The sequence below is a fragment of the Acinonyx jubatus genome, chromosome D2 (genome assembly GCF_027475565.1).
Source record: "Acinonyx jubatus isolate Ajub_Pintada_27869175 chromosome D2, VMU_Ajub_asm_v1.0, whole genome shotgun sequence".
NCBI lineage: Eukaryota > Metazoa > Chordata > Mammalia > Carnivora > Felidae > Acinonyx > Acinonyx jubatus.
Window position 1 is genome coordinate 49,812,783 of NC_069393.1, and position 121,896 is coordinate 49,934,678.

The 121,896-nt window shown below is 40.8% G+C and overlaps 1 protein-coding gene and 1 long non-coding RNA gene across 5 annotated transcripts; one reads left to right on the forward strand and one right to left on the reverse strand.

The window, feature by feature from the left end:
• Positions 1-2,945: 2,945 nt before the first annotated feature.
• HTR7 (5-hydroxytryptamine receptor 7) lies at positions 2,946-120,052 on the reverse strand. Of its 4 annotated transcripts, XM_053206987.1 has the most exons (13): positions 119,159-120,052; positions 43,337-44,095; positions 31,927-32,095; positions 31,515-31,719; positions 31,283-31,307; positions 28,545-28,712; positions 27,464-27,623; positions 25,674-25,713; positions 23,598-23,719; positions 7,180-7,410; positions 6,921-7,066; positions 4,049-4,190; positions 2,946-3,435 (listed from the first exon to the last, which is right to left on the reverse strand). In XM_053206987.1, the coding sequence occupies exons 1-3, from the start codon at positions 119,701-119,703 to the stop codon at positions 32,071-32,073; spliced, it is 1,329 nt and encodes a 442-aa protein (XP_053062962.1). In that variant the 5' UTR covers positions 119,704-120,052; the 3' UTR covers positions 2,946-3,435; positions 4,049-4,190; positions 6,921-7,066; positions 7,180-7,410; positions 23,598-23,719; positions 25,674-25,713; positions 27,464-27,623; positions 28,545-28,712; positions 31,283-31,307; positions 31,515-31,719; positions 31,927-32,070. The 4 variants fall into 4 exon arrangements, with proteins under 4 accessions (XP_053062962.1, XP_053062963.1, XP_026918406.1 ...); XM_053206988.1 differs by lacking the exons at positions 2,946-3,435; positions 4,049-4,190; positions 6,921-7,066; positions 7,180-7,410 and adding an exon at positions 10,419-11,173 and having other exon boundaries at positions 27,464-28,712; XM_027062605.2 differs by lacking the exons at positions 2,946-3,435; positions 4,049-4,190; positions 6,921-7,066; ... (6 more) ...; positions 31,515-31,719; positions 31,927-32,095 and adding an exon at positions 32,127-37,121.
• LOC113600227 (uncharacterized) lies at positions 7,290-35,624 on the forward strand. Its single transcript, XR_008292021.1, has 3 exons — positions 7,290-7,590; positions 22,042-22,199; positions 35,020-35,624. It is a non-coding gene; the product is annotated as an uncharacterized LOC113600227 (long non-coding RNA).
• Positions 120,053-121,896: the final 1,844 nt, after the last annotated feature.

Here is a 121,896-nt window from a genome sequence, read left to right on the forward strand (position 1 = left end):
TACATGTTCACACACAAAAAATTCAAAATTCACAGAAAAGCACAAAGAAAAAAAATAAAATCCACCAGTAATAATTTAATCCTTTTTGTCAAGAGAACCACACTGTTCAAATTATAGGTATTTAAATAAAACTGGAATCATGCTCCACATCATGATCTCCAATCATGCTTTTTTCAATTAACAGTATCCTGGGAATAGTTTTCTGTGTTATTGTGTTCTAAAACATGACTTTGGTCTTATTCTATATACGAATATACCACAGGTTAGCTAATTCCTGTTTTTTAGCAGTTGTGGGTTTTTTTTTCTATTATAAGTAACTGTAATTGTGACTTTACATAATTTTTTGCACATTTGTTATTATTTCCTCAGGAGACATTTTTGGAAAAACTCCTATTTTCACTAACCAGAATATAAAAATAATTTTAGGGCCACCCAGGTGGCTCAATTGGTTGGGCGTCCAACTTCAGCTCAGGTCATGATCTCCCGGTTCATGAGGTCAAGTCCTGCGTCCGGCTCTGTGCTGACAGTTCGGAGCCTGGAGACTGCTTTGGATTCTGTGTCTCCCTCTCTCTCTGCCCTGTCCCTGCTCATACTCTGTCTCAAAATTAAATAAAACATTAAAAAAATTTTTTTAAATAATTTTAGAGATTTTTAAATCTCTAATGTAAATGTTAGGAAATATTGCTGAGTTGCCCATAGAGGACTTTTCCTTCTTTTATTTTAAAAAAAATTTTTTTTAACATTTATTTATTTTTGAGACAGACAGAGACAGAACACGAATGGGGGGAGGGTCAGAGAGAGAGGGAGACACAGAATCGGAAGCAGGCTCCAGGCTCTGAGCTGTCAGCTCAGAGCTCAACCAACAGTTGAGGGCTCAAACCCACAAACTGTGAGATCATGACCTGAGCCAAAGTTGGGACACTTAACCAACTGAGCCACCCAGGCGCCCCGGACTTTTCCTTCTTTTAATCTGTGAAAATGCACTACATATATTCCTTCCTACATTTAAATTTTTTAAAATTCAAGTGTGATATTGTTTACCAATTTCTGAAATGATCTAAGTGTGCCTATGTATCCATCCGTCAGTCCCTTTACACATTTAATCTTTTTATTTCTGTAAAAGTTTTTACTAGAAAGATGGCATTTCGTCCCAACATGCTAACACATGGAAGATGGCCACAGTTCATGTCAATCTTAATCCTTAACCCCTTCACTCAAAGCTCTCCCAGAAAGGCACTCTTAGATTACAATGGAAAATTACTACTTCTGATTGAAAACAATAATCATAAAGACTTTTAGACTCTATGGTGGTCAGCTAATAGTTTAGCTGCCCAGCATCCCGTCCTCTCTTGGTCTATTTATTATTTTTGGTGGGGGGCAGGGCTAACAACACCTCCCTCATTTCATCTGATGATAGTGCAGCTGCCAGTCAGCATCCTGTTCCTGTCACAGTGATTCATTTGTCCCTTCAGCAATTATTAAGCACCTACTTTGTGCCATGTACTATTCTAGGATCTTAAAATTCAGCAGTGAGCAAAAGTAAAAATGTTCCTGCTTTCTTAGAGCTTAATCTGTACCAGGGAGAAGCTTAGCATGTCTGACTCCATATTGTTTCTATCTCCCAGGTGCTGTGACCTACAGCTTAGAAACTTCTGATGGGCCCTCCACATAGGCATGTTAATCACTGAAGGAATTTTGCTTACAGCTAAGATTAGTGAAAACTGCTTCCCCCCCCCACACCCCGAAACCTACCTCTCTTGGGGAAATAAGGAAGTACATGCAGAAATGACTATGCTATGTCTAAGATTTACAGGAACAACATGACCAGATGTCTGTACACAAAGATCAATTGACCAAGGACAAAGAAGTTACGTGACTTTCCTCAGAAGTCTACAGATATTAATCACCCATTGACTCAACCCTCTCCCGCTTCCCCCTTTTGCTGACATAAAAGAAGGTTAAATTTCATTGTTAGAGGACTTGGTTGTTTGGGACAGTAGTCTGCCATTTCCTTGGTATGCTGGCTTTCCACATAAAGTTGCTTTCCTTGCCCCAACATCTTGCCTCTTGACTTACTGGTCTGTCATATGGCGAGCAGAGGAGCTTGGACTGGTTAGAGACCGTAGTTGGAAGAGTTGGCCAAATTAGACCAAATGGAGTTACTTTCCAGAATTTTATATGCAGACAGTGAGAAAAATGTTCTTTCCAACTGAGAGCTATAAAGGTACTATTTACTTACTGACTTACTCACTTATTTTAAGCTCTACACCCAACATGGGGCTTGAACTCACAACCCCAGGATCAAGAGTCACATGTTTGACTGACTGAGCCAGCCAGGTACCCCTAAAGATACTATTTTAGAGCTCGCAGCAGCTATGTCCTCTCTGCCATGTGAGGGCACCAGAAGAATGAAGCCGAGAAGTACTGTAGAAGCAGAGAACAAACTGCTGGAGAGCCAGGGTCCTTGAGCTGTTTTGCATCCCCAGACCCAAGCCTATGCTTCTCAGTTACAAGACAGTTTGGTGCCCCCTGCCTTTTTGTCCTTAACCTATTTATCTAACACAGACTCTGGTCACACATCTCAGAACGTGGGATCTGGGAGTGCTAAGAAGCCGGCAGCAGGAGAGGAGACGCTAAGCTTATGTTTACGTTTTTCTTCTTTCTTTGCTCTAGCAGTACTTTACTTCAGTATTTTACCTCCCCACACATTTGATTCATCCAACAAACATTTATTCAGGAATTGCTGTGCATCAGATAGTCTTCAGGGTGCTAAGGACACAGCACATAAACAAAACACATAAAAATCCCTATCCTTAGCTCAATTTCTAGCTAAACAAAGTGAACCAACAAAGAGAGTGGTGATACAAAAAAACATGCAGGAAATGAGACTAGGATGTTGAGAAAGGGGAGATAAGGGATTGTTAGGTTATGAAGAAGAGCCTGGGAAGGCCTTATTTTTAAGGAGTAGAGGGTTAAGCAGAGACTGAAGCTGAAGTGGGAATAAACCTTGGGAAAGTTGAGGGACTGTGATTAGGAAATAGGAACAGTCCAGAAACACTGTGACACTGCACAGATAAGTCAGCTCTTAGTGTCCAGTCCCTAGAAAGATTTAATTTTAAATAAGAAGGAAAGTGAGGGAAAAGGAAAAAGGTGTTAAAGGCTATCACAGACTTAGTTTACCCTGTTCTTTTAATACAGAGATAAAATGTTATAAGAGTGGAATGTCAAAAATTATCTTTTTAGCATACTTAATAAGGGATTCCCATCTAAGTCTCCATTGGTTTCCAATCCACCTTCCCCACCAGTGTCCTTGCCTGAAGAGTCACTGAGGGATCAGAGAGAGTCCAGATTCCATTGGATTGAAATCTAAAGTGAGGTGTCCTCCACTGAGATGCCAGGAGACACTAATGCCATAAAATCAGGAAACATCCACAACTTCAGGGACAGATAGACACTGTTAGCATATATATACATATAATATACATATACATATACATATACATAGAATATACATATAATATGCATATAATATACATATAACATACACCTAGTGTACATATATATACATATATCTACTGTACACACAAACACACACACACACACACACACACACACACACACACACACACTCATTATCACTAAGACCCAGGCTAAACTGAAATGAAGCTCCTTCTCTGTCAAGGAGAAATGATTCCACTATTACTAAAACCCTAACCTCCTCTCTTCAAAAGAAGTAAGCCATGACTGTGCCCAGGAATGCGGCCCTTCAAAATCAAAGGCCCTCCCCTTCTCATAGATACCTCTACATCTCCTGTTGTGAAACAAACAGGAGATCAAATGAAAGTGCTCAGAAAGCTGTTAGATCACCTGGCTTTAAAACCCTAGAGAATCTTACAATCAGTCTGTCTGGTGATGTGTCAGTGTCTTAGGGGCCTATGGACCCCATGGAGGCAAGCCTGGGAGGCTGGTTAATCAGAGAATCATAAATGCCTTGAAATGTAACCCATTTCCTTTCTTCCTATCCAGAGCCCCCTGGATTCATACGTACCCAGTATACTCTTATTGTAGCCTCTCATGTTTGGCCTTCATTTCCTCACTTGAAAATTATAAAGGTTATTTCAGATTTTCATTACGGTCCTCTCCGGGTAAATTCATCCAGCCTTTGGTATTATCGAACCAAATGATCACCCCTGCAAGGAAAAACCACACCACTAAGACTCACTAAACACGTGCTCAGTGTTGATCCCAAGGGGACAAGATGAGTAGTATCAAATCCTGCCCCTAAGGGGCTCCCTCTAGTCTATAAATAGTGCTTTCAAGAACGTTTTCTACTTAATTTGAAATTTTTATATAGTTAGAAGAAAACAGTCCAGTCTCCTTAAAACAAAACAAAACCTTTAGTTAGAAGAAAGAGGAACCGTGGAACCATTTTTTTCAGTGTGGGGAAATTCTGTAGAAGGTTATAAAACCTGTGCCAAGGATTAAGATGCCACTCCCTTCTGTTACACACTTTGTGGACAAAATGCCAGGAAATCGAGGGACAAGCTACAAATAGCCCAAACCACAGAGGCTTGGAAAGTGGCCAACAACTGTTCCCCATACTGTGACTAACTGGGACTGGTTCTGAGTGAAAGTCCAAGAGCCATGCATGACAGCGGGGCCCTGTGGTAGACGGAGAATTGATGAGCCCTGAGTGCACATCGCCCCCAGACATTTGTCTGTTATTCCTCTTATATCCACTGATGGCAGTTACTGTTTCTAAGTAGAGGGTAAATTTCAAGAGCCTAATGCTGTTCTTTTCAAAAATAAATAACATTTTTAAAGAAGTTTTTATTTATTTATGCATTTTAAGAAAGACAGAGACAGTGAGACAGAGAATCCCAAGTAGGCTCCACACTGTCAGCACAAAGCCCAACACAGGGCTTGAACTCACGAGACCATGAGATCATCAGCTAAGCCGAAAACAAGAGTTGGACGCCTAACTAACTGAGCCACCCAGGTGCCCCAGAAATAAGTAACATTTTATATAAGAAGCATATATAAGGCAGCAGATTACATCCCTGCCCCTCTCAAATATTTAGCTTTCATACAAGCCTAACTGGCAGACCTAGGTTACCCAACAGACACAAATCCCCTGAGAAAGGAACTATCTTCACTCTAATGAGCTTAGCCTTTCATCTCTGTCCTGCATCTGAATGCCCCAGGGGATGGCATAAGATGGAGACTCCCAAGTCCACAGAGACCTAGTAACTCTAGGGCTCTAGAAGGCAGGGCCCAGGAATCTACACCACAGCCATTATGCCAGGCCATCCTACACACGTAGAACTGAGAATGACCTCTTTAACCGGCAGCAGAATCACGGCACAGGAAGCATCAGAACGGAAGGCCAAGACCCCTGGGTTCCAGCCCACTGTGTGGTCTTAGGGAAACAACCTTTTTTTTTTTTTCTTTTGAAAGAGAGAGAGTGAGCAGGGAAGGGGCAGAGAGAGAGGGAGAGAATCCCAAGCAGGCTCCATGCCATCAGCGCAGAGCCCAATGTGGGACTCAAACCCACAGAACTGTGAGATCATTACCTGAACTGAAATCAAGAGTCGAACGCTTACCTGACTGAGCCACCCAGGTGCCCCTTAGGGAAATAACTTTTTAAAAGGAGCCTCTGCATCAGTTTTCTTTTCTTTTTTGTTTTTAATTTTTTTTTAATGTTTATTTATTTTTGAGAGAGAGACAGAGAGACAGAGCACAAGTGGGGGAGGGGCAGAGAGAGGGAGACACAGAATCCAAAGCAGGCTCCAGGCTCTGAGCTGTCCACATGAAGCCCGATGTGGGGCTTGAACTCACAAGCTGTGAGTTCATGACCTGAGCCAAAGTCGGACGTTCATCCAACTGAGCCACCCAGGTGCCCCTGGTTCAGTTTTCTAAAGAATGGATTTAAACATCGTTATGACCACTTATACTTTCGTTGTATTTGACATTGGAAGCCAAAATCTTAATAGGACAAGGACCATCACCGGGAAATATTGTATTTGCAGCACAGTTGCAGGCATGTAGAGAAGGAAGAGGAGAGGGAAGCTGCTTGTCCCTGAATTCTATCATATGGGCAGCCGCTCTGCACAAGCAGGCAGGAGCTGAGCCAGCTGTCAGGCCGGTACTGCCGCATCATCCTTGACTGCCTAAACCTTCTGGAATCAGTTCAGCACCTGGGTGTGCAGTAGGGTTATCCCTGACAGAGGATTAAAGTAACTTCTCTGGGATACCATGGCACCTTCAGACAACTGCATGTGGTTTCGTTTGGCTACACAAAGGGTACTTGAGTGAAAAACACGGCTATAGAAGAGGGAAGAGTCAACATCTAGAAAGTCTTCTGAGCTAAACTAGTTAAAATTATAAGACAACAGCGGAAGAGTCAAAATAAGGAGCATCATGATTAGAAATGTCTTTTATAACAATCCCACTCAGATAGCACCATGAAGAGTGAGTGTGGGTGGGGACCAAAATGGAGGCAGAGAGACCAGTAAGAAAGTTGATGGACTGATGTATTTGAGAAGTGCACAAGCCTGGACGAGGCAACGGTAGTGGAATCACAGAGAGAGGAAGGGAGACACATGATGAAATGGTGGGCCATACAGGGCTTCTGACAGGTTGGATATGGCAGTTGAAAAAGAAAAGCCTCCAAATACAACAATAAAATTCAGTGAAACTAGAAACTTTAGGTCCAAACACGCTAAATCAACAGTCTGATGAATCTCAGAATGCTGTCTTCTATTGCCATTCTGAATCTCTCTACTGGACAATTTCTAAATTAATATTTCAGGAAGCTGGTCTACACTTGGACAGGAGCCTGCATGTCAAAACTGGGAGAGGGCTTAGAAAAGTAGCTTACAGTCTTCATACAAGTGAAAGAAAAGCTGTCAAACACTCACATCACTCTGCTGAGGTTTCTTCAAGAAATGCGCTTTGTCACTTCATGGCGCTCTGGTATATTGACCACCTCCATCCACTGTCAATCAAAAATGGGATCAAAAAAAGGAGACATGAAACATGAGGAATTTTCCAGCAAACTCTGTACCTTGAGAAGCAAGGAAACAAGATTAACTTGATTAATAACAGGAAAAGACAAAGATAAAACTCTCAAAGCATCACACTTCTCACTTTTCCAATCCCTCCCTTCATTGTACTCACCAAATGCTTTCTGATAAAAGTTTTTTTATGTGGTTGATTTTATTTTGTTTTATTCCAAAATAATTGATGCTTACGATATTGGTTAAGCACACAGAGGTCATCACAGAAGAGTCCTCAGGAAATTCATAACATGAGAGTGTCAGGGAATCATGTCCCAGAACATGTCAAGGGCATGTGGACAGGATCCATCCTCTGTTTTGTTTGGACTCTTCTCCCGCAGCAACAAGAGTTCTGCCAAATGACCAGATTGGAATGGGGACAGGTCACTCTGCAGAGAATCAAGACATTTGAAATTCAGTCTCAGCTGTGCCGTGCAATCTCTCTAAGCCTTGGTTTCCTCGTTTGTGACAGGAGGAATTTATAATCATGGCCTCGTCAACCTCAAGGGGCTCGTGGGAGAATCTGAATAAGGTAAATAAAAACCTCTTTGTAAATTATAAAACACTACAGCAACATCAGCTTGTTGAATTATTATTCCTCTTATTATTGTCATCAGATGAGGTGTTGGGCTAGCTCAACTGGTGGGGTGTAGGTAGTATGGACCAAATCTATCTTTATTCCTGAAGTCAATCCCCAAACCCTAACCACCCTCTTCAGGTGAATTATTGTTGTGTGTCATTTTCACATAAGGTTATTTGTGGACACCAACGAGAGCTTAGAACAATAACAAATTGTTTCTAGTGCTCATTGTGCCTTGTTGACTTCAGAGAGACATTACAGAACATGTTTCAATTTGATTTCAACTTGTAGAACAATGGAACAATAAATGCAATGGCCCCTCTACTGTAAACTTGGCACATCTCTTTATTTAGAAACTGTCTGAAGAAAATTCGAGGAAGAAGCTTGGTTTATTCATAAGAACTAATATGTTTGCTTCTATTTTTCTCCTAGTTTGTGGCACTTCTCAATATATTGGTAAATCATCTGATTAAAACTCCTTGTGGGTAAAATGGGATTAATAAATTATAACTGAAATGGCTCAGTGAACTCCCTAACAATCGTAAATTACTCTTTGGTTTCCAAGTTTTTTCCTAATGCTCCAAAATAAACATTTCAGTAGTGTATCAGTGTAACTGGTGGTACTAATGCCTTCTGCTAGGTCATCCCATCCTCAAGAGAATATGCCAAGAAGGGAATTAATTATAATCAGAATTATATGCCACCACAGCTTAACTGTACTCTTATACTAACCTCTAGTTCTAAAATAATGCCTCCTATTTTTAAAATGCAGTTGGTATTTTTAAACAAAAGATAGAGCAGCAGTGAGAGGACAAGATGAGCCAAAACCAAAATGGATGAGTTATTTTTAAATCTAAAACAAAAGTGGCAAGTCAGGACATAAAAATCGTTGTGTCTAAACAACATGGCACATCTAAATGATGACATATCTAATAATTATCTAAATGTTTGATGTTAACAATGTACTGAAATTCCAGATTAATGGCTGAATTTCCCCTTCTTTTACTCAAAATCTAGTGGACTCGTGTAGACCTAGGAACATGCAGATAGGGAACGGCTGGTGTGTAACAAATGTAATCATAATATAATAGTCACTAATCAAGTCATCTTAGAATCACAAATTATAGAATGACAAGGGGGAGACTTCTGCCAGCAACATGGCGGACTAGACTTTTATAGAAACTGCTCCTGTAACAGCCCTAAAACTTAAAATTCTGCATGAAATCTTTTTAAATTCTTTTTAATTCACGGCTGAGTTGGTAGGGAAAGAACTGTGTAAGAGCCAAAAGCAGACATTAGCCTACCATTACTCCAGGAGGTGTAGAGCCTAGGATTTCACAGGCCTAAGGAAGACTGGAAACAAATCTGTGAAAACAAGGTAAGATGGCAGAGACTCAAATTGAATCTGAAACTCCTCCCCCTACCAAGGATTTTCACCCTTGGGAAATAGGAATACATGACTCTCTTGACCTTGGCTGTGGAAGATGTTGGGGAAAAGGGTCCCTTAGAATTCCAAGATACAGAAGCAATCAAAGTGTCCATCAATAGATGAATGGATAAAGATGTGGTATATATATATACATATATATATATATATATATATACATATATATATATACACACACACACACACACACACACACACACACACACATAATGGAATATTATTCAGCCATAAGAAAGAATGAGATCTTGCCATTTATGATGACATGGATGAACCTAGAGGGTATTATACTAAGTAAAATAAGCCAGACAGAGAAAGACAAATACCATATGATTTTACTTACATGTGGAATCTAAAAACTAGACAGGCCACCTGGGTGGATCAGTCAGTTAAGCTTCTGACTCTGGGTTTCCGCTCAGGTCATGATCTCACGGTTTCGTGGGTTTGGGCCCCACATTGCTCTCTAATCTGGCAGCACAGAGTCTGCAGGATTCTCCGTCTCCCTTTCTCTCTGCCCCTCCCCACTCACACTGTCTCTGTCTCTCTCAAAATAAATAAATAAATTTAAATAAATAAATAAATAAATACAAACAAACAAAACAGAAGCAGACCCATAACTGGGTGGAACAAGAGAACAAACTAATAGCTGCAAGAGGGCAGGGGTGTGAGAGGATGGACAAAATGTTCAAAGGGGAGTGGGAGGTAAGGGTTCTGGTCATGGAATGAAAGATACATCCTAGGAAATACAGTCAACAGTATAGTGTTGTAAGGTGCCAGATTGTAGCTACACTTGTGCCGAACACAGCATCATGCATAAACTTGTCTAATTACTTGTTGTACACCTGAAACTAATGTATCATTATGTGTCAACTATACTTCAATTAACAAAAAATGGCATGTCAAAACTCATAGAACACAACTGGAGATAAATTTGTAACTTTAGAGTAAGTATCAGAAAAGAAGACTATAAATCAGTGAGATAAACATCCATCTCAAGAAAGTATAAAAACATAACGAATAAAAATAAAGCAGAAGCGCACCTGGGTGGCTTAGTCGGTTAAGCATCTGACTCTTGATTTCGGTTCAGGTCATGATCTCATGGTTCGTGAGCTCAAGCCCTGCCCCATCAGGCTCTGTGCTGACAGTGTAGAGCCTGCTTGAGATTTTCTCTCTCCTTCTCTCTCTCTCTCTCTCTGCCCCACCCCTGCTCACACTTGCTCTCTCTCCCTCTCAAAACAAACTTTAAAAATAAATAAAATAAAGCAGAAAATGTAAGATAATGAAAAGAAGAAATTAACGTACCAGAAATAATACTTACAGTAGAAAATATTAACTAAGCCAAAACTTGTGTGCTGAAAAAAAGCTAATAAAACTTATCAATTCCTAGAGATATTAGCCAAAGAAAAAAGAAGAGATGAAATACATAAATTCCTAGAAAAATAAATCTTATAAAAACTGATACAGAAGAAATAATAAATCTGAAAAGTCTACAACAATTTGAGAGTCTGAGTCTGTAATTAAAAACCTATACCAAAAAGAAAAAAATCATAGTCTCAAGAAAGTTGACTTTACAGGAAAATATTACCAAAGGATATACTAAGAGTGAATACTATCCAACATGGTTTATGAGGCCGTAATAACTTCGTTATCAAAGCTTGATAAAAACATTGTAAGAAAAGAAAGTTACAAGCCAAACCTCACTCATGAACATAAATGCAAGAAACCTTACACAATGTATTAGCAAAACAAATCTAGTAATTTATTTGAAAAGGCAGGGGGGGGGGAGTTACAAAAGAAACAAGGGAAAAGATTTTATTAATAAAGATTAAAGACTACATTAGATTGCGCACAATAAGAAAACAAACAACACAATTAAAAAATGGGCCAAAGACCCCAATACTTCACCTTGTCTAAGAAGACATACAAATGACAAACAAGCATATGAAATGATGCCCCACATCATATGTCATTAGGGAAAAACAAAACAACAATGAGATATCACTACACACCTGTTAGAGTGGCCAAAATCCAGAACACTGACAACACCAAATGCTGACAAGGATGTGGGGCAACAGGTACTCTCATTCATTGCTAGTGGTAATGCAAAATGATACAGTCACTTTGGAAGACAATTTAGCTGTTTCTTACAAAACTAAAAACATCCCTATAAATGATTCAGCAATTGCACACTTTGGTATTTACCCAAAGGAATGGAAAACTTTTGTGTGGTTCTGTTCACACAAAAACTTGCACATGGATGTTTATAGCAGCTTTATTCATAACTGCTCAAACCTAGAAGCAACCAAGATGTCCTTCCATAGGTGAAAGGATAAACTGTGGTCCATCCAGACAGTGGAATATTATTCAGTGCTAAAAATAAATGAGCTATCAAGCCCTGTAAAGACATGGAAGATCCTTACATGCATGTTGTTAAGTGAAAAAAGCCAGTCTCAAAGGCTGCATACTGCATGATTCCAGCTATATGACATTCTGGTGAAGGCAAAATGATGGAGACAGCAAAGTGATCAGTGGCTTCCAGGGGCCTGGGGAGGGAGGGGTGAACAGGTGCAGCACTGAGAATTTTTAGAGCAGCGAAACTATTCTGTAGGACACTAAATTGGTGGATACATGTCATTACACATTTGTCAAACCCATAGAATGTATAACACATAGAGTGAACTCTCATGTAAACTACGGACTTGGGTTAATAATAATTTATCAATTTCGGTTCAGTTGTAACAAATGTACCACTCTAATGAGAGATGTAGTCATCTATAGTCACGTGACAAGAAAGATCTGATGAACCTGAAAAAAGTCCTCTGAATTGGTCAAGGTCTGATGCAATGGGACATGGCAGCCTGCATCCTGGGAGCTGAGAGGAAGTTTGGGCTTTATTATCTAAGAAGCAGCCTTTGACTTGCTCCTGCCCACTTCTAGGTACATGGCCTTGGGCAGTTATGCAATTACTCCCAGCCTCCACCATCTTCAGCAAAAGAAAAGATTCCTCAGAATAACATCTTATAAGTATTTAAATTATAACACAAGATCCCCTCTGTCAATGGGAATCACAAATCTGAGACCAAATGAACCAATAAAAATGTTCACGGTTCTTTTTCTGAGATCTGTATAGCACATCTAATGACACTTTTGTAGGGAGACTTCTCTGAAATCAACTGAGGAAATGAGCTAGAGACAGATTGCCAATAACATTCAATTGGTGAAATACTTCAATTAGTTGAATTTTCATGTTTTTACCCTTATCTTTTTATCTCTTAAAGTAACTATTTCTAAATTGATGGTACGATAGACACCATGAAGTTATTCATCTTCAGAGTTTCTGTCTGGCAATTTGATACAGTGTCAAGACCATTTCAGTTTCTTAATTTCCTTCGTATAGCAATCACTTAAATAATTGAAACAAATTTTAAAAGTCATATCCTTCCCTATTTATTCATAATTATCCAATCAATTGAAGTACTTTCCTGTAACTTCAACCATAATATAATAAGTGCTATAATCAGATAAGTTTAAAGTTTAATCAACCCAGACTTCTATGTCTATGGAAATGTTTTAGTAATCTAAATTAAAATCACCTACGATAATTCACTCGCTCCTCTCAATGGTATTTGGTGGTTCAAGGAAGCGTACATGTCATGGGGTTAGCATTCAATGGCTTTGTATTGTATTAGGCAAAGTCACTTTCTTTAAGCATAATGTAAATTGCATTTTAATACCTCTATAGATTTCTACACTGGCAAGAGGAAAGCATAGCAAAATTTCTACATAAATGTGAACAGAACTGTTCAGTGCTATTCATTGTTACATGTCCATATTTTAAGGATATGAATTTGCTTACTTAAAAGCCATCTGATGAAATTCTAGTGCTTGTAGTTTGAAGGGCAAATAAGCTTGATCTCATTAGAGTCCATGGTGACATAGTTAAAGAAAGCATATGCACACGAATTGTTTGTGCTTTGGGAATACTCCACTCTTGTAAAAATCCAATTAGATTTTATATATATATATATATATATATATATATATATATATATATATATATATAATGTATTATATATGTAATGTATATAATATAATGTATTATAAACACATATATGTATATAATACATTATATATATATATATGCACGCGAAAGCATATGCACGTGAATTGTTTGTGCTTTGGGAATACTCCACTCTTGTAAAAATCCAATTAGATTATATATATATATATATATATATATATATATATAATGTATTATATACATATATATGTATATAATACATTATATTATATACATTACATATATAATACATTATATATATATAATCTAATTGGATATAGAATGCATTATATATATAATATATATTATATAATATATTATAATTGTTATAATTAATAATATAATATATAATATAATATATATAATACGTAATAGATTACAGACACACACACTGAGAGATATATTATTCAGGTCTATAGAGCTACTGGAGGCAAAAGTCTACTAAATCAGGAAGCCACTTCTGTATCTCAGTACACAGTCGTATCAAATACTGTGAATTGATTGCTGCTTTTTTTCCACTTATACGTTCTATGAACATTTGGAAAACACAGGCAATGATAAGGAGAGAACAACAATAATTTGTAAACCCATTTACTATTAAAATATACTTATCTTTAACATTTTGAACATACAGAAGAGTATAAAAAAAGGCAACAAGAATCGCCTGTAATAATATCCAGAGATAATCACTTTTAACAGTTTGATATAAACACATATATATGTACATACACATATGTATGCAAGGACTTACATATATCAGTTTTTTAAACTGGGATTTTATTACTATATATGCAGCTTCTTACCTGGAGTTTTGCACTCAAAATTATACCATGAGTTTTCTTGTCACATTATTAAATTTATTTCCAAAACATGTTTGTTGCTGATGGCTATAAAATATTTCTATTAGACTATAAACTTCATGAACAAAGGGACTATATCTTGTTCATACAGCCAGTACCACATATGCCATAATTTATTTAACCATTTTCCAATTGTTTCATGTTTAGGTCGTTTCCAAATTTACACTGCCTTAAGTATTACATTATTAATGTATGAATTTTCCCACTATTTCCCCTTTGCTGACAGCTTTTTTAGTCTCTATCTCCCACCCTCAGAGGGAGTCCGGCTTTGCCTAATGATGCTTGGAGATTTTGTGATGTAGATTTGGAAGGAAAGAGGTGAAGTTGAAGTTGAAGAGTAAGAGGTGTGTGGTCTAGGACCGGAAGAAGAATCTTCTGAGAATTTGAGGATAAGATGTGGGAGTAGCTGTGGAAGAGGAACAGATGGGAGACAAGAGGAACCGCAGTGGTCTCCGTAATGTCCTCCCTGTGCTTTTCAAATGCCAAGTGTGAAAAGTGAAGTGGAATCAGTTTTTGTTCCTTTTGCCTGCCCAGCATTCATTTTAGTCTTAATCTGTTAATCTTAAAAAAAAACTTTTCTAATGTTTGTTTATTTTTGAGAGAGAGAGAGAGAGAGAGAGAGAGAGAGAGAGAGAGAGGAAGGGCCAGAGAGAGAGGGAGACACAGAATCCGAAGCAGGCTCCAGGCTCCAAGCTGCCAGCACAGAGCCCGATGCGGGACTCAAACTCACGAACCGCGAGATCATGACCTGAGCCGAAGTCAGACATTTAACTAACTGAGCCACCCAGGTGCCCCTTAATCTGCTTAATCTTCAGCATCTGACTTCAGCTCAGGTCATGATCTTGTGGTTCATGGATTTGAGCCCTACACTGGGCTCTGCTGTCAGCACAGAGCCCACTTGAGATTCTCTGTCCCTCTCTCTCTCTCTCTCTCTGCCTCTCCCCTGCTTGTGCTCTCTCTTCATCAAAAATAAATAAACATTAAAAAAATTTTTTTAAATAATTTCCCTAAGGAGGAAAAGTTTTTTTTTGAGCCTGGCATACATAGGGCAATTCTTAGACAATAATATTCAACTGTGACATTAGAGTAACTGTCATCGGTTAAAATTTAACTCAGGTACGGCCAACTCAGCCAAATATTTGTTGTTGTTGTTGCGAGACTTGTTGAGCTGCTTGAAAAATACATTCTTTACCAAAATATTCATAAAATATTTAATTAGTATTTAACCCAAAATATGATATCTATTTCAAGAAGAACAAGCACAAAATTAACTATAGATAGAATTTTTTAACAGGTAATACAAAAGCGTGACCAAACACTTTTAATAACATTAAATTGGAAAGTCCTTCTTACCTTGAAACCAAAGTCAGAAGAAACTGAAAAAGCTTTTTTTTTTTTTTTAAGTCACCTGGTATAATCATGTGAGCAAATCTTTAAAAACTATATGGAATAAACTTCTCTACTGAGCCCTGAAACAGTTTAAAGAAAAAAGATACATTCCAAATACATGTTAGAAGCAACATGGCATTATTGTCAAACCTTAACAAGAAGAAAGCTACTAACCAAACTCACTTATGTTGATCAAAGCCATCCTAGACAAAACATTAGGAGATAGAACTGAATGAAATACTGAAAGGATAACAGATCATGAATAAGTGCAATTCATTCTAGACTGCAAGGCCCATTTGACATTACTAAATAAACTCACATATTATTCTTGCTTAGCTACCCAAAACATGTCTGATTCCAAATCTATTTAAGATTTTTTTGAAAAGCTTGATGTAGGATTAAATGGATATTGCCTGAATGTTAAAAAAAACAATACAGCCTGGGGCGCCTGGGTGGCTCAGTCGGTTGAGTGTCCGACTTTGGCTCAGGTCACGATCTCATGGTTCGTGGGTTCAAGCCCCGCATCGGACTCTGTGCTAACAGTTAGAAGTCTGGAGCCTGTTTCGGATTCTGTGTCTCCCTCTCTCTCTGCCCCTCCCCTGCTCACACTCTGTCTCTGTCTCTGTCTCTGTCTCTGTCTCTCAAAAATAAACATTAAAAAAACAAACAAACAAAAAACCAATACACAATGTAACTCTAAAGCCAGTGTTATGCTTAGTGGCTAAATAATGGGAAGTATTTCCTTTAAAGTCAGAAATAAGGTAAGAATATCTTAGATCAGTACAATTATTTAATACTGTTCTCAACATCGAAGAAAACGCAATTAATCAAGCAAATGAAGTGAAGCATGCCTATCTGAAGGGAGAATGCAAAAGTATTAGTATTTTATACGTGTGAACTCCTGGAAAACAAACTGCAAAATTTTTGGAACTGTTAAGAGAATCAGGAAGATAGCTAGTTTCAAAATAAAGATACAAAGATGCAATTGCTCTTTTCACATACCAACCATAACAAGTGAGAAAACTACCACATTTAAAATAGCAGCTCACAACAAAAACTCAAATTGAAAAAAATTAAAGAGATATGCATACCCATTGTATTCAGCAGTAATAGTAGTAACCGCCACAAGAACAACATGGATGGTCCTGATATAGGAAAAGACACACTGCCAAGGAGCAGAACAGAAAATTCCAGAAACACTCAAGTATTATGAGAATTCAGAGTAAAATAAATGTGGCATTTCAAGTCACAAGGGAAAGATTTGTTATTCACTAAATAATTTGGGACAACTAGCCAGCCACTTTAAGGAAAAGTCAAATTTCACACATTAAATTCCAGTTAGATAAAAAGTATTCATAAATGTAAAAAATTTAAAAAAATTATGAGAAAACACTTCTGATATAAGGGTGGAACATGACTTTCTTAACTTGACACCAAAGCCAGAAACTATAGGAAAAAAATTTACATCGAAGTTAAATATTTCCTGGCAGCAAAAACAAAAACAAAATACCACAATTATGGAAGTTTGAGAGACTTAGGAAAAACTATTTAGTAACACACATGATGGACAAAGAATTACTACCACTGTATGAAGAGCTCTTACAAATCAATTATAAAAAGAAAAATGGTCAAAGACTATAAAATAGTCAACTTACAAAAAAATAAGTTAGACTGGGCCAAAAAAAAAGACCTGTTCAGTTTCATTATTTCCTAAAATGCAAATAAAAACAAGAAAGACATTTTTATGATAAGCTCCCCCTCCCATTTTTTTTATTGAGGTATAACTGACATACATTACATTAGTTTCAGGTATACAACTTGGTGATTTGATATTTGTATATACTGTGAAATGAGCACCACAATAAGTCCAGTTGACATCCTTCACCATACATAGTTACAGAATTCTTTTTTCTTATGATGAGACCTTTTAGGATTTACTCAGCAACTTTCAAATATGCAATACAGTATTATTAACCATAGTTACCATGCTATACATCTCAGTGACTTATTCATTTATAAGTGAAAGTTGGTACCTTTTGCCTTCACCTATTTCACTCACAATGAAACCCCCACCCTGGAAACCACCAAGCTGTTCTCCACATCTGTGAGCTTCTTTTTTGTTTATTTGTTTGCTTGTTTTTTGTTTTTTTTTTAATTTATATTGTGCATATAAGTAGATTATATAGTATTTGTCTTTCTCTCTCTGACCTAATTCACTTAGCCTAATGCCCTCAAGGTCCACCCATGTTGTTGCAAATGTCAAGATTTCGTTCCTTTTCATGGCAGAATAATATTCCGTTGTGTATATATTCCACATTTTCTTTATTCATTCATCTGTCAGTGAATGTTTAGGTTGTTTCCATATCTTGTCTATTGCAAATAATGTTACAATAAACATGGGGTGCGTATAACTTTTTGAGTAAGTATTTTTGTTTCTTGCAGATAAATACCTAGAAATGGGATTGCTGGATCACATGATAGTTCTATTTTTAATTTCTTAAGGAACTCTGTACTGTGTTCCACAAAAACTGTTATCAATTTACATTCTCACTTAATAGTACACAAAGGTTCCCTTTCCTCCGCATCCTTGCCAATATGCATTGTTTCTTACCTTTTTGACAATAGCCATTCTAATAGGTGTGAGGTGATAACTCATTGTGGTTTTTGATTTGCATTTCCCTGACAATGAGTGATCATTGTTTTTTCACATATCTTTGGTCATCTATATGTCTTCTTTGTAAAAATGTCTTCAGATCTTCTGCTTATTTTTTAATCATATTTTTTCTATTGAGTTGTGTGAGTTCTTTATATATTTTAGATACTAACCCCTTACCATACACATGATTTGCAAATATTTTCTCCCATTCAATAGTTGGCCTTTACATTTTGTTGATGGTTTCTTTTGCATGCAGAAGCTTTTTAGTTTGATGTAGTTCTACTTGGGTTTGTTTGTGTTTTTTGTTTGTTTTTGTTTTTGTTTTGCTTTTTTTGCTTTTAATTTTGGTGTCAAATTCAAAATCATCTCCAAGACTTATGTCAAGGAGCTTATCGCCTATACTTTCTTCTAGGAGTTTTATAGTTTCATATCTTACCTTCAAGTCTTTAGTCCATTTTGAGTTAATTTTTGTGTATTTTTGTCCCATTTCCTTCCATGTTTGTGGCTGTCCAGTTTTCCCAACACCATTTATTTAAGAAATTGTCCTTTCCCCACTATATATTCTTGACTCTTTTGTCATAAATTAATCACATGGGTTTATTTCTGGGCACTCTATCGTACTCCATTGATATATGTGTATTTTTATGCCAAAACCATGCTGTTTTGGTTATGATAGCTTTGTGATATAGTTTGAAATTCGGGAAAGCAATGCCTTCAGCTTTATTCTTGTTTCTCAAGATTGCTTTTGCTATTATGGGTCTTTTGTGGTTCTCTACAAATTTTAGTATTGTTTTCTCTATCTCTGTGAAAAATGCCATTGGAATTTTGACAGGGATTGCACCGAATCTGAAGATTACTTTGGGTAGTATATAATTTTAACAATATTAATTCTTCCAATCCATGAGCACAGAATATCTCTCCACTTATTTGTATCTTCTTCAATTTCTTTCATTTAATGTCTTATAATTTTCAGTATATGGGTCTCTCACTTCCTCAGTTAAATTTATTCCTAGGTATTTTGTTCTTTTGGATTCAACTATAAATGGGATTGGTTTCTTAATTTCCCTTCATGACAGTTCATTATTAATGTATAGAAACACAATGGATTTTTGTACTTGATTTTGTATCCTGCAATTTTTTTTAAAGAAATCTTTAAAAACCATAATATTGGCATTAGATGAATGACTAAAGCCAGATGTTGGTGTAGAGGAGGCAAATTTTTACCACCCCTCTTAGGGTTTCTCAGCTGGGCCTGAGAATTAAACTGACATAAGACAGATTAACAGGAGAAACACACACATTTATAGTATTTTACATGACAGAAGAGTCCTCATAGGGATTGAGACCAAAAGAACTGGTAAAGTTCCTCTGAACTTTACCAAAAAAACTGATAAAGAACCTCTATAGTAGGTTGAACAATAAGAGGCAATTGTAGCAAAGTAACTATATGGAGCAGCCAAAGGAAGATAAGATGTATTTGAACAAGGTCTGCTCGAACAGATTTCTTTCTGCTTCAGTTCCTTGTCACTGGTGATAAAAATGTTCTCCTTTCTCCCGGTACAGGGTGGACACCTTTCACATGGGAGGTTTATCTCCTGCCTTCAGAAATAAAAAGGAGGGTCAGAATGCCCTCTTGTATCTGCCATTTCTCAAGTGCCTTTAATTCAAAATAATCAACATACCAAAGCAGCACACTTTGGGGTGATATGTTCTCCATTCCTTTGGCAAAGGAGACAGAAAACAGGCATTTTCAAAAGCTGTTGCTAGAAGTCTGAATGGATACAACTTTTCTGGGAGGTATTTTTATCAGTCCATACCACAGTTCTATTTGGGGAAATCCATTCAATCCAATAATCTTGTATCTAGAAATTCTCCACAAAGAGGTAGTTATACAATAGGAAAAACATATGTGCATAAATACGCCTGAGGTTTTAATAATCATAAAAGCAAAACCAAAATGATAAAGCTAAACAAAATGTCCATCATTTAAATGACTGGCTAAGTAAATAAGATAATTCTGCTATCATTAAAAAATTAGGTAGTGTTTTATCTACTGAGGTAGAAACATGAAACCAACATGTTTTCAACTGAGGGGAAAAAAAAAGGCTGCAACGTAGGATGAACTTATTTATTTATTTTTTATATTTTATTTTTTCAAAGTTTATTTATTTTTGGGACAGAGAGAGACAGAGCATGAACGGGGGAGGGGCAGAGAGAGAGGGAGACACAGAATTGGAAACAGGCTCCAGGCTCTGAGCCATCAGCCCAGAGCCTGACGTGGGGCTCGAACTCATGGACCGCGAGATCGTGACCTGAGCCGAAGTCGGATGCTCAACCGACTGTGCCACCCAGGCGCCCCAGATGAACTTATTTATAAAGCATGCATATGCCCACATTTCTATACGTGTTGTCTGTGTACATTTAGAAATCTGGAAGTTTATCTCTGGATGATGACATTTTGGTGATTTTATTGTTTTTTTTTTTTTTTGCAATTTATGTTTTATTTTATTTTTATGTTTTTGATAATGCACATGTATCATCTTAATGACCAGATATTAAGCTTTTTCAAAATAAGTCACCTTACCTCCCAGTTCCTTAACTCTTTTTGTTGTCTTTGTCCCTCCTTTGCACCAATTTTACCACATTTTTTCAATGCTAAATTGCATACGTTTTTTTCCTACTGCCATGCATCTTAAAATAGATGGCATTTCACAATTGCTGTTGGCCAGGGGACCAAGATGACATGGGTGTCATTGCCTGTGTATGTGCAAACTTGGTCATGGTTATTCATATTGCCATGACTTCCAGTACAACCTCTGTTGAGTTTAATTGACATTTAAAATTGATTTGGTTAATACTGCTGTTTAACTCATCACCTCAGAACTCGGAGGCTTAAAACAACAACAATCACTTTATTATTTCTCACAGTTTCTGTGGGCCATGAATTCAGGAAGGGCTTGGCTGGGTGGTTTTGGTTAAGCAATCACTCATGAGACTGCAGCCCTTTAGAAGCTGTAACCAAAAGAGCAGAGGTTGGGGAAGCAGGATCAGCTGGCAACTGGCAAAGCATCTTTCTCTCTTCATGTAGTCTCCGGGATTTTCCACGTGGTCCCTCTGGAGGCGGGGGGCTTGGGCTTCCTCACAGCACGGCAGCCACAGACCACGGAGGCTGTTAACACGGAGGCTCTGGGCTCCAGAGCAAATATTCCAGCCAGCCAAGTGGCATCCGTATCACCTTCTCAGACCTAGCTTCAGAAGTCATGCAGAACTGATGCTTTCTATTGGTTACAGGCAAGTCACAAACTAGCTTAGATATAAGCAGGAAGAAATTAGGCTTTCCCTCTTGATGTGGAAGTACTTAAGGTTCTAGAAGCACATGTGGGACAAGAACTATTATCGTGGCCCCTGGGAAAAAAAATATCTGGTACAAAACGTTTTCAAAGAATTACACTATTATTTAGCATTGAAGCATAAAGTTTTTATTTATTTATTTATTTATTTATATTTTTGAGAGAAAGAGAGAGTGGGAGGGGGGTGGGTAGAGGGAGGGAGAGAGAGAGAATCCCAAGTAGTCTTCATGCTCAGCAGGCAGCCTGACATGGGGCTTGATCCCAAGACCCTGGGATGTGACTAGAGCCAAAATCAAGAGTTGGACGCTTAACCGACTAAGTCACCCAGACGCCCCAGAATAATGCTACATCTTACAACTAATGGCATATCAGAACAGATTATGTAATGATGCACGGCTTTAGAACTGACTGATTTTCCTTTACTTTACATGTCAGCAAGATGAACGAAGTCTAGCCTGTCCAAGGCCTTCCCACCGTGGGGAGGGGCTGGTGGAGCTGGGAGCTAAAATATGACATCAGGAATATTCCATGTTGTAGACGGGCATGGGCGCTGGACTGTGGGGGCAGTGATCCACTGTCATATTTTCTATGTCGTAATTCTCTTGTGCTATAGACATACATTCAATGTTTGCTCCTTGTAACAGCCTGATCTTATCTCCGAAATAAGCAAGGCCCAAACCTACCTGTGTCGTGTAGCAGAAATAGAAGAGCAGTGAGAAGGAGAAAACGGTTACCAAACAGCAAGAAGTGACCTAAGAAGGGTGGACAGTTGATGGAAGTGATGAGGAACGGTCTACATGGGGTAAGGAGGGGCATGGGTGATTTCTTACTTTGGGCACACTGAAGACCTATTGGCCACCTACAGTATTTTGCACGTGTACTCCATAAAGTAACTACGCAGCCACTTGAAGATTTCTCAGATACCTAGGGAGGGAAAGATAATGAGGACAGGACTCCCTGCCGCCACATGTGACTCAGGGTGTCCAAGGAAAGGACAGATCCCTGAAGACTGGGGACACCTGGGCTTCATATAGTTTTGAACCTAATTAGGTGAACCTATTTCTTGAACACTTTTATGTAGGAGTCCAATCTTAGCACTTCCCTGAATGCTAGTGGTGGGAATCTTAGCACATCCCAGCATGCCAGTGATGGGAAGCAAGCCAAACTTCCCAAATCATCTTGGAATCTGCTTAACAATTTTAGCAACTTCAATTCTGCCAGATATACCACAGGTACATTGCACTGCAGGCATATTCTTTTCAAGTAGTTCAAGTAGGAATGGTTAAGGGACACGTTTGTGCTTTTGTCTGATCAGTTACGGATTCTTCTGAAAGTTACCAAAAAGGAGTGTGCAGACTCTAGTTGGTTGTGGAAAGCCACTTTATAAAAATTCAGTAAAACCTTTTTGGAACAAAAATATTATTTCAAAGATGACTGCCAAGTGAATTTCAATAAAAATAAATCCTATTTTTTCCAATAATTCTAATTATTGAAATGTGTCAACAAGGGGGAAAAAGGAGATTATATTACCAAAAATAAAAGTGATTAAAAAGGATCTCAAGGAGAGTTAGAGCTTTGCACTCCCTGTACTGTTTATACTGGAAAATCCCTTGCAATTCTCTCCTCTCTCTACCTCCCATCCTTTTCTCCAGATTATAACAACTGCTCTACATGCAAAGATCTCTGTTTCCAGGACTCTAGTAGTTGTTACTTACCTCTCTTTCACCTGAGTATCTGTCATGTCTCCTACAGACTGGCCGGGATGTTGCATCTTGTCAAAGGTGCCCACCTCCCTCAAACACACACTTCTCCAGATAATTCTTTAATATTCCAAAGTTACAAATAAGATGTATTTAAAATGAGAATTATCTGAAAAATAACCCCATTCTGAGGGTTTTCTGCTTTCATTTGTTAATGGATTAATCAACATTGTTAGGGCAAATAGGAAAATAGGCTCATCTGTATATTATTTGCATCCCCTACTGAGCCTAACATCATTCAAATCTAACAAACTCCACCTACCTGCAACAGCAACCGTGGACAAATATTCCCAGGAATTCCAGTCGTCCATATATGAAATATCTGATGCACACATTTCATATTGTAACTAGTAGGGGTACAGAGGCATAAAGTGCTTTCCCCAAAACAAGCTGCAAAAGTCAACATGTAAAAACGAGTTCCCTGCATCACAAATACGTACCTTAACAATTGGCAAACAGGTTAAGATGTGGGGGAGACAACCCGCAGAAGAGGAAACAACAGCTGGTCAAACCGTGCATGAGAAAGAAGTTCAATCCCACCAATAATCGAGACAGTGTAAACCTAAAAGTACAAAGTGATAGCATTTTACACCCTTCAGTCGGGCAAACCCTTAAAAGTTGACAATGTTAAGTGTTTGAGAAAATGTAAAAGTAGGAGAATTCTCAGATACCATTAGGGGGAGTGTAAAATGGGGCAACGACTCAGAATTTGGCAAAATCTAGTTAAGGATATACCTGCCTCCTATGCAGCAGTCAGGCACACGGTAGGGCTATTGCATTCCTGCGTTTTTTTTAAGCGTGTACTCCATAAGATAATTGTGAAAAACTGTGCAGCCACTTGCAAATTTTAGACATGTAAATTTTCAAATCATAAATGTAAATAGTTGCAGAAGATATAATTTGGCAACTGTTATAAATACTGACATTAAAAAAAATAAAGCAGTGATGTCATTCTTTTAAATCTATTCAAAAGTGGTGTCAGGTAACAAATACTATTTTTAAAACTGCACAGGGCCGCCTGGGTGGCTCAGTCGTTTAAGTGCCTGGCTCAAGTGATGATTTTACAGCTTGTGGGTTCGAGGCCCCACAGGCTCAACCTGGAGCCTGCTTCGGATCTGTGTCTCCTCTCTCTCTGCCCCTCCCAAGCTTGCACTCTGTCTCTCTGTCTCTCGAAAATAAATAAACATAAAAAAAAAAAAAACCCTACACAAACTGCTCTTGTTTAACATTTGGAAATTTTATCTTTTTTTTTTAACTTGTATTTCCATTCCACATTACACTGAAGTTTATTTTAACGTAACATGTTATTATGTTTGAACATCTTTTTTTGATCAACCTATCACCTGTTACGCAAATGTGTATATAATGATAAATCGCAAAAAAAAAAAGTGTATTTAAGACTCTGAAGTCTAAACATTTTTTCTTGATTTAAAAAATTATCACTAAATAACTATTTTAGGTGGTAATTTACATTACTAATTCTTATTAAATCTCATCACTATTAAATTAACTACTAAATTACTATTGGCCAAAACCAAAATGTATTGCACATACTGATAAGTATTAACTGTAAAAATGTAAATTTTGATTGGAAATGCTTTTAATGAAATGAAGGGAGAGGTTTTTTTTCATCTAGTTCATGTATCCAGATATGAATATTGCTTATTGCTAAAATGAAAACAGGGCTTGTGAAATTAGCAACAAAATAAAAGAAATGAAGCCACCAGCAGTATGAATTTACCAACAGTATATTCATGATTAAGTGGATTTTCTTACAATAAATTCTACTAAATATACCTAAGTTATATAAATATAATAAGTACATGGCCAAAATGAACAAATGAGCTGAGAATTCGTTGATGGGCAACACTGAGCAGGAAATTTAAGTCCAAAGGAAGAGTGTATATGGATTTATAATGTCCGATAATCTTTTTGCAAAGGTAATGCAAATATTTCTTCTACAAATCTGATGAAGTGTTTGAGAAAATATAAAACACTAACTTACTTGGAACGTGAGTTTCTTTTACTCAACGGTGTAATGTCGACCTCTAGGAGATACACACAAAAGTGTTTGCCTCCTCCTTCCTTAAATCATGCAAACAATGCAGGTGAGTCAAGACCAAGCCCTGTGAGTAATCAGTCTCTAAACTTTCTCCCTTTTAAGAATAAGAAATGGAAGGGCGCCTGGATTGCTGAGTCGGTTTAGCATCTGACTCTTGATTTCGACTCAGGTCACGATCTCACAGTTCATGAGATTGAGCCCCACATCGGGCTCTGTGCTAACAGCACAGAGCCTGCTTGGGATTCTCTCTCTCTCCCTCTCTAAATAAATAAATAAACATTTTTAAAAAAAGAATGAGAACTACAGGCCGCGCTTCTCATAGACTGGTGTTTTCCCAGCATTCTTTTTACAACTCCTGAATATTCTTAGTTTAACACAGATGGATAAAGACCAAGGAGTTGCCATGAGTTCAGTGTCCCAGTGAAAGAAGACACAAAATTCTCTAACTTCTTACGTGTTTTGCTCACACAACTCCTCTTCGGGAGCGATGTGTTCTTTGACAATCAGGAGAAAGAACAGGAGAAATCATTAAACAAAAAATGTCCTGACACCCGCTTGACATTATATCTGAATCCAGATCATCCCATGGATGAAAGTACCAGCTCTAACTCCACTAGGGTTGCCAAATTTAGCAAACTTTCTATCTGCCTCTCTCTCTCTCATGCATACACACATAGGATGCCCAGTTAAATTTGAATTTCAGTAAACAACAATTTTTTAATATAAATGTTCCCACAGCTCATATTGAGACATACTAGATCAGGATATATTTATACTAAATACAAAACTACCTGTGGTTTACCTGAAATTCAAATTTAACTAGACCTCCTGTATTTTATCTGAATTTTAAATTCAGATAAAGTTTTTGCCTTTAACAGAATATGTGCAAGGAAAGTCAGGGGGCCCTATAGCAGATTTATAGGCCCTCAATTAAAGAAGACCATGTGGATCCCAATACTTTGAATTGTCCCTTTGAGACATTATATTAAGATCTTAGGTGGGTAAGAGACCTTTCTTTTAGAAAATGGGAGAAAAAGATAGTGAATGATGATGTGGAAACTGCATGTGGCCCTCAGGCAGGTCAAGTTTAGGATGTGGAAATCAACTACTTTAGCAACATCCATATTGGGAAAACGTGTGTGTGTGCGTAAATATACATACGCACACACACGCGTGTGCGCGCGTCTATGTGTGTGTAGGTAGTGGAGTGGGGATGGAAATTGGTGCAGTGCATATACCCTAATTTGAAGACCAGTATTCTGGGCAGAGTTTCCCAACAGGTCTGCACTAAACAGGTTAGTGAGCAGTGGTCATGACACAAGATGCTGACCTCTTCAGCTCTCGGGGCAGCCTTGGATTAGAGGCACAGTGATATCTGGCAGAGTGACCCAAGTGAAAAGGGCTGGGAAACCCCATATATTACAAATGCTCCCTAATATGTGTAGGGTGACACATCCATAAATGCTCACAACAGCATTTTTTTATAGTTACAAAAATCTAGATGAAAGCTAAATGTCCATAAGAGCAAAAACGGAGGAATGAGTCACTGTATATTCAGCTAACCAAGTATTATAGTCCAATTAAAATGGAAAAACTTGACCTATAACTCTCAATATGAAAAGATGTCAAAAACCTAGCACTGAGAAAAAAGCAGGCCACAGAAGGATGGTACACACACTATGACAATACGTGTAAAATTTACATAGTTAGGGAAACTAAAAAAAATACAACTGTCATGTATTAAAAGCAGACAAGCACTGATTAGAAGGAGGTACCATAACTTCAAGGAAAATGCCTGCTTCTGGCAGAAGAACGGGATTGAGGACAATCTCATACGAAGTCACACTAGCCATCATCCCTCCGATCAGAACTACTAATAAATGGATCCTTCACACTAGCCACATCAATTACCATCCAAGAACACATATGAATAGTTTTCCCCACATGGCCCTCAGCCATAATATGGTTCATGTCAACATTAGCAGAAACCAATCAAGCTCCCTTTGACCTAACAGAAGGAGAATCAGAACTCGTTTCTGGATTCAACATTGAATACACAGCAGGTCCCCTCACCCTATTTTTCCTAGCAGAATATGCCAATATTATCATATTAAATATCCTCACTACAATCTTATTCTTTGGAGCATTCCACAGCCTATATATACCAGAACTCTATACAGTCAACTTCACTGTCAAAACCTTACTCTTAACACAATTACCTTTCTAGGAATTCGAGCATCTTACCCACAGGTAGGATTGCGTAAGAGCTATCACCGAGGACACCATTTGGGCATCAGTGGGTCAGGCTCTGTTCTTCATTCTTTACACTGTTATTCATTGTATACACTCTCAACAACCCCATGAGGTGCTGGATAGTATTATCCCCATTTTACAGATGAAGTGACTGATGTACAGAAACACAGAGATTAGGGGATTTGCCCAAGGTCACGCACCTCTATAAAGGATACAAAAGGGTCCTTAAGTGTATATTAAATCTTCTTTTATTAAAAAGGACTTGAAATATGACAAAACGACAATATAATAGATGGTTATTTATGATACTTCATTCTTTTTCTTGCTTTTTTGAAATATCAAATTTAAAAGTTCTGTTTTATTCTTTCAGAAGCTCAAACTTGCCTAATAAGATCATTCTAAAACTCTGGTTATGAGTTTTTTTTCATGAAAACATGGGTTTTTATCTCAACTGTCCTCACCAACAGTAGATAAATTACATAAATGAGTGTTCTTTTTATTTTTGTGTGATGAGATAGAAGTGGAGACATTCTATCTCAGTCCATATTACACAAGTATGGCCGTAAACTTCCGTGCCCCACTACAATTTATGGTATAATATTTAGGGATGGTTTTCATCCATAAAATCTATGCTCTGCATGATCCAAATGGATGAATGGGAATTGGGCCCCATCTTCCCTCAATTGATTTAATTAACTAAATCTTTTATTTTTTATTTATTCATTTTTTTGTAGATAAGTTAAAAGCCAATATTTAAAAGCTTGCTGCAATTAAATTTCTAAGAGCCAGGAGAATAAGCAGTATAAAGAGTAGTCTTTGATTCATGCATCCAGAATAGTTTCAGGTCTTCATTTTATCTCCACTTCCAAAATCTATTCTAACATTTCATCCCAAGCCGTTGATGAGGAAGTTGATGGAATAATGGAGATGACAGTCAACATTCTTCACCGGGATTGCTCTCTTACACCGGAAGGGCAGCCGAAACTGTCTCACAGAAGCACGTCTCCACAGAGTCTAGGATGCCGGCCACTGGCCAAACCTCCCTGACAAATCTCACTTGTTACTGACTCACCCTCACTAATTTTTGCTTTCAAAAGCTAGTTGTTGGCTCCATCGTGAGCAGGAGAAAGATCCGGCCCAAGTCACACAGATGGGTCTGGATAACAGCACGCTTTCAGCTGCACAGGCCCCTGGGAGTCTGTAAGTAACTAAACTAAACGGCTGTAGGATTCGCAGAATCCTAGAAGATGAGGGAAACACACGGGTATGATTTGAACCGCTCTGGCCACCACCAACTTGTCACACTGTCTGAAATTCCTATCAACACTTTCTCAGGTTCAGACCTCAATCTAAGGGATTGCTGGTCTCAGTGTAACTATGTGCCTTGTAGGAAGGGGATATTGCCCCTGAATAATGGATTAGTGTATGTGATTAATTGGCTGCCAGTTTAGAGACAGCAGAAGATAGGAGAGTGGGACACAGAAGATACAAGTTTTAATGAGGAGAATCTAAAAAAGCACACATTATAACGCAATAGCAATGAGGTCAGTGTGTGTATGTTTGTGTGTGTATGTTTGTGTGTGTGTGTGTGTGTGTATACCAATATTCTATTGATAGAGTTATATATATATATATATATATATCCTTGAAATCTATGTAGGAAGTTTTATATACAGAGAGATTCATTAAAGAATTGCTCGTGTGATTATGGAGGCTGAGAAGTCCCACAATGTGCTGTATGCAAGCTGGAGACCCAAGCTGGAGACCCTGCAAGCTGGTGGTATAGTTCAGTCCAAGTCCAAAGGTCTGGGAACCAGAAGGTTGGTGGTCCCAGGCCAAGGGCAGGAGAAAACCAATGTTCCAGCTCAGCCAGTCAGGCAGAGTTAATTCTCTCACTCTCCAATTTTTGTTCTATTCAGACCCTCAAGGGATTGGATAGATTCCACCCACACTGGGGAGAGGATCTGCTTTACTTAGTCTGTGGATTCAAATGCTAATTTCATCCAGAAACACCCTCACAAATTCACCTAGAAATAATGTGGAGCCTAATCTCTGGGCACACTGTGATCCAGTCAAATTAACACATAAAATTAACCATTACAGGCAGGCTGCAATAGAAATGCAAACCAGGAGAAAACACTGAGGTGCTAAGTGCGCAGATCTGGAGGAATCCAAGAATAGGATTAGGGACTAGGAATCACAACCTTTGCCCCCTTCACATTATCTGGGCTTTAACCTTGAACAAGCATTTTGAGGAATTCAGTGACCCAAGAGTCCTCTCAGAGTTCAGATGCATATTTCCAGGCCCACAAAACCAGTCGGTACCACTGAGATGCATTTTGTGGAATGGAAGGGAGGATGTAAGAGAAAGTACAAATCAGCTGGAGGGCTGTTCTGCTACTTACAAGTTAATGTCCTTGAGTTCTATAAATGTCAGGTCCCTCATAAAATGGAGATAACACCCCCCCCCCTCCTTTTAGGGTTGTTTTACTAACAGAATGACTAATGAGTGATAAACATTCAACCTATGTGAGCTGTTTTAATCACTGCCATAATACACACACACACACACACACACACACACGTAAAAGCATGGACCTTGGCCAAAGTCAACATCTCATTCTCATTGGCTAATATTCAATACCTAGGTTCAAAGATCTAGTCTTTGCTTTGTTGACAAACATTTGATCAGCTGCTTAGCATGGGGACAGAAAGGTGATGCATTGATTCTCAGCTGACCTTGTGCTAGCACCAATATGAATTAGTTAATGCCAGGAGTTACCCAGTAATGTAGGAATTAACCAGGACTGCACTTAAAACCAAACTCCATGTGTCTTTAAATAAAGTTGAAAACAACCTAAGGTGCTCTGTGGGTTATGTTCTTCCACAAATTGCTGGATTTTTTGGTGCCAACAGCAGGTACTGAATATTTAAGGGTATGTAAGAGAACCTGTGAGCATTTTGTGTATTTCTCTAACAAATGCCATAACTATATACAAATGATTTAGATGTTATTATTTCACATTAGTTGTGCTTTTCCACACTAACTGCACACAGTATCAGCTACATGATTCAGTTTGTCCACATGTTTGGGAATAGTAGCTCTCAACTCGTGGCACCCAGCTCAGCTGGAGCAGAATCACCTGGTAGGTTGGCTAAAGACATTCTTCACCCTGTGCTACACCCCACAACATAATGAATCAGAATTTCTGAAAATGGGGCCCAGGAGTTTTCATGTTTAACAAGCTCCTTAGGGGCGCCCGGCTGGCTCCATCAGTAAAGTATGCGATGCTTAATTCTGGCTTGTGACTTCAAGCCCCATGATGGGCCTAGAGCTTACCTTCACCTAACCAAAAAAAAAAAAAAACAAGCTCCCTAGATAATTCTTACTCAGAGTGAAGTTTAGAACATATTGAGTGTAAGGCAGAAGGCAGAGTAGTCACTTGATATTACCCTTAGCCTCTCCTATACCACAATCTTTTGCCTTTAAACTATTATTGACCCTGTCAAAATTTAGTCTCTTTCTTTGCCCTATTTAAGAACAATCTGGGGGTCACCTGGGTGGCTCATTTGGTTGAGTGTTCGACTTCAGCTCAGGTCATGATCTCACAGTTTGTGGGTTGGAGCCCCACCTCGGGCTCTGTGCTGACAGCTCAGAGCCTGGATGGAGCCTGCTTCGATCCTGTGTCTCCCTCTCTCTCTGCCCCACCCCTGTTTGTGCTCTGTCTCTCAAAAATGAATAAACATTAAAAATTTTTTTTTTCAAAAAAGAACCATTTGATTAATATAATCATCCTAAAAATTAAATACCTTTCAGCGCCTTCAGGCCAGCATTCTGGATGCAATTTAATTGTAGATAATGAAAGAGGAGAAACACAGGGGAAAAGTTGAGTTATTTGAGTTGAGTTACTGGAAGGCTCTGATTTGCGAGCGGAGGTCACTTCTCCGCATTACTCCTACCCCAAGCGTAGTTCTTAGAAGGAAGCTGCTCCGTGTAGTCCCCCCACCCACACCCCCTACAGCCTCCCTGCACCACGCTCACCACCACATGCTGTGGACAGGCCTTGCACACAGTGTCCTGCACACGTCATGATTATGCTCGTCATTTCTCAGTCCGGGAACCGTCCGGCTGTCCCTAACCGTACGCTTTCGGAGGACGACGGCCAGTGTTGACTTTTTTTTCTTGTTCTCCATGTTATGTTTGTTCTGACCGTATTTCCTGAGCTGCACTTTTAGGTCTACTGATCCTAATATGAAAAAAACGGAACTTATATTTTATATTTTCTTCTCACTTTTCTTGTAATTCATTTTTATTGTAGTTTGCAAACGCACAGCTGTGCAACACATTTTTTTAAATAATGCTTCCCGAAAGATAGCTTGCAAAACACTGCCGTCCACCACGTTCCTTTAAACAAATTCACACAAAACACAGTTCTACTCCAGCATGTTCTCACCTGCTAAACAGTAGGGGGTTGTCCTAGGTCACCCATGGGCTTCCTCTAGCTCTGCAGTTCTCTGTGGATACAGTTATATCTCATTTTCCTACAGGTGACAAACTTTTATGTTCCAAGTGGACTTCCTGCTGTCCGGTCGCTCCTCTACACCATCTCTCCCACTGTGAGACTGTGTGGGTTTAAGGAATAAAGAGCATTTTAATAATAGCGCAATCAAAATGTAATTAACAAAGGTAATTTGGCACCAAAAATATTATGTAATACACATCAAAGATAAAAATCTAGATATTTTTACCATCTGCTACTTTGGATTCTCACTTCTCTCCTCCACTGGGATTTAAATGTTCGTATCCATATATTGAAGTATGCATTTCTTTCTGGATCTCCTTGTATTTGCCTCATCATCATATGTCTCGCACTGGATTTTAATCATTTGTGTCACATGAGGCTTCCTTGCTAGATTTTTAGCTTCACAAGAATGGAGATCATGTTTGTCTCACCACTAGGTCCTAGGGTTCGGTCTCTGACATATTAATAAGTATGTATGGGGGCGCCTGAGTGGCTCAGTCAGTTAAGTGTCCGACTTCAACTTAGGTCATGATCTCGTGGTTTGTGGGTTTGGGACCCGTGTCGGGTTCTGTGCTGCCAGCTCAGGGCCAGGAGCCTGCTTCGGATTCTGTGTGTCTCTCTCTCCCAAAAAATGAATAAATATTAAAAAAATAAAAATAACTAAATAAATATGTATTGGAATAAGGGAATGAATGGAACAATGAATGAATTTCTTAGTGGTAGAACCATGGATCAGGCTTTCATTTCTTTATAGTCTTTATATTTCTTGCCCATTACTTTTTTTTTTTTTTTTGGTTCTATAATCTCTGAGCATAAATTTTATAGTTTGAATAGAATCTAAGATTTCAGGTGTGTTCAGAGAGCCACAGTTACAATATCTCTTAATTCCCTCAACTCAGCATTTTTTTAATGCCAAATCCCCAATACAATTGTCTGCAAGTCCTATTCTGATGGCCGTCAACCTCTCACTTCCTGCTTCAGATTAGCTCTGTGAATTTTCCTTTTACATTTTTTATTGTAAAAAATTACAATAAAAAATATTACATTTTATTCCCTGCCGCTTGTACTGCATAAGCAATTTTTTTTAAAAAAATTTATTTAGCCAGCAGGGGCTTGAAAAGCAAAGTATTTTAAGAAATTCTTTTCTGCTCCAGAGAAAATGTGGACAAAGTAAGTTTAAAGAGAGATCCAGTTACGTCAACTTCTGTCTCTGAGAATTGGATCCCCGGAATTGGTTCTCCAGGTCTCCCTGCTTCACACTGAATGTCTGACCAGGTTTTCCTTTTTGGATCTATACTGCTTGGATTAAGTAAGGGATGACCTCACAACATGTATTTCGTCCAGTGCTTCCTCAGCACGCTGACCCCCTGAAAGTTGTGGAATGTCTTCTTTGTTTGCTGGTAGGGACCATCTGGCGAGCTGTACATAAACAAGTTTCAACATATGGGCCATAACACATACGTGGCTCTGCTCTACTCGTGCAGAAAATTAAGAAAAGGTTGCTCTCTTGACACGAGAAGTTCATGTAAAAGAAGCAGCACCGTGCAGTGGAGCGCCTGCCCTACGCTGCACACGGGAGACCTTACTTCCAGCCCCTTCTGTCCCACTCACGGAGCATGTCACTTGATCGCACCAACTTTCCTTGACTGTCTCCTCCGAAAATTAAAAAGGAACCCAAGGAAACTCTGGCCTTCCATTCTCCCTGTCCTTTCTCTCCCTCCTTTCTGTCCTTCTTTCCTTCCTATTAAGAACATTTATTACATGCCTCCTATATACGTTGCAAGCACAATGCTAAGTGCTGGGCATATTGGTGAGGAAAACAGACACGGTCCCTGCCCTTGAAGAATTACTAAACCATGATGGAGACATACATTAAATAAATCTTTGAAAACAGGAGAAGTATTCTGAATAGAGGGGGAAAGCGTGTGTGAAGGTCCTGGGATGGGAAGCCTAGACTGTTTAAAAAATGCAGGATTTATGGGGTGCCTGGGTGGCTGTTTCGGTTAGGCATTCCACTCTTGGCTTTGGCTCAGGTCATGATCTCACAGCTCGTGAGTTCGCGCTCCAGGTTGGGCTCTGTGCTGACAGTAAGGAGCCTGCTGGGGAGTCTCTCTCTCTCTTCTTCTCTCTCTGTCCCTCCCCTGTTCACGCGCTCTCTCTGTCTCTCTCTCAAAATAAAAAAATAAACTTAAAACATAAATAAGTATAAATAAATAATGCAGGATTTGTAAACATTTCTATCCATTAAGTCGAGGACTCAGTTGACAGTCAAAATGCCGCAAGGAAAATTCCTACCACTGCCAGATGGCAATTCAAACAATCATTACATTAGCATAAACTATCTATAAAATGGCCTGAATTTTCTATTCATATGGTTGATATCATGCCTGTAATCAATGAATCTAATAAAACTCCATGAAAATACGATCATCGAAAACATATACACGCATCTCAAGCACATGAAACCGTGGTAAAGGCTTTAAGAATTATGAAACGGTTTCCAGAAAACCTAGGAACTCTATGAGTACCCCTGTTTAATATTTACATAACAAAACTAAACACGAGGTAAGAGACATTCAGTTACAGCTTACGAGCACTCTCCTTCCCAAGCACCATTTTGCAATCCCCAGCCTTGCAGGGTGACAGCTGACACTCTTGAGTGAGTCGAGAGGTAAGTCCTAACAGTCATTCTTGCTGAACAGTCATAAAATATGGGTACAGTGCTTATCTCAGTGATTCTCCCAATTCTTGGTTAAAACAAAAGCTGTGCCTTTGGCACAAACGTTGTCCTGGGTGGAATAGTATAAATTGTTTGATATTTCTGTCATTCTCTCTCGGTTTCTCCCTTTCCCTTTCAATTGGCCGCCATGCGTGTAAAAGCATGTGTGGCCAGAGAGTTCAATCACCAGGCATTCAAGTCAGGCATGATAAAGAGCCAATGTGAATGTCAGAATTTCAAAAATTAAACCCATGTGAGAACCTGAATCAATCCAGTTAACCATAATGCCTTGTCTTGTGCTACAGGAAGGAAACCGGTCATTCCTTCCAAACTGCCATGGCCCTCCCTAAATGATATGGTGACCATCTGAGGAACATCTACCTTCAACCTGATGGCACACTCCTTAAAAGTAAGGACTTGCACTATTCATCTTTGATCCCTCTATGTCCACCATGCTGAATGTCGTAGGAGCCCAATAAATGCCCATTAATCAAATCAAGGACCCAACAGTCATTCGTAAAAAAAAAAAAAAAAAAAAGTGACAAGTGACATGCAGTGAATTACAGACTGTCTTAACTACCTGTTAGGATTTCAGCAAAACCTACAAAGCTTGCCCTTTTGCGAGTCTACAGACAGCAATATTTATGACAGCAGACCTTCAATTAAAAATCATTACTTAAGTTCCTTTATTACAGCTACAAATAAACTTTATTTGATGTAATGTAATAAAACATTTTCAAATTTAACAACATTTATCTGACCAGAATCAATAATTTAAATTATGAATGTAAGTATATACAGTCACTTTAGCAAATCTGCGGTTCAGGAATTTATACAAGCTTTGTCTGAAGCCCACCTCCCCTTCCAGACCCTTCTTTGTGTCTGGTGAGATGCAACGTCAGTGAGAGTGGAAGAAATCCATAATCCACGTTATCCACGTTACCCACGTTGCCCATAATCCAAATCCATAATTCCACATCCAGTGAGAGAACAGCCACATTTCTTGTAGGAAAATAATTTTCTCTGTCAGTTCTCTTTTATCAAATGAAGGTTTGTGTTCGCTCTTTCCCCTCGGAGGTACCCTTCTGATCCGCCACCTTCCTGTCTCCTTACATATTACATAGTACCGTTAAAAAAAAAAAAAATACCATCCACAAAGGGGCCTCTTCTGTTTCCTGACCTGCCCTTAACATCTACCACTTTGGGGACAGAGAGGAAAGAAGAACAGAATTGGCCAGGCACACATTTGTTTTAGGATACAGAGAACACAAAAAACAAATCCTCCTGAAGGAACGGAATGGTATTCAGAGTGTTTCCCAGCAGCGGCCCCAGCGACGTCCAACTCGCACCGTTCCCTTTAATACAGCGCTGCCCAAGAAGAATTAACATACTGATGCTCTGTCTCTGAAAGCATCAGAACCTTTCATGGAAACCCCATTATTCCCACACTTCCTCCCCAGAAGAACACAGTTACGGACCAGCCCGGGAGCCCACTGCATCGGTGAGAACCCGAGGGCCAAAAGTTCTGTGCCAATAACCGTGCTTGTATACAGTACAGTTAGGTAGCACTCCCTCTTCGTCCAGGTACACATCCTTCCTCTCAGAAGGAATCCCCTTCATCTCTCAGGACCCTTCAGAAGAAGTGTGAGTGCAAGAAAAAGCTTTATTCAGGTTTTAGGATTCTCTCCATCCTGAGATCTGTTCCTGAGTTAAACTGTGACAATCAATGAGTTAACAAAGAAAAGTACATTGGTGGGGAAGTGACAGGAACCCTGCAAAAAAAGCAAAAACTATTTGACAGAAGCTTTAAACCAGACACTGCTCTGGGAAATCATTTATATTAGCTGATGACGGGATTCTGTTTTCTAACACAGACATGCAACATATTCAACACTACGCTTACCACAGTTTGCTTGGAAATACACCCTTCTGTCCTACCACAAAATACATTCTGTCTCGTGAGTGATTCCTGAATATTCACCACAATGCCTAGACTCGGAAGCATGGGAAGTGAGCATTGGAACTTTCTTCTGTTTGTATGGACTTGGACACACGCACAGCACCAGAAACTGTTTCCTTTCTGAGACTCAACTCTGTTTGTATGCTTTAGTGCTGAGCCGATCTGGCTGTCTTGAACTGAGCACTATTTTCATTGGCACACAAGAGCACTGATCCACAGAAAAAGAGGAGAGGTCACCATCTCCCTCCTAATATGCTTTGTACAACAGATCACCCTGCTTGTCACGTGTCAGCCATCCCAGGAAAGGACAAAGCCACGCTCCATTCCGCAGTCTCAGCAAAGGATTGCATTGTTTCCACCTCTGTCTTGCCTGGTTTATTTCGTCTCCGCTATTCCGCTTTTGATCATGAATCATGACTTTTTTTTCTACAGTAGTCAGAGTTTTGTCTATAAAGAGAAAGAGAGAGAGAGAGAGAGAGAGAGAGAAGACAAGAAAATGATTTAGCAGAACCGTAAATGTGAGGTTTCGTTTTGTGGTGGGTGGATTCACTTTTTTACAGCATTCAGTAATTTGAATCAGTTATGGCTTTTAAGGGGTTATAGGAGCTTTTCTAAAAGGAAAGAAAGGGTGCTGTGGCTCTTTTCATAAATTTTATAACTTCTATAAGTTGCCGGGGCCTTAATATATTTGCAAATCAGCCCCGGATAACCCATTTAGACATTCACTTTGATAATACAGCTGTAGGCAAAGATGCCTCCACTCTCGAAAATCCCTGCAAAATACTATTGTACGTGCCCCGCATGAAAAGGATAATGATGACTGCTTATGAGAAGTGTCCCTCCCTTCGAGCCTAGGGGGGTGCTTCATAGAAAGACAAGTGTACAAAGGCCAGGAAACCCCATCTCCCTCACCTCCTTCCTCCCGGATTCACGGAACTGGCATGAGTCACGGAGGAGTCTTGGCCAACAGCTGAGGACAAGACTCTTTCTCCTTGGTGTAGAGCCACATTCCCTCCAGGTCCACACTCCCCTAACTCTTTACCTTCAAAGGACTCAACTTACTGAACACCACATGTGAGCTTGAGACCTAAGTCTATCGGGGTTGTGGGGACCGGCCCTGCACCCCTGGGCTTTGCCTCCCCATCTCATCGACAGTGCCACTCTCACTTGGTTCTCAAAACTGGGCAGATGGGTTTGCCTGGTGACAGGCTCAGTTTCTCCAGAAGACACCGTCTCTTGCTTTGTCCGTCACCTCACGGAATGGTGCTTAAGAGAAGCGCCACACTTCAGCTCAAACCCGCAGCCCTGGGCTCCTGGGTTTGTGGGAACAGGCACCGCAGACAGGCCATGTCCCTGATGATGCTCCACACCTATTCTTGGCCTGGGGCCTCGGCTGGATCTCAGCACAGAGGGGAGACTGCACTTCTCTGCAGCTCAGCGCAGCTCGGCTCACATCGGTTCGTGAAACGGACCAAATCCCTCCAGTCCTCAAGCCGTAGCACCATCTCCCAGGCCCCCCTTCCCTTGCCACCTGCCTACCAGCCAACTACCGAATGTTCAGACATCCTTGGCCTCTTTCCTGTCTCAATACCACCCTTCTCATGTGGGCCCTTGTGGCAGGAGACCTCACGTTCATATTGGTCTCTTAACCCATCTCCCGTCCCCTATTGTGAAGCCCCATCTACACTGCAGTCCTGCTCTCACTCCTGTTCGAAAGCCTTCATCTCACCTCCTACCCGCCTGGACCTCCGTGCTGACTCTACCCAGCTCCCAGGTAGTGCTGAAGACCTGCCCCAGTTTCCTTATCTACCTCCCTCCACATCTGTGTCCCTGTGTCTACACTGTCCCGTCTGCTATGAGTAGACTCAGCCCTACTTCCACCCCTGCCATTCCTTCTTATTAAATTCCTGCTCTTTATTCAAGGCCCACTCCAACTACCACCTCTTTCAGGATTCCTCTCTAAAACATTCCCCCAAGGCTTATTTTTCTTGTATACCCATCTGTACCGTTTGATGTTATTTGGTGCAGTGTGTATCTACTCAGAAAACAAAACAGTATGTTAGAAAAAGCATGAGAGGCCAATTGCCCGCCTTTCCTGTTTTAATTTTTTTTTAATGCTTGTTTCTTTTTTGAGAGAGAGAGAGAGAGAGAAAGACCGAGCATGAGCGGGGGTGGGGCAGAGAGAGGAAGACACAGAACCTGAAGCAGGCTCCAGGCTCTGAGCTGTCAGCACAGAGCCCAAAGCGGGACTCGAACCCACAGACCTGAGCCGAGATCACGCCCTGAGCCGAAGTCAGATGCTTAACCGACTAAGCCACCCAGGCGCCCCATTGCCTTTCCTATTTTAAAGAGATATTGCAAAGTTAAAATGCAGGTCGCTGCCAAAGCATGACACAAACAAACTGTTATTATTACTAACTGATGATTTAATAAAGAGCCAAATTACAGTTAGTTAATGATGAGGAAACTACTACCATGGGAGTGGGGAGGGAATCCCCGAAACAGCAAACTTTTTGTTCATTTCTGCCATTAAGGCAACGTCCCACCACAGAAACCCAGAATTTCAGGGCCTTCCAGTTTCCACTAGGATCCATTTTGTTGTTTTGTTGTTGTTTGTTTTTTGTTTTTGTTTTTATCACTGGTTTCCATAAAGAAAAAGCAGAATCACCCTGAACTCCAAAGCCGCAGCGCTAAGCGTGGGGCAGCAGAGACTGAATTCGTAACAGGAACCCAAGATTATTCTGCTATCGCTCACCACTGAAATCAACAGGATTATAAAAGTCTGTTTTGAAGAGAAAGACACTATGATCACCAAGGAGAAGAAGGGAGAGGGGAAGGAAGAGCTACGTCAGCACAACTCCATGAAACTCCTTTATATGGAAGTATTTCATACATTGCTTTTCCATATAGTTCACCATAATGGTGTCCAAGAACCAAAGTTGTCACAACGTGACACGTAAAAATAGTTGACGGCGATTCAAAGCAAATCCATAGATAAGGTTGTCAAATTAAAAAGAAAAACAAAAGGATCCCTGCTTGTGTCACAGTATCACACTTGGTTTTGTATAACCAGATTCGAACACTTGTGTAAAGGGGACAAAGGTTATAATTTAGAAGTGAATTAAAATTACCAGCGAGGCACACAGAGCTTTTCTCTCTATCCACACCCTCCATCAAGGAAGATTCCCTACTGCCTGTTGGACTCCTGAGTCTTTCGTTACACTGATCAAGAAAACAGGAAGAAATGGGTAGATATCTGGAAAGAGCAATACACAATCTAGTAGACTGTTTACACCGAGAAGGAAGAAAACTATTATGTATTATGCAGGGGGAAAAAATAGAGCCAAGAAGGCAGAGTTGGAACGAGAGTAGAACCCAAGCAGCCAGAGAAGGAGGAAAGGGCTGGAGAGACTGGAGGGAGGAACCTTGAGTCTACAGGCTGGCCAACAAGTGTAGGTGCTGAATAGAAAGGCAGGGGGTGGAGAGAGGATCCTGAGAAGGTTTGCTGTGAGCTATGGATTTGACACTAATCGTTGTTCCAGAAACTCCAGGACAGTTATGAGTTGTTTGGGTCATCCAGCTAGTGTGTGCCTGAGCACAAGCAGGCAGTGTGGACTGCACGCGTTACTGGTCCCTTACTGGTTACTAGTTACTAGTCTCTGGTTACTAGTCTCTTACTAAACACCACCGCCACATCTCCTGCCACCCTGGCCCACCGGACTGTGAGTTTCCAGAAGCAAGGCCCGCTCACTTCCTCATCTTTCCATCCCCCGACGTGCCTGGCGTCATGCCTTGCACAGAACAGGCCTCAAATGTTTCTGGAGAAAACCAGCCACTGGAGAGACTTTACTTCCAGCCTCCACCTTCTGACTCATCTCACCTTGTGTCCCTGGATCAGTCTGTCACTTTGATGATTCCCATTCTCCTATTTACAGAGATTCAGTCAAGAGCTCACGGCTGTCCACACTAGGGCTTTGCAACGTCAGCATTACAGAATCGAGGGTGGGGTAATTCTTTGCTGAGGGAGGCTGCCCTTGCATTCCAGGATGTTTAGCAGCATCCCACTAGAGGCCGGTAGGCCCTCCCCTCCCCCAACTGTGACAACCAAAAATGTCTCTAGACACTGTCAAGTGTCCCTTGGGGGCAAAACCAACTCTGGTTGAGAACCACTTGTCTACACTAAAACCCCAAATTCCTGGGGCCAGAATGGAAGAGCCTTCATAATTTCATCTCATGCTACCTTTGAGTTGTCATCTCCAAATCTTGCCCCACCCCAGTGCTCAGCATCAGCCAGACTGTCCTTTGCATAAAGTCCCACACTGCTGCCTTTACATTTCTACTCTCCTTTAGCTATAAATGCTTGATTACTTTCAGAGACATACATGAGACCACATCCTCCAAGGTCTTCCCTGGTCAGGGTTAGGGTGAGCTCTGAGTTATGTTCCTCTGCTTTGAATCCCATAGCTTTTCCTGTTGCCACCTTTCTGTTGTTCTTACTACGAACAGGATGAGTGTGCATATGTGTATGTTTATGTTTGGTCTGTCCGAAAGAAATATACGCAGGATGGGAAAGATCATGCATTTTCTACATCCTTCTCAATGTATGGCAGAGTTGTAAGCAAGAACTTAAAAAGGAGCCTTCACACATTGGGTGGACTAGAAAGCTGCCTGGTATAGATCTTTTCAATCAGCAGCTATTCCAACTCTCTTATTAGAAATTTCCTGAAGTTGGGGCACCTGGGTGACTCGGTCAGTTGAGTGTCCAACACTTGATTTGGGGTCAGGTGACGATCTCATAGTTAGTGAGATCGAGCCCCATATCGGGCTGAGCACTGATAGTGCAGGGCCTGCTTGGGATTCTCTCTTTCCCTCTCTCTCTCTGCCCCACTTCCCTCTCAAAATAAATAAATAAATTTTTAAAAAAGTCCTGAAGTTAACAGATATTTAGGCCAATTATTCCAAATGATTTTCAGATTCTATAATTATAAATAAAATCAATAACACCAAATCAAACAGAGAGAGATGTAATGAGAGGATAGTGATTTTTCTTAGACCAGGGGACAGCAAACTATGACCCGTGGGCCAAATTCACCTGGCTGCCTGTTTTTGTAAATAAAGTTTTACTGGTACAGGACCATGCTCATTTGGTTACTTATGTCTATGACTGCTTTCTCACAACAAAGGCAGAGATGAGTAGTTTCAAGACACCTACAGCTGGCAAAGCCTGACCTACTTACCATCTTTTTCACAGTAAAAGTTCACTGACCCCTGTCTTAGACTAACAGGAAAACAATATCCAAGCCTCCATAAAAAGCTATGGACCCAGAGGCAAATATGTTCTGTTAGTGAAGTCAGAGAACAGTGGAGCTCCTAGAAGTTTTTAGTCATTGGTGGTGGAGTTGGCGGTAGGTGGCGGGGGGCAGTGAGGGGGGGGTATGCTAGGTTTGGAGCCTCTGGCACTTTGGTGTCCTCCTGGAGCAGGGCTGCTCCCCTGAGACAGGTGGGAGCAGGAAGGTATCCTTTGCCATGGTTGTTACACATGTTCACATGTGTATATGTTGTCACACGTATTACATAAAGGAATGTAATATATGAAGAGTTCATGGAAGTCAGATTAAGATGATGCACTAGCTCACTGGGGGGCCACCTTAGTCTCCAGCTCTGTTACCTCGTCTGCCAAATGAAGGGCCTGGACAAGATGGCCACGGTGGCCCACGGTTCTCTGGCTGCTCCCTCCCTCCGGGTCGGGTGAAAAGTAGCGCCTCCTACTCTCCTGTCCGACACAGCTCTGCTCTCTCTCTCTCACCAGTACCTTCCATCCTCTCATCCAATTTCTTCGCCCCCCAAACAGCTTTCCCACAGGAGGACGTGGCCACTGCCTCAAATTTAAAGCAAAATCGGGTGTGGCCAGCTGAGCGCCCTAAAGAACTCCACTGTCTCCTACCTGCTTTACGATGCCAAACTCACCAGGTGCGGGCTGCGCAGGAAACACCCACCTCCTTGTCACCGCTGGCCCTCTGCAAATCCCCTTTCAGATCCCAGCACCTACTGCAATCGCTCCTGGGAAGGTCACTGAGGCCTCCTAGACAGACTCAGAGACATTATGGGTTCTCTCCTCCCCCGAAAGGTGGGCAATGCTTCCTAAAAGCTCTGCAGGCTTTCAAGACTCGGCATCATCCTGGCACGTCCCCATGCTAACCACTCTCCTTTGTCCCAGGCTGCTTCCTTTTAGACTGTATGAATTTGCTCCCTTTCTCAAACGACTTTATCAGCCAAGGATGAGGTCATCAAAACAGCTTTACTGGATGGAAGAGAAACAGCAATGAAAGCAACAGTGTTACGAGGATGGGAGATCCGGGACACGATCTGGATGTTGTTGATGGGAAAAGGATGGGACACAGCACCTTCCTTGTCCCATCACACCGACTGCAATTCGTCAACAGATCAGTCCTGTCTTCCAGTCCCGCAAAGTACCCGACTTTGGCTTTGGGGACTGGGAATTCTGTTGGGCGGAGGACTGGAGTTCACGGCATTCGCAATTCTGACCCGATCTGCTTGGTAGAACATCAGCTAGCCCTCCGGGATATGCTTCAAGAAGTTCCATAAAAGGGGTGGGGGGAGGGGGGGAGGGAGAAAAGGAAAACAGTGATAAACGACCTTACAGCACAAACTCGGGTCTCTCCGGCCTCTCGGCGAGCTTCAGGGCCTCATGCATGCCTGCGGCCGAGAGCTTGCGGTTGATATTCCGGTACTGGCACTGGAGCAGGCTGCGGTAGGTGGTCCTCAGGTCCCGGTTGAAGAAGGCATATATAAAAGGGTTAATGAGGGAGTTTGCATAGCCCAGCCACAGAAATGTCCTCTCCACCCACAGCGGGATGCAGCTGCAGGCGGTGCCGCAGATGAAGGGTCTGGCCGTCGAGAGGAGGAAAAACGGCAGCCAGCACACGGTGAACGCCCCGACGATGATCCCCAAGGTGGTGGCTGCTTTCTGCTCCCTCTTAAAGATGGAGATGTTTTTCCTCTCGTGTTTGAGGAGTCTCGAAAGGTTGGCACACTCCTCCACCTCCTTCTGGAGCTTCACCATGCCGTTCAGGGAGATGATGCTGTCGGGCTCCTCGGGGCGAGGGAAGCCAGGGAACTTGTGCTTGGCGGCGCTCTTGCGGGCGGCCTTGTAAATCCGGTAGTACATGAACAGCATGACCGACATGGGGATATAAAATGCCACTGCCGTGGAGTAGATGGTGTAGCCGAAGTCCTGGCTGATCAAGCACACCTTGTCATCGTTGACGTTCTTAGCCCATCCGAAGAGCGGCGGTAACGTGATGGAGGCAGAAAGAAGCCAGACGGAGAGAATCATTTTGGCCATGCACTTCCCATTCTGCCTCACCGGGTACGTGAGTGGCCTCGTGATCCCAAGGTACCTAGGTGAGAAATGGAAAGCGGACATGTGACCCTGGGATCCCACCTGAGCAGCGAGAAGCACGACCAGCCAGGTGTTAGGCTTTACACGCGGCAGTCCGTTCCTCGGGACAGCCCTTCGAGGCAGGCACCATTATGCCCATTTTACAGAGAGGCAAACTAAGGCTCCGAGATGCTACCTACTTCTTTCCAGGTCACAATTAGCCCGAGGTACTGCCAGGGGTCAGCGTGAGAGCCCTCTATGATGCCAGGCCATGCTCTCCTTATCCTTTGCAGCCTCTCCTACTCCACACAGTCAATGAACTAAAGATTAAACATCCGCCCTCCCCCCGCCCCACCGCCACCAAAATCAGCTGGGAACAAAATGTCAAGTCTGACGTGGGATGTTGTGACACATCCTCACAAATTAACCAAGGTCTACCACACTCTGATAGTATACACCCACTGATCTCCTGGGTTGTCTTAATTCAGACAGGCTTTTAATTCATTTTAAGTTCCCCTTTGCACTGTAGCAAAAGCATTTCCTAAGGATCACAGAGATTTGTGAGATATTAAGGAAATCCTAGGGTTTTGGAATGCAAAGCAGCAACTGATCATTTTTTATGCCCAGAAAATTCTCACACAAGAGTAATTTCAGAAGAACAATCTATAAAATAAAAACAGCCTACCTCGTCTCTCCTCTCCTGAGAAGGATCACAAAAAAGGGGCACAATTCTGAAAAATATGAGGTAAAGCCAACGTTTTTTCTGTGCTTAGTTCTAGATAGAGAATAAATATTTCTCCGTCTCCGTTATCAAGGATTTCCAATGCAAAAGAGACTCAGCAAACAGAAAACATACACAGCAAGATGTTTTACCAAATGTTTAATGGTTTTCAGCTTTCCAAATTTGTTTTCTTCTCTGTATTTAATGGCCTTAGCTTCTATTTGGAGGAGGATGCAAAGAGCCCGTAAGAAGCCAAGACAGGTAAAAGCTGATCATTTTGCTGGTTTTTTATTTCATGGATGTATATTAAAGATGCACTCTTCACACATGAAAAGGAAGGGTACAGAGTCCCCCAACTTACCAACAGGTTATTTTCTGAAAGTCTCTCAGTTGGTAGGTTGAAATTTTAAAAATAATTGTTTTGTGCTAGACATAGCCTCACGTGTTTTGCTTAAATTACCCCACGAAAGTCGAAATCATGCTTTCCCAATGAAAATTAGCATCACTGCAGCACTTATAACAAGTTAAAATGGAAACATCAGTAAAGAGGAATCGGCCATATTTGCTTATTCGTCGAGAGTATTTATTCACTCCTTCCACAAATATCAATCGAGCTCTTTCCATATGCCAGGTGCTGTCTTCAAAGTTGGGGATACGGCAGTGAATAAAAGAGACAAAAATCTTGAATGCACTTGGGGAAATCATGTTGGGTTGAACAGGAGGACTGAGCCTTGTGGTAATATTGAAGGGACCTCCTGATTCTTTCCAAGGATTCGGGTGTTACTGCACGGCTTCTTCATTTCACAACCTCTAGGTCCCTTTCCCCGATAAAGCTAACCCACAAGCAGTATCCCTAGGCTTATCAGGCAATGTTAGGACTAAGTTTTGGCTCTCAAACAGAATGAAGGACGAGAAAGATGGAGGTTTTCCTGAGAATGCAAGAATTAGAGCTGCAAAGGAGGGAAAGAGAAAATGAGGCAGGAAGTAGGCAGCAAGGGAGGAAGAGGGGAAAGAGAGAACAAGGAAGGGAAATGTGGAGTAGACTTTGCCATTTTGGAATTATCTGAAATTATCTGAGTTTTAAGCTGTGGAGAAAAACTTTAAGACGATAAAAAATAAAAATAAAAAAAGGTAGATGAGGAAACCCCTGAAGAAAGGTGTTGGAACCAATTTCTCTGGTTCAGGGTTTTCCTGCTGCAACTGCTTTGCAAACCTCTGTTTTCATATCTCATATGTGCTCTCTAACAACTCCTGTGGATGTAACCTTTTGGCTTCTTCCTTGTTTCCCCACACCCCCGGCAAGCCTTTGCCAGGACTTGGATTTTGATTTGATTATCTTCTCTCTTTGCCTGTAGCCACAGGCAGAAGCTGCTTGTTTCCAAGCCTGGATCTAGCCAACCCAGGCAGGAGGTGCAACAGGAGACCAGTTCCTACAGTTCCCCAGGTAGCCACCAGATGGCACTGTCAGACCATCTTACACCTACTTATGGGGGGGAGGGGAGGGGAGGGGGTTGGGATGTGGGTAGTTAGGGCAGGTAGGTGTCTACCAGAAGGAGGATCACTCTCAACAAGAAAAGTTCTATTTTTTTTTTGTGGGGTCATATAAAATATTAGCAAGCCTGGAATTCACAGCCTCGTAGACTCCTATTCTTGAAGAAGTTGGTTCAGTTTTTCCTTCCATTCTTCCCATAGTCCTTACTTAAACAGGGAATTCTATCTTCAGGCTTAATTAAATCCAACCTTTCTTCTGCTCACACAAATAATATGGAATTCACAAAGATTATACCTGAGAGACTGAGTACCAAGGACATCTCACAATATTAAATAATCTCACAAGCACAGCATGCTTATTCATTCTAATATACTTAGTTTGACTTATACTGCATTTCCATGACGGGGGTCAGCCCACATTTGGTCCTTCCTGGAGGTACAAATTATATTGCATAAATTCCTATTTTAGAGTCCATTCTCAAGTCATGTCCTACACTAAGGCAATTATATTTACTTTTTGAGTCTCCTGGGTACCACCTGGTGAGACTTTTGAAGGCTAAAATCCACCAAAAGATGATTTAAAAATATGTATGAGTGCTCATTAAAGTGTCTGGAAATAAAATAAATAAACAAAAGTCAATAGTTTTTTTTTAATCAATTAAAAATTAGAAATATTATGAGAGGAAATAACTCTATTCAAGACAACAGTCAACTAAAATATCTAGTTAAATGTTTTAAATGCCAGAGCCTATATGAAGAACACATAAAATGCTACTGAAAGACCTAACTAAAACTAAAACTCAGTATTATAAAAGTGCCAATATTCCCTCAATTCTACAACTATATATAATTTTACAAAAATATGTATATAAAGAGTATACGCACGCACACACACACACACACACACACAAATACGATTATACATTAATATTGGACAACTCTACTTGAAATTTCCAGCAGGGCTTTTCTTAATTTGACCAAATGATTTTTAAGTTCATCAAGTAAACATGGAAAAAACAAAATTTGAAAAAGAAGAAAACTGAAGGGATACTTATTCCATAAAAAAAAAAAAAAAGTATAAAGCCGGGGCACCTGGGTGGCTCAGTCTGCCTTTGGCTCAGGTCATGATCTCAGGGTTTGTGGGTTAGAGCCCTACAATGGGCTCACTGCTGTCAGCACAGAGCCCACTTTGCATCCTCTGTCCTTCTCTCACTCTGCCCCTCCACCGTTCATGCTCTCTCTCAAAAATAAATAAAATAAGAAAGAAAATAGTGTAAAGCCACAGAAACAAAACACAGTAATAGTTATTCAGAAATAGGTCAACTGAATAGAACAGAGCCGAGAAATAGATTCAAATATATAAGGGAATAATGTAAGAAAATGAGTCACTTTAAATCAGCAGTAAATTGGGTATGTGTTCTTGAAGTCTGACAACTGACTAGCAATGGGGGTAAGTAAAAATAAAACTGGCTTATCTTTCTCCTTACTCAAAAATAAATCCCAGATGGATCAAAGATTATCATGTAAAAAAATTAAACTCTAAGGCTACTATGAGGAAATATGGGTATTTCTGCAATCCTGGAAGGAAAATCATCATTCCTAACTATGATACCAAAGCTTAAAACTACGAAGTGACACAGTAATAAATTTTGGACAAAAATTTTATATACAGAATAAAAACAAATAAGTGACATTTAGTTTAAATTAAAAATCACTGTGTGCGGAGTTAAAAGTCAAACGACAAACTTGGAGTCCAAATAAGAAAAACCCAATATTCACAGATCTCTTACAGGTCAATCAGAAACAGGCAAAACTATCCCAATAAAAATACTGAAGGGGTTAAACAAAGAAGAAATAGGGATATCCAACAAGCACCTGGAAATATGTACAATTTCATTCAGAATCAAAGAGATGCACATTTTGAAACGATGACAGAATTTTGGGCCATTTGTCAATTTTTAAGAAAGACAAAATCCAATATTGAGAAAGTGTAAAAAAAAAACACGCATTCTATCATTTTGCTAGGAGGAGTTGCTACTGAGATAACCACTCTGGAGGGCTGTCTGGGAATTGATATACATCGGCATTTACCTCTCGGCTCAGCAATCAGGCTTCCAGGAATTTAAGAATATAACTGTACAAGTGCAAAGTGATAAGTGTGCAAGAATGTGAACTAAACACATAACAGAGAGGGAGAAGCTGCAGTATAAATGTCTATCAATAGGAGGTTAAATTAGGGAGTATATGCATGTATATATAGATACATGGATAGATATGGATAGATATGGATATATAATGTAACCACTAAAAATTATCAGGTACTATTGACTGACATGAAAGCACACAAAAGTGGATAGAAAACAATGTCTAGCCCTAAAAGACAAGTAACAAGTATTAATTTTTTTATGTAAAACTAGGCGTGCGTATGAGTGAGTGTGGGTCAGTATGTGTGTGTATACTGAGATGTCTAGAAGAAAATCTACCAACTATAAATGGCACTTTTATCTGAGTTATAGAAATTTGAGTAGTTTTAAATTTTTTTTTCCTTTTTTTTTTCTTTTTCTTTTTTTGGAAAGAGAGAGAGAGCGTGTGCACATGTGAGCAGGAGAGGGGCAGGGAGGGGGAGAGAGAGAGAGGAAGAGAATCTCAAGCAGGCTGCACACCCAGCACAGAGACCAAAGCAGGGCTCGATCTCACCACTGTGAGATCATGACCTGAGCAGAAATCAAGAGCAGCTGAGCCACCCAGGCGCCCCTCTTTGTACTTTTCTATGCTAAATGTTTGTTAACCGTATGTAAAAGAAAGGAAGGAAGGAAGGAAGGAAGGAAGGAAGGAAGGAAGGAAGGAAGGAAAGAAAGAAAGAAAGGAAGGAAGGAAGGAAAGAAAGAAAGAAAAGAAGGAAAGAAAGAAAGGAAAGAAAGGAAAGAAAGAAAGAAAGAAAGAAAGAAAGAAAGAAAGAAAAGAAGGAAAGAAAGGAAAGAAAGAAAGAAAGAAAGAAAGAAAGAAAGAAAGAAAGAAAGAAAGAAAGAAAAAGAAAGAAAGAAAGAAAGAAAAACCATTTTGATTCTGAGAATACAATAAAAGATTAAGGAGGATTCTGTGATTCCTAAGTCACCTAAGTGTTTTTGACAATACAGATGACCTGGTTCATAAAATCTTTAAAAAGCTGATAATTAAATCTTAGATTGTGTTATTTGATTAACTTTCCACAAGTGTTTTATTACATTCATAAATTCACACAAAGGAAACAGAACTCACCAGCATTCAAAATCCCATAATTAGTATATAAAGTAATACTGGCATTCAAGGAAGTGTTTGTCCAAATTATACATTCATTCTCCCAAATCTTGTATAGTATAAGTCTTACTTTTCAGATGGGGGGGGGGGGGCGGTGAATGAGGCAATCTAGATTGATTCTGAATATTCCCTAATATGCATAGTTAATATTTGTCATACTACCTTTTATGAACATTTATGCTCACTGTTAATTAGAAAGCAGGGTGCTTATAAAGCCTTCAGAATTTAACTTTAAAATGCATACAAATGTGAAAATACAGTAAATCTCAGAGACAAAGTCGCCAAAGTATTATATAATTGAGAAATGCATGCAACTCACAATAGGGGCTCTACTAAAGAAGGGGTTTGTAGAAAAAGAGGGTTAGGGAGTTATAATCTAGGGAGGGGGATTAGAAAGCAAACTAACTCTGCTGCCTGTCTTCCATTCTAACTGTATAGAAATTATAGATAATGGTTCTTCAATTAAAGGGCTTCTCCTGAGTTTTGCTGCTATAGAATAATAATTTAGGGGGTAAAAGAAACAGGATAGAATTACACGTCAGGGAATGTTAGGCTTAAAAAAGTTTTGCACATTGAGGACACCATTTCTATTTCTATGAGAACTCTCCTCCTTACAGGTGAAATCCATAGCCTGTCTCAGTGGTTCCCAAAGTTGTCAGAATATCAGAATCACTGAGAAGTTTTTGAAACATACAGATTCCCAGATCGCCATCCATAAACTCTTTGTTTTTAATTTTTTTAAAGTTTATTTATTTTTCAGGGGGGGAGGAGGGGCAGGGAGATAGAGGAAAACACAGAATCTGAAACAGGCTCCAGGCTCTGAGCTGTCAGCACAGAGCCTGACCTGGGGCTCAGACTCTGAAGGGGGAGATCATGACCTGAGCGGAAGTCAAACACTTAACCGACTGAGCCACTCAGGTGCCCAACACAGATTCTCTTTCAAGAAGGTCTGGAGGCCCAAGGCTTTTTTGTATTTAGGGCTGTTCTGTTCTTTATCCCCCCTACTGCTCTCAGAGTAGCCTACCCTTGTTCAATTACAGACTTCACTCTTGTATGAAGGACTTTACTTTCGCTTTACATATTTCACCTTAATGGTTTGCTTTCAGTTTGGCCCAGCAAGACATCATGAATCACATCTCCATTATCCCAGCTGTTACTTCTGTCTCCCAGTTGTGTGCTACATGCAAGTGAGATAAGCATGGTTTTTATGTCTTAATGAACTTGTGGATTTTTTCAAATGCACAGTATATAGCAGGGTTTTGTAAACCTTTCGGACAATAAGAAATAGGAAAAAATATTTCTTATAAGAAATGTATTTTCCACAGTCACTCAGTACACAGAGACTTACGTATACAAATAAGAAATTGAGGCATACATATGTATACATACGTAGGTATGCAGACATAGACCTGCATATGTTTGTATATGAAATTGAAACAAAAATTTCACAATACCAACTTACCATTATAATTTGCAATTCACTCTCTTCCATGCTGTTCTACTTCAGATTTTTCAGATGTTGGTCTTAATGCACTCAACTGATTTCATGACCCAATAATAGATAATGACCCAAAGTTTAGTAATTACTGGCCTTCGATAGACATACAGAGAGGCGTTAAATATCACAAGTCATCAGGGGAAATGGAAATTAAAACTCACTGAGATACCACCAGCACCCATCAGAATGGTGACAATTAAAAATGATGACAATGATGGTAAAAATTGCAGTGCTAAGACTTTTGTGAAGACAGGAAGCAACTGTCATTCTCCTACATTGCTGGTGGGCATATAAATTGATGCAGTAACTTTGGGAAGCTATTTTTTTAACATGTATTAAAGCTGATTTTAATCACACATAAATATAAATATATATATATGCTATATACACATATATATGTATATATAGGTTATACATAAAGCTTATATATATATATGTGTGTGTGATATATATAATCTCCAGCAATTCTTCTAAGTATACTATGAACATTCATCAAAATACCAAAATACCTGCATAAGAATGTTCATAGCAGCACTAATGATAAGAGCCCCAAATGAAACCAACCCATTCCACAGGAATAAAATAAGTACAATTCTACAATAGTACAATGGGTATGTAAATTGTGGTGTATTTATACAATAAATTCTATAAAACAACAAGAGTGAACCAACCAACTACTGCTTAATGCACCAACATGAATGATTCTCACAAACATAATATTGAGCTAAAACAGCGAGAAAAAAAAAAAAAGAACACACATTTCAAAAAAAAGGCAAAACTAACCTATAGTACTAGACACGAGAATAGTGGTTATCTTGAGGGGATGGGGGATGTTAATGAGTAAAAGGGAGCCTAAGGAAAATTTAGAGTTCTGGAAATGTTCTACTTCTTTATCTGGGTGTGTTACATAAATACATCCACTCTGTAGAAATTAAGTGAGCTGTGGATCATGATTCTGCAGTGTTGGGAATATAAATAAATAAGGTTAACATTAAAAATTAAAAGTAAAATTTTAAGATCACATCAAACTTACCATTTGCCATTAACCTACATGTTGACCTGTTTTCTAAACTGCTGTCATAATGGAGTTCCACTACACTTTTAAACCATTTTCATCAGTGTTTCCAGGCTGTAATTACAGTCAGGACCAGTAAACATTCTAGATTCTAGATTCCCCATTGTGGCCTCAGTATTGAGGAAGAAAACTGGGCGGAGGGGGTGGGGGGGGGGAGGAAAAAATACCGAAAACACCAATAAAATTTGGAAACGGAATAACAAAAGCTTTCTCTTTGAAAAAGTAAATTATAAGAAATGATAGTTCCCTGTAGGGAGAAAATTAGGCTTAATTAAAATAAAGCAAATCACTTAAAGCTAAAAGTACTTTTTAAAAATTCATCTATTGTATTGGTTTGCTGTCGTTACATAATTAATTACCACAAGTGAGTGGCTTAAAATAACACCAAATCAGCAGGTGTTCTCATAATCGTGTAGGTCAAAAGACTGGACACAGCTCCACTGGGTTCTCTACTCAGGGTCTCATGAGGCTGAACTCAAGGTGTCGGCTGGGGCTGAGGTGTCATGTGAAGAGAACTCTTGCAAGCGTTCATGGTTGGCAGAATTCACTTCCTGGATGCTGCAGAACGCATAAAGGTTGAATCTTCAAGGCCAGCAGGAGAGCACCTGCTACATGTCTCAGTCTCTCTGATCTTTAAATCCTCTTTGCAAAGGGCTCACCTGATTAGGTCAGACCCGCTGATATTGAAGGGGAAGGAATTATACAGGGCATACACACAAGGAAAAGAGAATCTCGGGGCTATCTTACAATTCTGCCCCCCACCGATACTCAGTGATAACAGAAGCTAAGGATACAGAAAAATTTCCACCCAGTGAGCTCAACAGAGATCTATTTACTCCTTACTCAAGCTGACACAAACCTTCCACTGAGACTAATCTTGTCCGTACTCTATTGTAAGGCAATTGTTTTCGGCTGAATTTTCCATCATTCAATGCAAAAAAAAAACAAAAAACAAAAACAAAAAAACTCCCCAAACATAAGTTTTTCTCTTACCATCAACTCAATTTTTAGCTACCTAATATGTAACACTCTTTGTCTATCAAAAACTACCTAACAGTTTTTTTTTATAATTACATAAAGTCATGAAAATAAATAATGCAAGAGATTAATAGTGACCCCTGAATTATGCTTGGTGTTTAATCACTTCAGTTGTGTCTGAACTTACACTAAAGTCTGAATTTTCCCACTGAAGAGTCTTATTCCTCAGAAAAAGAGAGAAATGGAAAGGTAAAGAGTGAGCCAAAATGTTACCAACAATAATAAAACAAAGGAATGGCAAAAAACTTTAGTTAAAACTTCAAAAGAGTACAAGCAGGGAAAAAATATGTATTTTGTTTTATGATAGTACTTAGTGGCTTCTAAGTGCACACCAGCCCACAGAAGCAGTATTGAAGAAAAAGGGTAAGTGAATAAAATCCTTAAATTTCTGACCAGGATTTATTTGAAGTAAATTGAGGTGACGAGGAGCCATTGTAAGGTAAAGCCATGAAAAATCATCAACAAGGGGAGCCCTGACATATCATTTTAGCAAAGGTGAGAAGGGGCACCAAAATTTGTTATCTTTCAAGGCACTGAGGTTGAAATGGGAAATACGCCAAGGTCCATAAGGTGGGTAAATCCTTAGCATGCATAGTGGAATGTGCTCTGATTGGGACCTTTAATGAGGATTCAGAATAAAGAACAGTCTTCCACTGAGGCCTTTTCACTCAGCTACAGTGAAGCGCAGTCCCTCCCCCTCCCCCAACCCTACACCCTCAGGCTACAGAAAAGTAGATACGATGACTAGCTTAAAGCTTAAAGCGAGGAAAATAACTGCTATCGAATGAGGCAGAACATCAAGGTGAATTCAACTACATGATGTCAGAACAAACATTAAGATTTAAATAACTCACATTAAGAATGAGCCAAATGGGAAAAAAATGTTACAGCATCTCTACAAACATACTACAATAACAGCAGTGAAAGAAGAAAGCAAGAGAACACACAAAACAGTTGAAAAGCCAAGTGAAAAAGAGAGCATACCCTTATATTAGAAGCAGTCTTCTTACAAACACTTTTCATCGTAAAGGACCTCAGTACAGCTGACCAAGTACAGCTGACCTTCGAACAATTCAGGGGGTAGGGGTGCTGTCCCTCCATGCCATCGAAAAGCCATATTAACTTTTGACTCTCCCAAAACTTAATTACTAATAGCCTACTGTTGACAGCTTCTGGATAACATAAAGAGTTGATCAGCACATATTTTTTTACGTAATATGTATTATATACTGTACTCTTAGAAAGTAAGCTAGAGAAAATAAAATGTTAGGAGAATCTCATAAGACAGAGAAAATACATTTACAGTATGTACTGTCTTAATTTTTAAAAACCCATGTGTAAGTGGACCCATGCAGTTCAAACCAGTGTTGTTCACATATATACGTAATCACTAAAGCAGAGACTCAAAGATGAGAGGTTGAAAACAGCAGAATGAGACAGAAAAAGAGACTGTCATTAAGGAAATAAGTTGAGGTCAAAACACCACCAGTTCAGGTCTAATAGATAAATCAGAAGCAGCTAGGAATAGAATAAACACACTTGAAAAGCAGATCACTGGCATGAAATGAAGGCTGAAGGTAAAATAAAACAATGCAGAGAGAAAAATTTATTCATGGAATTAGAGGGAAGATGATAGACAAGGAGGACACACAAAGATAATACAACAGAAGGATAACTGGTGCTCCCAAACAAAAGAACCCAACAAACAAAATGACAACCACAAAATGTAAGTAGAGGTGCAAGATGTAAAAAGTACACAGGGATACAACATAGGATATTTTCCTTAACTCCATGAAAGAGGTTAACGTCATGATCAGAGGGAGACACAACACAGCTGGAAAAAAATGGCATAGAATTATCATCAACAAGACCTAGCCAGGTAAAGTTATTGAACTTCAAGACACGGCAAGATGTGGGGCGCCTAAATGGCCCCCCACTTAAGGGGTGGACTCTCGATTTCAGCTCAGGTCATGATTTCGCGGTTTGTGAGATGGAGCCCCACTTCGGGATCCATGCTGACAGGGCACAGAGCCTGCTTGGGAGTCTCTCTCTCCCTCTCTCTCTCTCTCTGCACCTGCCCCGCTCACATTTGCACTCTCTCAAAATAAATAAATAAACTTAAAAAACAATAAAAATAGGGGCGGCTGGGTGGCTCAGTCAGCTGGGCATCCGACTTCGCCTCAGGTCATGATCTCGCGGTCAATGAGTTCGAGCCCCACGTCAGGCTCTGTGCTGACAGCTCAGAGCCTGGAACATGCTTTGGATTCTGCCTCCCCCTCCGTCTGCCCCTCCCCCACTCGCACTCTGTTCTGTCTCTCAAAAATGAGTAAACGTTTAAAAAAATTTTTTTAATAAATAAATAAAAATAAAAATAAAAATAAATAATAAGTAAAGACATGGAAAGTTCTATGCAGGCATCTACAATGTAAAAAGAAATTAAGAAATGTCTGAAGGGAAAACAATCAGGCAGATTCAAACATCATCATTCCACAATGGAACATAACACAAAAATGCCTAGAAAGATGTGAGTGTGCTGGGGCGCCTGGGTGGCTTGGTCGGTTAAGCGTCCGACTTAGGCTCGGGTCATGATCTCACGGTCCATGAGTTCGAGCCCCGCGTCGGGCTCTGTGCTGACAGCTCAGAGCCTGGAACCTGCTTCAGATTCTGTGTCTCCCTCTCTCTCTGCTCCTCCCCTGTTCATGCTCTGTCTCTCTCTGTCTCAAAAATAAATGTTAAAAAAAATTATTAAAAAAAGAAAGATGTGAGTGTGCAATAACGTTATACCTATTATTTAATGTTATAAAGTCAACAAGTAGACATTCCCAAACATGAAAGAATTTGGGGAATATGGTACCCATAAATTCATTTCGGGGGGACGGGGGATAGGACAAAATTCATCAACCAAAAGATGAATCAAAATGAAGAGAAACAAAGGAACCATGATTATCACTGAACCTGTTTAAATGTAGAACGAACACCTGTGGGAATTATATTAGAAAAACAGAATGTGTATCTTACAAAGTAAAAATAGCAGAAGCCACAAGAATCAGGAACTGAGGAAAGCGGTGTAGGATACAGTGTTAGAAGACTGATCGCTTCAACTTTCATAGTAGGGAACAACTAACACTGTCTATAAAATTTTAACATATAGTTTATATAAATCCGACTTCTTGATGGTTGCATATTTTTGCCATTATCTTCATGTAATCTTTGAGGAACTAATCTAAAATTATAGCCCTTACTTCAGGTTTTTACTTCCTTCATTTTAATTCTATTTTTCTTTTAAATTCAAGTAAACTGTGTTTTAATATTTTGTTAGAATAACAGGCATAATGTGATCTCCTTCTTATAATTTTTCCCTCTGTCAACTTTCTGCCTCTCTGTCTGCTGAGTCAGTCAACAAGAGAGTCAGCAATCCTTCTAAGTGAATAGAATTATAAAGAGACCTCAAAACGATACTCACAAAGTGTTAGCACTTTTTTTTTCTTCATCTGCACAGGGAGAGTTTAGGTGATTTGTTCCTTCCTTGTGTTTTTTACAAATGCTTGAAATCTTTATGCTGAGCATATATAATTTGCACAAAATTAAATTATTTCTCTAAAATAATGAAAGGCCTTTTTAAAAAAAAAATTATGGTTTCAGCCGGTAATTTCATTCACCTGCCAGTTGGTCCTTCTTTACAGATCTCTCTATAAACTTGGCAAGTTTGGGATTAGCTGCTGATTTAGCCATACTCAATTTCTCAGAAAATTGTGCAAATTATCCTTGCACTGTAAGTTCTCATTAACTTCTTGAAATGTCAAGTACATCTTGGGAGGAAGCCAGTTCTGGGCATCTTAACAGTCTAATCTCCTAACGAGCTGTAGTGGACTACAGGGGGCTACATATTCTTTGCCACTCTGTCTTTGAGAGGTAAACTCTTCCCCTTTACTTTATCCTGGGCTAGGTTTGTGACTCATCTTTTCCAGCAGAGAGTGGGGCAAGTGACGTGTGACTTCCGAAGCTGTGCCTTACGAGATCTGTGGCTTCTGCCTTCACAGCTTGGAAACCTCCCTTTTGGAAGCCCACCACGCTGCTAGGGAAGCCCAAGCTAAGCATGTTAAGAAGGAGAGCACCGTGGAGAGGAGCACGGAGGAGTCAGACACGTGAGGAAAGCTTTCTTGGATCTTCCAGTCTGGCCCAGACAGCAGTTGGGTCCAACCAAGTAAATAAGCCCTTATGATGCCATTTTGTGTCAATGAACCACCCACATGAACTCCCGACCACAGAATTAGGAACAGTAATCAATAAAATAAAGTTACAGGGTGGTTTCTCATTCAACAACAAATAACTGAGACAGAACACCAATGCCATATTCTAATTAGCACGTGATCTCAGAAACTGTATTTGCTGACAAGCACTTCACCTCACTCTTGGCATCTGCAGCCCCTAAAAGTGAGCCACAAACACTCACTGGTCTTTGAAGCAACTCCAAAATTCATTCTACACCTTCCTTCACTTGGACTCCAGCTTAACTGATTCATTTGTTCAATCAAAGAATGTATCCTGGGTACCTATGACACGCTAGGTACTGTTTAAGGACTGGGAATACAGCAGTGAACAAAAGAGACAAAAATCCACGAAGCTTGAATCTAAAAAACCAAACAAGTGAATAAACAAAAACAGAAACCCAAGGATAAATAGAACAAACTGGTGGTTGCCAGAGGTGGGGGGCGGGGGGGGGGGCGGCGCACGCTGGAGGGATAGGCGAAATAGGTAAAGGGGATAAAGAGGTACACATTCTGTAACTTTTCAGATCCAAAATAAGTAAGCCATGGGGGTGAAAAGCACAGCACGAGGAAGAAAGGCAATAATATTGCAAGATCGCTGTGCAGGGACACGTGGTGAGCACACTCATGGTGGTGAGCGTCGCCTCATGTTCCAAATTGTCCAATCGCTATGCTGTGTGCCTGAAAATAATGGGACTTGGTGTGCCAACTATACGTCAATATAAACAAACAAACAAACAAATAAATAAATAAGTGGAATTTAAAAAAATCTATGAAGCTTACAACCTGGGGTGGGGCAGAGAGATCATGAATAAGTAGTAAGAATATACAATAGGTCAGAAATGGTGTAAGTGCAATGGGGAAAAACGAAGCCGGGGAGGGGAACAGAGAGTGGAGGATGGGCTGGGGGCAAGCTGCGGTCCAGGTGTGCACTGTGATCCCTGAAATGCGGTGGCAGACTGCCCAGCCTTCCTTGAAAGGCTCCCGGCTCTTCACTTGTGTGGCACCGCGGTCACCGGTTTCTCTACGTCAGGCTGCGTGGAGAAGCACCGTCCCCACATAGCGGCTAGATGACATTCAACGTCTGGATAAAAGGAAAACAGTTCACTTATTTCTGTTTTTTAGACGTTTATTTTTAAGAGAGAAGGATGCGTGCACGCACAAGTCAGGTAGGCACAGAGAGAATCCCAAGCAGGCTTCACGCTGTCAGCACAGAGCCTGATGTGAGGCTTGAACCCATGAACCGTGAGATCACGACCCGAGCCAAAATCAAGAGTCGGAGGCTCAACCAACTGAGCCACTCGGGTGCCCCTAAAATGAAAACAGTTTAAACCCTGCATCAGGCAGATCTGGTTTGAATTCTGGCTCTGTCCTTTTTACTAGCTAGAGTACTCTGAAAAGGATACTCAGCCATCCCAAGCTTCTGCTGCCTCACATGTGACAAAGGGGGAAAGAATGGAGTCACTTTGACGGTTAATGAGAAGGTGCGTGTGAAGTTTTCACACCACCCACTATCTAACAGACGCTCAAAAAATAGAGCTGACTTCCTTCCCTCAGAACCCCATTTTAAAGAAAGGAACTGGCAAATAAGCCGGCAACAGGAGTTGATCCCAAAGGAGAGGAAGAGGACTATAATACAAAGCATCTGGGAAAGGAAGAGCAGAGGGTGGTTATGCCCCACATACGAGAGCTTGGCAGGGCAGGACAGGGGTCTGTGGGACTTGTTGGTATGAGGGCTAACTGGACTTGAAGTGGGCAAGTGACAGTATGAATACAGAAAAGAAGACAGAAGCATAAGATACTATTGAAACAGAGTAGATAGCACTTAGAAAATGATTTAGCAAGGACTGGGCAGATAACCGGACTAAGGGAAAGGAGGAGTTGAAGAAGCTCATCAGTTTTCAAGCCAGTCAGACCGGGAAGAGGGTGGGGCCATTATCTGAAATAAGCCATTCTCAGCCTACAGCGACCCACCTCCCAGCACAAGAGGTCTCTGAGACAGAAATCGAGGGGATTATCGATGACCTCTTCAGACCCAGGGGACATTGCTCCATCCGCGTCATACTTGACAGCTATGTAGCCCTTAGCATGTATGTATTCACTGGCTGCTTCTTGGAACTTCCCTTGGTTCAGTACTGACCCACTCTCCCAGCTCTCTGGCCCACTCTTGCCCAGTCTTCTTGGCTGCCTTGTCCTCTACCCTGGGGCCCTTAGGTTTTAGAATTCCTCCAGGCTGGGTCCCAACCCCACTTTCCTTCCAACTCTGTATTCCCTAGTTGTGCTCATCCATTGCCAGTGCTTTAAAACCCTCTATTGGCTGCTGATCCCAGCCCAGACTTCCCCATGGAGCTCCAGACTCACAAATCCAGCTGCCTCCTTCACATCTCTACTTTGATTATTTCTAAACCATCTTATGCACGACTTCAACAGACTTTTTTAAACACCCTCATGGGTCTAGCACCATCTCAACGTGTCTAGTCATCACTTCCACAACCTGAGCCTCCTTCTATTTTCCCAACTTAGTGAATCCACCTAAGGTTATGGTTCAGGAACCCTGGGAGTCATCCTGGACTCCTTCTCATACATCATTTCCCCTGCATATTGGCCCAGTCCCGCCTATTTCACCTCCTCAGTATCTCTAAAACCTACCTACTTCTGTCTCCACTGCCACCATTCTGGAATCATTATCTTGCCATGGATTACTGCAATGGCCTCTAAATTGGCCTCTCATACCTATTCTTCTCCTTCCTAATCCAATCTCGTCCTACATCCAACATGATCTTTTCTTATTTTAATTTTAATGTTGAATATGTAACATCTTCACATACTTAAAAAATTAAAATAAGAGTGTATACTGAGAAGTCCCTTGCTTCACATCTTGCCCCATCCTCCTCACCCCCTACACCCTGTATGTATCATTTTTATTAGAATCTTTCGTACACTTCTACCTTTTCTTTGTACAAATGCCAGCAAATAAGAATATGTTTCTTCTCTTCAACTTTCTTATATATAGAACAGCATACTGGATATACTGTTTTGTTCATTGCTTTTTTTCACTTAAAAATATATCCCCGAGATACTTTTACACTGGTGCATCAAGAGCTCCCTTGTGCTTTTTTTAGAGCTGAATAGCATTCTATTGTGGGACTTTGCCATCATTTATTTATCCAGTTATAAATAAATAATGGTATAAATAAATTCTAATGGTATCCACAACATTCATACTCGCCTGTCCACCAATCAGAGCCAAAAAGAAATCCACACTTGAGATGCAAACACCCAGGCAGAAAAAACACAAAACAACACCAGTGTCTTCCTTGTGATGTCAACTCTCAAACTTAGTGGCCACCTGTCCTTCGGTCAGCCTTTGAAGAAAAGGGAGGACGTTTGTTGGCCAAGTCTGGTATTCAGCTACTGACGATCCCACTGACAGAGCAAAGAGCTGATGTTTCTTTCTATAAGCCAAGAATACTCCCATTAACTGGAGTCTGGAGCCTAGTTTGCAAAAATCCTGCAATGGCTCAGGGTGTGTGTCCCTGAGCCATCCTTGCAGAAAAGACAAGAAGACAGATTTCTTCAATGTAGCTCAAGTTGCTGCACTATTTGAATGTAAGCATTATTTTCCTCCTACTTCATGAATATCATACTCGACAGTCTAAACTCAACAATGTTCGAGTTTTTAAAAAGCACATAAAAATATGGCACCTAGAACTCTGGGGAAGATGTTTATTTCTGTATTTAATACTTTGATAACACCATTTTCCTTTCTTAAATGAATTGTATGGAAAGCTATATATTAAATTTACTCTGTGTTCTCTTTCCGATTTATTACCATTGATAATTAATTTGCCCATTTCCATTTATCTTCCTCCAAAGCAATCAACTAGCAAATGTATTTTAATCTTGAAATGCATATTATATATGCATAATTTCAATGTTTTCTTTCTGAACTAGATTGCTTATCTGCTCTAGGCCTATCACAAATGTTCACATATTTCCACTGAAATAGAATATAAACCGGCACATACTTATCAAAATGTATTTTCTGGTTTAAGTTTTAGCATAATAAGCTTTGGACCTTATAAGTACCTATACAAAATATATACTTTAAAATGATGATGAGAATGAATGAACAAAAGAATTTTTAGAACTAGAAAATCAATTATATAATATATTCCAACCTAGAAACATAATTTTAAAAATTAGATTCTAAAAACTAAAGGAAAAATAAAACAGTAACAACCGAAATTGTTGGCAAAATAACAAACACCAAGAGTGAGTTTGTTGAACAAAATGAATAAAATTGAAAAGACCCTTTGTAGACTATTAAATGAGAAAGGGATGAAAAGAGAAAAGAAATGAAAGAGAAAGAATATCGCATTTAAAAAGATCAACAGCTTTCAAAGTAAACTAAAGCCTAAAACAAAGATTTTTTTTTTAAAAAGAACCTTTTGGTAAGAATGATAAATCACTGCTTGTATAAAAACAATATTTAGGAAGATAATTGAAAACTGCTTACAAAATTACCATAAAATAATTCAAAAACTCCTAAATTTAGACAGAATTACAACAAAGTTCTAAAAACAAAACTGCACATTGTAACAGCATAATTTTTGTTCTGATCTGCTTAATAATCTTAATATCTACTTATCCACCTTAAAAAAAAAAGCATACAGGCATCAGGTATTTTGGTTGGTTACTTATTCTCTTCTTTAATATTAACCCTTTATTCTCATAGCCTTTCAGTATTTTTTCCTTAAAATGATATTATTCTACTAGGTTGAAATGGTATTCAGCACTAGCCGCTGACATAAGCCAACACAGTCTAACCACTTATATGTCTTCCTCTTAGAAACACAAGATTTTTCTCCTCTTCTTCCTTCCCCTTTTAGCACACTTAACCATTAAAAAACCACCACAACTTTAATCCAGATACCCTTCTTCCCCTTAGCCCCTTTTTCCATGACGTATTTTACATGAAGGCAAAACTCTTCCAGAATAAAAAATTAAAAAAAAAATCACAGTTGATAAGCTTATTTTCTACTCGTATGGGGAAAAATTTATATTTCTTTTATACACGTGTCTACCCAGAAACCCAACCCGCTTTGTGTGAGTTTAATGAAATATGGCATATACTTTTCCTTTTATCCCCAGAATGATTATGCTAAAAGACTAAGAAGAGAAAAAATAATTCTGCCTCATATTTTCCTAGCATTTGAATACTACTAGCTAACATTTACCGAGCACGCAAAACGCCAAGCTGTGTTATAAATGCATACTTACGGCTTTGGATTCGGTCCTTGCAACCCTATATGGTAGGGATTAGCCACATTTCACAAATGGGGAAAATGAGGCTCTGAGAGGTTAACTTACTCTCCCAATGATTTCACACGGCTAAGAAAGCTCAAAACTGGATTTCAAACAGCTTTTTTTTCTGACTCCAGAGCCTCCTCCTAACCAATACATATTTTCTACTTAATCATTTACAAGTCACATCTGTCTGCGTGCCCTCGTATAATCCCTCTTTTTCCATTTATGTTGGAGAATCATTGCAAGTCTAGTTGGAAAGAGCTTAGAAGCCCGAACTGACTCAATTCAGAAATTCCCATTTAGAACATCCCGAGCTTTTGGTTAAACTCATACATTGTTGGAAAAGTCATAGCAGCTTAAAGCAAACAGCTATGCTGTTGGATAGTCACATGTGTTTAAAAGTTCTACATTAGGTATAGGACAAATGTGCCTTTCGGTGGTTCCCCTCTGTGGGTGCCATTCTTTTAGAGCAACTGAGAATAATTGTCAACCTTTTCCATATGACAGCTATTCAGATGGCTTCAGACATTTATGTTCCCTTTTCACTCTTCTGTTCAGTTAGGTCTTTTCTATGGAGATGACAGAACCCTGAGCTCAAACAGGAGTGAAAAAGAAGGCAAATATAATGGCTTATGAATAAAGAAAGTTAAGATTATGTTTCATGCATGTCTTGACCCAGGGCTCAAATGATGCACTAGAATCTGGGTTCCCTGCAATTCTCATCTCTATACTCAACCACATGGCTCCATTCTCAAACTTCTCAAATTTCTCATATGGCAATATGGCTGCCAGAAGCCACAGAGTTATATTTTGTAAGGTTCAGCCTGATTCAAAAGTGTACTCTCTCCCAGCAAACCCACAAAAGTCTTTTTTTGTTTGTTTTTTTCATTTTATTGTCTCTGATTCATTCGCATGCCCATCCCTGAGCCAATCATACAGGTCTGGAAAACCACACCCTTCCCACCCAATGGCCAAGTTGGAGTAGCATCCACTCCCCCTAAAACACACAGAGTAAGAATAGGGTGGGGTAGTTTCCCCACTAAAATAATAGTTGTTACACACACCTTCCTTCTTTTCAGTAGAATTTGTCAGCAACCTTACAGCATGACTACAGAAGTGAACTCAGGACTCCAAACGTGTCTGAACCATCGCAGATGACATAAAAAGAGGAATCGTTTTTTTTTTTCTTCACATTTTTGTGTTATATTTATAATTCAAGTTTATATAATTATATTGATAATTCGAAGCATTTCTTCTTTGGGGAGCTTAGGTGGCTCAGTTGGTTAAGTGTTCGACTTTGGCTCAGGTTATGATCTTGCATTCGTGAGTTCAAGCCCTGCGTTGGGCTCTATGCTGACAGCTCGGAGCCTGGAGCCTGGAGCCTGCTCTGGATTCTGTCTCCCTCTGTCTCTGCCCCTCCCCTACTTGCACTCTGTCTCTTCCTGTCTCAAAAATAAGCAAACACTAAAATAAAAAAGAATTCAATGTATTTCTTCTTTTTTGGAGTTGTTCTTCTCTTAAGTACTGAGCCAACTATGTCCCTAGCCTAGTCCTTAGGGAGACACTATTATACAACAGTATCTCTTATTATGACTTCTGCACTTTTGTCTGACAAGTTTATAATTTGGAGGCTACTTCACCTGAATTTTGTTACAGTGTTGCATCAGTTACATTTGGCTGGGAAAAACATTTTCAGAAAACCCAGCTCCAAATGACCTAACCAATGAAAATGATTTATTATAGCCCCAAACAAGAAGTCACAAAGTAGGACATCCCTGAGACAGTTAATTTGTCAGCCCGACAACATCATCAGGGACTGGGTTTCCTTCCAGCTTTTGAATCTGCCATTCTCAGTGTTCAGACGCAGCAGCTCCAGGGACCTAATATGGCTACTGCCATGCCAAGCATCACACACAAACCAAGACCAGTAGAGCTGTGGCAGACCACATACCAGTCCTTCATAAGCATTTTTTTAAGTTTATTTATTTATTTTTGAGAGAGAGAGAGCAAGCACAAGTGTGGGAGGGACGAAGAGAAGGAGAGACAGAATCCCACGCAGAATCCACGCCATCAATGCAGAGCCCAACGTGAGGCTTGAACTCACGAATTGTGAGATCATGACCGGAGCCAAAACCAAGAGTCGGACACTCAACCAGCCGTGTCACCCAGGTGCCCCAGAAGCATCTCTTTTTAAGTGTCATCTTTCCCAAGTGGCCTCCTTCTCAGAAGCCCTCTGCCCACAGCTCACCAGCAAGAATAGGTATATCACATACCTATTCTCAAACCAACTGCGGAAAGAAATGTAAGACTGCCCTGAATGGTCTGGTGAAACAAGGCAATGGGTAGAAGAGGGAAGGCCTGGACAAAATAGGTTCTTTTAACCATGTGCTTGGGTAGGTAGCAGAAAAAAAAGAAAATCATCCATCACTGAGAAATAGATCTTATTAACATGTTGGTGTTTTTCCATCCAAACTGTTATTGTTTCTTCCCCTTTTCTGGTTGCTTCCTTTAAAATTGTTTTATTCATTTGTCTGACAAGTATTTATTGAGGACCTACTATGTTCCACTACTGTTTAAGGCAGTGGAGATTTGGTACTGATAAAGGCAAAGAAACAAATAATTTACATGTTCTTTTCAGGCAGTGTTAGGTGCTTTGCAGATGAATTTTAAAGGGTAAAGGGGGGTACAGTGGGATGGAATGAGACAGTGAGTTGAGAAGAGGCCTGAGCAGAGTCCTGACAGAAGCGAGTGTGTGAGTCACCTGTGGGTCCAGAGAAAGCAGATCCTACGTGCAGAGGCCCTGGGAGCAGCACTAGGCCATGCTCACAAAGGCAAAAGGGCCCGAGCAGCACGAAATGCTAGCAAGAAAGGAGACAGAAGCCACTGATTGGCAAAGTGGTCAGCAACCAAACCTTATGGGCCTGGCGGCCATTATGGAGCCTTGGGTTTTAGTCCAGGTAAAGTGAGAAGTTACCAAAGAGCTGAGCAGGGCAGACAGGGCCTGCATTACATTTTTAATGGTCAGCTGGGACTGCTGCTCTGTGGAGAAGAGACCTATGTGGAGAGAAGATTCTAGGAAGCAGATTTTTCAAGATTCTCTGACAGCTTTTTAAGTTCATTTTTTCCTCAGTTACAAGAACAATGCTTCTTATTCACCAGCTTTCTCCTGTATCTCTGGGAGTCTGTTTCAATTACTTGTTTTAAACCAGCACCATCCAAGAGTAATATAATGTGAGCCACAAACGTGAGCCCCATATCTTTTAAATTTTCTAGTAAAAAAAAAAAACAACGAAAAAAGAAACAGGTGAACTTAAAATTTAATAACATACTTTATTTAATCCATATATCCTAAATATTATCATTTATACGCATAATTTTTAATGACAGATTTTACAGTCTTTCCTTACATAAAATCTTTGAAATCTAATGTCTATTTCACACATACACAGCACATCACAATTCTTGCTAACCGCCTGTCAAGCTTTCAGAAACCACATACGGCTTCTGGCTACCATACTGGACGTGCAAGTTTGGGACAATAGTTTCCACCTGTTCTTTATTCCTTCTAATGTGTCCCTTATGCTGTTTCATGCCTTTAATATGTGACGACTTAATTTCACAAATGTTTTCATTATAAAAGGTCTGACCCACTTTAATTTCCAGTATCACTCAGATCTGTTGGATGGACATTGTCTCTCATTCTACTGCCTCTTTAGAGGCACTTTCTAGGGTCGCCTGGGTGGCTCAGTCAGCTAAGCATCTGACTTCAGCTCAGGTCGTGGTCTCACGGCTCATAGGTTCGAGCCCCACTTCAGGCTCTGTGTTGACAGCTCAGAGCCTGGAACCTGCTTTGGATTCTGTGTCTCCCTCTCTCTGTGTCCCTCCCCTGCTTGTGCTCTGTTTGTCTCTCTCTCTCTCTCTCTCTCTCTCTCTCTCTCTCTCTCTCAAAAATAAATGAACATTAAAAAAAATAGATTCACTTTTTATTTTCAAATACTTTAATTCAAATACATACTTACATGTATGTATGCTAGCCAGCTTCAGTTCAGGAAAAACAAAATGCTGGAAATGTTTATAGCTTCAACTAACTAGACAAATTCTATTAACCTTAGAAAAGATGTGAAACTTAAGTATTTTTTCTTTCTCTTAAATTTGTGACCTAAATTTGATGTAATCATATAAGTAATTTCATAAACTTCATACCTCGCACATCACATAGCAGTTTTCACATAGGTTGAAAGACACAACTTCTGAAAAAATTTTAATCGACGTTTAAGCAGAGTAAAATTAAATTATCAGTTATAAAATGCTGATTAGCTAGAACACTTAGGGAATAAGATGATTTTGTTAATTGAATTCTAAAGTTAATGTTTGCTCCTTATCGTGAAAAATCTTTCTAAAATATATTAGGCAGATTTCCATTAATGAAGTATAGTCTGCTGCCTATAACAGATTTTTCTTTGATGATTCCAGAAGTTATGCAGTCTCAGCATTATTATTCTGAATAATAGCCATCTATGTACAGAGATACAAAGGAAAGAAAATCCAATTATTTAAAGTCTTAGTTTAGTTGAGGTCTAGCCAGAACTCCCTATAGCATGGCAAAAGGGAACAATTATTATTATTTTTTAAAGTTTATTTATTTATTTATTTATTAATTTTGAGGTAGATGAGAGAGAACGTGCATGAGCAGGGAAGGGGCCGGGGGGGGGAGGGCAGGGAGAAAGAGAGAATCCCAAACAGGCTCCATGCTGACGGTGTGGGGCTGGAACCCACAAACCGTGAGATCATGACCTGAGCTGAAATCAAGAGTCAGATGCTTAACGGATTGAGCCACCCAGGTGCCCTGAGAACAGTTATTCTTGTACAGAATAAGTGAGGGTAACTAGCTAAGAATGCTTTTGGCTAAATATAATAACCTCTCCAAAGTGGGATGTGTTTTCCTCTGGAGGAGTCCTGAATAGCTGTGGTGTCTCTACCATGCCATCAGGAACCCATTCTTCTAAATTCCCAGTTTTAACAAACTTATCTTGGAGCCTTATGGTGGCACCTATCAAAAAACAGCATGCCATCCATGTTCTAGGCTAGAAGGCAGGATAAAGGCCAAAAGGCAAAAAAGATAAAGCTAACCAAGTCTTGCCATATTTGAGCACTTCTCCAGGAGCCACGCCCAAGAACTTGGTAAGTCTCAGTCCTACTGGCCAGGACGGTGTAACCTGACCACCACAGCGCCAAGAGAGGCTGGAAGAGAAGTATTTCAAATGGAAGCATTGCCATTCTAAGCAAAACCAGAGCCCTGGTGATCAAGAAAAACAACAGAATGGGTTTGGAAAAAGTAACCAGCAGTCGCACACAAGGGAATTACGGCATAATTGTGGAGAAAGGGGAATTGGCTTCCAAATTCCCTACGTCTCATGGGAGTGGGTCGGGAAGTGAGCAGAGAGCATCAGTACAAGAGAACACAATTTGTGTTGACAAGTAACCATGCCGCTTCCTGACCCTCCATCCCAAACCACATGTGTCTCTTGGTCTCTTCCCCCTCAGATAATGTTAGGCTTCATGGACACTTCCAAGTATACAATTCCATACTGTTCTTTCCTCCTCCGTTGCCCCTGAAGTGGATTCTAACTAGGCAAGCCATGGACCCCAGGGGACAAGGACGATGGCATGTCTGTCTGCACCAGCCATTTCAGTTAGCAGGGGAGACTACTGGACATGCTGAGTAGCAATGCACTGAAAGCAAAGTCTCACCATGTGGGCCGCTCAAAAAGGACTCCTTTAAATGAATTGGGGTCCCACAGAAACACAAACTGGATATGTGCCCTCTACCTCTATAATTAACCCAGGCCACCTCCACTTGCCTACACCCACTGCCTCTCACACTGGGCTTTCCTGTTTCTTCCAGCATCCAAATGTGGCTCCATACCTGGACAGCCGTTGTCTATGTGATTCGGGTCATGACACTGGTGAAGGGCCAGTCGGCGGGGGGGAGGATATTAAACATGCCACCTGATGGTGGTGCTGCCCTGCACAGCCCTTAGGAGCAGTCCCTGAGGAAGTGTGTATGCCTCTTGAAGATGTTTAAAAAGAATTCCAGCAAAGGTAAGCTCTCTTCTTCCATTGCCCCTCTTTGGAGCAGAGAATGCTGGACCAGAGACATTAGGACAGACAGACAGACAGACAGAAGAGGGACCAACACCATCAGGAATAACGAAATCAAATGCTCTCCATTTCTAAATCTGCTGAGAATTAGAATCGGACGTGATTGCAGGAAGTGGTCAGTGTTTTATCCCAGGAATAAGACAGCAAGACACGGACAAGGTTCTCCACGCTCTAACCCCCTGCCATTTGCTCCAACCTCATTGTAGGGTACTCCTTTCCTATACCTGTTTTTTGTGTCTCACATACTGTATTGGATCAAAGAAGCTAGCTTCTGTTGTCATAAAACAAAACAAAACAAAACAAAACAAAACAAAACACTCCGAAGTCCAAACAAATTTTTTTCACTCATGTCACATCTTCCATGAGTCCAGGAAACTCCTCAGGCCAGCTCTCCTCCATAGTGATGGCTAAGCAGTACCTCTCTGTGTCAAGCCACGCTTCCATGATCCCGTGGCAGGGAAACAGTATCTGGAGACTCCACACCCACAGCTGAATACTTAACCATTTCCACTCACATCCCATCGGCTAAAATGTATTATATGGCGGTGACTAACCCCAGCGTGGTGAGGAAGTCGGTCCACAAGTGCAGAAGAACAGATGGAAATACTGCTGAGCCACACGAATAACCTGCCACACCTTCCATATTATTACCTCCACCCTTTAGCTCCTCAAAGTGGCTTCTCTCCATAAGATGCTCCACCCCCACCCTTTCCTTGGTTAACTCGTATTCCTATCAGTTTTTCCTCACCCTCTAGGCCTGCACCCAGGCTATCAGAACTCTCTGCTCTCATTACACTTGCCACATTATTTGCTTATCTTGACTCACAAAATTACACACTTGTAAAGGCCTATTACTTGTGCTTTGAAAATTCAAGTATGGACCTCAGTGTGTGGCACATGGTGAGGGATTCCAGAATGTGTGGTAAATGATTAAATGAATAAACACGTAGCAACCTAGGAAGAGCCAAGAACAGCAAGAGCACAATGTCACAGGGGAGTGGAACGGACAGACCCACATCTAGTATGAAGGTCAGCCATCATCAAGAAGGACAAAATCAAACTTTCCACATTTGTGAATCTGTAAAAGTAAAATCCAATGAATTATGGGATGTGATTTTGTTTTTGTTTTTGTTTGGGGGGGGGGGGGTTGGTTTTGTTTTGTTTTGTCCCAGCAAGAGAATGACAGAGCCCAATGCCTAGAACATTATTTCAGGCTTCTATCCTTCATAAGAACACCATTGGTTTGAGGAAGAAAACACAGAAAAACAAAACTCCCTCACAAGAAATCAATGTTCTACAATGTATGTGGCTTGAATTTAAAGTTTTTTTTTTAAATTGAAGTATGACTAACATACAGTGTTATATTAGTTTGAGGGAAGCAATACAATGATTCAACAATTCTACACATTACTCAGTGGTCATCACGGTAAAGGTACTCTTAATCCCCTTCACCTATTTCATCCGTCCCCCACCCACCTGCCCTCTTGCAACCATCAGTTTGTTCTCTATATTTAAGAGTCTGGGTTTTTTGTTTGTTGTCTTTTGTCTTTGTTCATTTGTTTTGTTTCTTAAATTCGACACGAATGAAATCATATATTTGTCTTTGTCTCACTGACTTATTTCACTTAGCGTTATACGTTCTAGCTCCATCCATGTTGTTGCAAATGGCAGATTTCATTCTTTTTTTTTTTTTTATGGCTGAAAAACATTCCATTGTGTATATATTCCACTTCTTCATCCATTCGTCTATCAATGGACACTTGGGTTGCTTCCATATCTTTTTTTTATAATGTTTTACATTTATTTAGTTTTGAGAGAGAGAGAGCGAGAGAGCACGAGAGGTGTAGGGGAAGAAAATGAGGAGACAGAGAGAATCTCAAGCAGGTTCCACACTATCAGTGCAGAGCCTGACATGGGCCTCAAACCCACAAACTATGAGATCATGACCTGAGCCAAAATCAAGAGTCAGAAGCTTAACTGACTGAGCCACCCAGGTACCCCAGGTTACTTCCATACCTTGGTTATTGCAAATAATGCTGCAATAAAATAGGGGCGCATATATCTTTTTGAGTTACAGTTTTTATATTATTTGGGTGAATTTGGGTGGTGGAATTACTGGACCATATGATAATTCCATTTTTAATTTTTTGAGAAAACTTCCATACTGTTTTCCACAGTGGCTGCACCAGTTTGCATTCCCACCAACAGTGCAAGAGGGTTCCTTTTTCTCCACATCTTCACCAACACTTGTTTCTTATGTTTTTATTTTAGCCATTCAGAAAGGTATGAGGCGGTATCTCATCATGGTTTTGATTTGCATTTCCCTGATGATAAGTGATGTTGAGCATCTCTTCACATGTCTGTTAGACATCTGTATGTGTTCTTGGAAAAAATGACTATTCAGGCTCTCTGCCATTTTTAATGGAATTATTTGTATAGCATTGAGTTGTATAAGTTCTTTATATATTTTGGGTATTAACTCCTTATCAGATATTTCATTTGCAAATATCTTCTTCCATTCAGTAGGTTGTCTTTTTTTGTTGTTGGTATTTTCCTTACTGTGCAAAGAAAATGCTTATATCTATGACGTGTGGCTTGAAATTTGAAAGTTTTTAAATTTTTCTCATTTTTTATTAGAAAGTAATATGGGACCCAAAGCAAAAATTTAAAATAATACAAAATGATCTGAATTTAAAAGTGGGAGCCTCCCCATTTCCACCCTAGATCCCTAATACCACTCTCAGAAGTAATCACTGTTAACAGTGTATTCTTCCAGAAATCTCTATGCATATTATATTCCTACATGTTGATATATAATCTTTTCAAACAAACAAGATCATATTCTACATATCCCACAATTTGTTCTTTTTGCTGTACATTTGGACATCTCTGAATCAGTACATATAAACACACCTCATCGATCTTAAAGCTAAGAGTGAGAATAAAGAATTTGAGCCAAACTCCTAACCAAAGAGGCCACAACTTTTTGGAGTTTTAAATATATCTTTCAAATAGAAAGTCTTCAAGGCATTGTCCTCGATAGACAATGAGAAAACAGAGTTCATATTCCACAGAAAAGCCAAAAGACATCAGAAGGGTAATAATAAATGGTCAACATTATTGTAACTATTCATCTTTCAAGTGAAGTTAAGAATCTGAGAAAGTAAATGTTTTACTTTCCATAGAAAATACAATGTGTGTGATGCTATTAGAAGAAATCTGATTTCAAATGTCCTTATTTCAAACATTTTGTCTTCTTATGTAACAAGGACTCTTCTTGGTTTTTTTTCCTCACAAGAAAGAGAATCTGAATTAAAAGCCTTCCCCCATCAACTTAAATATTCATGTGTCAGATTTTCTGGATCAAAATCAGGACGTAGCTGGGAAATAATTTGCTATTTTTTGACCACAATAATGTTCCTGGCACAAGCTGCCACAGTGAGTACGGGCAGCAGGCAAGTCCCACTCTGCACCTTACTCAAGAATTACTCCCACGGCCCTGCTCTTTGCTCTGGGCACATCTTCCTTTGGCTCCAGGCCTTGGGTCTCTCATGCCTCTGCCTAGGTTGCATCAGGCTGGACTCCAGGACCAAGGAGTGACCTCTCGTTGTGCTCTGGTTCCCCCCTGGGAGGCCAATTCCTGCCATTAGTGGACATCACAAAAATAGGGAAGAGTGCTCCATCCCACACCCTGGAGAAGCTCCTAGATACTAGCTTGGCTGGGTCCATGGCACCTCCAATTCCACAGTCACAGGCAAGAGACAGTGCACCCAATACCCCAGACTCTTCAGGATATCACGCAGAGTGCTCTGCTTCTCCAAGAGGGCACTGATCAGTCTCCAGAAGCGCCAAAGTGTGGGAATGTCAGCTCAGAAGTCAGGCTGACTGGGTTCACACCCAACTTCTAACTTCATAGGCTTGAGTGGGCCATTTTCCTAAGACTTCGTGACCTCATTTGTAACAGGATTATTAATAACACTTACATAATAAGATTAAACAGAGTATAACCTTACTTAATAAGATTAAACAATCCATGTCGTGTGGCCATCGCAACGCAGAAAGCACAGCAGGTACTTAATAAACGTTCATGGAGACGACGACGATGGCAATGGTGACAACACTGACCTCTCCAAAAAGTGTGTGTAACTCCTGACTTCCTTGAGCAACTGACCCCCTAGAATCAGGCCCCGTCACCTTGCCTATGCTTCAAGGAACGAGATGGCCCAGATCCTTCCAGGGGAAAAGGTACTCTGAAAAAGCCACGATGGCGCCCTTAACTGGCCAACTAGACTTAACCAGGATCCTCTGACACAAGGTAAACCCTCGCCCATGCCATGTTCCTGGGGCTCCTCCAGAGTGCATCTGAGGCTTGTACAGTCATCTAACACCCATCCTAAGAAAGGTTTCTCTTAGAGGGAATCTGACCATTTTTGCGCTTTTTTGTTCCTCGTTCTCACTTCTGGTTCAATTTTCTTAAGCACAGTAAACATGGGTGTCTTGTGTTCAACATTTGATGATTACATCTAAAGTCTGCAGGTCCAGTTGTGCTGTGTGCAGTTTTTTTCCAGTAGTGACTAGTTTCCTGAGGAGTTTTATGATTTGGTGAATATGAGCCCCTTCCTCCTGGAACTTTAACGGCGGGAATTCTCCGGGGCTTACATCGAAGGTGTACTTCTCCAGACTATTTGCATCTATTTCTGCCCGGTGAGGCAGCACTGCCGATTCAGGGCCCCTTTAAACCTAAGTCTAGTTTGGAGGTTTTGCTTGTTTGATTTTCCTGGACCTCAGGAGTAGTATAAAGGCGACCCCAAACGCTGTGAGTGCCTGCTTATGGTTACAGATTCTCAAGAGAGACTTCTCACCCCCCAATGCCAGGGTTAATTAAGAAAGGCAAATCTCCCTGTTAAAGTCCCATGCAAGTCTTCCCCCCTTAGGTCAGCCTTTCAAGAGCCACCCTCTCAGAGACTTGGGTAGCAGCTTCAATCTCACTCCCTTTGCTGTGCAAGGAACTTTGCAAAACCCCTGGGCTTATTCTTGCCTCTGGAATGCAAGAAGCCTTTATATTTAAGACTTTAGGTCACCAGAAATCAGCATCTAGCCCCAAGGGAGGCCACCAGCTTCCAAACTGGCTCACCTCTCTGTTTGCTGCCTCTCCATTTTAGGCCTCTGAGGATTCTTCTTAGTTTCTTGCCAGCTCAGCCATGCAATTAAAATGACATGTATTTTTAAATTTTTATCCAGCATTTTCAGAGTTTTGCATTAGATGAGCTTTATAGAATATCTAGTCCGTCCATAATACTACCACAAACAGCCTGGATTTTAATTTGATGTTAAAATCTACTCGGTATTTTCTTCACCCTATTATTTGAGTGGTTTATGTTTGCCTCTCCTTGTCATCTTGCTTCAATAAACATGATGTTCCCTCTCTCCTTTGGGGCCCCCACTAACTCCCCTCTGAGTTTTCTCTTATATTCTCCTCTCATCTGCCATTAAGCTGTGGCACTTCATCACGAAGTTTTCCAACTAGGTCTGTCCATAGGAGAAAGGTTAGTATATAATTATCATTTTTATACTGTGATTTCAAGCAAGATTTCTAGAAAATTTAGGTACAATACAATTACACAAAGAAAGGTGGAGATTAATTACCTTCTTGCTGAGACAAGTCCCATTAAATAGATGATGTGGAATAGTATAGCATTTTATACATTATCTGTCACAAAATACACGACATACAAAAATGCCTAATCATGTTGCCAACCACCTCAGGAAATATAACCATCTACCCACTATAAACCTTTCATTATTTTAAAATTAACCACAAAGGACTCTGGAAAGATCTATTAATAACCCTTGCCTCGCATACTAAATACCACCATGTGGTCCCTTTTCTGAAGCTCAAGCATTGGGGTTCCATGCCCAGACTTTGGGACAGCCTGAGTTTGAATCCCTGCTCTACTCCTTACCAGGTGAGAGGGCAAGAGCAGGTCACTTCGTCTCCCAGAGCCTCTGGTCCTCATCTGCACAATGGGAATAACTGCTCCTCCCTCACGTGACCGTATCAGGGTTGAAATAAGAATGTTTGTAAAACCCTTGGTACAGGGCCTGACACACAGACTGTCTGCAGTAATTGCCAGCTTTAAGAATAATCTATTAATGTCTAATTAAAAAAATATATTCATCTAGCATCATCCCCACCAGAATAGTGACCAGAACTGAGCCAGTATCAGAGTTTAGGAAACCAAGAGGTTTGTTTAAGGAGCGGGGATTAGTATGTGCTAACCTACCCACCTCTTCTTCTTGGGCCGCTGTGGAGCCAACCCACAGTCCAAGATGGTCAGTCAGGATGAAGTCAGTGGTTCCTGCCTTAGTTCAGGAAGTAGAACAGCTGACCGTGTGACTCGGCATCATTAGCAATTCTTGCAGTATAGTACTTGCAGATCTGTATTATTGCCCAGTTCATTCGTCAGCCGTGACCACTCTGGGGAAGACTTAAGCTCCTGGCCATTGCACAGGCTGCTCCTGTGTCTGGAACAGTCCATAGTCTTCTTCAGGCTAAGTCCTACTCATTCAGTAGAGATCAGCTTGGATGCCATTTCCTCCAGACAGACTCACGTCTCACTGACTGCCCCGCTCAGAATTCCAGGGGCATTGCCTCATCACATCAGCAACTACCCTGGACCATGGTCATCTGCTTATCTGTTTGGATCCTCAGTAATGGAAGATGCGTTAGGACAGGAACCATGTTTTTCCTTGTTTAGCACTAAATCCCAATCCTAGTACAATGGCTGATATGACAGGCATTAAATAAATATTGATTGGATGAATGAATGAAACATGCCGAGAACTGTAGTAAAATACTTATTATCTGCCCTATTAGACATCACTTAGAGACATGAGAAATATTAGAAGTGTCTGGTCGTTCAGACAGACCGAAATATCTAATTGAGACAATCGAATTAAAGAAGTGACGGAACATACATTTCAACATTGTCTTCTCTGTGAAAGCCAAGTAGAATCTGGGGGACTTTTAAGTCCTAGAAGCAAATTCCTTTGCTACCTGTGTAACGTCCCCCTTCAATCTGTCTGTTCCTCTCCTACCACTACTCACTACACACACACTTGTCCATATAATACATGGCTCAGTACCTTACACATAAGCGCCAAATAAATGTTACCTAACTGAATGGCACCCCTGCCATTTTCCCCCGCCAAATCCTAACACTTTGCCTATGGCAATAGACACTTTGGCCAAGAACCAGTAACCGAACTCCCGCAATCCACTTTGAGCCTCCATTTTGTGATGTATTTTTTTTAAGTTTCTTTATTTATTTTGAGAGTGAGAATGAATGGGGGAGGAGCAGAGAGAGAGAGAGAGAGAAGAGAGGGAAAGAATTCCAAGCAAGCTCTACACTGTCGGCGTAGAGACCAATGTGGAGCTCGAACTCACGAACCGCGAGATTATGACCTGAGCAGAAACCAAGAGTTGGAGCCTTAACAGACTGAGACACCTGGGTACCCCATGCTATATTTTATTTAAAAGAATTTTTTTAATGTTTATTCATTTTTGAGAGACAGAGAGTGAGCAGGGGAAGGGCAGAGAGTAAGGGAGACACAGAATCCTTAGCAGGCTCCAGGCTCTGAGCTGTCAGCACAGAGCATGACATGGGGCTTGAACCCATGAACGGTGAGATCATGACCTGAGCCAAAGTTGGATGCTTAGCCCCTTTTCTTTTTCTTTTTTTCCCTGTGATCTATTTTAAGTAACACTATGGTGTATTCTTATTCTTTGGTCCTTGAAGTTGTGCTTATCTTTTCCCCAACATTTTTTTACTGTTCCTCAAGCTGTACCACAATGCCCGATGACAAGGACTCAGCCCAGAATGCAGTGATGCACGAGGTCCTACGGCTGCTGCTTAGGAGAGCCCAGGAAGCAGTCACCAGGCTCCCTGTGAGCAGCCCAGCATCGGAATGTGTCTGCCCCTGGAGTGTGCTTCCTCACCCAAATTCATGTGACCCCCAGATTCTGGCCTTTCTGCAAGGTGCTTCCACACCACTTGGCTTCTATCTTAAAGACTACTCACTCCAGGCATTTCTGCTATGGGAACTTTCACAGCACATTATGCCCAGGTTATGTCTGACCTGAGCCAACCTGTGTTTTCATTAAAAACACAGATTTTACAAGAGCAGGCAGGTTAACACCCGATCTTTGCTCAGCATTTGCCCATATGTCCAACAAGCAGGTTACCCACCATGGGGGCATTAGCACTCTGTGGAGGCCAAGTGGCCAAGGGCAGGCCTCGCCTTGGGATGCTTCATCCACTTCATCAGCAGGAAAATGCCTGGTCATACTTGCCTGCTTCTAGGTATTTGGTTCATGTTTCACTATGCAGGTCAGCGATTTTTATTTATTTGTTTATTTATATATTTACCACACATGTTCTCCCGGGAACTCTGAAGCTAATGAGGTGGCCAGATATGGCGCCTGGTTAACATTTCCACGTGTGCTTGCTCCTGGTGTTGGGGCACACGACAGAGGAACGCGCTAAGAAATGCTCAAATTAAAAAAAAAAAAAGTGATGAGATAAGCAAAGAGCGAGAAAACCTGACAGAGTTTAACTTCCCTTATTCTCAGTTATTACCTGAACTTTTATTTTTAAACTACAAAGCCTTGAAATTCATGAATAATACAGGAAATCTGTAAAACGCCACTTTTCTGGAATAAGCAGGACATTAAAATGCAAATTGCAGTTCCACACACAGCTGTACTCAATGTGACAAATTAAGCTCTTCTTATTCCTAGTCTTGACATTTGCCTTCAAGATGTTTATTCAACGTAGAGAGAAAGAGCAAGAGAGAAGCGGACAAGAGGAATGGCTACCACAGTGCGCAGGAGGTTAGCCCTCCATAAGAGGTCCCTAGGAAACGAAAGGTCACCCTAGGAGCTCTCCTCCTCCCGCAGAACATGGGGAAAACCATCCTCTGCATTACTGCATTTTCCCAGGAAGACCTCCCCATAGAAACAGCATTCTTGAATAATAAACGTACCTCTTTAGAACAAGCCAGACAGAAATCGAAAACAAACTGAATAAAGCAGTAAGTTGGAGCCCCTTTCAGACCTACAGTTCCACACTTCACTCACTCAGCTAAGCCCACAAAGCCCATCCTCAAACCTTCCCATATAGTACGACATATTTACGCAGGAAAACCGCCCACTCTGCTTGGTGCACTTAGGACCCACCAGTAAATAAAGCAGACAAAGTTCACTGTCTTCATTGGGCTTACCTGTCACAGCTGGGGGTAGGGAGTGACTAGCCAACAATTATATAAGCTGTGGTGCTGAATACTTTACATATTTAGCTTAGATAATGTCCATAGCAGCCCTGTGAGGGAGGTACTAATATTATTATTCACATTTTACAAATGAGGACACTGAGAGGTTAAGTAAGTTAACTGGCACACTAGTAAGTGGGTGAACTGGGATGCGAACCCAGGCACTCTGGCCCCAGAACCTGCATGCTTCATCCCTTCATGAAATTGCCTCCCTTTTATGCCCTCTTTCACTTGCTACCTTGCTATCTATGTACAACAATGGGCGTATCCTCCCAAGGGTAGGATCTGCACCCTAGTTGTCTTTGGAACCCACCAATCACAACCCCTACAGAGTGTGGTTCGTGGATAATTAACTGATAACTTCTACCGAATAAATGATTCACCTATATTACTAAATTACCCTGGGCTGGAGCCACAACAGCAAATATTAGCGCCATCTAGTGGCGAGAAGCCCGGCACAGGAAAGACCACTGTTCTGAGTAGGTGACAGCACAAAGGCTGCTGGAGATTAAAGCGATCACCTGGATAATTCAGGTAAACGTCTTCGTGCAGGTACCTCACCATCATTCTACAGACCTCTCACACTTGATTTGATAGCCAAAAGCTACTCAACTAGTATATAAAGTTAACAATATCCCAAGCAGATCAAGCTTTGGTATTCTTTTTTTTTTTTCCCCAAGCTTTGGTATTCTTAAGGGATCAACAGAGCAGAAGGAACTCTTCCAGAAAGGTCATGATCATGGTCACAATACAACAGGGAAGACCTCAAACTCTTACAGAAGAGACCTTCATATATGTATCTACAAATAACTGCACTAATCATGTTAATACAGATAAAACCAGTCATTTGGAGACCAAGAATTAGATTGGGTCCAGATATAAAGCCTAAAAGACAATGATTGTTCCTGATCTCTGCTTCTACAGGAACTCAACTCTCTCTGCCCATTCTTTTAATAAATATTAGCTCATTGTAATATCAATGTATCAGTATCAGAAAAAGGCTCTATCTATACTTTGTTTAAGGTAAGACAAACCAAACCAATTGAATATACTTTTTTTTTTAAAAGACCTTTCCTCGAAACAAACAGGAAAAATAAATGAGTACTTTATTTCAATTAGTCATTTGAAGTTGCTTTATCCCTTTGACATAAAGGCGAAGAGAAAGAAAGGAGAGAAGAGGTATATGAAAAATGCAGGGAAACACAGTTATAGACCAAAGTGGGAAAATGTGGAAGAATCTGTATGCTACTTTTTTTTTAAATTTTTTTTTAACGTTTATTTATTTTTGAGACAGAGAGAGACAGAGCATGAATGGGGGAGGGTCAGAGAGAGGGAGACACAGAATCTGAAACAGGCTCCAGGCTCTGAGCTGTCAGCACAGAGCCCTACGTGGGGCTCGAACTCACGGACCGCGAGATCATGACCTGAGCCAAAGTTGGCCGCTTAACCGACTGAGCCACCCAGGCGCCCCTATGCTACTTTTTCTTTTTTTTACATACATACATACATACATACATACATTTATTTATTTATTTATTTATTGAGAGAGAGAGAGAGAGAGAGAGAGAGAGAGAATCCCAAGCAGGCTCTGTGCTCTCAGCACAGAGCCCAACACGGGGCTCGAATTCACTAACGGTGAGATCATGACCTGAGCAGAAATCCAGTGTGACGCTTAACTGACTGAGCCACTCAGGCACCTATATGCTTCTAATCCCCAGTTCATAACTTGGCAAACTCCTATTCATCCTCCAAGACCGTGCTCAAGGTCACTCCACTGTGAAGTTTTTCCTGTGTCCCTCCTCCAGCTGTTTACTCTCACCATTGAGACCCCAGATTGACATGTACATGATGATATAATATAATGTCATAATTAGGCACTGACTTGTCCCTGTCCTCTAGAGACTATGAGGCTTTTCTTCTGAAGTTTCTCAGCACATCTGCCAGCTAAGTGACTACAGAAACCAGAAGTAAATAACGATCATTTGAAACAAATGCCACTTCCTTCTTCCCAAGCTTTACTTTGTATTGTTATACAACAGAAAGCACTTGAAAGTAGCTTAAAGACCCAGCAATTCTCAAGGCCTTTGCTTTGACTCTTCCTTTTGTGATTTTGTGTGTATGTGTGTGTGTGCATCGTCTTCAAAACGAGTCCTCCCAAGTTACAAAATCGACAATCATTGAAATGTAAAGCAGAAAAAATAACCAAGGGCTTTGGTTTCCAATGCTATTTTTGTCTCTTCTGCCTACGATAAAACTCTGTCAGGAGGGACACCGCACACACATCAGTGCATCCGCCTGAACTGAAAAGAATGTGGAAAGGCTCACTGGGAGCATCAAACCCACTTTATAAATCCAAGTGCCTGGACACGATCTGTTTATTTAAATGCTGTTGGCAAATGTACTGCCGAAGGTTAACAGACAATTAAGAATCGCTGTCGCTCCATGAAAATGAGAAATAAAACACAAGGATGGAATTGCATAGTTACATAAAATCAGCTACAATTAAACAAAAACAAATCACCAGGAAAAGCACTGTACTTGGTTAAATGTATCTTGCTGGTATAGTGTAATGGTTAAAAATATTTGGATTGGGGCACATCACAGAGCCAGAATTCAAATCCTTGTTTGGCCGTGCATAAACTGGGCGACCTAAAACATGTTACTTAATCTTTTTATGCCTCAGTTTTCTCATCTGTAAAATGGGAGTGATAATGGCACAATCCTGGTTTGTTATGAGCACTTAGCAGAGCATCTGGCATATAGTAAACACTCAATAAATATTAACTATTATTCTTTGTCTTTTCTCATTTATTCAGTACTTCAAGAAAATAAGTATTGAGTGCACACCCTGGATATTATGCTGAAAACTGTCACACATACCACCGCAGCTCCTATCTGGCAAAAATGAAAGGATCAGACACAATGAAATTTTCCCATGCCAACATCTTTTATCCTAGCCATGTGAATAGTCTAATGGTGTTCCCAGAGTTCTGCAAACATTTGATTCAAATTTCACAGTTAAAATATATGAATTGTTTTTAAAACTGTAATGTGAAACATCAGCCACACTCATTTACGTTCTCTATCATATTTTAACTCAAAGGAGACCCCAAAGAACTTAATATGTGCTGCCTCTGCTTTATTCCAGAGACCTCATGATAAAGCTTTTCTGTGGATGTATTTGAACTTCCTGGGAATATGACACTGATTACGAAGCCCGCAGGTCTTTTGTTTCCCTCTGTTTTGTTTGGTTACAATTCACCTGCACGTGCTTACTTACATACAATCATATAAGTAAATACAATCCTACAACATATGTGTGCTCCACTCAGTTAAATGACAAGACATATTCACATGGTATTTTCTGACAGATGCTGACAAATTAAAATGGCTGAGGAACCCATTAATTGATGCTTTAAGCTGGATACTTAATTAATAAGCGCATGCACTCGCTGTGATTTTAATTTGAGACGAGTATTTCCTACTCTTGTGAGTTACTGTATCCATTAAATTGAAAAGAAAGCTACTTTTGAAAATACTGTTATTCACAACTACTCATCAGCATGAGTCCACATTTTCCTGCCACCATGCAAAAAAAGTATGTGTAGGTATGAGAGAGAAAGAGAGTGGAAGGGAAAATTAAATTGGATGCTTAGAATTGATGTGACTGGAACTGTCTTCCATAAACACAAATTTCACTGAAAGTTTAAGTCAGCCTCCTCGCTCTTTTGGATGACTTTCTAATAATCAATTGTCACAAATATGAAGTCACAAATTTACACTAATAAAATGTCCCCTTAATCCCTTCTACATATTTGAATTACACATGATATTTAAAAGGGAGGTTCAGAAAACTTTGTTCCAAGCTATTCTCTTTAGTGAGCAATTATCATAGGCTAGTAACTATAATGGTTCCTAAATGAGACACACAAAGTACCTGTCCACAAGAAGGCTTAAGTCCAGAGAAGACAGACATACACATATTTAGACTATGGCAATATGTGCAAAGGGACTTCAAAGTGTGTATGTAGATTATACATCTAATACCTAAAGGATCGAGGAGGTAGATTGTAGGATGATGAATTTCAACTAGGAAGTTAGAGGAAAGTTTCATAAGTAACATAAAAAAATCAGTATTTATGTAGCACATTGAATACTGAACAGAATTTAATAGGAGAATTAACAGAAACTGCCAAGGAAAGATTAAGAGGTAGAAGATTCAGGAAATACTCAAGAAAGAGAAGTGGTCCAAGTGCATGTGTATACATTTGGGTTCATGTTCACTGAAGGGGGAAGTGGCAGAGAGAATACAACATGAGATAATAAAGGCTAGCCTAAAGTGAAACATGTTGTACTCCTAAAATTGTAGCTAGAATAAAGATGTCCATTTTCTATTTATCCTAGGTCTAATGAGCCCAAAGGGAAAAATGTTTAAAGTGAACTCTGCTGATATTCCCTTTCAGTTTTTGTCTTTCATTCAAGATACCATTATAATTTCCCATAAATTGAAGCTTGATAATCCGCTTGTTTCTTGATCTTTCCCAACAATGTCTCACAAACATGAAAATATTACAATATGTGACAGGAGTTCAGGTTTTTCAAATGTCAAATACCTGGTCATAGCTGCTCCCTACAGTTCTTTGTTATTTACTTGGGAAGTCTCCAAATCTGTTTTCAGGAGATTTTATAAAAAGACAGAATGAAACTAAAGGGGCACCAGGCTGGCTCAGTTGGTAGAGCGTGCAACTCTTGATCTCAGGGTTGTGAGTTTGAGCCCCACGGTGGCGCAGAGATTACTTAAAAATAAAATCTTTAGGGGTGCCAGGGTGGCTCAGTCAGTTGAGCTCCCAACTCTTGATTTCGGCTCACGTCACGATCCCACAGCCGTGAGGCTGAGTCCCACATTGGGCTCTGCACTAGGTAAATCTGCTTAAGATTCTTTTTTCCCCTCGCTCTCTGCCTCTCACCCACATGTGTGTGCGTGCTCTCTCTCTCTTTTTCTCAATCTTTCTCAAAAAGAGGAAAGAAAGAAGAAAATAATAAAGCCTTTAAAAAAAAAGGACAATGAAATTAAAAATTTTTGAAGAGGAAAGGAACCGTACAATCATGCAACTCAAACTCCTCGTTTCCATGGTATCTATGACCCATACAGCTTGGATGATTCTGATGAAAGGATGAAATGAAACAGAACACGAAACCATTTTTTAACTCAAACATACTTAAAAATTCTTTAAGTGTCACACAAGTTCATCCCACAAGGTCTCAGTGCTAGGAACATAACCACGATATCATGATCCAAAGTGCCAAGTTTCTTGACTTCCAGCCCAAGCTTATCTTCATGCAGGGTGCAGTTGAGAATCAAAAATAAGACACAAAGTCCTGGGTTCTAAGACTTCAGTGTCTAATTGGGGAGATAAAAGATAGGGTCTATAAATAATAGGAGGTTTTTTGGTTGTTCTTTGTGGGTTCTTGTTTTGTTTTTGTTTTTGTTTTGTTTTGTTTTTACTACAGCCATACCAGATGGAAATTAATCATAATTCTTGGTTTATAACATATTGTCAACATTGTTCCAGGCATGGCCCTCTTTTTATTTATCTTTAAAAATAATACAATGATCACCATGAATGTGCTATCCGTCCCAAGAACCAGAATGTACACAACCTTATCTATACACGGGCACCTCCCTTGTCCCTTTCTCTGCCTTCCCTCACACAGAAGTGAAGTCCCCTCATGCTGTGATATGGGAAGACTCAATGGAGCGGGTCAGATTTCAGTCAAAGATGATCAGTATCATTTAGATGGATGGAAAAGAATATCCAAACACGAACAAAAGCTTGAACAAAGTTCAAACCTAAGAAAGTCCAAGGCAGGTCTGAGGCGGGACTAGGGAGAACACAAAGATGAATTCAACTGGAATAACAATCTGTGTAAGGGTTTAATGAGGGTTAAGAGAAGATACACCTATGGGCAGAGAACTCTATGTGCCACTTAAATTATCTTAAGCATATTCTGAAGACAGTAGGGAGAATTTCAATGAGGAAATGAATGATCAAAGGAGTGTTTTAGGACATCCTGCTGCTGATTTTGTCTACAGACAAAATAGACCGAAGGGAGGGAAGCCAATATCAGGAAGTTCAGTTCAGAGTTGTACAAGAAAATATCACCGAAATGGCATCTGGTCAACATTCTAGTAGTAGCCACTCCCTGTAAAATATATACCCCTCAAGAGAAACAAAGACATAAAATTTACAAAAATCACTTAAGTGAATAGCCTATTAACAAGTATCCTCAAATGATCTTCAAAAACATTCAACAAGATAAAACTTAAAATACACACATCTATTAAAAAACACAGAGTTGAAGGATAAACAGATTCATCAGGCAAACAATTTTTAAAGAACACAGATGGTCATAATAGTTTCTGGTAAAGTAGGGTATATAATTCAGCTGACTTGAAATGTGTATGGGAAAATACAAATTTCCGAAGTTGAGCCCAAGAGAAACAGACAATGTAAACAGTCCAATAATAATGAAGGAAACTGAAAGATTAAAGAAAAAACAAAGGCTCCAGAACCAGATGTGCTACTATAGACAGAAAGGTGCAAATCCACTAATTCTATGAATCTAATATAATTCTAATATCTGAAAAAACTAGCACCAAATACGAACAAACTACTGAAATTAACTACAGACCAGTCCCACGTCTTTAATTTCAAGAGGGATTATATACAGCCTGTTATCTACCCTGCACTATGCTAAAATACAAGAAAAAATATATATGGTCTCTGTCTTCCTGGTACTTGTAGTTTAGCCATTAAACAAGTGATTATAAATGTGATGGGGGTAGATATGCAATATGTGAAAATCACAACAAAATACTGACAACAGAATTTTTAAATAAACTAAAATAATTGTTCATAATAAACATGAAGGAAGTAATCCCAGGAATGCAAGCATAGTTTAATGTTAGGAAATTTATTTATATAATACAGTAGTATATCAACATATATATATATATATATGTATATATATATATATATATGCTAACATTTCTTTAAAGTTTATTTATTTTGAGAGAGAGAGAGAGAGAGAGAGAGAGAGAGAGAGGGCACACACATGCACAAGCAGAAGAGGGGAAGAGAAAAAGGGAGAGAGAAAATCCCAGGCAGGCTCTGCACTGTCAGCCAGAGCTCCACATGGGACTCGATCTCACCAACCATGAGATCCTGACCTGAGCTAATTTCAAGAGTCAGATGCTTAACCAACTGAGTCACCCAGGTGCCCCTGCTGACCATTTTGAATATACATATTCACTAATATATAGGTAATGAAAAAAATTATATTTAAAAAGAATTTTTTTAATGTTTATTTTTGAGAGAGAGAGAGAGAGAGAGAGAGAGGCACAGCATGAGTGGGGGAGGGGCAGACAGAGAGGGAGACCCAGAATCCGAAGCAGGCTCCAGGCTCTGAGCTGTCAGCACAGAGCCTGATGCGGGGCTCAAACTCACAAACCGTGAGATCATGATCCGAGCCAAAGCCGGACGCCTAACCCACTGAGCCACCCAGGCACCCCGTATTTAAAAAGAATTTTTAAAAAACTCTTAAACAAAAAAATAAGATCAGCTCAACAGAGCAGTGTATACTGCAGCTTCAACTCTTATACTCCAATTCCTTAATGTACAATGAGAGTTCTTTTAAAAATCCGTAATAGTATTCGAAAGCAAGAAGAGGTGCCTTTGATGAACCAAAACTCATATGGAATCCCTTAAAGACAGAAGGTAGATTGGATTAAATGAAAAGAGGAACTGCAGTCCAAAATGCTCAAAGAAAATGACTACTGAAAAATGTGGGCGAACCTCTGAAGGTGCTAGGAAGTTGGATGGATATGGAAGAAAGATCCAGAGCAATCAACAGTGTGATCTGAGTGGAGATGGTTATCCCAGTAGGAACAGACACATAAGCCTATCATCACTCTCCACTCCCGCCCCATGCTTACAACACTACCTAGTAGAACGTATTACCTGGAAAGGCAAGATGAGCCCACAACCAAAAGCCACCAACCATATGGGGACAACCCAAATCACCAAAATGAAGCCCTAAACTCAACCAAAACACTTGACACCAGAGGGGGAAAAAATTGTTACAGCAAACAGGTAGAGAGTTTAAAATAGTATCATTTTTTTTGAGGGCGCCTGGCAGGCTCAGTTGGAACAGCATGTGACTCTTGATCTTGGGGTTATGAGTTTGAGTCCCACACTGAGTGTACAGATTATAAATAAATAAATAAATAAATAAACAAACAAACAAATAAATAAACAAACATTTTGAAAGCATAATTAATATCCTCAGAAGGATCAGGCTACATATTGAATCCATTAAAAAGTAAAAGTTGGCATAGAAAATTGTATCCTACAAATACAATAGGATAGGGGCACCTGGCTAGCTCAGTCAGTTAAGCATCTGACTTCAGCTCAGGTCACACATGATCTCATGGTTCATGAGTTCGAGCACTGCCATCAGGCTGTCTGCTGTCAGTGCAGAGTCCGCTTTAGGTCCTTTTCCCCCTTTCTCTGCCTCTCTTCCCACTCTCAAAAATAAAAATAAACATTAAAAAAAAAAAGAAATACGTAGGATGTTTGTTTTCTCAGAATGAGTCAAGTGATTCTAAAGCTCATCTAGAAGAATCTTTAGATGATACTAGCCAAGAAATTTTGAAAAGGAAACAGTACTATTAGATAATAAATTAAAACAGCAAAATACTGGTATAAAAATTGATCATTGGGGCACCTGGGTGGCTCAGCTGGTTAAGTGTCCAACTTCAGCTCAGGTCATGATCTCACAGTTCATGGGTTCGAGCCCCATATTGGGCTCTGCACTAACAGTGCCAAGGCTGGAGCCTGCTTCAGATTCTGTGTCTCCTTCTCTCTCTCTGCACCTCTCCCACTTGTGCTCTCTCTCTCTCTCTCTCAAAAATAAAATAAACATGAAAAAATATTTTTAGGGGCACCTGAGTGGCTCAGTTGGTTGAGCATCCAACTTCAGGTCAGGTCATGATCTCCTGGTTTAGGAGTTCGAGCCCCGTGTCAGGCTCTAGGCTGACATCTCAGAGCCTGGAACCTACTTAGGATTCTGTGGCTCCCTCTCTCTCTGCCCCTTCCCTGCTCATATTCCATCTCTCTGTCTCTCAAAAATGAATAAATGTTAAAAAAATTTTTTTAATATTTTTTTAAAAACTGATAATTAACCAGATAGAATTATAGCCCAGAAACAGACCTTGGTACCACAACGTACTTAGAGAAAAGGACAACACTTCATTACAATGATGAAAATCACTAAAGAACTCAATGTAAAAAAAAAAAAAATCCACGAATCATCTAAAATAAATCACAAATATTTCAATTTTCAAAAGATAAACAAAAATATCATAAGCAAAAAGCAACCTAAGAAATAAAAGGTAGCTTTGACTATATTAAAAAGCAAATGATAATCCAGAAAAGTGTATCTATAACATGTATGACAAAAGAGGAATATCTTCAAATATGAAGAGCTCCAAAAAGCTAATTTTTAATTAATACAGACACTGAGATATGAACAAAAAATATTATTTTAATATTCACCATTTTAATGGTATCTATCATTAAGCGGTTAACATAAGAATTTTATGTCTTTTATATTTTTTGTACACCCCAAATTTTCTGCAATGAACCTAGTATTTTTACAATAAGAAATAAAAGTTATTTCTCTATCAGTAAAATGAAGATCAACATACAAAGACAATTCATAAAAGAAGAAATAGAAGGCCAGTCAATATATGATAAAAGTTGGATACCTGTAATCAAAATACAAACCAAAATGGGATGCCATGTTTGTTTCCTCAATCGCCAAAGTTAAAAAAAAAAAAAAGTTTAAAAAAAAAATTTTTTTTTTTAACGTTTATTTATTTTTGAGACAGAGAGAGACAGAGCATGAACGGGGGAGGATCAGAGAGAGGGAGACACAGAATCTGAAACAGGCTCCAGGCTCTGAGCTGTCAGCACAGAGCCCGACGTGGGGCTCGAACTCACGGACCGCGAGATCATGACCCGAGCCGAAGTCGGCCGCTTAACCGACTGAGCCACCCAGGCGCCCCCCCAAAAAAGTTTTTTTAATGATACTACCCAGTGTTGGCAAGAATGCAGTGAAACAGACACTTTTACATACTCTTCTTGGTGGTGGAACCTGAATTGGCACAATTTTTCTGAAGAATGTAACAATATATGCCATAAATATTAAAAATACACAAACTCTTACGATTTCCACTTATAAGAAATTATCCTGAGAAAATAATCAGTGCAGCAAAGAAGTATTTTCATTAATATTCTCTCTAATAGCCCAAAACTAGAAACAACCTGAATATCAAAATACAGGAAAATGACCAAATAAATTCTGGTAGATAATTATCCAGACACCAGAAGTTGTAATTTTGAAAAAAGACTTGAGGTTGTGACAACCGTTCTCAACATAATTTTAAGTGAAAAACAGCGAGACTTAAAACTCTGTCTACAGTGGGAAGGTAAAATTGTGCAGCTATTGTGGAAAACAATGGTGGTTCCTCAAAATAATTAAAAATAGAATTAGCATATGACCCAACAGTTCCACTTCTGAGTATATACCTCGAAGAGTTAGAAAGCAGGGTCTTAAAGACATATTTGTACACCCATGATCCATGTTCCTACACCCTCGCTCGTGCAGCTTTATTCCAAACAGCCAAAAGGCGGAAGGAACCCAAGGGTCCATGGCCACATGAATGGATAAGCAAGATGTGATCTAGCCATACAAAGTAATATTATTCCACCTTTAAAAGGAGAGGAATTCTGATACATGCTGCAACGTGGATGCACTTGAGCACAGCGTGCTAAGTGAAAAAAGACAGAAGTGTGGTATCATTTCTACTTCTGTGAGGTACCTAGAGTAGTCAAATTCACAGAGATAGAAAGTATTATGGTGGTTGCAGGGAGTGGAGAGAAGGGGAAATGGGGAGTTCTTTAATGTTTCTAATTTCAGGTTTGCAGGATGAAAAGGGTTCTGAAGATTGGTTGCACGCATATGTGAATGTCCTTAACAGCACTGGACCATACTTAAAAGTGGCTAAGTTCTGTAAATGTTATGTGTATTTTACCACAATTTTTTAAATGGGGAAAAAAAACTAGGTATGAAACCATTTGAAAGACATTCATAAAAAATGATCACGTCCTTCTACCACCTCCACCACCGCTAACTTCTAAGGAGAACCTAGATATGAGCCCAAAGGTTTCTTTATTTTATTTTATTTTATTTTTTTATTTTTTTGATGTTTATTTATTTTTGAAGGAGAGACGGGCAGAGCACGAGTGGGGGAGGGGCAGAGAGCGGGAGACACAGAATCTGAAGCAGTCTCCAGGCTCTGAGCTGTCAGCACAGAGCCCCACGTGGGTCTTGAACCCATGAACTGTGAGATCATGACCTTAGCCCAAGTCGGATGCTTAACCAACTGAGCCACCCAGGTGCCCCAAGTTTTCTTTATTTTTTAGTGTTTTATTTGTTTTTGAGAAAGAGAGAGCATGGGTGCATGCAAGTGGGGGAGGGGCCGAGAGAGAGGGAGACACAGGATCCAAAGCAGGCTCCGTGCTGACGGTAGTGAGCCCATGTGGGGCTCTAACTCATGAACCCCGAGATCATGACCTGAGCCAAAGTCGGACCTTCAATTGACTGACTGAGCCACCCAGGCGCATGAGCACAAAGGTTTAAAGGCTCTCTGAATAATAAACAATACAGCCAGAAGATACTAGAAGTCTCTAGGAAATAACTAAGAGAAAGAAGGCAAAAATGGCAGTCCACAAAAGGGAGAAGGAGAGCAAAAGAGAAACCCAAAACTCTGTCGCCAAAGGAAATTTACAATATACTATAAATTGCTTACAAGTACGTTTATGTGGATTCTTCCAGGGAAACGCAGAGGAGGCTGGTGGCAGCTGACAACTGGGTTATACATGAAATATCTAAGCAAAAAGACTGGAAAGACGGTTATTTTCTAGATAGTGGGATTCCTGATGGCCTTTTTTCTCCCTTTCGGGTGTATTCCTTTATGCATTTTCTACAACAATCATGCAGGCATTTATTTTTTAGTGGTTGTCTTGGGTAGCGGTGATGGCAATGAGAGAAAGGTACGCAACAGGCGTTTCCTTGCGGAAGATGAATCTACATTACTTAGCAACAGGACCGCCGAGGGACTTGATTCTTCTGCAGTTCATTCACTCAGCAATTCACATTTATCAAGGCACAAAGGCTACCAAAATGAAGAAAACCCTGTTCTTGCCCTCAAGGAGCCATCGGTCTACAGACTCATTAGCAGCCAACCACAAAACCCATTTGCACAAGAAGATACACTATAAGAAGATACACTATAAGATACACTATAAGAAGAATTTCACATCTAGTAGAAGTACTAACTGGGATCTAGGATGGAAAAATGCTGTGAATTAGCGTAAAACAACAGATGGATGCAAGACACTGTCACGACTATCTGTATTATTCTATCAAGGAACAAAAACTCCATAGAACAATGAGGAATGTGTCAAGGAAGACATCCCACGAAGTAAAATGCCCAAACGGTGCATCTTTAAGTAGCATTTTGATAAGCATTATTGAATGAAATCTGCCAAAAATAACTGTGTGCTTTTTTTGCATTCTGAAACAGCATCTACAGAACAAAATCTAATGTTTTCCCGATGACTCAGTGTCATCATCAAAAGCATCAAGCACTGTGCTGTCTATGACACAGTTATGCCCTCAGGAGCTACCAAGTTCTCTGGGAGACCATATCCCCCCACACTGGTCCAGATTTCTAGGTTTTTTTTTCACTCTTGTGTGCTTTTCTATAGCTTTTTATAGCTTTTATCTTAAACACATGGAGTTTTAAAGCTGGAAGTGACCTCAGAGATTAACTAATACAACCTACTCATCTCACAGAGGACCAAACTATTCCTCCTCCACTCTGAGGCTCTGGCTTCAACATTTTGCTGTTTCAGTGCCTACTGTGAGCAGCGCCTCTCCAGTTTCTAATGTTCCGCTTCTAATCTGACAACTGGGAAACCAGATAAGCAACCTTATCAGAATTATACCAAAAATAACCACGATCTAAATGAAAAACTATTCTTAGAACACAAAGTAGGAGTCTTAATGTTGTTCTCTTGGGTCATACATTGTAGGAATGTGGAGGCCTCTTCTCCATCCCTCAGGTTGGGGGACTGTGTTTACAATACAGTACTAAAGGCTTCTGTGACTGTCATATAGAGAACGCTAATCCTCTGAGAAGGAGGACTTCTTCCCCTCGTGAACTTGTGGTCTTGAGTAAACCATAATCATTCTGAGCCTCGGTGCACTCACATGTGCAATGGGAATGAAGTCTACCTGGGTGGGACAATAATCAATGGACTAAATGAGATCATGTGCTTTAAAGAGTGCTCAAAAATGGGAGTTGATATTGCTGTTTCTGTCCACATTCCCTCAAGCACCCTGAGAAGACACGTTTGCAAAAGTGAACATAGTATCTTCATTTATTTAGCTCCTTCAGAACGAGGTGCAATCTCACTCAAAACAAGAGTGGGAGTCCCACTTGCAGATATTCGGATTGAATTGGCCTGAGCTGGGACCTAGGCACAGAGGTCTTCAGATGATTCCCATAAGAGCCCAGGTTGCAAACTAATGCTCCAGAGAAATAGCTTGCACCTTGCTGAGCCTCCATACCTGCCTGAATCAGATCAGGACCCTTAATGGGGCGCCTGGGTGGCTCAGTCGGTTAAGCGTCCGACTTCAGCCCAGGTCACGATCTCGCGGTCCGTGAGTTCGAGCCCCACGTCGGGCTCTGGGCTGATGGCTCAGAGCCTGGAGCCTGCTTCCGATTCTGTGTCTCCCTCTCTCTCTGCCCCTCCCCCATTCATGCTCTATCTCTCTCTGTCTCAAAAATAAATAAACGATAAAAAAAATTAAAAAAAAAAAAAGATCAGGACCCTTAAAAGCCCTACTGTCCTCTGGTGAGACTCTAGGTTGATTTATTCTTGGTATTCACACTGATACCCTAGGCACCCTGCCCTGACTCAGGTCCTATTTCTCCCAAATTGCTTGACAATATCAGGTGTAAGTCTCATCTCATATCAGGTACATACATTGGTATGACTGTAACAGTTGTTAAAATATTGTAGTATTTCTATACTAGTTGGGATACAGCTGCTGCCCCAAGCTCTGGAAAACAATATGAAGGTTCCTCAAAAAGTTAAAAATACAACTACCCTCCAATCCAGCAATTGCACTACTAGGTATTTACCCAAGGGATACAAAAATATTGATTTGAAGAGATACATGCATCCCGATGTTTATAGCAACATTATCATTAATAGCCAGATTATAGAAAGAGCCCAAATGTCCATCGACTGCTAAATGGATAAAGAAGTTGTGGTGTATTACACATATATAATACATATAGAATACATATATGTATAATACATATACACATATGTGGTATTATACATATTCCATAATGTATATTATGGAATATTACTTAGCTATAAAAGAGAATTGGGGCGCCTGGGTGGCTCAGTCGGTTGGGCGTCCGACTTCAGCTCAGGTCATGATCTCGCAGTTCGTGAGTTCTAGCTCCACATCGGGCTCTGTGCTGATGGCTTGGAGCCTGGAGCCTGTTTCGGATTCCGTGTCTCCCTCTCTCTCTGCCCCTCCCCTGTCCATGCTCTGTCTCTCTCTGTCTCAAAGATAAATAAAACGTTAAAAAAATTTAAAGAAAAAAAGAGAATTAAATCTTACCATTTGCAATGACATGAATGGAGCTAGACTGCATTAGGCCAAGCTAAATAAGTCAGAGAAAGACAAATACCATATGATTTCACTCATATGTGGAATTTAAGAAATGGAACAGATGTGCATAGGGAGAAAAAGAGAGAGAGAGGCAAACCATAAAATAGACTATTAACTACAGAGAACAAACACAGTTGCTGGAGAGGAGGTGGGCAGGGCGATGGTTTAAATGGGTGATGAGGATTAAGGAAGACATTTGTTGTGATGAGCAGTGGGTGTTGCATGTAAATGATGAATCACTAAATTCTACCCCTGAAATTAATGATTATACTATACGGTAACTAATAAAAACTTGAAACTACAAAAAAATAAAAATAAAAAAATAAAGTTTATGGGTGAGCCTATTTGCATACACAGCACACAACTGGCCTCCTAACTTTATCACATCTTTTTGTTCAAATGTCCTCATATCAGAGAATGTCCCCCATCACTCCACCTAAAACAGCACTTCTCTGCCTAATGTTACCATGTTTTAATTTGTCGCACAGTACAAATTACTTCCTATTGTGTTTTTTGTTGTTGTTGTTGTTTTGTCTTAATTTATGTGTTGACGTCCTCCACCAGATCCAAGGTTCTGTGAGAGCGAGGACGGGTCTGGTTTGTGTGCTAATTCCCAATGTGTTGAACAGTATCCATTCCAAAGTAAGTGCTAATAAATATTTGTTAAAAATAAATGATTAACATAATTCAAATACTACTAAAAAGACTATGAATGGGAGAATAAATCTGCAAATCTTAAATGTGATAAAGGACACGTATCCAGAACACGGAACTCCAATTAACAATAAAACCATAAACAACCCAATTAAAAAGTAGGGAGAAGTTTTGAATAGACCCCCCACCAAATAAAATATCCAATTGGCTAATAAGGTGCTCAACATCATTAGTCAGTAGGAAAACACAAATTTAATGACAACAAAACTCCCCTACCCGCCCACTAGAGTAGCTATAACAAAAAAGACTAGCATGAACATGAAGAAACTGGACTCCCATAAATTGCTTTTGGGAATGTATAACCACTTTGGAAAACAGCTTGATAGTTTCTTAGAAAATTAAACATATTCTTACTAGCAGTTCCATTCACAGTTATCTACTCAAAAGAAATAAAAATAATGTCCACACAAAAACTTGTCTATAAATGTTCATAACAGAACTATTTATAATACCCAAAAAGTGGAATATCCTAGATGTCCTTCAGCTGATGAGTAGATGAACAAAATGTGGTATATCCATACAATAGCATTCTGTACTGCAAGATACACATACATATACATATACATACATACATACAGTAAAACTTTGGATTGTAACTGACTCTGCGTGTGTTCTGCAAGACAAGCAAACATTTCTAATAAATTGTAACTTGATAAACAAGCGATGTCTTGCAATGTTAGTGATATGTGATGCTGAACATCACGTGATCACAACTAAGCCAATGGTTCTTCTCTCTCTCTCTCTCTCTCTCTCTCTCTCTCTCTCTCTCTCTCTCTGCGTGATTGTGGGTGATCACCTCCCATGCTTGGATGCTTAGTCTCAGGCCGTGGTATGTGGAAGAAATCAGTGATTTTTAGAACATCGGAAGGTGCCCACAACTGGCACTAGTGTATTTTTTGTCACTTTCAAGCACCTATGGACAGGTCTTTGCTTTTCCATACAAGAGTAAGCTTAGGAATACTTTGCTTCATTCTAGATCAGGCAGCCTGCAGATACAGAACGTGTCCTCTGCTGCCTTATTGCCAGTTACATTAAATACAGTATATGACAAGAGTTTATTAATACTGTACTGTAGACAATATCTGTGCGAGCGTATACAGTGGTCCCCATGCAGAAAACTGATTCCATTGAACCAAGAGAGAGCAGTGATTCTGTTAGTGAAAGTCATCCTACACAATACCCCTCCTCTCTAGTCTCCCTCACAACAGCCAGGAAGGTTTTCAAAGGTAAGTGCAGGTTAATTTATTTTTCTTTATAGTTTGGATTTTTTTTAATGTTTATTTATTTCCGAGAGAGAGAGACAGAGTGTGAGCAGGGGAGGGGCAGAGAGAAAGGGAGACACAGAACCCTAAGGCTCCTGCCTCCAAGCTGTCAGCGCAGAGCCCGATGCGGGGCTTGAACCCACAAATCATGAGATCATGACCTGAGCCAAAGTCAGATGCTTAACTGACTGAGCCACCCAGATGCCCCTACAGTTTGGATTTTCTTTATTATTTTGTATTACATTACAGTATTGTAATCATTTTTAAATTAATATTTTGGGGTTGTGGAACGAATCATCTGAGTTTCTATTATTTCTTATGGAGAAATTCGCTTTGATATACAAATGCTTTGGATTACAGGCATGTTTCCAGAACGAATTATGGTTGCAAACCAAGGTTTTACTGCATGTGTGTGTGTGTGTGTGTGTGTGTGTGTGTGTGTGTGTATACATATATACATATATATATATACTGGAAATATATATTTTCCAGTATATATACTGGGGGGGGGGGGGGTACTGGAAATATTCCAGAACTGGATTGTGGTGATAAATACACATCTGACTCTTGATCTCATCTCAGGTGTTGATCTCAGGGTGGTGAGTTCATGTTGGGCTCTCCATGGTATAAAGCCTACTTAAAAAAAAAATACACAACTCCATACATTCACTCAAAATCACCAATGTGTGTACTTACAATGAGCGAATTTTACGGTATGTAAATTATACATCACTAAAGCTGTTAACACCAAAGGAAAAAAAAAAAACTAAAAACCACTGTGGAAATCAAGTGTTCATTTGCATCTCTTCCCAGAAAAATCTCTCCTACACCCTTTTCACTAAAATACTGCCTCTTTATCCACTGTGACAAGCAGAGATGCCCCAGACTGGGGACTGAGGGTCAGTAGGAACTGCCAGGTTTGGGACCTTGTGTTTGAATAGCATGCCCTATGCCCCCTTCACATCTCCCACATATCCATTGATTTGTGGACAATTTAGAGTTATAATCCTAAATTTCATCATGAAGACTGAACCTGGTATCTGGTTTCTACTTCTGGGGTCTATCCACTCCCAACTGCATCTCTTGGTTCCCAAGTTCAATTCTGTCCTGGACACTGGTTTTATTTCAGTCTTATTCCTCAATGCAGAAACCTGAAACAAAAACTCTGTATACCATTCCAGACCCCAGGCCAAGAGTCTTATTTAGACTGGCATCAGCTTGCTTCTCCCTAGTTCTGGGGTGAAATAGAGTTCCGGCAGTATCTCATAAGCTAAAGGGTATATCCCAGGGATTCTCATCCTTCTTCAAAAATGAGGACCCCTTTTAAATGTCAAAATATTTTTCAAACCCACACTCAGTAGTAATTGCACTTTTAGTATCAGCTGACTAAAAAAGTACAGAATGACAAAACGCTATGCTAGCGTAAATGCTCTTAAGTAAATTTGCATTTTATTAATCATACTCACATCTACATTTACCAGGAAGGAAAATCTGCTATTTTTTAAAAGGAAGAAATACTTAACTCCAGCTGCTTCTGCATTTTGAGAAAGTGCAGAATTCATGTCGGGGGTGGGGGGCAGGTTTTTTCCTCAAGATGATGCAGACTTAAGTTGTGAAAGGGAAGGCTCAAGATTAATCTGATGAGTGAGATAGAGATTGATGGGAAATAATTTGTTTTGCATCATAAAATAATAAAGATCTCTCAAGTAGTTCTCAGGAAGCTTAAGGGAGTGGTAGCTTTTAGATATTGTTTTGTTATTGGGGGGGTGGGCAAAAGAGAGGAAGAACCCCAATATACTGAAAGAAGCGTTGAGGGGGAAAGCTTCAATGGGAAGAGAGTTGAGCACGAATTCAGATCATTACTTCTTGGAGCAAGGACCCGGATGCTGTCAGACAGGCACAGCCCACAGCATGGGAAATCCACTCCAGGAAACGTGCTTTCTGACCATTTCTTGAGTTGTCTCTTTAGAATCATAAGAATTACAAGCGAGCTTCACAGAACTGGGAGATTCCAAGCATCTGAACTAGTAAAATACACACGGATCAGAACGTCAACATAGGACCCATAGTCCCACTAAGTCTATCATTTCAAAGGCAGTTATAACATCCTAATACTACAGCTAAGCATCATTCTCCACTTACAAAAAAGTACCCTTGCACATACGTTTTGATTTTTGCCACCAAAATATCCTATGAGAAAGGTATTATCAACCCAACTCCACAATGTGGAAACTGAGGCTCAAAGAAAGTGAAATGATATCTTACAGTTAGTAAGGAAGTGACAGAATGAGACCTCAAAGCAGGACCTTTGGATTCCAGATGTAACGTTTTCTACGTCATCACTGGTATGCAAAATGAACAGAAAATAAAAAATAAAGAGAGTCAGGGCATCAGAATTCTAATTAATTTCATTACGTGTCAACAGCCAACAGAGAACGCCTCAGAAGTCAAAGAATTAATGAGCAGTACTCTAGACAGAGTAGGTGCTACTGATAATTTTACTATTTCCCGCTCATTGACAATATGAATATTCATCATTAAATCATTCAACAAATGTTGACTGTTTATCTTGAGCCAGCACATTGGCAAAAGCCAAGTTTCAGTAATTCCAGCTTGAATACCATTCAATGATGCTACTGATAAACAGCGTGATGGTATTCTTCCCTTGATGGTAAGAACCTGATTCACTGCCACTGTGGTTTGTGGGCATTACTGAGCTAATGAAAACCCCATGTTTCCTAAAGAACAAAAACCATGTGTCCTGAAAGATGTTAATTACACTCACACACAAACCATCTGCCTACACTGCTTTTAAATATATAACCAGATAAACACAGAAGCCCATTCATGGCATTTTTCATTCTGGAGCGTCCAAGATTAAGGCCAAAGTCATTGCTAACAAGTTGCCCAATTACAATTGAGCAATAACCTGGGCCAGAGTCATTACAGGAAAACGTGACTCAGTTAAGTTCTTGTTCTACAAGAAAAGGAAATAAAATAAGCAACTGTCTCAACTAATATAGTGGCATTCACTGGTCTTTCCTCACCTGGGCTTACGGGAGAATCACTGGATAAGATATTAGTCCGATGTGCCTTCCAAGCTCTGGTTCTGCCACTTAGCAGTCAGTTGCTTCAGGCAGGCACTTACTGTCTCTGTGCTTCGGTTTTCTCTTTATAAAACATGAAGGCTGGACTACGTGATCTCTAGAAGTTTATATCAATCAAAATCTCAGCAAGAAATAAATTGCACCCTCAAATTAGGATAATTCAGGGAGACTACAGAGGTATGAGCAGGGGTAGGGGAGCTATAAAGGACAGTGCAGCAATAGAACAATCATCACCCCACATGCAAAGGAAGGAGGGCAGGAGGCAGCTACAGGACCCAGAAGGAAGGAGTCAGGTAGCAAGAGCCACCTTGAGGGGAACAGTGACTTCCAGTCAAGGAGCACAGTAAGTACAAGGTGACCCTCAGGAAGGGTAGGATCTCCCTTTGATATCATATCTTCCCTAACCTTGCCACCAACTGAACCCAACTAGAAGCCACAGAGCATATCAGTTTCCCAGGGAAGAGAGCAGAGCAGAGCAAAGTAGAGAGTAGACCCGGAGATCTGAACTAGCGCAGGTCCCTTCCAGTTTTAATATTCTCTCATTCTGTTTGTCTGGTAATTTGGTGGGGGACAACTTGACCCCACTTGACCTCTGTCATGCCAAACCTGGAACTTCTGGACAATCAGGGGTAGGTAAGGACCAACACACACACCAAGGCCAACCCCTATCCTATCACTGTACAGAATATTTCAAGATGCTGATATGGCCCTAGGTGAACCTCCAAGGTCTAGGTACGTTATTTGATTTTTGTCTTTAAAAGAAGACACATAATCTACCAGGAACAGACCATACTTTCGATTCCCTTCTCTGTGAAGCATAAGAGTTAAGACATCAGCTCTGGAATCAGGCATACCCAAGTTTGATTCCAGATTCTGACCCTGAGTAACCTGATGAAATTATCTAAGCTTTTCCATATTTGTAAAATGGGAGTAACAGAACCTAGTGCACAAGACTATTGGGATGAGTCAATGAAATGGTCAGCACGTAGCACAGAGTCCTACAGCTACAGGGTAATGTTTAATCCTTCACTGGGCACTTATCTAACAAAAATTTCTTAGCAAGTGTTAATGACTTTTACCTGAGTTACCTTTCTCTTCCTTCATTCTGACTCTGAGGATTCCTTTCACACAACTTTCTAGGGTTCCTAAAATGCCAACAATTGAGCAGGGATTTTTACTGAAGTTACAACCACGAAATGAATTTGTTTGAAGAGTCATCACCTTACACAGAAGGAAATTAATAGCTTTCAGTGGAAAACTGTTCATTTTGAAAATATAAATCTTACACAGCAAAAATCAAATCAAATCTAAATAAAATAAAAATCAATCATCACATAATGCCATTTGAAAAATATAATTATAAAAAGGAAACTTGGATTCTTTTCAAAAAGCTTCATTTTGGCTAGTGTCTTTTGTGACTACATAATCCCATTTTTTAAAAACCTGGGGGACTTTGCTATTACCTATAGATACACTTAAGAAATTATAAGGATGGGTAAGATACCACCATGACTATAAAAGAGAGCATGGAAATACAAAATGTTAAGAGTAGAGAGAACATCACGTTTTGTATACCTAGCTGGAGAGAGGGGAAGAAATTAGTAAAGAGGCTGTTGGTGCTGCAGAAGCCAAGATTCGAAGACATCACAACCGAGCTGTGCACACATTCGTCCAGCCCGCCCACATTTCCAGAATGAGTTCTTGGTCCCTGGCCCTGGGGAAGGCGTCAGGTGGGCAAATCCTACCAGCCCTCCAGACATTGCTTTTGCTCTTGGAGTATCCAAGGTCTACTGGGGAAGACAGACTCATAAACAATCATCCAGAGAACATGACGGACATTGTGCCATAACATGAACAAATCACTATGGGAAGAGAAGGGATCAGATCACTGAAGGCTTGCTATCCATTAGCTTCTGCTGTGCAACAAACTGCTTTAAAACCTTGAGGTTTAAACACCAGCCATATATTCAGCTTGCTATTCTGTAGGTCAGCTGCACTGTTCTGGTCCCAGAAGATTCAGTTCATCCCAAGTGGGTTTTCTCGTGTCTGTGGTCAGGTGATAGCAGCTCATGAAAATCTCATCTGCCTGACTGGGGACTGGCAGCCAAGGAAACAGGGGGACTAAGCCATGAGTCTCTCATCACCCAGCATAGGCTTCTTCACATGGTAGTAGTCACAGGGTCCCCCAAGGCAGCAAAGGTAGGCAAGTTCCAGCACACATGCTCTTTTCAAGTCTCCACCTCAGTCATGTTTGCTAAAGTCCCATTAGCCAAAGCAAGGTGTAAGGCCAAGCCTAGAGTCAATGTGACAAGGGCTGTAAAGTCTCACACGAAAGGCACGTGCATAAAAGAATGGGAAGAATTTGGGGGCATTTTTATCATAATTTACACAGAAGTGACATTTGAGGGAAATCTAATAACAGTCTCTTAGGAATTTACCAGGATAGGAGCTATTCCCTGGAAGAAGAATCAAGACAGGAACCAATGTGGAAATGTAAAAATGCCTCTGACTCACCCAAGATAAAGCAATGAGAGGCTCTGGAAGCAAGGTTGCATTTTATTATGTGATTTCCCCTTTTGTGCAAGTGGATTTGAATTATCCATAGCTGTAGTGGATCCCATTATACTATTTCCAGCATCTAGTCTTGCCTCTGGGACTCAGACGCTAACCCCATAAGGTTGCTGGGGATGTTCATGTAATGCACCATGCAGTTAAAAACTCTGTTATGTTGGCCACCTTTACAAATAGACCTTAATGACAGAACATCCTGAAAATGAAATCCACAGTGACTTTATAAATCGTGTGAAGCAGAACTGTGCCTTCAAAGTCAGAAAAAAATGCTCCTGGCAGCTACGATGAGGTCCTCACTCAGGGAGAAAGGAAACAAGGCCTACCAGAGCAGAACTGAATCATAAATGGCGTGGCTTCTATGTCCCTCATTTTCCCTGCCTACTTGTTTCAGACCCAAGACCCAATTAAATAAGTCAATTTTTTGCTTGCTTGCTTCATTCATTCATTTATTCACTCGCTTACGCATCACATATTTACTGAGCACCTTCCACATGCCAATAGAAGCTGGGAACAAACAGAGATGAATAAGATGCCCCTGTCCCCAAGGACCTCAGCATTTGGTATATGAGGCAGGGGAAGAAATATAAACAGGTACATTTCAGCATGATGATAATAGAGAATGAATTTCAGGGTTGTAGGGGAGAGTGTGCGAAGAGAACCCAACTCAGACCTCGGTGTCAGGGATACCTTCCTAGAGACCATGATGTGTTAGCTGAATCTTGAAGAATGTTTAGGAAATAGGAGGAAAGGAGAGAGCATTCCAGGCAGAGGAGACAACAGCTATTAGGATACAGAGGCAAGGGAGGATGTGGTATATTCAGGAAAAACGGAAACAGCCCCCATACTTTCTGTGACACTCAGGAAGTACACACAGAAAGAGCAAAAGCAGGAGACAGCTAGGATGTCATCTGACGGGGGATGATGTGCCACCAACCACCTTCTCCCCATTATCTACAACATTATGTAAGGTACCAGCTGTTTACCCTTCCTGACTGACCCACTGAACACACCCCAGCATGAAGAAATTCAAGTCCCTGACTTGCCTCAAGCAGTGTCTGAACTTAATCATGAAATTGACTTTAGCCCCTATTTCCGGCATCAATGGACAGGTAGGGTGGTTTGGGGGCAGGATGGCATTCCCTGAAGCCTCATCAAGACCCCACACAGACTCTTCCTGCAGGCAGACTTGATTTACTTATCACTTTCAGAATGAAAGAAGACAGAAGAGTCAAGAAGGGCACCAGTATGCCCTCCAATTCAAACAGCTCTAACCCCAGGATGATGTCCTGGCTGGCTGGCAGAACTCAAGTCCCCACCACAGCCCAGAGTTGGACATGAATAATAGTAATAATAACAATGCTCTCAATCTGTGGGCATTTTATAAGAGGCAAGCCCTCAGCTGAACTCTTCTTGGATATAATCTTATTTATTCCTCATATTAACTCCATGGAGATATTTATATCATTATGAGGAATGAGGTTTAGAGATAAGGTATAGTGACTTATGTAAGGTCACAGGAATCACAGAGACAGAATCTGTATCCTGTCCCATTCTCTGGGACCTTTCCTAACCCAAACTGCCTTATTTTACTCCCAAGTTTACCAGATACATTTATTCATTGAGGAATATGTTTGCATCCCGCCTGGTCTACATGAGCCTGTAGATGATGAACTAGACACAGTCTTGAGCTAAAGGGTTTCTGCTCTAGTAGGATATACATTAATTCATCCATCCATTCATTCAGCTAATGATTAAGCACCCACTGTGTGCTAGGAATTTTGTAGGTGCAGAAGAAGTAGAAGTAAAAAACAAAGTCAAAGTTCTCGCCCATTGTAATGGAACTTAACACGTGTACTTAAGGAATTATCACTAGGATACAACGCAGCAGACGCAGAGCTCAAATGTAGGTTGCCTGACTCCCAGGTTAAGTAGCTATCAGTGAAACTTCTTGAAAGATCTTTTTCTAGTCACCGTCTCCACGTCTTTCCTCTTATCGTCTCTGCCTCACTCCATCTGGGCTTCCATTCCACTGCTCCATTGAAACTACTCTTCTCAGGATGACTAGGCCTCAAGATCACCAAATTGGCCATTTTTCTGGCCTGGCCTTGCAACACCATTTGACATAGTTGATATTCTGTCTTTTTCAAAATACACTTCCCTTAATTTCCACGATGGCACATTCTCCAGGTGTTCCTCATATTGCACTGACCATCCCTTTTTAAATGTTGCTAACCTCTCCTCTCCTCTTGACCTCTGAATGTTTTCTCTCCCTAAGGCTTGGTATCCAGGCCCCTGTTCCTAACTATTCTCTCCCATCCTGTGCCTTTTTTTTTTTCCACGTTTATTTATGTTTGGGACAGAGAGAGACAGAGCATGAACGGGGGAGGGGCAGAGAGAGAGAGAGACACAGAATCAGAAACAGGCTCCAGGCTCTGAGCCATCAGCCCAGAGCCTGACGCGGGGCTCGAACTCACGGACCGCGAGATCGTGACCTGGCTGAAGTCGGACGCTTAACCGACTGCGCCACCCAGGCGCCCCTCCCATCCTGTGCCTTTAAATATCACTTACAATGACATCCAAATTTGGATCTCTAGTTCTGAATTCTCTCTGGAACTCTAACCACTTACATCAAAATGTCCACCAAGACCAAACTTATCATCTGAAGTTGGACTCTTGATTTTTACCACCAGTCCTACTACTATCACAGTCACTAAACCTCATTCCTGTTTACGGACTGTGAAAGTCAGTAAACAGCATCTGTGAAAGCTACTGGGTAGCTTGAGCCCAAAGCACGTCACCCTTTATTCTTCTCTGTCCCTCACTCCCCACGTCCAACCCTGAGTCCTGCAGATGCACCATCAACACACCTTGCATCCCTCCACTTTTCTCCATCTTCGCCATTCCCAGTTATCTCTTCTCTTGACTACTGCAGAAGCCTTCCAATTGGTCTCCCAGCTTGCAGTCTTACCCTTCTCCAATCCATTCTCCACGAAGTAACCATAGTGAACTATTAAAATTGTAAACGGGATCATGTCACCCTACACTCCAAACTCTGCAATGGACCCACTGCACGTGGCATAAAATCCAAACTCCACCTGGCCCAAATCCCAACATAATTCGTGACCACTGCTCTACTTGCGTTTCCTTCCAGGCTTTCCCGTGATCCCCTACTCCAACCACCTGGTCCAAGGCCTTGACCGGCTGCTGCCTTTCCAGAGTGTTCTTCCTCCTGATCTTCACAGAGCCAGCTCCACCACGTTACTTACATCTAGTGCATATGTCACCTCTCCAGAAAGGTCTTCCATGAGTACCCACTCTAATCCATACATTGCTCTGTTTTAATTCTCCATATGGCACATATTACCAATGAATTAGTGTGCTTTTAAAAAACATTTCTGTGTCCTATTTATTCTTGCTAGAATATAAGATACGAGAGAGAGAGAGAGACCTTATTTGCCTTGTTTAGGATACAGAAGAGTAACTAATGAAGACTGAGTAATCAATCAATAAAGGTTGAAGAAGTGAATAGATGAATCCCCTATGACTCCCACAATAAGAAAAAACAATTGTGATATGTTAAGAAGTTGCTTTTAAAGGATTATTGCCTTTGTGACCCAGAAAGGAAGCCAGAGTGGCAGGGGCCAGCAGTATCCCCAAAACAATCAATTATGAAAGCACAAGGCAATCTACTTATCACAATGGAAGAATTTTCAAAGACTTTTATTGAGAATATCAGAGAGTTTTTCACACCAAACATACAGAACGTGTATTCAGGCAACTGGACCAGATAGATTATAGCTGGACTGGAGCACACCATTGAAGTCTCTCAGGTTTAAGCATTAATACTCGCAGTCCCTTGCGAATGGGTGGTTCTGGTGGATGTTCCAGATGAAAGAACCATTTGGAAGGAAGAAAGCTATCCAGCTACCATTCTCTGAAAGAGCAGAAAATATTATCAGAATGCCCAGAAATATAGAATGTTCAGGAATGTGAATCATAACAGAGCCCATGATCAAAGTGAGAATGCAAACTGGCAAAATGGGCCAAAATAAAGCTCCCCACGTAGATGCACTGGGAATGTGCCCCCCAGGTCCCCCAGCTGCTCTGTCCCCAGAGGCGGTCAACCTGTGCTTCACTACAACATCGGAAGAGTGAGCATTTAGGTCTGACCCGGGGGCCATCATTTTGCAGCGGTCCTCAGCAAGAATTCTTTAGGCACAGAAAGACTATTCAAAAAACAGACCAGAGTACCTGGGTTTTTATTGATGGAAGCACTCAAACAAACCAATTGTTTGCAACCAGAAGCTAAATGACTCAAATTCTTCCAAAAAGGTCATCGCTCACAGGGATTGACTGCAAAAGGTATAAGCTACCTTTTTAAGGGTCCAAATTTTCTGATGTGTGAATAAATAATCTTAATTTATGCTCAACTCGACAACCTCTTGAAGATGGGGTCATGTATTTACCCACCTCTGTATCCCCCCCAGTACTTAAATATCTAGTAGACAAATAACAAGGATTTGCCTATTAAAGAAACCTCAGCTCCACCATCTCCTCTAGCTTGCTCATGCATCCTCTCTCTCCTCTCTTCCTCCCTCTCTCTCTCTCTCTCTCTCTCTCTCTCACACACACACACACACACACACACACACACACACACACACACCTGGCTCTCTATTAGGACCTGTTGCTCAAGAGTCCGTCTTAAACCTGTGAAGAAGCAGATCCTGATATTCCATAATGACTTACCCTAACCCAAACCCAAAAGCTAACAGATGGACTGGAGTGGAGATGTCCTGGATTAGCAACGGAGGAGAGGGTGCCAAAACACACCTGGCCCCTAGGATATTAGGTGAGAGGCTCTGCACTTAGGCTAACATAATTACTGTCATCACTGTCCTCTGTGGAAGGCAGCAGAAACTAGTGCTTGATGATATTCCAAAGGCAACACCCTTCGGGCCCAAAAGGCCTAAGTCAGTCATTTTCCCAGCCAACTGTGATCCCACTACTTTCTTCTTGTGTGCTCTTGGGCAAGGCATTTAACCTCTATGAGCCTCCCTTTGCTCATCACACAGGTGGCCAGAATGAGAGTGCCCCCGGAGTGGTCATGGGGATGAGATGAGGTGAATTACACGAAGCCCCCAGCAGTGGACCGGGCCCGCAGTGTGAACTCAACAAATAGTATCGCAACAGCCAGTTACTGTGCTCTGCTACTTGGGAAGCACCTTCCTGCCTGATACCTGACGCTCTCCTTCTGGGATGTGTGAGCTTGGCTGCAAATGTGTCTTTCGGCTGAAAGAAAAAGGCTCTGGGATTTTCATTCAATTTTGCCTGCATTTCCGTCTGCTTCATGGCACAACAATGGTGATAATAAAGACACAATCCGTGGCTCGAAACTGCTAAGGATTCACATCACTAGGGCTTTGTTAAAGTCAGTGTTCTGCATATGTATGGAGAGCAGACAGTGACTCACTAGCCTACTACAGCTGGATAGGACAACCCATTGGGGCTATCCCACTGCCTCCGTACCACTTCTGTTCCAGCAATCTCCAGACCCTAACTTGGTTTCCCAAGGAAACTTCTACATCATCACCAAGAAGGTTTCACAGAATGCTGGAGAATAAGAAGTCAAGGTCTGCCGGACCTTTGAGAATATGAGGTACCCAACCTTCTCTCCTCAACTCAACCCACCATGATTAACTAAACACCTACCATGTGCTAAGTACTATGCTGGGGATGGGGATACAGTCTCCAACAGGACATCCTGCCATGCAGAGTGTACGGATGATTAATCCCACAAATCATGTGTTCATTACAGTTAATTTCACAAACCATTCCTTACAAATTAAGGTGAGTGTTAGTAAGAAAAAATGCAGTTAGTAAGAAAAAAAGACTGTTTAAGACAATCTGGAGATTCTAGGAAACTTGCATGGGACAGTAACATCTAATCAAGGACCTGTCTGAAAAGTGGTAAAAATTAGCCAGCCAAAGAGGTAGAACAGTGTGGGGGGAGGAGGCACGGGGGTACAATAAAAAGACCTGTGAAGGCCCTGAACATCAAAATGTCAAGGAATGGGAGGAAAAAACCAAAAAGGTTGCCTGAATATTCAGGACTTGGGGGAGATAGGTAGGTAGGTAGATAGATAGGGAGACAGACAGATGGGTAGAAAATGGAATTGAATCAAATCTTGGGCAAAGTTGGCAGACTGCAACAGGTCACATGTGGCCTGCCTGTTTTTGTATAGCAACCCCAGCTAAGAATGGTTTTTATATTTTAAAAAAGTTGAACAAATAAGAAGGAAGAATATTTAATGAGATGTGAAAATTACATGAAACTCAAATTTCAGTACCCATAAGTAAAGTTTTATTAACACACAGCCACTCCCATTCATCTACAAATTGTCTATGTTCAAACTACAGTGGCAGAGCAGTTACAACGGGGACCACATGGCACACAAGCCTGAAATATTTATGGAAATATTTATCTAGCCTTTTACAGAAAAATGTTTACCAACCCCTAATCTAGTGAACTAAGGCAGAGGTCAAATTGTATAATCTTTTAGGTCACATTAAACATTCAGGACCTTATCTCAAGAGTAGGGGAACTCATTAACCCATTAAAGAAGCAGGAAAACATCATCATGGAGTAGGGCCCAAACCCGTCTGCACACTGGACTAGCCTGGAGCTTCCAAAATAGGGGTGCATGAGTCCTACCCCCGAGACTGTGCATTAGTTGGGCTTATGATGCCCTGGGTGTGTGCTGTGGAATTTTCTGAAGATTCCTAGGTGATTCTAAAGTGCAGGTAAGCTCGGGAACCACAAATAAAAATCACATTTGCTTTTTCTTTTTTTTTGTTTTTTTTTTTTACTTTTTAGTTATTTCCCATTTATTTATTTTGAAAGACACAGAGAGAAAAGGAGAGGCAGATACAGAGAGAGAGTATCCCGAGCGGGCCCCACACTCAGCATGGAGCCTAATGTGGGGCTTGATCTCAAGGCTGTGAAATCATGACCCAAACAGAAATCAAGAGTCAGATGCTCAACCGACTGAGCCACCCAGACCCCCCTACATTTGCCTCTTTAAATTTTTTTAATGTTTACTTATTTTTGAGAGAGAGAAAGACAGAGCATGAGAAGGGAAGGAACAGAGAAAGAGGGAGATGCAGAATCTGAAGCAGCACAAGCCTGACATGGGGCTAGAACTCATGGACCATGAGATCATGACCTGAGCTGAAGTTGGATGCTCAACTGACTGAGCCACTCAGGTGCCCCCCTGCATTTGCCTTTTTAAAAGATCATCCTAACTCAGGGGTTCTCCATCTGGCTACACACTAGAATCACCTGGGTGGTATCTTCAAACATACTGCTGGCCAGGCCCACCCAGACCAATTAAATCAGGATCTCTCTCCAAGAATTGCTAGTTTTTTAATTGCCCAGGTGACTCTAATCTTTAGCTGGGGTTACACATGCTGCATTCACATGGGGCAGTAGATACAGGGAGCCCCCTGGGAGGCTACATTGAGTGGTCCACATGAAAGATGATAGAGGCTCGGGTTGAGTTCCTGGAGATGGCAGTGGGGAGAAGGAAAGTGAAAGGATAATCAGCAGGACTTGGTGATTGGATGGTGAGAGTGGGGGGCTGAATGGGAAGTTTCAAAGATGGTACCCAAATGTCTAGCAAAGCAAATGGGTACAGACTGATGTCACCGATTGGGATGGGAACACTGGAAAAAGAACAAGTTTGGGGGGTGAGAGCATTAGCTCTGTTCTGACATATTGAGAGGGAGGGGCCTATGATGGAGTTGGTCAGACTGAGGCTATAAGGGAGGCTGGAGTTAAATTATAAAGGGCCTTGACTGTTCTCCTCATGCAGCAAGAAATGGCTACAGTGATATAGGGGAACCCATGGGGTAGACACTGTTCCTCCCACACAGAAGGTGTGTGTTCCCTTAGCTTCCTCATCTACAGAATGGGATTAAAAATGCTCACACTCTCTCTTGTTCATCTTCGGCCAGCAGAGACATTCAGTGACAGACAGTAAATAAATACCCTTACCGACACTCACTAAACACCTTTGCCATGAAGATTAAATGAGATATTATATGTCAAGTCTCTAGGAATTTATGTAGCACAAAAGGCTCTCAAAAATGGTAGTTGTTATTCCTACAGGGTTTCCAAAAAAGAATGGTACTGTGATACCCTCAATGATGTTTTACGATGTATACATGTGGACATCCATGGGAAGGACAAGCGAGTGGGGTAAGAAACTGGCACCTTCAGCAGTTGTGAGAGACAAAATAATGGTATCTGTTCACCCATTACTAAGAAGTCAGGATTCTAGCAACCCTGTGGAATCCACAGCCCTCCAGGGTCCAGGCTACCCTTCCAGCATGCTGTTCCTCCTTCCCCAGTGTGGCCCTCTGTCAACCAAGATGACAGCGAGGCCTCCAGTCACCATACTTAAATTCCAGGAGACAAGATGGAAGCAAAGACAAACAAAAAGAGGAAGAAGGCCCACACCAAATGTCTTGAAAGAAGTTTCCAAGAAGCTGAAACACAATACTTCTACTAACATCTCTGGAGTCAAAATTTGGTAACATGGCCACACCTAGCTGCAGGGGAGATGAGAAAATGTAGACTTTATCATGGGCAGCCATATTCCCAGGTGAAAACAGGAATTCCTGTAACTGAGGAGGAAGGGGGTGACGGGCGTCAAGAAAAGGCAACCAGCAGCATCGGCCACAAGCAGACTTGGGCTTTTCCTCACGTGGATGCCTTCTGGCTCCCTCTCTGTAAGTTCACTCACAGACTGATTCACTGCCTCCAGCCTCTTGGCATCTGCTGTTCCCCTTGCCTGGAAACTCTCCTGCCCTTCGATCACCAGTGTAATTCAACATTTCTCCTGAGACCTCGGTCAGAATTTAAGTCCATCGCGGCCATACCTAAACTTCTACTCTTTTCCTTAAATATATTTACATGGGGCGCCTGGGTGATTCAACTGGTTAAGCGTCCAACTTCGGCTCAGTTGGTGAGTTCGAGCTCCACATTGGGCTTTCTGCCGTCAGCCCGGAGCCCCCTTTGGAACCTCTATTCCCCTCTCTCTCTCTCTCTCTCTGCCCCTCCCCCACTTGTGTGTGCATGCGCATGCTCTCTCTCAATCAAAAATTAATGAACATTTTTTAAAAAGTAGTTTATGGGAATTGTCACTCACAAAAGAGAGGAAGACCTGCTTAATCTCCTCCCTCTCACCCTTTCATAGCAAAGGAAGAAGAGGATTCTATCAACTCATAAAGTGTATCTACAAGCTGAAAATTAATTTAGAGATGAGCAAGGATGACTTCTTCAGAAAAAAAAAAAAAAAAAAAGGCAATCCAGAGAAGGCAGAATGCACCCTGTGCTGCTGATCATAGCAGAATTAAAGCCAAGAGCACAACTCACATCGTCAAAGTGAATGAGTCACAGTACCTGGCGAGGAAGCGAGACTCCAGCCAGACCCCAGTCAGAACTAAGGGTTATGGCTCCTGCAAATACAGATGAGTTCCTTTAACTGTTAACAGCCCAAACATGACCCCTGCCCTCATACACGAAGCTAAAAAAAGGAATGGTCGCTGACAGCACTGGAACAGTAACTGCACCGGCTCAGATTAACCATCCATCTGATGTAAATCCAGATACACCTCACAAGATGTCGTCAAATAAATCCTTTTGCCCTTTTGATTATAAAACAAAAGGTACATGCAGGAAATCACCTAGAACATACATGGATGCTTTTGCAGTAATTTTAAAAATGAACACTCATGTAATTACCACTACAGTCAAGACATAAAACATGATAGCACTTCAGAAGCATGCCCAGAAGTAATCACTCTCCTAGTTCTCATGATATATAGTTCTTTCCTTTCCTTTATAAAATTTCCACTTACGTAGGTTTCTAAGCAGGGTTGTTTGTTTCAAATTTTTATCATAATGGAATTGCATTATACGTGTTCTTTGGGACTCTGTGGCTTCTGCTCATCGTTGTGTTTGTGACCCCAAAGTATTTATGGATGAAATGACATGACACTGAAAATTTGATTTAAAATACTGTGAAGATTGGAGGAGCTGCAAAGGATATGTTGAATAAATTGGCCATAAATTGATCACTGTTGAAGCCAGGCAATGGACACATTAGATTCTTCATACTATACCCTTCACTTTTAAATATGTTTCAAATTTTTATAACCAAATATTGTTTAAGTTACTTTGTGAGATTTGTTTTAACCAGTTTGTTCATTTTCATTACCATATGGTAATGGTTCTCTAAGGAGGGCCCCCAACTCAGGAGCCTCAGAATCATCTGGGAATTTGCTTGAAATGCAAATTATTTGGCTCCCCCCAGACTTACTGAATTAGAAACTCTTGGGGTAGGACCCAGCAATCTGTGTTTCAATAAGCTCTCCAGATAGTTCTGATACATGCTCAAGTTGGATAACCACTATTGAATAGTATTCTATTGTGTAAATGTAGCACAATTTATTTATCCATTCTATTATTGATACACATATATATTATTTCAAGTTTTAGGATTCCAAGTTTGTGGATATTACAAATATTCCTGTACAAGACTTTTGGTGACAAGAATCTCTTTGATATATACCTCACGGTAAAATAGCAAAATCATAGGGTGCATGTATGTTCAACCACACACAATAATGCCAAACTATGTTCGAAATGATTTACCAATTCACCATCCTACTAGTAATGTACGGAAGTGCCCTTCGTTCTACATCCTTGTCAATACTTAGTATTTTTCAGAGATTTTAATGGTTGCCCTTCTAGAGCATTAAACGCTTTTAAGCTTCCCAAGTTGGGATAAAAATATATATATTAGGGAACAGATATATTAGGAACTAGAACTCCAGACATGAAATCATAGTTTTGCAAATATGTTAGTTGGTGGGTTTGCATGGAATGGGCCTGATGGAGAAACTGAAAAGATCAGTGGGACTATACTTTGCAAAGCAACATGGACTCTGGTACAAACTGTCATTGATAAGTGAGGCAGAAACAATGCAGAGACCTTATGGATGTGCTAAACACTTTCCATTTTATTCCCAGTGAAATGAAAAGCCAATGAAAGGTTTTCAGAAGAGCAATTTACATAATTGTACTCTGTATTTGTATATATTTAAAATATCTCAGGCACACATCCACTTCTAGCTATGATGAAGCTACTTGATGCTTCAGACCAACGCTTCTGCTGAAACAACTAAAAAAGCTTGATAAAGCACAAAGACACACACACACACACACCCCTGCTTATAGCCACCACAGAATTCTTGAGACAACCAGGAATTAAGGAAAACAAAATAATCCTGGAGAAAACAGAACCACAGAGCAGTGAGTCAAAATCCTGCAGGCACTCTTTCCCTTGAGACATTTGCCAAAACTAGGTGAGGGAAAGGGGCTGAGGATCAGGCAAAAAACCTCAGCAGAGCTGCTTGTGAAGAGGCAACAATGTCAGAAGACATATTGGTAATCTCTTGAGGACAGAAAGACAAAATTAAAGACCTCAGAGGCCAACATCCCAGTAATAAGGAAGGGGCAGAAAACTAAGCCCAACACTTGGCTGGTATTCACCTCAAGTCATTGGTTGCATTCTGAAGTTGTATAGGGCAGGAGGCTAAAAAGCCAAGGAAGAAGGCTTTCCTTTTCCCAAAAGGCTTTCAGTGGGAGTTTTAGCAATCTACAGTGCTGAGGAGAGACTAGAGTACTGAACAAGCCAGGGGGAGAAGTCACTGGGAACACCCCCTGCTCTCAGCTGAAATCCCAAGAAGGCTACATCCCAGAAAGAGGCATCAGCCAGTGGCAGACAGAACTCTATCAACACTAAAACACAGTCTATAGTAACACAAACCCTAATTGGATTACAATAATCATTCCACCAATATGCCTGCCTACCAGCTATTTTCTCTGGAGGAAAATAACATCATCTACAACATCTATAATTCTTCATGAAAAATGTTGAGTGTACAATCAAATGTACTAGGCATGCCAAGACATAGACCCAAAATCCAGAGTTAAAAAACTGAAACAGATGACACGCAAAGCAACCACAAGTGATTCAGATACTGGAATTAGTATAAAAAGAGCCTATGTATACTCAAGAATGTAATAACAAGAAGGAGAAATTACATGAAAAGGCAGAGAATTCAAGTCAACAAAAACGATCAAATACAGAAAAAAAAAAGAATCAAATGAAATTTCTAGGAGTGTGAAATTAATAACTGAATAAATAATGCTAACCAACAGGTCAGACATACCAGAAGAGATGATTAATAAATTGGAAGGCAGGTCAAAACTTTTGTAAAAATGAAGCACGGAGGAAAATGGAAAATGGAAAATAGAGTGTAAGAGACATGTGTGATAAGAGTAAAAGTTCCAAATTATGTAAATTTGAGACATAGAAGAAGAGAGAAAGAATGAGACAGTAAAATTATTTAAAAAGATAATATCCAACTGATTGGAGATATCAATGCAGAAGTACAAAAATTACTAAGAACCTCACCCAGGGCTGACAGCAAATAAACAGCAAAAATTAATCAATAATGCCAGACCTGGGAACAGCATAGAAAAACTAATAAAAACTAAAGACAAAGAGAAAATCCTAAAACAGCCAGAAGGAAAAAAGACACATTATCTTCAAAGGAATAATAATAATGTTGGTTAATGGCTGATTTGTCAACAGAAATGATGGAAGCCTGAAGACAATGGAATGATGTTTTAAAGTGCTTAAAAAAACCCTCAAATATAGAATTACATACTCGGAGAAAATGTCATTCAAAAATGATGGCAAAATTGAGACATTTTCAAATAAGTAAAATCTGAGAGGACTTATTACCAGCAAACCGTCATTTAAAAAAATGCAAATGAGGGGTGCCTGGATGGCTCAGTCGGTTGGGCGACTGACTTCGGCTCAGGTCATGATCTCTCAGCTCCTGAGTTCGAGCCCCACATTGGGTTCTGTGCTGACAGCTGGGAGCCTGGATCCTATTTCAGATTCTGTGTCTCCCTCTCTCTCTGCCCCTCCTCCGCTCCCATTCTGTCTCTGTCTCTCTCAAAAATAAACAAACATTAAAAAATTAATTAATTAATTAATTAATTAATTTTAAAAATTCTAATGAAAGTTTAACTGGGCAGAAGAAAATGATCCCAGATAAAAACACGGTAATGTAGAGCAATGCAAAGCTAAACATGTGGGTAAATAAGAGTGGCTATTAACTGTTTAAAATAACAAAAATAATAGATTAGATCTTTTAAATATGTAGATTAAAATGCATGACGACAGTAACACAAAAGATGTAAGGGGATAAATAAAATACAATAAGGTACATTACTATACAGCATAATATTTATCCAAAAGAAATGTAAACATGTCCACAAAATGACATGCGTATAAATAAATGTTTATAGTGGCAATACTAGTAATAACCAGAAACTAGAAACAATTCAAATGTCTATCTACAGGTGAATTGATAAGCAAGATAACTGGAATACTACTCACCAAATAAATAAAATACTGACAGACTAAAATCTATGGATGAATCACACATATACTGAGCAAAAGAAGCCAGAATTAAGAGTATATTCTCTATATAGGGGCTCCCGGGGGGCTCAGTCGGTTAAGCGTCTGACTTTAACTCAGGTCATGATCTCTCGCGGTTCATGAGTTCGAGCCCCACGTCAGGCTCTGTGCTGACAGCTCAGAGCCTGGAGCCTGCTTCAGATTCTGTGTCTCCCTTTCTATCTGCCCCTCCCCTCCTTGCCTTCTGTCTCTGTCTCTAGCTCTCAAAAATAAATAAACATTAAAAAAACTTGTTTTAAGAGTACATACTCTACTATTCCCTTTATATGAGGTTCTAACCAAGTAAAACTCATTCATGATGCTAAAAAGTCAGGACAACAGTCATCCTCGGGAGCAGCAGAAACTGGAAAGGGGCAGAAGGTTGTAATATTCAATTTCTTGATCTAGTGGCAGACAACACTACGGTGTTCACTTTGTAGAAACTCAGCACGCTCTACGCTTAGGCTTATTCATTTCCCATGTGTATTTCCAAAAGACATTTAAAAATGTATTTCGGACATACGGAAAGTTATACAAAGAAAAACAAGACTGTATCAACCATTAGAATTAGAAACAAAACATTACCAGTATAGTTCCATGAGCTAGTCCCTCATGACACCTCCATCCACCCCACCAGAGATAACCACTCTCATGAATTTGGTGTTCTCCATTCCTCTGCACTATTTTTTCCTTTACTCCTTAGATAAGCTCACCTAAACAACATATAGAACTGTTTTGCATGTTTTTGAACTATATATAAAATATAATGTGATTTCTATTTTTAAAAGATCATTCTAGGGGTGCCTGGGTGGCTCAGTCGGTTAAGCGTCCGACTTCAGCTCAGGTCACGATCTCGCGGTCCGTGAGTTTGAGCCCCGCGTCGGGCTCTGGGCTGATGGCTCGGAGCCTGGAGCCTGCTTCCGATTCTGTGTCTCCCTCTCTCTCTGCCCCTCCCCCGTTCACGCTCTGTCTCTCTCTGTCTCAAAAATAAATAAAAAACGTTAAAAACAATTTAAATAAAAGATCATTCTAATAGGGGTACAAGGGAACTTTCTGAAATTATAAAAATATTCTACATCCTGGTTGGAGTGTTGGCTACATGGGTACAGACATTTGTCAAAACTCATCAGACTATGCATTTATTATCTTTGCATTTCACTACATGTAAATGTTATCTCACTTAGAATCAATTTTTTTTAAAACAATTTTTTTTATAAAGAGACCATTCTAGCTTCTTTATGGGCAATGGATGCAGGGTGGACAGAAGTGAAGCTAGGAAGGCGAGTTAAAATATTCCAGTAGAGGGGCGCCTGGGTGGCGCAGTCGGTTAAGCGTCCGACTTCAGCCAGGTCACGATCTCACGGTCCGTGAGTTCGAGCCCCGCATCAGGCTCTGGGCTGATGGCTCAGGGCCTGGAGCCTGTTTCCGATTCTGTGTCTCCCTCTCTCTCTGCCCCTCCCCCGTTCATGCTCTGTCTCTCTCTGTCCGAAAAATAAAAAACGTTGAAAAAAAAATTTTTTTTTAAAAATAAAAAAAAAAAAAATTCCAGTAGACCTGATAAGTGTCAAACTTACCTACCTGAGGAGGAAGGAAACAAAGACAGGTTGTGGGCACAGTTCTTTGAGCAGCTTAACTCCAGTTACTGGAGGGAGAAGTGAGGCCAAAAGAAAATAGAAGATCAAGCTTGGCCCATTGAGAGAAAACACTGAAGACAAGAGAGGAGGGATCAAGGAAGGAACAAAATCCTTGGGGTAAAAGGAGATGGGAAGATGTGAGGTGTAGGTGGTTTGGCCTTGGCCGGGACACAATATCATCTCATTTTTTAACTGGACCGAAATAAAAACAGGTACAGATATAACGTGAAAGACTGTTTGGTAGTGGAAGGATTACAGCGTTCCCATCCAATGACTGTTACTTTTCCAATGATCATGAATCATTCATTATCTGAAGAGTACGGGGAAGGGAATGCGGCCACCTAAGAAGAATGGCATGAAATTGCATTGGAAAAGGCTAGAAAAGCATCCAGGTGAGGTGGGGTGTGGCTAAGAAAAATCAAAGGCTCCATTTTGGATAAGTGAAATGCTCAATAGATAGCCAAACTCTTGTAATACAGTAAGAGCTCAAAAGCAAGATTATTATTCATCTTTAATTATGCTGCACAAAGCACACTGTAACCTAACCTTGAACTCAAGATGGAATGAATAAACGAAGACTAAAATTTTTCATATTTTCTTAGCACATTTTTGTATCATTGGTCATATTCTACAATGGAACTGAAGAAAACAACCTCTTTAGAAAGAATTCACCTTAGGGGCACCTGTGTGGCTCAGTTGGTTAAGCATCCGACACTTTACTTGGGCTCGGGTCATGATCTCACTGTTGTGGGATCGAGCCCCAAGCCAGGCTCTGTGCTGATAGCGTGGAGCCTGCTTAGGATTCTCTCTCTCTCTCTCTCTCTCTCTCTCTCTCTCTCTCTCTCCCCCCTTCTCTCTCTCTGTCCCTCCTCCACCCCTGCACTAGCTCTCTGTCTCTCTCAAAATAAATAAACTTTACAAAAGAAAAAAAGAAATAATTCACCTTAGACATCAAACACATTTTCTTTTTTCTCATTTTTTAAATTTATTTTTTATTTATTATTTTTTTATTTTTTCTCATTTTTATTTCTGTGTGTTCTTGGAAGAAAAGCAATCTGTGTCTTCTTCCAGTGTTAAGTTTTTCATTTATCTAAAAAAATGATATGTTCCTCCTCTAAAATAATTTTTAAATAGAATTCACCAATGGGACACTTCTTATAGGAGGAAATAAGGAGACAGAATCTATATCCCTATGTAATATCACAATTTGTGACAATTGTAAGGATATACGTGACAAAGAAATTAGAAGCTCTTGCCAAGAAGGATTAACCTCTCTGTATCTGAGACATGCCTGCTGCTTACTGGTAAGTCACATGTGCACACTGAGTGAAGAAAGCCTTTGGCTCATATATAGGAACCTCAGGGTCGTCCCAAGCCAAACCTGAACGTGCCCAGCAGAACAGAAGCACTGGCTGTGTTAGGACACGAGTTAGTATCAATTATGAAATGAAAATATTATAAATGTACTTCTTGCACCATAAATTAATATTTGTTGCATTACACTAAATTCCATTTAAAAGGACTGCATTCATGCAAGAAGCTCAGACAGGCTTAGCAGTCCAATTTTTATGCTTACAATTCATGTATATACTTACTATGTATATTGAGTGCACTCTCCTAGTTCCTGTTGCCACAGCCAGACTGTGAGTGCATATGTTTTTGTCATTCTTAACTACAGTAATTCAGAACTTCAGCTGTCAAGTTTAGAGCTAATATTCTTATAGATGCTATTCACGCACTACTCTAAAAACTAATTCCTTGTTTGCTGTCGGAGGCTCCTACCTAGCATGATATAGAAAATGGCAGGATCAATTTTTTAAAAATAACCTAGATCTTTAAACGCAGATACAATATATTTTTTTTTCTTGAAAATACCCCTTTCCTATCATCCCCTTTCTTCAGTAATTCTAAACCCTGGTCAAGCAGTAAAATAGGAGAACATGTTAAACATCAACAAACCACAAACAGCAGTGTTTACAGGGAGGAAAAGGAAGAAAATCTCAGTTTCGTGCTACACCATCCTTTGAGGCACTGTCATTTTAAATGTGGAGCCACCAATTATTTCTTCTGTGCTGAAAGGTTTACACATTTAAAGGTTCTGTAGGTCCACAAAGAAAATAAGCAATCATTTCTCTGTATCATTAAACACAACAGGATGCCAGTCCTGTGCTAGTTTTAAAACATCAGAATTATGTGGGTGAATATTAAGGTTTAATATTTCAGTTTCAAGAGAAACACAGTGTTATTGTGTGGCCAAAGAGCACTGGGACCATACTTCAAGCTGTCAGTTGCACTGTATTTCTAGGACCAAAGATGCTCCACTGCAGAATTCTATAATCCTAGAGTCTGAAGAAACCCTGGGGTCTCCTAGCCCGATCCGACACCCAGGACAGGAATTTTTCCCCCAGCATCTCTGACAGATGGTCAGCCTCTGTTTCAATTACTCCACTGGGGAGTTCTCAAGAGAAGATTCCCAAGAGATATGATGAAGGGCTAGAACCAACCATTCAGATACGGAGTTAGGCTCCAGTCAGCACGCCTGCAGGATACAGACAGCGATGCCAAACACTAAAATCAGACTTCCAAAAGCATGAGATTCAGAATCAGCAATCATAGGAGTGCAACGTTCCGACATGTAGAACCCCCAATTCTGGAACCATCCTCAGTTCCTTCACTGGCCCTGGGGAGCAGCTCCCAAAATCAGGAAACAAGGAGGCTTTTCAACGACTGATTTCTTAAAGTAAGAAATGACACTTCCAGGCTCACAGCAAGGGTTTGTCAAGTTCAGAGAGGATCAAATCCCTTCCGTCTGAAAACCAAGCCAAGGGACCCCCTGGTGGAACTGCTAATGCTTAAAATACTTTAACTTTGGTCTTAAAATCCTCACTACAGTAAACTAGAACATTTTGGACTCTTCTTTTAAAGGTGTATATAGGCTATGCTGTAACTGAAGTTGCTCGGTTGGTGTGTGGGGGTTGATATTTTAGGCGCAGCCCTTTATCCCTCCGAGGGGTCTGGCTTATCCTCCTAAGAAAGGCAAGCGCCGGGGGAAGGGGGGGAGCAGCCCGCACATCCCCAGGCGGACCCCGGGACCGGGCGGCCCGGCCCTTACCTTACCTGTCGATGCTGATCACGCACAGGGTCATGATCGAGGCCGTGCAGCACATGACGTCCATGGCGATGAAGACGTTGCAGAAGAAGTGGCCAAAGATCCACTTGCCCCCGATGAGGTCGGTGACGCTGACGAAGGGCATGACCGCCACGGCCACCGAGAGGTCGGCCAGCGCCAGGGACACGATCAGGTAGTTGGAGGGCTGGCGGAGCTTCTTGACGAAGCACACCGAGATCACCACCAGGCAGTTGCCGGCGATCGTCAGCAGCGTGATGAGCGTCAGGATGGAACCGATCACAACTTTCTCGGCTCTGCCGTAGTTGATCTGCTCCCAGCAGCCGGAGGCATTGTCCGGCGGCGCGTCCCAGGTGGGCACCGGGCTGGCGGTCACCTCTGGGACCCCGCGCAGCAGGTGAGGCGCCCAGGAGCCCGCGACCGGGCCGGCGCCGTCGGGGCTCAGGTCCGGCAGCCCGCGCCCCACCTCCGGCAGGAGCAAAGAGCGGAGGTGCCCGTAGAGGTCCGGGCGGCCGCTGCTGTTAACGTCCATCATCGTGCCGCTGTGCGCTGCTGCCCATGGAGCCGGCGCCCCCGCCACGCGCTCCGGCCACCGGCCCGGGGGCTTCACCTCGCCGGTTCCGCTCCGCCCGGCGCAGCCATGGGGCCGGCGCCGGCCGCTGGGGGGCGCCTCGGCTCGGCCTCGCGGCCCCGCACGTCCCGGGCCCCCAGCCGCTGCGGACCACGCGGGAGCGCGGCCGCGCCGAGTCTCCCTGCGGGAGGCGCCTCCGGCACCGACGGACGCCCGGGACGCGCGGCTCGCGGGCCGGTGGGCACGGCTCGGCTGGCCGCCCCGCAGCCCGCAGCCCGCAGCAGCCGCGCGCCTCGGCCGAGCGCGTCCGGGAGGCAGCGGCAGAAGTTGCGGAGTGCGCCCCGCCCCTCGCGCCCGCCGCCGCCGCCGCCGCCGCCGCTCCCCTGCGGCAGCCGCGCCGCGTCCCCGCCGCCGCCGCCGCCGCCGCCGCCGGCGCCGCTGCCCGCGCCCCTCGGGCTCCCGGGACGGGTTTCCCCAGCTGTGTCGGGCCGCCGCCTCTCCCGCGCCTCCCAGCTGGGCGGGGGGCGGTGCTCCACGCGCCTCCCGGGATCCCGAGCCGGTTCGCTCGCTCGCAGATCCTGCCGTGCGGCTGGAGACGCAGACCCCCTCCGACAGACCCGAGCCTCCTCACTGTATGAACAACACTCGGATGGGGGAGGACTCGGGGGCCAGAGGACGTTCGGACTCATTGCGAAATGAAGAACCTGGAGAGGATTTTTTTTTCTTAATTAAAAAACCTTTTTTCGAGCACTACACCAAGCAACAAATAGATACTTCCGTTTCCTATTTTGACCACTTATGGGAAAAAGCGAAGATGGAAAAGGAGAAGCAGCCAAAAGGGTGGGGGGTGGGAGATCTGAAGAAAGAAAACAGGGAGAGGGTGAGATGCCTTCAGGTCTTGGCACCCGGGTGGAGCTGGGGGGCTGGGGGCTGGGCTCTGGGGAAGGGACCTCCATGGGCTTCAACCCATTCTGACTAACCCCCCAGCGTCTAGAAGCAGGCCTCTCGGGCTCTGAAAATAATCCCTGGCTGCTTTTATATTCAGACTTCAAAGCCTAATATATTGAAATGAGGGTTAATTTATCCCATGGTATTCTGGAAATGTTGCACATAAGCGAAGAAATGACGGGTTACAATGCCCTGCAGAAGAATCCTGGAGGTGTATGTTGACTTAATGCCTATTGCCTAAAATCCCCTTGGTATTCAAACCCTGTAAGAGTGGCTGATTTCTATCATTTGTGAGACTTACTCCACTCCATTTTGTTTAAAGGTTTTATTGGAAGCAAGCAGTGATTCCTTTAGTTTAAGACTCTGGAAGCAATCCAATCTGTTTTCTTTTCTAGTTAGGCCCTAGCAGATTATAAATAGGAAGAAAAGGAACAGAAAGCTCAAAATGTATTGATCTGAGAGCTAATACTCTCCTTCAAGGTGGGTAGTAGCCCTATTTTTCCAGATAAAGAAATACAGTTGCCTTCAGCTGGTAATAGGCTTCAAACCTAGGTTTACCTGATTACTATGTCCAATTTCTTCTCTCTACCCATTCAAAAACAGATTTTTTTTTAAGTAAAAAAAAATAATAATAAATCCCTAAATGGTGGGCCAGTGTTCACCATGAAAAGGTCAGGGGCTCTCCTCTGCATGAGATAAGCAGGTCAATACCTTGAGTCAGAGGAAGAGTGGAAGAGACTACATGTAGGCTACAAAGCAATACCATTTAATGGTTAAGGAAATGGATGAGGAAATTTCTTCAGTCTTATGTGAGTATTAAACATAATTTCAGACAAAAGGAAACTAGTTTGCAGCCGGAAGCCATCAAAGACACCATTTGTTTATCCTTCAAGACAGAGAGGGAAAGAGAGGTTGGGAGAAGTTTAATGACTTGTCCAAGATCACACATGACTACATTGAAATGGTTTAATTTTTTGGTTTTCAGTTTAGAATTGTGTCAAGGGCCTCTTAAACATTTCTTTAAGGTGGTAATTTCACAAGCTACTTCTGACTTTCCTCATTTTGATTTTTTAACTCACTTTAACTTTTTTTGACTTTCCTCGTATTTTTTTTTTTTCCCTGAGTAATCAGAGCAACTTACATTCTGTCTTGGCTCTTTTAAGTAATATTCCACGTTACATAATTATACAAAGAATTTGTATAGTTTTA

Bases quoted from the DNA above. Each gene is read 5' to 3' on its own strand.
- HTR7 (XM_027062605.2), bottom strand. From the start codon at position 119,703: ATGATGGACGTTAACAGCAGCGGCCGCCCGGACCTCTACGGGCACCTC. The intron at 44,096-119,158 runs GTAAGGTAAGGG...TTTCTCACCTAG, and splicing joins TGCGTGATCAGCATCGACAG to GTACCTTGGGATCACGAGGC. The intron at 37,122-43,336 runs GTAAGGTCGTTT...TTCTCTTTATAG, and splicing joins GAGAGACCCGAGTTTGTGCT to ACAAAACTCTGACTACTGTA.